General features: G+C 49.1%; 13 protein-coding genes, 1 long non-coding RNA gene and 4 pseudogenes across 15 annotated transcripts; 14 read left to right on the plus strand and 4 right to left on the minus strand.

Moving 5' to 3' along the window:
- The first annotated feature begins 1150 nt into the window (after nucleotides 1-1150).
- Nucleotides 1151-3971, plus strand: LOC120675826 (G-type lectin S-receptor-like serine/threonine-protein kinase At2g19130). Its single transcript, XM_039957036.1, has one exon. It carries the CDS (start codon nucleotides 1181-1183, stop codon nucleotides 3737-3739), a length of 2559 nt encoding a protein of 852 aa, XP_039812970.1. The 5' UTR covers nucleotides 1151-1180; the 3' UTR covers nucleotides 3740-3971.
- Nucleotides 3972-4345: 374 nt separating this feature from the next.
- LOC120675827 (histone H3.2) lies at nucleotides 4346-5003 on the minus strand. The gene has a single exon (XM_039957037.1). It carries the CDS (start codon nucleotides 4917-4919, stop codon nucleotides 4509-4511), a length of 411 nt encoding a protein of 136 aa, XP_039812971.1. The 5' UTR covers nucleotides 4920-5003; the 3' UTR covers nucleotides 4346-4508.
- A 9989-nt stretch (nucleotides 5004-14992) lies between these two features.
- On the plus strand, nucleotides 14993-20491 carry LOC120674478 (AMSH-like ubiquitin thioesterase 3). Its single transcript, XM_039955655.1, has 14 exons — nucleotides 14993-15115; nucleotides 15382-15446; nucleotides 15544-15622; nucleotides 15863-16027; nucleotides 16189-16253; nucleotides 16597-16702; nucleotides 16785-16831; nucleotides 18112-18370; nucleotides 18532-18636; nucleotides 18717-18779; nucleotides 18904-18981; nucleotides 19104-19166; nucleotides 19676-19725; nucleotides 20136-20491. Exons 1-14 carry the CDS (start codon nucleotides 14993-14995, stop codon nucleotides 20302-20304), a joined length of 1437 nt encoding a protein of 478 aa, XP_039811589.1. The 3' UTR covers nucleotides 20305-20491.
- Nucleotides 20492-21255: 764 nt separating this feature from the next.
- Nucleotides 21256-22804, plus strand: LOC120674479 (probable carboxylesterase 15). The gene is made up of 2 exons (XM_039955656.1): nucleotides 21256-21283; nucleotides 21544-22804. Exons 1-2 carry the CDS (start codon nucleotides 21256-21258, stop codon nucleotides 22623-22625), a joined length of 1110 nt encoding a protein of 369 aa, XP_039811590.1. The 3' UTR covers nucleotides 22626-22804.
- A 33-nt stretch (nucleotides 22805-22837) lies between these two features.
- On the plus strand, nucleotides 22838-24468 carry LOC120677002 (annotated as a pseudogene).
- A 7349-nt stretch (nucleotides 24469-31817) lies between these two features.
- On the plus strand, nucleotides 31818-35087 carry LOC120674480. Its single transcript, XM_039955657.1, has 3 exons — nucleotides 31818-33437; nucleotides 34099-34913; nucleotides 35084-35087. Exons 1-3 carry the CDS (start codon nucleotides 31818-31820, stop codon nucleotides 35085-35087), a joined length of 2439 nt encoding a protein of 812 aa, XP_039811591.1.
- An 11089-nt stretch (nucleotides 35088-46176) lies between these two features.
- On the plus strand, nucleotides 46177-47519 carry LOC120676116 (probable carboxylesterase 15). Its single transcript, XM_039957337.1, has one exon. The coding sequence runs from the start codon at nucleotides 46387-46389 to the stop codon at nucleotides 47389-47391; it is 1005 nt and encodes a 334-aa protein (XP_039813271.1). The 5' UTR covers nucleotides 46177-46386; the 3' UTR covers nucleotides 47392-47519.
- A 3535-nt stretch (nucleotides 47520-51054) lies between these two features.
- Nucleotides 51055-57700, plus strand: LOC120671878 (annotated as a pseudogene).
- Nucleotides 57701-59948: 2248 nt separating this feature from the next.
- On the plus strand, nucleotides 59949-61444 carry LOC120675811. The gene is made up of 2 exons (XM_039957020.1): nucleotides 59949-61105; nucleotides 61204-61444. The coding sequence occupies exons 1-2, from the start codon at nucleotides 60470-60472 to the stop codon at nucleotides 61303-61305; spliced, it is 738 nt and encodes a 245-aa protein (XP_039812954.1). The 5' UTR covers nucleotides 59949-60469; the 3' UTR covers nucleotides 61306-61444.
- A 1059-nt stretch (nucleotides 61445-62503) lies between these two features.
- LOC120674481 lies at nucleotides 62504-63404 on the plus strand. The gene is made up of 2 exons (XM_039955658.1): nucleotides 62504-63157; nucleotides 63270-63404. Exons 1-2 carry the CDS (start codon nucleotides 62504-62506, stop codon nucleotides 63402-63404), a joined length of 789 nt encoding a protein of 262 aa, XP_039811592.1.
- A 9912-nt stretch (nucleotides 63405-73316) lies between these two features.
- Nucleotides 73317-74228, plus strand: LOC120674482. Its single transcript, XM_039955659.1, has 2 exons — nucleotides 73317-74006; nucleotides 74148-74228. Exons 1-2 carry the CDS (start codon nucleotides 73317-73319, stop codon nucleotides 74226-74228), a joined length of 771 nt encoding a protein of 256 aa, XP_039811593.1.
- Nucleotides 74229-74933: 705 nt separating this feature from the next.
- LOC120674484 lies at nucleotides 74934-77110 on the plus strand (annotated as a pseudogene).
- Nucleotides 77111-79813: 2703 nt separating this feature from the next.
- Nucleotides 79814-80997, plus strand: LOC120676245. 2 transcript variants are annotated; one of them, XR_005675737.1, is made up of 4 exons: nucleotides 79814-80224; nucleotides 80322-80476; nucleotides 80552-80813; nucleotides 80971-80997. It is a non-coding gene; the product is annotated as an uncharacterized LOC120676245 (long non-coding RNA). The 2 variants fall into 2 exon arrangements; XR_005675739.1 differs by having other exon boundaries at nucleotides 80327-80476.
- Nucleotides 80998-81580: 583 nt separating this feature from the next.
- On the minus strand, nucleotides 81581-86232 carry LOC120674485 (DIBOA-glucoside dioxygenase BX6-like). The gene is made up of 3 exons (XM_039955660.1): nucleotides 86093-86232; nucleotides 81842-81974; nucleotides 81581-81784 (listed from the first exon to the last, which is right to left on the minus strand). The coding sequence occupies exons 1-3, from the start codon at nucleotides 86230-86232 to the stop codon at nucleotides 81581-81583; spliced, it is 477 nt and encodes a 158-aa protein (XP_039811594.1).
- Nucleotides 86233-90191: 3959 nt separating this feature from the next.
- On the plus strand, nucleotides 90192-90562 carry LOC120674486. Its single transcript, XM_039955661.1, has one exon. The coding sequence runs from the start codon at nucleotides 90209-90211 to the stop codon at nucleotides 90560-90562; it is 354 nt and encodes a 117-aa protein (XP_039811595.1). The 5' UTR covers nucleotides 90192-90208.
- An 861-nt stretch (nucleotides 90563-91423) lies between these two features.
- LOC120674487 lies at nucleotides 91424-92385 on the plus strand (annotated as a pseudogene).
- A 17941-nt stretch (nucleotides 92386-110326) lies between these two features.
- On the minus strand, nucleotides 110327-116971 carry LOC120674488. The gene is made up of 3 exons (XM_039955663.1): nucleotides 116689-116971; nucleotides 112888-113594; nucleotides 110327-110416 (listed from the first exon to the last, which is right to left on the minus strand). The coding sequence occupies exons 1-3, from the start codon at nucleotides 116969-116971 to the stop codon at nucleotides 110327-110329; spliced, it is 1080 nt and encodes a 359-aa protein (XP_039811597.1).
- Nucleotides 116972-132303: 15332 nt separating this feature from the next.
- On the minus strand, nucleotides 132304-132892 carry LOC120672062. Its single transcript, XM_039952353.1, has one exon. It carries the CDS (start codon nucleotides 132890-132892, stop codon nucleotides 132536-132538), a length of 357 nt encoding a protein of 118 aa, XP_039808287.1. The 3' UTR covers nucleotides 132304-132535.
- Nucleotides 132893-140754: the final 7862 nt, after the last annotated feature.

A 140754-nucleotide genomic window follows, 5' to 3' on the forward strand; every position in this document is an offset into this window, starting at 1 on the left:
AAATAACTGCTACTTATTTTCTAATGTGCAATCATTGATAACTGAATTGGGAAGATGGAAAGTAAGAAATTGCAATGATTTATAAAATTAAGTTGACTTATTCACTAAAATATTGATTAAAAAAGTGTTCTATTGGACCAGCCTAAGTAGAAATGCTAGATTCGCCACTATCTGAAACCGTTTTATATAGTAACATAGTCAGAGCAATAAGTATTTCCTGTAAACATTCACATGTATAAACGAGAGATAATAAATAGTAAATAATTTTTCAAGTCAACATAAAATAAATTTAAGTCTAAATAAATGAAGTTATTACTAAGTATAGCATAAATTATAAGTTTTCATTCCAAAAGGTTATTCATAGGGTATCTATGGATAAAAAACTAAATTTTCGAAACCGAACCCGAAAACCGTGGGTGAGAAATCATCTCCAAACCCGAATCCGCGATCCGAAATGGAACCATTGCCATCCTTAGCCGGTAGCGGGCTAGCGGCAGACCGGCCTGGTGGAGGTGGCGGGTGCGGGGGCGGCGAGGCTGACAGCGACAGCACTGTCGGTCGGGCAGCGGGATAGGTGGTTGGACACAGGCGTCGTGTAGAAAAATTGATGGTGGTGACGACGGTGGATGGAGACGGCGGCAGCAGCGGCGGAACCCTAGTCAGAACGTACTAGTGGTAGTGGGGCAGGGAGGGGCTGGGCGGCGAACGACGGGTGGAAGCTCGGATACGTATCACCCCATAAAGACGGACGGTCAGCTCGATCCGATCGGACCTGAACTTGACGATGCGGACTCCAGAAAATTGTAGAGATTTTTTTTCCTCTCGCCGCACCTTTTTCTTGGCCGCTTGCGTGGTGAAATGGCTTCTGAATTCCACGGCACGAGCGACTCGAAGAACGGACGGTGGCGGCGGACCGCGGTGGAAGAACACAACCCCTTCGCTCGCCGAACCAGTGCCGTCGCCATCGGGGCGTCGAGAGGTCTGCGCGGTTTCCTGGCAGCGGCTGGGTCCACGTCCACCGCCGTCCGGGCCACCACCGTGCCGTCTCGGGCGGGGCGCGGCGGCGACACCTGGCTGCCCGGAACCGTACATGTTAAAAGCACCCGCTCCGCTGCTCTGCGCGCTTCCTCGCGGGCTCGCGGCACGGCGGTTGCCTAGTCCCCCGTTTCACCAACCGACCATGCTGGCTTCCGCTACCCTGCCCACCCTCGTCGTCGGCCTCCTGGCCCTCCTAGGCGCGTGCCGCCCCGCCGCCGCGACCGCGACGGACACCATCTCGCCCGGCCGGGCCCTCGCCGGCGGCGGCGGCGGCAGGATCCTCTCCAACAACAGCAAGTTCACGCTCGGCTTCTTCAGAGCTCCCGACGGGAACGCGGATTCATCGCCAGGCGCCGCCGGCGCCGCGCCGCCCGACAGGTGGTACCTCGGCGTATGGTTCACCGCGGTCCCCAGCCTGACCACCGTGTGGGTGGCCAACGGCGCGAACCCAGTCATAGACGCCGACGCCGCCTCGCCGGAGCTCACCGTGTCCGGCGGCGGCGACCTCGTCGTCGTCAACCAAGCCACCAAGTCGGTAACCTGGTCTGCTAGATCCGCCCACGACACGGCCAAGAACGCCACCAACACCACCGTCGCCGTGCTCCTCAACAGCGGGAACCTCGTCCTCCTCGACGCCTCCAACTCCTCGGCGGCGCCCCGCACGCTGTGGCAGAGCTTCGACCACCCCACCGACACGCTGCTCCCCGGCGCGAAGCTCGGCCGCGACAAGGCCACGGGCGTGAACCGCCGCCTCGTCTCCAGGAAGAGCGCCGCCACCCCGTCCCCTGGACCCTACTGCTTCGAGGTCGACCCAGACGCTCCCCAGCTCGTGGTCAAGCTCTGCGACTCGCCCGTCGCCTACTGGGCCACCGGCGCCTGGAACGGGAGGTACTTCAGCAACATCCCGGAGCTGGCCGGGAACGTGCCCGGCTTCCACCTCGCGTTCGTCGACGACGCCCGGGAAGAGTACCTCCAGTTCAACGTGACCGCCGAGGCGACGGTGACGCGCAACATCGTCGACGTCGCCGGCCAGAACAAGCACCAGGTCTGGATCGACGCGTCGCGGGACTGGCTGACGCTCTACGCCGGCCCGAAGTCGCCGGGCGATGTGTACGCCGCCTGCGGGGCTTTCGCCGTCTGCAGCTACACCGCGGCGCTGCAGCCCTGCAGCTGCATGAAGGGCTTCTCGGTGAGGTCGCCGGCGGACTGGGAGCAGGGTGATCGGACAGGAGGGTGTGCCAGGGATGCAACGCTGGATTGTACCTCTGGTAACAGCACTGGCAGTGCGGCGGCATCTTCAACTGATGGGTTCTTCTCCATGCCTGGCATTGGGCTGCCTGACAGAGGGCGTGGCTTGCAGAACGTTAGGGGCAGGGCTGAATGCTCAACGGCTTGTCTGAAGAACTGCTCTTGCACCGCGTATTCGTATGGCAGCCAGGGATGCCTTGTTTGGCACGATGGATTGATCAACGCAAAACAATTTCAAAGCACTGCTTCTGATGATGAAATTCTTTATCTCCGTCTGGCTGCAAGAGAATTTCATCAGAAATCAAGAAACAAGAAACGAGGCGTCATCATCGGCGTCGTCACTGGCGCATGCACCGGTGCTTTGATTCTGCTTGTGCTGCTCATGATTCTGATGACCAGGAGGAAGAAAGCCAAGAACAACATCCAAGGGGGTGATGGCCGACTTGTGGCCTTCTCGTACAGAGAACTGCGTTCTGCAACCAAGAACTTCTCCGAAAAGCTCGGGCAAGGTGGCTTTGGCTCCGTCTTCAAGGGGCAACTCCGCGATTCGGCCGCCATCGCGGTGAAGAGGCTGGACAGCAGCTTCCAGGGCGAGAAGCAATTCAGAGCTGAAGTGAGCTCGATCGGCATCATCCAGCACGTCAACCTGGTGAATCTGGTCGGCTTCTGCTGCGAAGGCGAGAACCGGTTCCTCGTCTACGAGCACATGCCGAACCGCTCCCTCGACGTCCACCTGTTCCAGAGCACCGGCGGCGTGTTCTTGGACTGGGCCGCCCGGTACCGGATCGCCGCCGGAGTCGCCAGGGGCCTCGCCTACCTCCACGACGGCTGCCGGGACCGGATCATCCACTGCGACGTCAAGCCGGAGAACATCCTCCTCGACGCGTCGCTCCTCCCGAAGCTCGCCGACTTCGGGATGGCCAAGTTCGTGGGGCGGGGCTTCAGCCGCGCGCTGACCACGATGAGGGGCACCATGGGGTACCTCGCGCCGGAGTGGATCGGCGGGGCGGCCGTCACGCCCAAGGTCGACGTGTACAGCTACGGCATGGTGCTGCTGGAGCTCGTGTCGGGGAGGAGGAACACTTCCGGCGCCGGCGAGGAGCGCCGCAGCACGGGGGACTCGGACGGCGGCGGCCACCGTCTCGTGTATTTTCCCATGAGAGCGGCGAGGGAGCTGGTCGAGGGGGGCGTGGGGACGCTGCTGGACGAGAGGCTGCGCGGTGACGCCAACCTCGAGGAGGTCGAGAGGGCCTGCAAGGTGGCGTGCTGGTGCATCCAGGACGACGAGGCTGACCGGCCGGCGATGGGGGAGGTGGTTCAGATACTCGAGGGCGTGCTGGACCGCGGCATGCCACCGCTGCCGAGGTTGCTGGAGACCCTCTTGGGAAGACCACACTCGTCAACGCAACAGATGACTACGGTTTCGAATACGTCAGCAACCTTTAGGTACTAGAGCTAGTGGATCATCACAAAATTAACTGGATACTGCTGTTTTTTTCATAAATATTGCAAGTATAAGCCCATGCTTCTGTTTATCTAAGTACTACTAGTCCCTGTACAGTAACAGGGGTGTGTGTGATGCCATGCATGATGCATCCTGCCCCTGTGATATAATGCCCAGAGGACTCTTGCTAGTGCTGGTGGTAAATGCAGGTCAGGATATAGAGGCCCTGAATTATGCAGCAGGGCTGTTGTTTGATTGTTTCTATTGGAATGGGAAGCACTAGCCAAACAAGTCAGATGTAAGATATTGGTTCTTTCGGATGTTTGTAATCATTCGCTGTAAACATCAGCGAGTTGATTCCTTCCAGTTCCAAGTCATTCAGAACCTCTCATCGTATTCCACTGCAGTGAGGCCAATGCTCTAGAACATTACGATGATCCTGAACTGCTCGAAGGAAGGTCGATCAGCTCCTCTGTTCAGCGGCGAGCCAATTCCTTCCAGCTCGTTATGCAATATGCATACTACATAACAGTCATCAGATGCCTAGCAGTAAGAACAGATCAAGCAGCCAGCAGCATCGATCACATCACGCAGCAATTCTTGCAAGAACAAAGCCATTCAGAACCCACCCATCATATTCCATCGCAGTGAGGCAAACACATTCAGAACATTATTTCAAGACATCACAGCAAGGAACGAACGCCCCATGCATGACGCATCTAGTTGTCCCACCGCAGAGAGACGAACACCACGACGACGGACGAACATCAGAGGCGCTTTAAGCCCTCTCGCCCCTGATGCGGCGCGCGAGCTGGATGTCCTTGGGCATGATGGTGACGCGCTTGGCGTGGATGGCGCAGAGGTTGGTGTCCTCGAAGAGCCCCACCAGGTAGGCCTCCGCGGCCTCCTGCAGCGCCGCCACCGCCGAGGACTGGAACCGCAGGTCCGTCTTGAAGTCCTGCGCGATCTCCCGCACCAGCCGCTGGAAGGGCAGCTTCCGGATCAGCAGCTCCGTGCTCTTCTGGTACTTGCGGATCTCGCGCAGCGCCACCGTGCCCGGGCGGAAGCGGTGCGGCTTCTTCACACCGCCCGTCGCCGGCGCCGACTTGCGCGCCGCCTTCGTCGCCAGCTGCTTCCGCGGCGCCTTGCCGCCGGTGGACTTGCGCGCCGTCTGCTTCGTGCGGGCCATCGGACGGGAGGTGACGGAGCGGCGGCGAGCGGGCTGGAGGATTTGAGGATTGGAAACTGGAATTCGATTTGCTGTGGGAGGATTCGGTTTTGCTTGGGGTATTTGTAGCGGCGAGAGGGTGGGGGAGGCGGGATCGCGAAAATTTTTGGGAGGCGCGGGCGGGGGAGGCGTTGTGGCCGTTGGATGGAGATGGACAGTGGGGGGTGGCGATCCGCGAGCTGGGTGGTGGTGCGAAGCCATTGGCAGACGCGGCTTCGACGAGGATCGGTGGCCCCACCTGGTGGTTTCGGCCGCGGCTGACGGGCTCAGCCCACTGGATGCGCGGCTTGCTGGGCCGGTTCGACGAGAAATTGATGCTTCCTGCACGATGATTGTTTTAAGGCCCATTAGACACCGTTTCTCTCTTCTTCCGGGCAAAACGACGTTGGCGTCGAGCTCGTCTGTGGCAACGGGCACATCCACTTCCTCCTCGCCAAGCTCCCCCTGGTCGGTGCTCGGGTCCCTTCAGCTGCCGTCAGTATTGGTTGATGTCTCTCGTGTTTACTTTGCTATATAGGACTATGAGCTGCGATGGGTGATGCCATGCTGGCATGCCATGCTATACAGGACGGCGGGTGCGTGAGGAAGGCTGCAGCAGAAACGCAGACGCCTGGTCTACACTACAATACTGGTAACGACCAGGTGCAAAATTTTCAGGCCATTGGAAAACAGTCAAACACAAGTCTGTGCTGACATTAACTGTGTCTGTGCTGCTTAATTGAGCCTGGACGAAGCTTTTCTTCTTGACTACAAGTCAAAAATCTGCAGGCACTGAAGCCGGTTGTTCACCTCGTACTATCTGACATTCGCTGCAAGTCAAAAAATCCAGAAACATGTAGCTCGGGTCCCTGATGTAGTCTTTCAGCTGGCAGATGATTGCTCACCTGATGAATATCAGATAATAGAGAAGTTCCATAACCATGTTGTGATACTGATGGACAGTTGGGCACACTAAGAATGAGAGACTAAACCATGATGACAAACACAGAGATCATCCATTGGCTTGGACATGGAATACAAGAACTAAAATAGAAACAGGAAATCAAATTACAGTAATAAAAGAAAATCAAATTAAGTTTTTCATTTACTGAATAATCTTAGTATGTGTGTTCTGTTTACTGGATGTTTGGAAAATGCGTACTTACAACACATATATTTACTATAAATATAAATTTATTGTTTACTTATTTTTTATTTATAAATATGGATTCTTATTTACTAAGTTCTTTAAAACATGTGTCTTCTATATTGCACCCAATGAAGGTGGTTAACAACAATAAAGAATTATCATTAAATATTTTATTTTTAGGCTAAATTGTTACCGCGCATCACTTTTCTTCATAAATGAGCTCTACAGTACTATACATCTATTCGTCATGTTTATATTAAAATAATCTACGAAAATAACTAAAGTCGCGGGCAATCATGTAATGAAGTTATTTATCTATAAGAATACTTACAAATATACAAAAAAAATGCAACACCGCGCTTACAAATATTTACAAATATACAAGTCACATTTACAATGCAAGTACCCTCACGACATCGAAGCTGATAGTCTATTGATATGGCCGTCGTGTTAGAACTTGCCTCTAGAATCGAGGATCTTCCTCAAAATGAATCCTACGAGCTGCTCCGACACGGCCCTTATCCTATCATCGTCGTAAACTTACTCCCTAATTTGCCTTATCTAACAATTTTTGATAAAAATACTTGATATATTAATTCACCACATCAGTATAATTAGGAGAATGTAGTCGTGAACGGTGTGTACATACTCTTAGGTCATCCGTCGTAGTCTTCCTGCAACAGCTTGCCAAAGGGCCTCTAGCTGAGTTGGTTAGAGGAACCCAGCGGCACTCCTCAGGTCTTGGGTTCGACTCCCCGTGGAAGCGAATTTCAGGTTGAGGTTAAAAAAATCCCCTCGTCTGTCACATAGTGCCAAAGCACAAGTCTAAGGCCCGGCCCATGTCGTGGTCGTCTCACATGGGCTACGGTGCAGCTGTGTAAGGGTGGGGCAGGGGTTCGGGGATTTTCTTGGCCGGTGTGAGACGGTCTTCTCTATCACACAATACCGCGGGGGCGGTCATTCCACCGCCGGCCGAGTTTTTTTCCTGCAACGGCTTAGACAGTGCATTAACTCGCATACGTAGTACCCACACCAATCATTTCCTTGTTTTTGTCTTGCACACTATAAGAGAAATAAATTAGTTGTACAATATTTTTGTATGCGTATACAGAACAATTGAGATTAGAAAAAGTTCGCAACCCAAGATATCGAAAAATCCATTTTAACAGTCAATTCCTCTTTCCATTGTGATGAGGACATCACCAAGTGGATACACATGAGCCATGCCTTTCGCCAAGCTACAAGTTGTGATCAACTTGGACTCCACGTTCGATTCGGATTCAGCAGATCACTCTCGATGGAATCGGCTACATCTCCCTCATACGACATCAAAATGAGGAGTACTTTGATACGTTGGAAAGCTAAGGACGAAAGCTTTCTTTTGGTTTTGGTTCCAGCTCCAAAAGATTCATGATCATTCTATGTGACCATAAAAAGGTGTTGTGTCACCTATTTCAGGCTGAGTTGGCCTTTGTATCGTGTAGGACCTTAAGCCCATGCTATGAGTGCCCCCTCTCTTGTCACCCCAACCCTAGGACGCCCCTTTATAGTATAAACTTAGTAACTGCCATACATTAGGGTTCGGATTTTGTTTAGGTCTAATTTTCCATTGAGAAACTGAGATTAGTCATTTTACCGTGATCCAGGGTCCCTGTTCTTGTTCTCCTCGATTGTGTCGATTTGTACTTTCGATTTGAGAGCTTGAACTTCATACTCAGATGCGTTTATAGACATCTGCAATTTTCAGATTGCGTGTTTACCTCTTTGTTACTTGTGTTCTTCGATTCGCTTGTAGAAAAAATCTTCTTGGCGAGGTCAATTAAGTTGTGCTTGGTTGATAATCAATGGAGTAGGGTTTGCGTATGTGTGTTCATAGGGATGAGTGTGCATGTGCCGTGAGTATCTGAGTTGTATTGTGTAATCGCAAAAAAAAATTGCCTCATAGGCATACATGCTCAAAGAATTTTTAATATTTATTTTGATATCGTGGATAACATTTAATAAGAGATTCCCATTTGTTATTCAATTTCGAGTCATTAATTTCTTATTTGTTAGGTGGATTTGGATGCACTGGTATCCATTTGTGGATTCCTGGACATTGATTCATTACCCGCCATTGTTTCCCGACTGCTATAAATAGAAGTCTAGAATGCCATAGGCTGATACACATAGAAGCAACACTTATTCCAAGAAACAACAATCCCATGCTGTTACGAGATGCCTATGAAACTAGAACCTCGACTTGTGTTCATTGCTTTGGTTTTTGCTGTGTTTACAGCACACCAAGTTTGCGGTGAAAAAGATTGTTACGATGAGAGAGATCTAGTTATAAGCAAGTGCATGGTCACAATCAACATTGGTACCGCCTATGTCAATCCAAGCCAATCTTGCATTGATGCCGTGGAGCAATCTGACATGGAATGTGTATGCCGTGTCATCACTGCCGACTTGGAGGCAAAAATTAGTATTATGAAAATTCTTCGTCTTGCATATGAGTGCCACAAGTCAATTCCCGTGGGAAGCAAATGTGGAAGTAAGTGCATGCATGTTATATATTATATGATATTATATAATGTTGGGAATACCGTTCAATGTTTTGTGCACCAAAGATCAAGCTGTTTCTAGAAACAAAGAAGCACAAGGAGAATGAAGATTACTCTATTTGGCTTGTCTTTTTTCAGCTTATTCCAGTTTATCCTCTCACACAGAATACTATTAAATTAGCTGATATGAGCCGGTTTAGAATTTTTTTGGGTTTTTGAATGAAGCTCTAAAGAAAAACAATTTCAAGACACCTTGCACCATTAAAGCCGACGAGAAACGGCTTATACCAAGAGGAGGAGCCAAACACAAAGGTTTTTTTTTTCAATCTCTTCCCTGCATTAAGTGGCACTAAAATATCCCACTAAAAAAGAGTGGCACTAAAATCATCCATCACTAAGCCCAACACTTTCTAGAAACATTATTCGTAACTTCACTTAGACCTGTTTGATATATGGACTAAACTTTAGCCACTTTGTACTAAAGCTTAGTTTCATTACAGCTAAAGTTTAGTCCATTAGTCCATAGAATCCATCTAATTTGGACTAAAATTTGATTTCACCCAATTATATATTTTAAACATTTTTCAACCTAAAATTTAGTCCATGGATCCAAACATGTATGGACTAAAATTTAGTTACCTAATATTTATTACATTAGTCACTATATTTAGTTACCTAAAGTTTACTCCGCCTTAAACTTCAGTCCTAGGTGATCCAAACGGATCTGATTCATCACTAAACCAAAATTAGAAGTATTTTTTAATACATCGTGGTTAAGACAGGTTCTGTGTTCGATTCCTAGTGGGAGCGAATATTCTAAGATTTAGTGGCGTTATGATTTTAATGATAGGCAATGTTCTCATCGAAAACGAGACGTCTATAGTAACTTCGTCAATTTTAAAAATTTGCTGCCTTAGTTTCGAAGGTGCTCAATCTAGTTTGTGCTTGCACGTTCAAGAATGTGAGTGTGCGTGCATTCCGAGTGAGTCGCTGTGTAACTTAATAATAACTTAAAAAAGATATTGATCTAGTCCATGGCTCCATGCTGTGTCCAGCCACACGGGAAGACGGCCCTCTCGGAGTTGGAGGTTCAATGCGACCAGGTGAATCCGTATATGACTCCGATGCTTCTTCTTCATACGTACATGTTCTATAATAATACTCCCTCCTTCCCTGTTTATAAGGCATACACGTATATCAAGATTCAAACCTTGTCATCTTTGACCAATAATTTGACTATTAAATTTTTATTTTTATAATGCAAATTTCATATGATTGGATTCATAATCAAATATATTTTACAATGATTATAAGTTTATAATCAAAAGTGATATAATATATAATAAATAAATGGTCAAAGTGTTGTTTAGAAGACCGTGTCATGTTCCACCATGCCTTATAAACGGGGAAGGAGGGAGTAATCTATACAACGTTTCTCACCCAAATTAGATCCGTCGTACCCCTCACGCTGGACCCGTCTGTCGGGGCCGAAGAGGTGGGAGGGGGTGGAGACCCATAGAAATCACGAGTTGGATCGTGTTTCTGCCAAAATCTTAATTTTTTTCGCACCCGTCTACCGTACCCGCCAGAAATTTTCACGCGGGGCTTCTGTTCTCATCCCGTGTTCCTCGTTTATGAACCCCGCCGACCTAGCAAACACGCCAAACCACCTCCACCGCGCAGAATCATCTCGTATCCTTCAACCTCGAGTGGGAAGCGAAAGGAACCGTCGGTCGCCTCCTCCCGCCTGCCGCACGTCGCGCCGCCGCCCCCCGCGAGTCCGCGATCCCCCGACGCGGCACCCCCGCCGGACGTCACACCGGCACCCCCGCCTGCCGCATGTCGCCATGGCCGCCGCCATCCTCGCGCCCCATACCCACCCGCACATCGCGCGTCCGCTCTCCGCCGCCGTGATCCATGCATCCAGGCCGCCGCGCAAGCCGCGAAGCTCGGGACAAAACTCGGAGGCCAACCTGAGGTTGCTGGCGAAGCCGAGTATCAATCCCGCAGCCCCGTCAGGGCGTCTGGACCATCTGCGCGCATCCAGTCCAATCCATCGATCAAGATGTAGCAGCAAGAAGTCAATTTTCAATTGGGTGAACCGAGGAAGGGGACGGAGAAGAGACTAGGACGGAAGTAGAGAAAAAGGAAGCTTGCTTTGCTTTGTCAGGTTTGTCCATGCCAAATTTATTCCTAGCTACTAATCTTGTGAGTTAGCTACAATCAATTTTAGAAAGATATGTTTTTGGACCTAGCTATATTAGGGCCAGCCCTTTGTACGGCCGATTCATCTTCAGAAAGTATACTATAATATCACATCCCTATTTCGGCAATCCCACCTACATCTCCTTTTCCCGTATTTTTTTTGACACCAACAACTTTGATCCCTTCTCCCACCCTCCTCGGCCACATCAAATAAGCAAAAAAAAAAGGAAAACACAACGATAAGCTGCGTGACACATAGATAAAAAAAGTCTTTTTATGTTGTCACCAACTGCCAATTTATTTCTAGGTTCTAGCAACAAGATAGATCCACAGGGAAAAATACATTCGAGGTGCGGAAAAAAGTACATCTTGAATTACAAAAAATTGCTACGTCACAGAAATTAAACTGTGTGTAAGCATGACAGATATGTTGTTGTAGAAATCCACTGAAGCAGAACCTGATTTGAATCCACTGTTGTAGAGCCTGGTTGGATGCAGATAGAAAAAAAAATGCTTGATTCTATTGATTGTGATGCTAAACAAACTAGAAAAAGTTGACGTAGAGGAAACATCTGAACAAAAAACAACTGATTTGCCTATTAAACAGTACATTATTTCTTGATGATCTACATTTAGTTGTTTTTTATGCATGCAAAAAATGCTCTCATGGTGCTGCTCTCCAATCAGATATGTGACTTATTGAATGGTTGTGCAGGGGATATAGAAGATAAAAATGGATTTAATCGAGCTCCCGCGAGAATATGATTATGATTTCCTAGATGAATCAGATTCAAATCAACCCTATTGCACTATGTAGTTTCTGCTGACAACACTTTAGCGACTATTGGTAAACAATCTAGCTGAAAGCACCTAGGATATGTAGGAGATGGAGCAATCGTGGAAGAGATTTGGTCAACAGCTCCGGTGTTGTGCACTAGGCAAAACGTTTTGCACTACGGAAGAGATGAGGGGAGTTCTACAACTTGTGTGCAAAATGGATTGGGTTCTTGATTCATACAGGAACTTCACACCTCCTAGGTTCAATAAAACAACAATAGAAAAGTTTTCTTTGTTTGTAACAAAGAAGGGCATTGGAGGGAAGCAAAAAGGAATGCAAGTCACTTTCTGAATCGGATGACAGCAATTATAAGATGGGGGATTCTGATCCTAAACATGACCTGGGAGTAATGTAAATTAAATAGTCACTGAAATTGCCTAGTGAGATGCATAAATTTGCCTCTGCTAAAAAGAATTAATTTTGCTTAATGAAATGTACTGTTATGCCTAGATAGAACAATAATATTGCTTACTGGAAATCAATGTTATTATATCTGTAGAATAACAATTTTCTTGAGAACCAACATTAAAATGCTTACATGAAATTGAAAAAAGACATAACTAGCTCAATTAAAATACTTACGAGTTTTGCCAAAACTGCAAACCTCTCTAACACTTAAAAAGACACGTATTAAACTCAAAAAAAGTATAGATTAGTTGCAACATTGGCTTGCGTGAGCCTACTCTTAACACCAAGCAGGAATTAAAATCAGTAGAAAAAATTGCTAGATAACAAGAACATAAAAGTTGCTACATAAAAACATAAAAGGTATAATTTGATAAACTTGAAACGCTTATATGTCCTAAACACCATTTAGGATATATTTTTACCAACAAAACAAGGTCCATTTATCTATATTTTTGAAGCCATATTACCATGCGGAGGAAAACTGCCTATATGAGATTGGAAAAAGACATACTAACCCAACAAAAATGCTTATGAGTTTTTGCTAAAATTACATACCTCTTTGACACACAAAAGTCATGTATTACTGCCTCATTTCTGGCCATATTATTACCTAATTCAGACCATATTATTGCAGATCAGTGGTTTAGGGATACAAAAGAAAAGTGAACAATACACACTAATAGAATAAGTGCAGAACCAAAAGGAAGAAAAAAGAAAATGTAGAACAAGTGAAATTCAATACCTATCAAAATATGCAACTAAGTACTGCTAGAAACTCTCAAACCTGTGCTGAAAATCCAAATGAAAAAAGTTAACCTAAAATGAATGTTTTGCTTGTTGACTTGCATAACTTACCTACAAATGAATTCCACAAAGTTAATCAATAGAACCAAAAATGGCTTATTAACAGAACATGAGAAAATACACTAATTGGCTAATTCCAGAATAATATCATTGCCTAATCAAAACCATATTACTCCTGCTTAATGCTTAATCAAAACCTGCAATAGTACCCTGTCACAACTGAAACCCTTGAATAGGAACCAAATCGATTTGGGAAATCAAATAGAGAGAGATACAAGGAGAGATATACTCCAGCCTAGCCTTCATGTACTAGCGACCCCGCGGCGCCAGTGGTCCGCTGCTCCGATTCCAAGTCTTAAACATCATTTTTTCCTTGCGGAAACAACGCTTTGCTTTCACTAGAACCTTGAGTGCAGACTAGAATCAACACAATCTGCAGCAAGAGAAAAGAATGGAAGGAAATTGCCAGGATCAATACAAAAGCGTAGCTCCTTTCGGAGGCACTTGATCGCAACCTATATGAACCTATAAATATCCGCAACTTGAGAAGGCAAACATCAAAAAATCAACCAAAAATGATCAGACTCTGATGTAACTATACTTGGTGGTGGCCCAAACATCCAAAAATAGCTCCGAGGGAAACATTTCTTGCCCCAACAGTACTGTAAAAGCCTATGCAGCAGCAAGCCGAATTCCCCATATCAGGCTCAGAGCACGCGACGCACATCATCCCATACCAAATCCGCCCAGAGTAGGCTCAAAACCCCCCTCAATTCCCCAGTCATTTCGCCCCAAATCCACCAGTTCTGATCACTACGCTCCCGACGCCCACCAACACCGGATTGAGGCACCAGCTCACCTCGATGCTGACGAGCCAAAGCACCTTCCTACACCTGTCGCGGGGGTGGTGCCCCGGCCTACATGTGCGTAGCCGCCGCCCGCAGTGCCCCACCTCTCCCAATCAAGGCCCCCCCTGCGACGCCGCGGCCACAAGCCTCCGCCTCATCATCCTGCATGAAAATCCCAACCCATCTCCTCCTCCCCACCCGCCTTCACACAACGCTGCGTCGCCTAGAACGGGGCCAACCGCGCCCTCCTCGAGGCCCCCTTCTCCCGGGGTACCCAGAGTGCGAGCACAACCACCGTCGTGCCTCGCCGGCGGGCGGCCGCTGGAGCAAATCGAGGCTGCCCAGAGCTATTAGGGTTTGGTGGCGCCTCTCGAGCAGCTCTCCCGATGCGAGATGAAGAAGGGAGGCAGGAGGCGATGCGTGGGAGAGGTGAGGGGAGGGGAGGTTGGCCGGTGGTGGTGAGGCCGCATGCTCATGCCGCCGTCGCCACCGGGCATGCCGCTGCATGCCTGCATCAGAGAGAATGCTGGCGATGGTGAGCGGTGGAGAATGGAGTACTGGAGGAGATAAGGTTCTATGGGACCCTCGCACATGGGTTGAGCCGCTGGTGAAAATAAGTACTAGTATTTTGACCGACGAAGGTCCGTACAGTTGAGCAAAATTACGGCCGGCCATCTAGAAGTCATTACCTATGTTTTTTAGCCATGCTTTTTTCATATATAAGATATGAGATATATTTGTTATGCTTTTTAATCGAGGTGATATTTTTGGTCGAGATAATCTATTCTAGCTTATTCTTTTGCTTCATATATACCTAGCAATGCTATAAGCAACGAGAATACAAGATATTGAAATTTCAAATTACGTGGAAAATATGTTGAATAATATTTGATACTATTATGTGTATTTAATAGTTTTTTTAACACGTGCGTGCCGCATGTGCATCTCTGTTAGTAGTAATAAAAATCGATCGCCAACCGAGCCGTTCGGCCACGAACGTAGCCGGCGGTTGGGCGAACTTTTTGATTACGTGGCAGGTGGGTGGCACGGCTTGGCCCGCCGCCGCCTCTCTTCCCTCCTCCAAGAGCATCGGCGCCGTAGATCCAATCCAACAGCGGTCGTGGCGCCGCCCCCTCCTCAACGTCGCCGTCCGGCCGATCTCCTTGCGTCCCCAGTTCCCGCGAATTCAACGTCGCGGATCGGACTCGCGGTCCCCGCCGCAGAAAGCTCCGTCGAGGGAGGGAGCAGAACAGCGCGCCATGGGGCCGGCTCAGCAACGCGGGGGAGCTTTCGACGTCAAGGCATTGGCGCCGGCCATCGCCGTCGACCACAGCATCAGGCTCCCCAACTACTTCCGCATCGCCGACAGCCTCCTCACCCAGGTCCGCCGTCCCTCCGTTAAACCCTAACCACCGCCTGCCCCCCAAACCCAGCGCCCCAAATCTCCCACGTTAACTATAATTCTCTGATAAGAAGACTATCTTCCAACCATTCCCTGCACATAAAACCACCTCTATATTCTATAACGCGGGGCATGGTTTGGCAATGCGATATCGCGATGTGGTGATTGTTTTATCTGGTAGAATTAACTCGACTACAATTGATCTGATCACTAGTTGCATTAAACAATTTTCCATGCTTTGCGCAGGCTAACGTATATAGAAAGGAGAAGAACCTCATCCAGCTGTATGTTCTTCTTCTGAGATACTCGAGGTGTGTTGCTGAGCGACATTGTGCATTTCTATGCCTAGCTTCTATTTTCTAAATCAGTCCAAATGTTGAGCTACATATGGCTTCTATTTGGGCGCAGCCTTGTGCACGAGACTATTCCAAAGCATCGTGACTACCACTTGTTCAAGTCAGGAGAAAAGGACTACTACTTCAGGAAGGTATGTATTTCCGACTTACAACTGCACTACATTTAATGCGCAAGAGAGCAAGTAATTTTGTAGTTAACTGCTAAAATCTACTAGTATCTTTCTTACACTTGACATGATAAAAAAGAAACAAAACACAAGCCTTAAAGCTAGTGGTTATGGGAAAATAATTGGAAATAAAGACATCTCCTGCTGAAGTTTGAGACATTTCTGCGTTTTTTGTGCATCATAGCGCCGTTCGTTTTGTTGTAGAAATTATTGGATGTCATCGATGAGCTAGAGTTGCTGAAGCCAGTTGTGCATCAGAGGATTGCAGAGCTTGATGTGGGTGATATTTCAGAGCCTCATTGTTTAAATGGGACCTATGCTGCGAGTTGCAGGATTGACAAGCATTCGTCAGACTCAAATGCACCAAAGGTATAAATGGCATTGCACTGCATTTTGTAGCTTGTAAATATATTCAGAATCAACTTGATGGAAGAGTTCTGTTCTTAAAGTTCTCTAGTTCCTGTCATTATACTTCACCTTTTTATTTTTCTATATATCTATTTGTTGGTGATGCAACTGGGTCATTGCAGGATGTTATGAGACATCAAATGGCATCATCACCGAGTATCAAACCTGTCGGGCAGATCTGCAAACAGTATGTGTATCTTCTGTCATATGCATGCCTTTTTGATATGTTGAGTTTCATTTAATTAAAATTGTTCTTGATAGATATTGAAATTTGAAAATTCAAGCATTTTTCATAATATCAAAGTAAAAGATTAATCTTGTTACCTTTCGCAAAACCATTCATACTGCTACTATTCCGTTCAGTATTTACTTCATTTTCAGTGCAACATTCTACTGATGAAGAACCTTGTTACCTTTTTACCATATGCATTGCCATCCATTCAAATCAATTGGGTGTCTTGTTTAGCAATACATCTTTTTTCGATTGCTAAATTGTGACTTTTTTTTATTCACTTGTGTAAATTTAACAGAAATATTGGTCTACCTTATCCAAAAGAAGATACACTAGCCAGGCACTCCATCTTAGGGCCTGATGGACTTTCTGGGCAGCGAGTAGGATCTGTTGTTGCAATGAAGGTATAATATTGCTAATGTGTTTTCTTGAGAATTTAATCCCATATAACTAGTGGCTCATGGATTCCCTTACTACCTTTTGCAGGTCCAGTATCCAACTAATAACGAAATAACACAAAGTGATATGTCTAGGTAAGTAGGTAATACTTGGATAGATCCTAGATCCGTACTTACTATCTGCAAAAGTGGTTATCCATTGTTAACATTTTTTCCCCAAATCCTGTGCACAATTTCTATGTGAAAAATACTCCCTCAATTACACTACTCGGTCTGATACCATGTAGAAGATTAGAATTTGGGGCAATTGGCCACACGTTCGCCGGTCCAGGGATTGAAGCCCCAGGGAACGCGTTTGTTGGTGCTGGTGCTGCTGGAGGTGCCGCCGGAGGAGTTTGGGAAGGGCTGCTGGCCACCCTTCTTGGTGTTAGGGCGCCGCCCGCCCTGCAGCAGCTGCTGTTGGTGACCGCCAAGAGAGGAGGCAGCAGCCAGGAGGGCGGTGGTGGCGCACACTTTTTCCTCGTTTTGCAGGCGCAGCTCTTTGAGGAGGAGCTGGTGCCGGGCGGCAGCGAGGGTGAGGGGCTGCGTCCCGGCGATGTTGTCGGTGACATTGGAGTAGACCTCGTTGAGCCCTCGCAGCAGGTTGAGGACGAGGTTGGGTTTAGAGACGGGCTGCTCAACGTCGCGCAGTTCGTCGGCCTTCTCCTTCATGCGAACGCAGTAGGCGTTAATGGACAGATCCCCTTGAGTCATCGAGTGGAACTCGTGATTCAAGAAGATGGCGCGAGGAGCTTTGTTCGCCTGGAACACCGCGCCGATGGCCGCCCAAAGGGCACTCGCCGTCTGCTTGTCGTCGGTCATGGCAAGGTTGAGGACGGCGTCGGAGACGGTGCTGTACATCCATCCGCGGACGCAGAAGTCAGCCTGCAGCCAGGTCTCGTCGGAGGTCGAGGTGGAGGCGGTGGCGAGATGATGTAGCAGCCCGAATTTCCCACAGGTGGCCTGGAACGCCGTCGACCACTTGGTGAAGTTAGAGGGCTTCAACTCAAGGGTCATGGGGACGTGGAGCTTAATGTTGATGGTGGCGAAGGGGCAGATCATGGGGGCAGCATCGCTTTTGAGAGCGCCGCTGGTGGCAGAAGAGAGGTCTGAAACGGTTCCCATGGGGAGGGGAGGGGGCTGAGGGGAGAGATCGCGAGATTAGATCGGGATCGGGACCTGAGCTCTGATACCATGTAGGAGAGTAGAATTGGTGTAATGGATTGATTGTATTAGCTTGAGGCATCGGCCGGTATATATAAGGGTACAAGATTTGGGGTGCAAGGCAACCCCACCAGATATGTATGGTAGTCCGGATACAATATCTAAACTACCAAATATACTCTAACACTCACCATTACTCCAATTCTATGCAGTTTACTACCAGCTATCTTGAACCAAGATGGCTTGAATGGCGACAGTAAAGCATTGCTGTATGGCTCCAAAACTGACAATGAAATAGGGTTGTCTGTGCCAGTAGAAGAAGAATTGTACCAACTCAGTATCCAACAGCCTTCTTACCCACCAATGTTGTCACAAGTACATGTGGATCGACCAATATTTTCCTCAAGAGTTGCTGATTCAAAACCAGAGTGTGCTATCTCAGATATTGACCATTATCGGCGTGTGGATGTTGTAAGTTCAAACTGCAAATTTTACCTTTATAAAATCATGGCATTGCTCGTGAGCTATAGCTTAGCAAAAATTTGTGTGTTATGTCATATGTGATCTTCAGTTGTAACTAGTATAATTTTTTTTCGAGTTTTGACCAATGGTTTCAATGTTTCTCATGTCAGCCAGATGAGTTGACAGCATGTTTCCTAAAGGCTGCTGAGGCAAATACCATAAAAACTCTAGAAACATGTGGGCTTATTTTTGGTGCACTGCTCATGGACCCAGAGGTCTGTTTCTTTTTTTTTCCTATGGAGGGTTGAATGGTGATTTGGTTGGACCACTGACATTACCTTCTATTGTTATGTAGGTAGGCGAGTATTTTAAGGTGACAGCCTTGATAATTCCAAAACAGAAATCTACAAGTGACACGGTTAGTGTTTTTATGCTATCTATAATCTATTCTTGCATGTTCCCTTAGTTCTGGCTACTCATTTTATTGCAGTACAGTGCCTAAAATGCAGCACTTTGTTAACGAACAACTTTTTTTTTGGCAGTGCGAAGCTACATGTGAAGAAGAAATACCGGAAGTTGTTCAGAGCATCGGCTCACCTTACCAGCTTGGTTGGATTCATGTAAGCTAAACTTAATGCAACTTGACCACCATAGATATTTGTTTGTTTCATGCCCATCGGCCATGCACATATTTGGGATAGACATATGCGCTTGCTTACCATATTTTTCTCTCTTTTTTCAGACACATCCAACTCAGGACTGTTTTATGTCTTCTGTTGATCTCCATAATCATTATTCGTATCAGGTAATGCAACTGTATCCTACATTGCTTTTGCCAATTAGTTGGTGCTATATGGTTGATAAATGGATATATAGGTTTGTGTCGTTCTTATCAATGCATGATATCATTTGTCTTTTTTTATTCAAACAAGGAAAATATCACTGAAGTATATGCGGCTATGTACAAAATAATCTTGTATTTCATTATTCTTGAGTCGCTGTCCATTCTTGAAAGTAATTCAAAATTAATGTTTGCAGTACACTGGTCCAATTGTTTATATCAATGGCTAAAAGATACCTGGTTCATGTTACTAAAATGCTTACTCTATGATTTTATTTGAATCTAGTATCAGGGAATCCTAGTTTGACTGCTTGTTTTGGTCTACCTATATAGAATACTATAAGATACAACGTGCACACAGATATTTTGCTTGCTTAATTGAACTTTAGTTTCTTTGTCACAATTTCTGCTTAGGAAGTCTTTTGAGAATTAATTGCTAATATTTGATCATGTCTGGTCTTATTAACATACAGAAGGAGCTGCACGAAGCATTTGCAATAGTTCTGGCACCTTCAAAAGAAAGGTATCCTATCAATGTTTCATCTTTGGCATCCCTTTATTGTTTAGTATTTCCTTTCAAGTATGTGTGATTCCTTTCATGGAGTTAATATTAAGTACTCATCTCATCGTGCTAGTTCACATTATGCAAAGTCAGTAACCCAGTTAACAAATAGATGGAATGAGTTGTTCTGATCTTGGCACTTTCTTAATTACTAGAATTTAGTACATACATCGTGGAGCTTCTCTGGTTGCTATGTTGTTTACTAGCTCATTAGTCAGGCAAATTTGCACAGATTTTGTAGTTTTGCTCTGCTGCTCATTAGCACTTGTAGTCATGCATGATAATCAATTTGTCGTGGTGCCCCTGTTGAACTGAAACTCTGTTTGCATGAGATGGTCATGTGGTCTTAATTATATGTTTTATTTGAACAGCAAAAAAGACCGTGAGAAAATATTTCAGCTCACGGATCCAGGTGGTATGCATGCAATTGGTGATTGCGCTAAGAGGAGTTTCCATCCGCATGACTTGGCAACCTACAAGGAATGCTCCCACATAAAGTTGAAGTCTGCTTTAGCTTTTCGTGTTATTGACCTTCGATAACGCTGTGTAGGTTAGCACATTGTAGGCTGTGTAGGCTACAGGTAGGCCATAGCTGCTTCCAGTTGACTGGAAGTGTGATAGCCATCTACATTTGAGGCTAGCTTTTCCTTAAGTGGTGATATATATACAAAGGGCATTGCAGATGTGTGACATGCGAGCGATTTGGTTCCATGGATCTTGTGTAGAGTTCTTCTAAAGGCGCCTTGGTTGGCTTTTAGATGGAAAATGTAAATTGTCTGTACAACTGAATCATATATGTCTGAACTCTAAAGTGGTTCACCTGTCACATGGCTGCGGGTTGAAGGAGTTTTGCATGTTAATTCTTGTACCTACTTTGAACTGTTGAGTTATTACTTTATCTACTGTTGTCGAGACTTGAGAGAATAGAGATTTAGTCGTCTCTACTTGATATTTGCGACTGCATTTCTGTTAATTGAGGAAGGGAATTTCTGCCGCTTTTCAGGTGCCGAGAAAAATTACTTGCTGCGCGAAAAAAAGAAAAAGAAAAAAATAATGATGAGCAAACACAACAACTTAATTTAGTCTTAGGAAAGTGAAATTTACACAGCTCTATTGGAGTATCATAATATCTTTTTTTATTCTGTTTAGCTCCATAATATTGAATCGGCGAAATCACTATATAGGGGTCTCGTTTTTAATGGACACATCAACTACCACTGATTAAATAAATAACTGAAAATATGAGTATCTATGATGAGTTAGATAATCTCAAACCCAGAAGGGTAGATTTTAACATTAGAAACCTAACACAAAATTTCCAAAACTTAATCATTTTTTGATCATTTGTTGTTTGACACCGTTCGACTAACAAGGTAATTCACATGCGCGTCACTAAGTATAAACACAAACATGCACGTGCTATAGATAAAAAAGCATCTGCAAAGACTCTGAAAATATACAAACAGGAACTATGAAAATGCATGTCGCACTATGTGGAGGTGCAGTGCACCTTCGTCTTGTTTGTAAGTTTGGCACATCAGTTCAATTCCTTTCTCCCAAAGTTTCCACAAGCACCAAATTAAATACTAGCACACAGGATTATCACAGAGTCACCAACATTGACCGCACAACCTATCACACCTGCTCCCCTTACTTGGTGTGCACGAAGTGGGTTCAGCTTTTAAATTTTGACAAGGTGGAGACGACTGCAAACTATGATTCTCTACTACACTTATATATATGCTCCTAAATGACAACATGATCCTTTCACTGAAGTAGCAATAATCAGTGAAGAGACGTTCGCGAAAATCAGTGAAGTGACGCTTCGTGCAGTCGAGCACCATGTCCGGCGACGGCGAGTCGGCGACACGGCACCACGCGTAGTCGAGGACTACCGCGGCGTCATCCAGATCCTCAGCGACGGCACCATCGTCCGGTCGGACCCCGCCGTCCTCCGGCCGCCGGAGCGCTTCGCTGACGTCCCTGGCGTCCAGTGGGAGGAAGTCGTGTACGACGCCGCGCACGGCCTCAAGCTGCGCGTGTACAGGTCGGCGGCGGCCGGGGCCGCCGGGAAGCTGCCGGTGCTCGTGTACTTCCACAGCGGCGGCTTCTGCCTCGGGACGTTCGAGCAGCCCAACTTCCACTCCGGCTGCCTCCGCCTCGCGTCGGAGCTGCCCGCCGTCGTCCTCTCCGCCGACTACCGCCTCGGCCCCGAGCACCGCCTCCCCGCGGCCATTGACGACGCCGTGGCCGCTCTGTCCTGGCTGCGCGGGCAGGCCGCCGCGCTCGGCTCGGGCGCCCCTCATCCCTGGCTCGCCGAATCGGCCGACTTCACCAACGTGTTCGTCGCCGGCGAGTCCTCCGGGGCGAACATGTCCCACCACGTCGCGGTGAGGCGCGGGTCGGGCCAGCTCGCCCTCGACCAGCTGCGCATCGCCGGGCACGTCCTGCTGACGCCGTACTTCGGCGGCGCCGAGCGCACCGCGGCGGAGGCAGCGGAGCCCCCGGAGGGCGCGCCGTTCACGCCCGAGATGTCCGACGCGATGTGGCGCCTGTCGCTCCCGGCCGACGCGACCAGGGACCACCCGGCGGCGAACCCGTTCGGGCCGGACAGCCCGGGCCTGGAGCCGGTGGTGTTCCCGCCGGTGCTCGTCGTGTCGGCCGGGCGCGACATCCTCCACGAGCGCGCGCTGCGCTATGCGGCGAGGCTGAAGGGGATGGGGAAGCCGGTGGAGCTCGCCGTCCTCGAGGGGCAGGAGCACGCGTTCTTTTCCCGGCAGCCGTGGGGCGCGGCGGCCAGCGAGCTGATCCGAGTCGTGAAGAGCTTTGTCCACAAAGGCGACGGCGCCGAGTGCACCTAGAGGCGCCCGTCTCCTTTTTGGGGTTTTGATCGTCTTGTTCGTGCTTTGATTCTCCATGACGACAGGCATAACGTCTGGACCTCATCTGTATAGTCGAATAAAAAGTTGTGATACAAAGTTTGTGTATCCCTAGTTTTCATCAAATTTTTTTAAAAAAAAACACAACAAGTTTGCAAACATCCAAATCGAATGGGCCAGAAGCCCAGAATCGTGCCTGTGCTAAGCCCAGAATCGCAAGCCTGTGCTCTGGCCCACGGTTGCATAGAATCCCAACCTAGTCTCAAATTGGCCCATTAGAGCAGCCTCACGCACTTTCGCCGTCACCTTTTTGGGCCACTAAAAAAATAGAAGAAAAGAGTGACTCATCATCCGAAGGAATATCCAAACAATACCCTTTTGGCCCATTCTTCTGTGCCGATCGGAACTCTCAACGAGTCAACGCGCCGGCCATACTAACACACAAATCCCAGCAGCAAAGGACCGTGAATTTCATCTCACTCTTCCTCCTCCCTTCCAAAAATCCGCTTAGATCCCAATCCGAGCCGTCACCACCACCAACCATGTCGGGCGACACGGCGGCGCCGCACGTCGTGGAGGACTTGTTCGGCGTCATCCGGCTCCTCAGCGACGGCTCCGTCGTCCGCGGCGACGAGGCCGTGCTCATGCGGCCGGAGCAGCCGTTCCCGGAAGTCCCCGGCGTCGAGTGGAAGGACGCCGTGTACGACGCGTCGCGCGGCCTCAGGGTCCGCTTGTACAGGCCGTCGCCGTCGTCCGTGGCCGCCGGCGAAGAGGGTAGTGTTAATAATAAGCTGCCGGTGCTGGTCCACTTCCACGGCGGCGGCTACTGCATCGGCTCCTATGACCAGCTCGGGGGAGCCGACCACCTCCGCCGGCGCCTCGCCGCCGACCTCCCCGCCGTCGTCCTCTCCGTCCAGTACCGCCTCGCCCCCGAGCACCGCCTCCCGGCGGCGATCGAGGACGGCGCGGCGTTCCTCGCCTGGCTGCGCGCGCGCCGACCCGTGGCTCGCGGAGTCGGCCGACTTCGCCCGGACGTTCCTGTCCGGCGTCTCGGCCGGCGCCAACCTGGCCCACCACCTCGCGGTCCGGGTCGGCTCGGGTCAGGTCGCGCTCGCCCCGGTGCGCCTCGCCGGGTGCGCTCTCCTGTCCGCGTTCTTCGGCGGCGTCGAGCGCACGGCGGCGGAGTCGGATCCACCGGACGGCGTGTCCCTGACGGTCGAGACGGCCGACCAGTTCTGGCGCACGGCGCTGCCGGCCGGGGCTACAAGGGACCACCCGGTGGCCAACCCTTTCGGCCCCGACAGCCCCGACCTGGAGGCGGTGGCGCTGCCGCCGGTGCTCGTCGAGGCGCCCGAGCGCGACGTGCTCCGCGATCGCGTGCTGCTCTACGCGGCGAGGCTGAAGGAGATGGGGAAGGCCGTGGAGCTCGCCGAGTTCAAGGGAGAGCAGCACGGCTTCTCCGTCCTGCGGTGGGGCGAGGCGAACGATGAGCTGATCCGAACCTTGAAGCGTTTTGTAGGCCAGACGAACTGAGAAGCTGCTGGGGCCGCTTTGGCGAACTGGTGATAAACTGATAATCTTTGTTCAAAAAACAAATGATATTATTAAATTTGCTAATGTTCTCTTTATCCCAAATTATTAAGTCATTTTATCTTCTTAGATACATATTTATTATTATATTTTAGTGCATAGTAAAATTTGAGTATCTAAAAAAAATTAAAACGACTAATAATTTGAGATAAAGTGAATATCATTTGAGTGTCCGTGGGTGTTGTTCCAATAATTTAGAGTTCATTCAAATACGATTTCAGGAATGATGTTCTAATACTAGTTGGTTTGCCACGTTCCACTGGTCTGTCATTTTGCTTCTCTAATAAATGTATGTGTGCGGTGTGTGGTGTGCCTGTTTATACTTTGGGTGTGTTTAGATCCAAAATTTTGCAAAAAACTGTAAACGCCAAAAGATGATGTAAAACTTTACAGTTTTTTGTGTTTACATGCGTTTAATACAATGGCTTATTTTGCATTCTGCACACAGTTCAATAAATGCTTCACTGTGCAAGCTGCATGGCTGCATGCAGCCGCTGCCCATGCATGCGACGCTGGCCATAATTCCGTTTGCATGCTGCTGCGCTTTTCTGGCAAGGCAAATTACAACTTATCTAGCGAAACAGTGTACAGTATAAATGCAAAACAAATTACAAGTCGTCAACAGTACAATTCCTCACAAATTACAACAGAAAGTACTAGTCCCGATACATAAACACAGGTCATCCTCGATTCAACATATCGAGCGCAATTGAATCATGAAAGGCATTCATGTTTGGACATTCCAAATAACTTGGGGCAGGCTCGCATTCAGGCTGATCTTCATATGCTTCATCAGGCACATAGTTCTCATCACGATCACAACGCCTAAAGTCTTTATCCCTTAACCCACTCCGCCTGATGAAATTATGCAGAGCCATGCACGCAACAATTATATGTGTTTGCGATTGTGTCGGATAACAGGGTATTTTGTTGAGTATGCGCCACTTTTGCTTTAAGACTCCAAAGGATCTTTCTATGTCATTTCTAAGGGATGAATGTGCATAGTTGAATATCTCCTCTTTACCTTGTGGTTCGTTGGCGTTTTGAAACTCTTGGAGATGGTACTTGCTCCCCTTGTACGGAGCCAGGTAACCCGGTCGGTTTGGGTACCCCGAGCACCAGATAGTACTTGCCTGCAGCAGCAAAGACCTGTAAGCATCAACAGATTGCAGTTAGAAGTCGAAATGGAACTACATGTTGCAAATGTACCTGGAGGGGGATGGGGAAATGCATTGCTGTACTTATTCATTGCATCATAAAAAACCCTCATATCATGTACTGAACCAGGCCATCCAGCAAGAACAAAGGTAAACATCATGTCAAAGTCACATACTGCCATCACATTTTTGGTTGTGATGTTCTTACGACACATGTACTGGACCAAAAGGTTTTGGGACACCACAACAAGTATGTGAGTGCCATCTATTGCTCCAATACAATCCTTGAAGAAGGGATCAAACCTATGCTGCATCAATCTTGGGTGCCTACTTCTGAACTCTGGGTCTTTGGGTTTAATGATGTCAGCAGCAAGTTTGAGTAGACTTCAAAACTTTGTAAAACCTGTTGTGAACTGTCCCCATGGATCTTTCAAATTTGTCCTCGGCTTGCCTTACTGACTGTGGATCTCCAACCATCCAAAGAAACATGCCTAAAGCCTCTATTGAAGTCGACTTTGCACTACTGGTCAAACCATAGTTTTCTACCAGAAGGTCATGCAGCCGATGGAAAAGTGTTGGGGTCATTCTAAACATGTTGGTGCATTTCTGCCTATTCAAAAGTTTCCTCTCTACCCATTCCAGACCACTCATGCCTACTGGTACTTCCCTATAGTCAGATCTAGAGCAGTACGTATCAATATGCATAGCTAGCTGAAACGTACCGTAAATGAAATCCATGTCTGCGCCATCATCCATGAATTGGGTCATCATAAAGTTATCAAACTCCTCATCAGAATCAGCAGCTTCATTTCCCATGTCTGAAGCATGAACCCCGGCCTGCAACAATGAAACATTGACAACTAATTAGTATACAAGCTACAGATATGTGCCCCTAAATGTGCTGCAATGTCAGGATGAAGAACACATCGTCCACATAAATAACATCGACCCACTCGGCATCCACATAAAAACCGACCACATAAACATCATCCACATAAATATCACCGAACAGACAACAATCATGGAAATTACTTGTTCAAGCCAACTCACATACGACACGTAGTTTAAAACACAGACATAACACACATTGGTTAACACACTAACAGGACTAACTGAACTAAGATTAGCTGCAATGCAAGGATATAAGGGTCTAGTCAACGACCCTAGAGTAGTCCTCAATAAGAGCCTTCCTTCCAGGCGGCATAGAGCGCAGGAAAAAGTAAGATGCAGCCTTGTCCTTTGCAATTTTCAGCACACCAACCCACAGCTGCGCATTGTCTTCTGTGACACCACAAGCCCTGGCTGCATCCATGATGGTGTCAAGATGTTTCTCCAGCTTTGATTCCTCGGCCTGCTTCTCCTCTTGCCTTTTGCAGATGAAGCCCTCCATGGCTACATTCCTTTGTGTTTGTATGTCGTTGTGCAGCTGCAATTGGGACACCATGGCTCTGACTGCTGGGCTCTTCATCTTCTTGTTGGGGCTGCTTGCAGTACTGCGTAGGCTTTGGGAGCTGTTGCTGGTCCTCTTGCTTCCAATGCTGTGGGGGGTGTGCAGGTCATGATCTTCTTCTGAATCTTCTTCTTCATCACTTGGGATGTCGTCCAGGTGGTTCTCATCTCTAGGAATATAGGAAGTGGACCCATCAACTGCAACACCCATGAACATGCGGTCCAATTCATCCAGATAAATAGGCCAACCGGTCTGTAGTTTTTTCCACTCAGGATGCCCCTGAAATATACAAATACCATCAGAACAGTATCCAATCTGTAGTATGCATACATGCAGGACCTCACACTTGAATGAATAAAGTGCATACAAGACGTACCATTGTGTTAGAGTTCCACCAAGCCTCTGTAGCAAGAACAGAACCATCTGGTTGATGGCCAAGCCCTGAATCAGTGCGCAGTTGTTGTATGAACTGCCACAAACCCTTGAGCTGCCTATATCTGTTCCCAAACTGCTCTCTCTCATGCATAAACCCAGTGGCGGCATAGAATCTGGATTTGATCTCTTTCCACCCAGACTTGTTCATCACACCCTTCACGCAGTTTCCTTTATGGATTTGGCTGCAGAAAATACGACAAAAGGCCAGGGTATGTTCTGGTGTCCATGCTGCCCTGTTGATGTCGGCCTAAACGAAGCGTAACATGAGCACGAAATGTACGCAGTGACGCACAAGGTAATTCAGTCAACAGTACATCTAATGATTCACCAGGAATTCGTAACAACAGATCCGACATTGGGAAGACAAAGGGGAACTTACCAGTGCTGCACGACGACGACGACGGCCACCGCCTGTGGTGGCTTGGTCGGCTGCCGCCGATTCAGGTCCAGCCGGAGGACACCTTGCAGGCAGGTCTGCGCGCCCAAAGGGTGCATACCGGCCGCCGTGAGCCGACGCAGCTGCAGTGCCTCCAGATCTGCGGCCACCGGCGGCCGCGGTTCGGCCTCCTCCTCGACCGCTGCGTGGGCCCCGCAGGCCGAGGGTTCGGTGTTGGCCCCGTGGAGGAATGCGAATGGGTCGAGGCAGGTCGCTTCCCTGGACTTCATCGCCTCGGAGGAGGGCTTGCACCTCCAACCACCCGTGCTCCAAGTTGAGGTCCAGCTTGTCGAAGTCAAGGCGGCTCGGGCGTAGGCTGCTGGATCCGCTATTGGAGTACGCACCGGCCGTGAAGCCGGCGGACCCACCTTGTGCTGACGACCCCGGCGCCATGGACAGGAAGTCCCTGGTTCCACCGCCGGCACCGAAAAGGTCCTCGTTGTAGAACCCTCCAGTGTTGTAGTCGTCCCCCTGGCCGTACCCGACGGCGTTGTAGGCGTCGGCGTTGTAGTCATCCATGGCCGTCGAGGTGCGCAGGTGGTCGTTGCACCTGCGCAGGGACTAGATCTGCAGGCGGCGGTGTTGGATCTTTGCTGCGGCGGCGACGGAGGGGGTGTGGACGGCAGGGCGGCGTCGGGGGGGAGGGGGGGGCGAGTGGGGAGCGGGGGAGGTAGGGTTCCGAGTCGCCCTGTGCTGCCGCCGAATGGATAAGGCGGGGCGCGGGGGGGGGGGGGGGCGTGGTAGGTAGGCAGAGTGCGGCCGAGCGGGCCTCCGATGCGGCAAAAAAAACGCGCCGTCCCGTTTAGATGTGTAAAGGCAAAAATGCCATTTTTGCAAACAAAGTTTGCGTTTACGCCCGCATCTAAACACGGCCTTTATATTGCGTTTTAGACTAAAAGAATCTTGGCTGTTGTGACTGTGAAACTGGCTGACCAACCACATGAAAAATGGTGGCAAGTCGCGGTCAGTTGGCGCGCACGTCCTGCCTCGGTTCCAAGGGTGACGTGAGCAGCTGAGGGCCCGGTAAGAACAACCCAGCGCGTGCCTCACACAGATCACTCTACTCATCCATTCAGAAAAACCATCTGGTATACCCCGTGGAGCCTAACTCCAAGGTCCAACTCTGCAAAGCGTCAGTTTCTCAGCAAGCAGCAAAGCAGTCTGCATCCTTGTTGACGGTCGATCACCAATTCACCGATCACCATGTCCGGCAGTGAAGCGCAGCGCGTCGTGGAGGATTTCTTCGGCGTCATCCGCCTCTTCGGCGACGGCTTCATCGTCCGCAGTGACGAATCGGCCATGCATCATGCCGGCAGGGATGTTCCCGGACATATGATATTTATAAAGTAAGTTCAAGAAGATCAATAATTTCCCCTTGCGAAAAAAAGAAGATCTATAATTTGATACGGACAGGGTATTATCATTTCACAGAAATACATTGATAATCTGAAGAAAATGCCTAGGGCTGGACCTTGTTGATCGCGCCATTTCAAAGCTGTTCGGCTACACTGAATCTAGCCGCGGCTGGGCTGATAAGCTCCGGCTGTTCGGCTGATGGGCTGGCTAGTGGCTACCCCGGCAGCAGTAGCTGCAGCCTGCAACCCAGGAGCCCAGCCCTCCTGCAGCCGAACAGCCTTTGCCCGTACTTTCTTTTTTTGTTTTTTGGCCGTGTTTAGATGATTTGATCAAAATTTTTGGAAAGATAATTTTGCTAATTTGGAGTATTAAATAAAATATATTTACAAATTTTTTGCACGGATGAGTTGTAAATTGCTGTAGCATCACTGTTGCAAAACATGGATTAAGTAGGTTCATTAAATTCATCTCGCGATTTATAACCCATTCATGCAAAATGTTTTGTAAATAGATATTATTTAATACTTCATGTATGTATCCAAATATTTGATATGATATTTTTTAGTGTAAAATTTTGGAATCTAAACATAGCCTTTGACACTCATTGCCTAGTAGCACTAACTTCTCTTTGGCTCTTAACTCAAAAAAAAAAACCCTTCTCTTTGGCTGCTCTCAGAGCAAGGCTAGTAGATTTCGCCTGCTCGCCAGCATTTTGAGCTCCAGCTCACCCGAGCAGCTGAGCTGGTGGGTGGCGGGCCTCTTGTTCTTTAATGTGCTGCACTCTTCAGCAGGGATGTGGAACGATGGGATTGGGAGTGTGGTTAAAAAAAGCATCTCGCCCGCTGTCAATCGGCGTCTGTGAACTCGCCCGCTTTCTTCTCTATCGTACCTCCTCTCTCTTCTATGTCGGATTCAACCACCTCCCCGTGCGCTTAGAGCAAGTTTTATGGGCGGCTGTATACCGGCTGAGTCCGACGTGGAGGAAAGAGCGGGCGTCTCGCGATGCGCCCGCTCCGGCCGGCTGAGAGGCACCGCGCGTGCTGCTTATTAGCCGAGCTCATTGCTGGGCATTAAATCTCGCAGGCCCTACCACCATCGCGGCGCTCGTTCTCTGTTAGCAGCCCAAGTACTACACCGACGCCATCAGAGTCCAGCCCAAGGCCCAAGCGACAGAAAAAGCCCAACAACCGAGTGAGCGGCCCAAAGTGGGTGAAGTAGATGATGTATATAGGAGAATGAGACGGACGAGCTCGAACTCACGGATGTAAATAGCAACTTTTCTCCCAAGTTAATCTGTCCTCCGCCGATCCAATTTCTTGCTTCCTCTCCCAGACTCCATTCTTCTACCCGAATCCCCGCTACCTCTGATTGATCCTAACACCTGGTATCAGCCTTGCGATCCTGCGCACGCTCTGGATCCCCACCACACCCACTACACCCGCTTCCAGAAATAGCTCGGCGCCATGGATCCAACCTCGAAGCTCTTGCTTGACGAGATGAAGAAGCTCGGCGATCGATTCGCCCTGGTGGAATCGCGCGTGGACAGCCCGGAGGGCTCCCTTGGGGACCGCTTCAAGTTGGTGGAGCAGTCGGCCAACAATCTCGTCGCCTGGCAACTCGGCATCGACGCCGCCATCGCGGATCTCACCACCAAGCTTGGATCCGTCGATGACGTCAAGTCCCAGATTGGCTCTCTCTCCACCAAGCTGGATCGAGTGGTCCTCAATCGTCATGCAGCAGGTTCAGGGATCCTCCCGAACCCCGTGGTGGCCGCGACATCTTCGCCTGCCGGTAACCCGGCCGTCGGCCCTGATGGGCACCGCGTCAACAATCATTACCAGGAGCCTGGGTTTGGGTCGGTCACGACCATCTCCCACCTCCCGGTCAAGGGTATGCCGCCCGATCCACCTCCCCTATCTTTTGATTCGCGTCCTCTTTCCACCTACCGTTTTCAGAGTTCGTTTGGTCCTGCCATGTACCCTGCTACCGGTCCTTTACCCAAGCTTCCCTTCCCAAAATTTGAGGGCGAAAACCCCAAGTTGTGGCAGTCCCGCATCGAGAGTTATTTTGATATGCATGGCATGGATAAGTCCTTTTGGGTGAAGTTGTCGGCCATGTACTTTGATGGCCCGACGGGGCGCTGGTTTCAAACAATCGAGCGCACTGCCCACTGCTTGAGTTGGAGTGATTTTTACAAATTGATTCATGATAGGTTTGGTAGAGACCAGCACGAGTTGTTCATCCGTCAGTTGTTTCACATCCGTCAAACCAGGTCCGTAGCAGAGTATGTCCAGCGTTTTGCTGAACTAGTTGATCAGTTGTCTGCCTACACCTCCACTACAGATCCCCTTTATTACGCTCTGCGCTTCATAGATGGTCTTTGTGATGACATTAAATCTGTCATTCTTGTTCAAAGGTCGCAAGATTTGGATACTGCTTGTGTGCTTGCTGCCTTGCAGGAAGAAGTGGGGGATTCCTCTCGCCGACGGGAATTTCGGCGTCCTGATCCTCCGCAACCGCTGAAGCAGGTGCCTTGTGGTCCTCTTCCACTTCCTGCTCCTTCGCGCCCGGCTCCTCCACTTCCGGCACAGGCCGCGGATTGCCGTGGCGTTGAGGCATCTCGGGCTGAGTCCTCCCCTGAGGCTAGAGTGGCTGCTCTCCGTACCTACCGCCGTGCTATGGGTCTCTGCTACAAATGCGGAGAAAAGTGGAGTCGTGATCATTCTTGTGCAGCCACAGTGCAGCTACACATGGTGCAGGAACTATGGGAGTTATTTCAGCTGGATGATGATTTGCCCGAGCTTCAGTCTGATATGGAGGCGTCTTCTGACCATTTGTTCTTGGCAATTTCAAAGGCTGCTATTAATGGCATCTCTGCTACTCGCATAGTTCGATTCTCTGGCTCCATTCAGCACATTCCAGTTTCTATATTGGTGGATTCGGGCAGTTCAATATCCTTTATCAGTTGTCAGTTGGCGGCTCAGCTTTCGGGTGTTCAGAAGTTACAGGCCCCTGTACCTGTACAAGTTGCTGGTGGCAATACCCTCTCTTGCACCTCTGTTCTAGCCCAGGCTCAATGGTTCATTGGAGAGGTTTCGTTTCAGTTCGATCTCAAGGTGCTCCCACTAACTGCTTACGACATCATCATCTGTATGGACTGGCTTGAGGCATTTAGTCCAATGACTGTACATTGGCAGCAAAAATGGATGCAAATTTCTTATGAAGGCCAGTCAGTTCTTCTGCAAGGGGAACTTCCCGTACAGCTTGACAACCTGTTGATCCAAGTCTGTGTTCTGACCGATTCAGTGGTGCAGCAGTCTGAGTTGTCCTTGTTGCCACTTGATATCCGGCTTCTTGTTGATCAATTTGGTGAGTTGTTTGAGGAACCCAGTGAGTTGCCCCCATCTAGAGCCTGCGACCATGACATACCTCTGATTCCAGGAGCTCGGCCAGTGAACATTCGCCCCTATCGCTACCCACCTGCGCTACGCGATGAAATTGAGAAACAAGTCGCTGATATGCTGCAGAAAGGATTGATGCAGCCAAGCTCCAGTTCGTTTTCCTCCCCTATCCTCCTTGTCAAGAAGAAAGACGGCTCTTATCGATTCTGTGTAGACTTTCGGCACCTTAATGCTCTCACTATGAAGTCTAAGTTTCCAGTTTCGGTCTTTGATCAGCTAATGGATGAGCTGGCTTCTGCCTCCTGGTTCTCTAACTTCGATCTGTGGGCTGGTTTTCACCAGATTCTACTCAAGCCAGGGGAAGAGTTCAAAACGGCGTTTCAGACCCATTTTGGCCAGTTTGAGTTTCGAGTCATGGCTTTCGGTTTGACAGGAGCCCCGGGGTCGTTTCAAGGTGCCATGAACGCCATTTTGGCTCCTGGGCTGCGCAAATTCGTCATTGTCTTCTTCGATGATATATTGGTTTACAACCGCTCCTATGAAGAACATCTGGACCACATCCGTCAAGTGTTTGAGTGGCTGTCTCGTGATCAGTGGGAGCTAAAATTCTCCAAATGCAAGTTTGCTCAAAGGTCTATCTCTTACTTGGGCCACATCATTAGTGAACAAGGTGTTGCAACCGACCCCGCCAAGGTTGAGGCTGTTCTCAGTTGGCCTACCCCCTCCTCTGTCAAGGAATTATGCAGCTTCCTCGGCCTCGCTGGTTATTATCGAAAATTTGTCAGGCATTTCGGCATTCTTGCGCGGCCCTTTACTAATCTGCTGAAGAAGAATACCATGTTTGTGTGGACTGCTGAGCATGATGAAGCATTTTCAGCACTTAAGACGGCCCTGTCCTCAGCTCCGGTATTGGCGCTACCAGATTTCTCTGTCCCTTTTGCCATTGAGACAGACGCCTGTGCTAATGGGGTAGGTGCTGTTCTGGTCCAGCAAGGTCACCCTCTAGCATTCATCAGTAAGACACTTGGGCCCGCACTATGGGTCTATCCACCTACGAGAAGGAGTATTTGGCGATCCTTGTGGCAGTCGAGCAGTGGCGTCACTATCTTCAGTATGGGGAATTCTTAATCTTTACTGACCAGCGAAGCTTTATTCATCTTAATGAGCAACACCTTGGCAGCAAAAGGTCTTTACCAAGCTCCTGGGACTGCAATACAGGATTGTGTACAAACCAGGTTCTACCAACCGGGCCGCTGATGCATTGTCGCGCCGGACTACTACTCCCCAACTTATGGCCATCTCTACCTGTACCCCGCAGTGGTTAGAGGCAGTTGTGAACTCTTATGCCAAGGATCCAATGGTTGCTGATCTCATCACTAAATTGTCCTTGCATCCTGCTGCTGTTCCCAATTACACATTATCTGCTGGCGTGTTGCGCTATAAGAACCGCATTTGGATCGGGGCTGACAAGAATCTGCGCCAACAAGTGATTTCAGCAATGCATAGCTCTGCTCTGGGAGGTCATTCGGGGATCCCAGTGACTTATAATCGCCTCAAATAGTATTTCTTCTGGGCAGGCATGAAGTCAGGGGGCCAAGAGTATGTGCGTGCGTGTTCAATCTGTCAGCAGGCTAAACCTGATCGTGCCCGCTACCCAGGTCTTCTCCAACCCCTGCCAGTGCTGTCCTCAGCTTGGGAGATGGTGTCACTTGACTTCGTGGAAGGTCTTCCTCGCTTAGGGAATTCAGACACTATCCTGGTGGTTGTCGACAAATATTCCAAGTTTGCTCACTTCATCCCACTGCGCCATCCATTTACAGCCCTCTCGGTTGCCAAGGCCTTCTTGGACCATGTGTACAAGCTGCACGGGTTGCCGTCCTCGCTGGTTTCCGATCGTGACCGAGTGTTCACTAGTAATCTATGGAAAGAGTTGTTTGCATTGGCTGGAGCTCAGCTGCAGATGAGCTCCGCGTATCACCTGCAAATGGATGGGCAGACAGAGCGCGTGAACCAATGCATGGAGACGTACATGCGGTGCTTCGTCCACGCCTGCCCGACCAAGTGGTCTTCCTGGCTTTCGCTCGCGGAATTCTGGTACAACACGAGTTCTCACTCTACCTTGGGGCGCTCTCCCTTTGAAGTCTTATATGGGCATTCTCCTCATCACTTTGGCATCGTGTCGGCGTTGGCATGCTCTGCTTCTGATTTGTCTGATTGGCTCCATGAGCGCGAGATTATGCATAATCTGGTCCGTGAGCACCTTATCCGAGCCCAAGATCGCATGAAGAGACAAGCAGATAAAGGTCGCTCCGAGCGAGTGTTCCAGGTGGGTGACCGTGTATACTTGAAGCTTCAGCCCTACGTGCAGTCTTCCTTGGCCCCTCGCGCCAACCAGAAGCTGTCTTTTAAGTTCTTCGGTCCATACAGTGTGGTGGAGCGGATTGGGTCAGTTGCTTACCGCTTAGATCTTCCTCCGTCAGCGCTCGTCCATCCGGTGTTTCATGTGTCCCAGTTGAAGCAAGCTATTGGCAACCAACCGGTGTCATCTTCATTGCCTTCTACCTCAGCATCACTGGCTATTCCTGAGCGCATTCTACAACGTCGTGTGTCTGCAGGTGACCGCCCAGCATTGCAGGGTCTTATCAAGTGGTCTAGACTTCCGGTTTCATTGGCTACTTGGGAGAATTTGGAGTCGTTACGCCAGCGATTTCCGATGGCTCCGACTTGGGGGCAAGTCGCGTCGCAAGGGGAGGGGGGGTGTTAGCATCCCAAGTACTACACTGACGCCATCAGAGTCCAGCCCAAGGCCCAAGCGACAGAAGAAGCCCAACAAGCGAGTGAGCGGCCCAGAGTGGGTGAAGTAGATGATGTATATAGGAGAATGAGCCGGACGAGCTCGAACTCACGGATGTAAACAACAACTTTTCTCCCAAGTTAATCTGTCCTCCGCCGATCCAATTTCTTGCTTCCTCTCCCAGACTCTGAGGGACCGAAACTGGCGACCAGAGGGGGGGGGGTGAATGGGAGCCGATCAAAATTTCTCTCAAAATTTATCCGTCAGCCTATATCCCAAAACCACCACGAGCCCTCAAGATTTCTAGGTGAAGTTTGGAACAGCTATGGAAGAGCTAAACCAACACAAAACACCCCTAGAACGTGTGAGAGAAAACACGGAAGCGAACGAGAAAATCTACAGACCTGGCAGACTCGGACCGGTCAGACCGCTCTCTCCAACCGGTCAGACCGGTCGGGCTGGAGTTCAAAAACCCAGACCGGTCAGACCGGTTTCAGAGACCGGTCAGACCGGTTGCACCCAGACAGATCGCAAACAATGGTTCAAACGCAAATCTCGAGCGAACGAAGTCCAAATCCAACGAAACTTGGAGGATAGCTTCGCATCTACCCCGTGAACATATCCCCCAAAAGATTAACGGATCGTGAGAATTTAAGGGAAGATCAAAGAGAATTGGGGTTTTCTCAAGAACCCAAAAATCACAATTCGTGAGATTTCGAGATTCCAGTGGGTTTGGCACTAGGCTAGATAAATTAGAATCGTCACAACGAGTCCATCAAACCATGAATCGAAGAACTTGACTCCTCCAAACACAAAACACATCAAAAGAGGAGAAATCAAGTCCAAAACGCAAAGGGAAGGGGAGGACGAAAAGCTCTGCACACACGGGTGAATCTCAAAATAATTTCATTCGTAAATCATGGAGGAATTCACCTATACAAAGGCTAGAGCCGACCACACCATTATCCACCCTCTAGATTGAAGAGATTAGCTATAATCTAACCTCCCTTTGCGTTGGAGACCTTGGCCCTAACCTGGAGCAGGGGGAAGGGGGAAGGAAAAACCGAAAAGGACTCAAGAGACTCAAAACCCACGACCTGGAGAAGGGGAGACTTAAATACCCGGCTGCCGCGGCCAGATCGGTCAGACCGGTCCATGGGACCGGTCAGACCGATCGGGTCTGCAGCAGCCCGCTGTACAGACTCAATCGACGGCAGAATTTCTTTCTTCGACTCGAAGTCTTTGCTGCGATGCCGCCACATCGACGAAGTTCCGGTCCGCGGTTTTCGAGGGTCCGCGAAACCCGGGTAGGTGGCCGGTTTTGAGAAAACCGCCAAAACTTTACGCGCGGGAAGATTCCCGCCTCCACGCCGTGGCCCTAGACGCCGTTCCCGCCTCGGCCTTCTGACGGCCCTAGACGCCGCCCGACGCCCGTCACCTCCTCGCCCTCAGCGAGGCCCTAGACACCGTCGACGCCCGTCGCCTCCGTCAGTCCCGAGACCGATGCCCGTGCCTCCACGACTTGGCGTCTTCAACCGCCATCTGCCTCCTTGGTTTTGTGGCGCAAACCAAGAAACCCGCCTTCCATCGCCGTTTGCGCCCTCGATCCAGGAATGGACGCCACAGCTGCCACCCGGCCTGAGCTCCTCCACGGCAGCTCTCCGTAGACACTCGACGCCCGTGTACCTGCAATCCAAAGACCAAGCGCACGATCACACCGCACGGTTGACAATTCACTCATCACAGGCAGGATAGAGTACTCTCGTTCCTCAATCTCCCCCTTGATGAGTGCATTGTCAACACACCACCTGAAACCAGAGAAGTGATAAAATAGAAGCAAGAAAGAGAAGAACTCAAGCAAGTGACAAAAAGCTCAGAAAGGCAAGACCAGTCACTTACTCAAGCACAGATCGATCCCCTAAGACAAGGGCAACGACTCGACGCAATCGATCAAAAGCTAAAACATGACTCCTCAAAGACAGAGGTAACGCTCGACGCGGTCATGCAAGAAGCAGAGGGAAAACGAGGAAACCAGGAGCCACAACCAAAGCAGAAACTCCCCCTGAAATGCATTTCCCCTCACACGTGCAATTCTCCCAAAATGATGCACTCTCAAAGCCAAAATCAAACAAGTCTCCCCCTTGTTCGATCACTTCTCCTAAAAATTCTCCCCCTTGTTGGCACATGCACACATCAAGTTTAAAAAGACCTAAAGCTCCACCTGAAGCTGAGACTCCCCCTGAACAGATGCTATGCAATGAATGCAATGCAGGAGGTGTAAGTGAAAGCATTCAGGGATACAAGGATATGAGCAATATCTATTCACAAGCACGTGTGCATCCATAAACAAGACCTGCATCTAGCTCAACAGGGTATATCAAATCAGTCTAGAGCTAGGCAAGTTCAGTTTATGAGAAATAAAAGCATCACCCAAGATCTAGCACTAAGAAGTAGGGAATGGAAAGCAGTGCTAATCATACTCATACAGGTGAGCCAAACCAGCCAAAAGCATATTGCAAACATTCATTTTTCGATCAAATATATATCTAGCAATTCTTAATGCCAGGAGTTGAAAGCTTGTCATGCTTTACTTAGCAACGAGGCCAAGCCTATGCCAAAAGACAATCAGAAGCTTAAAGCACTCATTTCAGTCATGCACAGCCTTGCCAGGGTTCTCACAAGTGCAAAGTGAGCCGTCCCAAAAGCTCAATCTGTGTGACAAGCAATCCCACCTGGATCTTTTCAATCCATTTCAAGAGCAGTTCAAGCAATTTTATCAGATTTAGATCATTTCAAGTATGAGTTGCAGAACGAAAAACTACACTAGCATGAATAAGATAGCAAAGCATATCAATACGCCCTAACATGCTAGTAGCCAAGACAGGGTGATCCTGTTTTCAAATTTTCAAATCAAAATAGCTTAACTCAGATGATGTCATATACACAGTGGAGCAAGCTATACATGATCAAATTTATCAACTCACACTAGCAGGTACTAGAAGATCATAGCAATGTATACAAGAATGCTAGTGCAAGTGAGGCAATGCAAAATGCAAACATGTACAATGCATATGCACAATGCAACTACCAAACCTAGAAAACAAAGAGAAGCAAATAAAAATCTACAAAGCTAACCAAAGAAAAGTCAGCGATCAAAAGGGGTAACAAACCCCAAGCTCCCCTCGCAAGCGAGCAAAGGTGTCCTGCTCTAGCGGTTTGGTGAGGATATCTGCGGTTTGCCTCTCTGAAGGTACATGGATCAGGTCTATGTGTCCTCTCTCATGATTATCTCACAGGAAATGGAACCAGATATCTATGTGTTTGGTTCTAGAGTATAGGACAGGGTTCTTTGCAATGCTAATGGCTGACATGTTGTCTACAAAGATGGGAACCCTACCGAAACTCAAACCATAATCCTGCAAGGTTTGTTTCATCCAAATGATCTAGGAGCAACAACTAGCAGCGGCAACATACTCAGCTTCTGTAGAAGAAAGCGCTACACTAGCCTGCTTGCGAGAGGACCAAGACACCAAAGATGTACCGAGAAATTGACAAGTGCCGGACGTCTACTTGCGATCCAACCGACACCCACCGAAATCGGCATCAGAAAAGCCCACCAAAACAAGAGAAGAATCCGCAGAATACCAAAGACCAAATTCAGGGGTGAATTTCAGATACCTGAAGATGCGTTTCACCACCTGCCTGTGGGAGGTGCGCGGAGAAGCCTGGTACCGCGCACAGAGGCCGACCCCGAACTGAATGTCCGGCCGGGTCGCCGTCAGGTACAGGAGCGAGCCGATCATGCTCCTATACTCCTTCTGGTCCGCCGTCTCGCCGTACAAGTCCTCATCAAGCGCTGTCGAAGTGCTGATCGGAGTCGGCTGAGGAGACAAGTCGCTCATGTCGAACTTCCGCAGCAAGTCCCTGGTCTACTTGGCTTGATGAACGAACGTGCCCTGGGAAGTTTGCTTGATCTGCAGCCCGAGGAAGAACTGCAGCTCACCCATCATTCTCATCTCGAACTCCTTGGACATCTGCTCCGAAAACTTGGAGACAAGAGCAGAAGAGCCACCAAAGATAATATCATCCACATATATCTGAACTAATAAAAAATCAGTGCCAGATCGCATGAGGAACAAGGTTTTATCCACACATCCGATTTTAAAACCCTGAGCCAGTAAAAAAGTTTTCAGCCTATCATACCAAGCTCTAGGCGCCTGTTTCAAACCGTAAAGAGATTTCTGAAGTTTATAAACACGGTTTGGAAACTTGGGATTTTCGAAACCAGGGGGTTATTTCACATAAACCTCTTCTTCGGTAAAACCATTCAAGAACGCAGATTTAACGTCCATTTGGAAGACTTTAAAACCCTTGGAAGCAGCAAATGCAAGAAAGATTCGAATAGCTTCCAAACGAGCAACATGGGCAAAGGTCTCCTCAAAATCAATACCCTCCTTTTGGCAAAACCCCTGGGCAACAAGTTGAGCTTTGTTTCGAACAACCAACCCATCCTCTCCCTGCTTGTTTTTGAAAACCCACTTCGTTCCGATGGGATTACAAGCAGGTGGAAGCTCGACTAAAACCCAAACTTGGTTTCTTTCAAAATTTTCAAATTCCTCATGCATGACATTGACCCAATTAGAATCAGAAAGAGTGTGTCCAATATCTTTGGGCTCAAAAGAGACAACAAACGCTGAATGATCAAAGCCAGCGATACTTGTTACCTTGGACCTGGTGACTCGCTCGTTGAGATCACCTAGCATCTGTTGAGGTGGATGACGACGCTGAATATGTCGAGGTGCTTCCCGCGTCGAAGTCGCCTCCTCCTCAACCAAGTCTGGTGTCTCCTCAGGTGCAGCTGGTGAAGCCTGAGTCACCTCCTCGATCGGCCCCCGTGAAGTAGACGTAGTCGGATCGGGGCCGTCATCATCGTCCGAACTCGTGGCGGAGGCAACTGGATCCACAGCACGCGTGGTAGCCTCAGCTTCGCTTTCTGCAGCTTCTTCCTCCTCATCTTCAAAGATGGAGGTGCCGAGCTCATCATCTCCTGCAACTTCAAAGACAGAAGAATTGCACTGTGCAGTCTCGTCGAAAGTGACTTCACAAGTCTCTCTGACGATGTTAGTATCAATAATCAGCACACGGTACGCTCTAGAGTGAGAAGCATAACCGAGAAAGATGCCGTCAGACGAGCGAGACTCAAACTTATCAAGATTTCCATCTTTCAGTACAAAGCACCAGCAACCGAAAACTCTGAGATGGTTAATACGGGGCTGGCGTCCAAATCGCAACTCATAAGAAGTCCTGTGCATGAAAGCACGCAAGAAAATACGGTTGGACACGTAACAAGCGGTGTTAACCGCCTCAGCCCAGTATTTGCGAGGAGTCCTATGCTCATCGAGCATCGTCTTCGCCATCCCAACCAGCATCCGATTCTTCCGCTCTACAACTCCATTCTGCTGTGGAGTGTAGGGAGAAGAATACTGCTGTTCAAGCCCTTGATCACGCAAAAGGCGTCAAAACGAGCATTTTTGAACTCTGTGCCATTATCACTGCGAATCACTCGCATGGCCTTGGGTAGCTCGTTTTTCAACCTCAAGATCAAGTCTCGAATAAACTCGAAAGCCTCATCCTTGGTTCTCATGAAAAAGACCCAAGAATAGCGAGAAAAATCGTCCACGATCACAAGAACATAGCACTTCCCACCAACAGACATCACCCTAGATGGACCAACTGTGTCCATGTGTAGCAACTCTCCAGGGTGAGCGGTCATCACCTGATTAATAGGTGAATGTGAAGTAGCAATCATCTTCTCATGGCGACACAGATGGCAAATAAGGTCCTTTTCAAACTTCAATTTGGGCAATCCTCGGATTAGGCCAAGTGAGCTAAGTCTCGACAACAAATCGAAGCTCAAATGTCCAAGTCTCCTATGCCACTTCCACAAATCAGAAGAAGGACTAGCCAACAAGCAACGAGAAGGGCCAAGAGGAGTTCCAGAGAAGTCAACCAACAAAACCCGATCGCGAGGTGTAATCCGGCAAACCAAATCTCCTCTGGAATCGAGAACACGCGAACAGCCCTCCTTGAAGCGAACCTCAAACCCCTCATCAAGAAGTTGTGAAACAGAAAGCAAATTGAACCCAAGGTTCGAAACCAAAGCAACCTCTCTCAGGGTAAAGTGATCAGAAACCCAAACAACGCCAAGTCCATGTACCTTTCCTCCTCCATTATCCCCGAACACAATGTACTCCTTTGAGCGCATCGGGGTGAGGCTGGAGAACCATTTGTCATTCCCGGTCATATGGCGTGAACAACCGGAGTCCATGATCCACCTGTTCTCCAAGCCTCCGACCTGCACATCAGTAGTGAGACAAAGGGTGAGCAAATGTCTCAACACTGGGGTTAGCAAAGTGAGAAGCAAACCAGTGTCGAGCCATTTGCTCTACAGAAGGGTTAGCAAAAACTGGTAAAGCGTATCCCCCGTCCTGTCTACCGCGTGACTGACGAACACCACCGCGAGGAAAGCGTGGAGCATCGAAACCTCCTCAAAGCCTCGGTTCCGTGGTCCATAGCCGTATTGAAAATGACCAGGAGCACGACCGGCAAAGCGACCACCCGTTGGAGCACGGTAAGCACCACCGTCTCCCCATCCTCCACCTACACGGTGCGCCCTAGCATCTTGCCTACCACCACGCCGAGGAGGACCATGCACTCGAGCAGAGTACATGTCCGCGTTCCGTCTCTCCTGCTCACGCCTCACAGCTCGCTTCCTTCTGAAGCAAAACTCCTCCAGGTGACCTTCCCTGTCACAGTACTCACAGTGGTACTTCACCTCACGCTTGGGAGGCGGAGGCCTAGCCTGCGAACGGGGAGGAGCAGCCCCCTTCTTCTGGGCAACCTGGGCTGTGGCAGCAGGGAGCGCATTGAGGGGATTCCTCAGCTCATTGGGCTTTGGAACCCAAACCTGCTTCTGTGGAGGTGCTTTTTGTGGTTCTTTCAGCACACCATCCACGGGGTCAACAAGCGAAAGCTGCGTGCTCGAACTAGCAGTGTTTAGAGCACTCTGAACTCCAGCAGCCTTGTTGATCTTACCATACAACCTGTCAAAGTCTGACTTCGTGTAGGTGTAACCGACCCCAAAGCCTTCACCACGCTTAAACTGCTTAATCATCATACCCAACTGCGGCTCACTAGCAGAAACCCAACTAAGAATCGCCCTAAGATAGGTATTCTCATTCTTCAAGTTGGCTTTCTCTTCCGCAAGATTATCCAAATCAGAGATCAAACCAGGGCAAACAGAGCAGTCAATAGGTGGGCTAGACTCCACAACCTTAGTTTTCCCTAAGGACTTAACCAAGGCGTTCTTCTCATCTAGCTCCGACCTAAGCGTGGGACAAAGCTTGCAAGCACCAAGCAGAACTGGCCTAGACTTCATCTCTTCTAGCTCGCACACAACAGTAGCAAACTTGGACTGCAACGAAGCTAGATCGGACTTAAAGATAGGACACTCATCACATTCAAGCACATTGCTAACAATAGGAGCGTTCTTAACCAGTTCTAGTTCATGCTTGGCCTTAGCGAGCTCATGAGACACGTCAGCAAGCGAGGTCTTAGCAACATCTAAGTTCGCAACGTTCTCATCATGCTTGGCACGGAGAGCAACAAGATCGTTCATGTGAGATATACAGCCAGCGCACTTATCCTCACCAATTTTCTCCCTAGCACAAGCCAGCTCAGCCCTAAGCTTTCTACGCTCTCTAGCTGCTTCCTTAAGCAGCCTTTTCCGGTTGTCGAGAGCGGTGTACAACTCCCGAACTTCTGTATCTAGCAGGTCAATCGTGGAGTTTACCTCTGAATCACTCTCGGATCCAGGAGAAGAGTCGGCGTGCGTCGGTGTAGCATGTCCACCTGAAGACGCACGAGCACCATCGGCTTCACCCGCCATGGTGCAGAAGCCCTTGCACCGACCGGCCGCCAAGCAAAGGCCGATGAAGCCGGTGGCTTCCTTGTCCTGCTTCTTCTTCTTCTTCTTATCGTCGTCGTCGGAGGTCGGTGAAGAAGAGCGGTTGGTGTCGGAGCTCTTGTCGAGGTCGCTGAGCTGCGCCATAAAAGCCTTCTCCTGCTTCTTGGCCTTATACTGGAAGCGCTTCTTGAGAGATTCCTTGTCGAAGCGTCCTCCCCGGTCACGACTTCGGTGCTTGTGGCGCCGACGCTCCTTGTTGGAGCCTCCCTCTTCGCGGTCGCGGTGGCGGTAGTAGTCGAAGTGGTTGTTCTGGCCACCACCGGACTTCTTGGGGCAATCGGCGATGAAGTGGTTCAAATCGCCGCAGTTGTAGCACCCGGGGTTCTTCTTCCTCTGCCTGTTGTGGTAGACGTGCTGGAACTTGCTGATGAGGAGGCACAAGCCGTCGTCGCCCAATGTCTCCAGCTGCTCATTTGTAACAGAAGGCAAAGAGGCAAGAGAAAAGCCAAGAGCAGAGTTAGCGTTAGAGCTCGATCCACCTGGGCCAGTCACAAGAGCGATGCTCTTGGAAGGAGGGGCACCATTGAACTTGGCTCGTGTCTGGTTATCCACCTCTGTGGCCTTGAGCTTGCCGAAAAGCTTGTTCACGGTCAGAGTCTCATAGCCAGCAGACTCAATGATCGTGTTCACCTTAAGATCTCACACCGAGCGGTCAAGTGCGTAGAGCAACTTGAGGGCCTTCTCGTGCTCTGTGTACTCAAGGGCATCAGCAGATCTGTTCGCATTGACTTTGTTCACAATCGATTGAAACCGACTGAACATCAAGTCAATGCTCTCACCCGGCTCCTGTGTGAAGTTCTCATATTCACGCCGGTGAGTCTCGTACAGCCTGGACTTGACCTGAGGTGTGCCCTCGTGGTAGTTCTCAAGGCACGTCCAAATCTTGTGGGCTTCCTGAAAACCCTGGACGCGTGAGAACTCTGCACAAGAAACGCCAGCGAACAAGGCCTTGACAGCCTTGGCGTTAGCCTCATGCTCAGTCACTTGAAGAGGAGTGACCCGAGCGGCAAGCACCACGTAAGCCTGGTTCTTGGTAATATCCCAGACCTCGGCTCTCATGCTCTGCAAGAAGGCTCTCATGCGAGCCTTCTAGTAGGCATAGTCCTCGCCGAAAAACACCAGGATCTTCCCAAGACTCGCCATGGTCGCCAAGTGGTTTTCGAACCGATTAAGGTACTGAAAATCTCAACCAAGCTCTGATACCAATTAAGGGACCGAAACTGGCGACCAGAGGGGGGTTGAATGGGAGCAGATCAAAATTTCTCTCGAAATTAATCCATCGGCCTATATCCCAAAATCACCACGAGCCCTCAAAAGTTCTAGGTGAAGTTTGGAATAGCTATGGAAGAGCTAAACCAACACAAAACACCCCTAGAACGTGCGAGAGAAAACACGGAAGCGAACGAGAAAATCTACAGACCTGGCAGACTCGGACCGGTCAGACCGCTCTCTCCAACCGGTCAGACCGGTTGGGCTGGAGTTCAAAAACCCAGACCGGTCAGACCGGTTTCAGAGACCGGTCAGACCGGTTGCACCCAGACAGATCGCAAACAATGCTTCAAACGCAAATCTCGAGCGAACGAAGTCCAAATCCAATAAAACTTGGAGGATAGCTTCGCATCTACCCCATGAACATATCCCCAAAAGATCTTTCCCAAAAGATTAACAGATCGTGAGAATTTAAGAAAATATCAAAGAGAATTGGGGTTTTCTCAAGAACCCAAAAATCCCAATTCGTGAGAACTCGAGATTCCAGCGGGTTTGGCACTAGGCTAGATAGATTAGAATCGTCACAACGAGTCCATCAAACCACGAATCGAAGAACTTGACTCCTCCAAACATAAAACACATCAAAAGAGGAGAAATCAAGTCCAAAACGCAAAGGGAAGGGGAGGACGAAAAGCTCTGCACACACAGGTGAATCTCAAAACAATTTCATTCGTAAATCACGGAGGAATTCACCTATACAAAGGCTAGAGCCGACCACACCATCATCCACCCTCTAGATTGAAGAGATTAGCTATAATCTAACCTCCCTTTGCGTTGGAGACCTTGGCCCTAACCTGGAGCAGGGGGAAGGGGGAAGGAAAAACCGAAAAGGACTCAAGAGACTCAAAACCCACGACCTGGAGAAGGGGCGACTTAAATACCCGGCTGCCGCGGCCAGACCGGTCAGACCGGTTCATGGGACCGGTCAGACCGGTCGGGTCTGCAGCAGCCCGCTGTACAGACTCAATCGTCGGCGGAGTTTCTTTCTTCGACTCGAAGTCTTTGCTGTGATGCCGCCACATTGACGAAGTTTCGGTCCGCGGTTTTCGAGGGTCCGCGAAATCCGGGTAGGTGGCCGGTTTTGAGAAAACCGTCAAAACTTTACGCGCGGGAAGATTCCCGCCTCCACGCCGTGGCCCTAGACGCCGTTCCTGCCTCGGCCTTCTGACGGCCCTAGACGCCACCCGACGCCCGTCACCTCCTCGCCCTCAACGAGACCCTAGACGCCGTCGACGCCCGTCGCCTCCGTCAGTCCCGAGACCGATGCCCGTGCCTCCACGACTTGGCGTCTTCAACCGCCGTCCGCCTCCTTGGTTTTGTGGCGCAAACCAAGAAATCCGTCTTCCGTCGCCGCTTGCACCCTCGATCCAGGAATGGACGCCACAGCTGCCACCCGGCCTGAGATCCTCAACGACAGCTCTCCGTCGACACTCGACGCCCGTGTACCTGCAATCCAAAGACCAAGCGCACGATCACACCGCACGGTTGACAATTCACTCATTACAGGTAAGACAGAGTACTCTCGTTCCTCAGACTCCATTCTTCTACCCGAATCCCCGCTACCTCTTATTGATCCTAACATTCTCGCCCGCTTGCCGGCATAGCTATAATACCTGCTCTCAAGGTTGGTGCTCCTGCAATGCCAGACAGTGAGACTGAGACACTGCGATCAAATCTGGCAGCTCCGGAATGCGATGCGAGCGTGACGTGATCACGTTTGAGACTTCCACTCGGAAAAGCAACAAGCCAACAACTGAGATGCCGTCGGCGCATCGATCCAAAACCAAACTCAACACCCCAGAGTCGTCGATCGACCACCGTCCACCATCATGTCCAGCGACACCGCGCCGCCAAACGTCGTGGAGGACCTGCACGGCGTCGTCCAGCTCTTCAGCGATGGCTCCGTCGTTCGCGGCGTCGAATCCGCCATCATGCCGGCGGGGCCGTTCCCGGACGTCCCGGGCGTCCAGTGGAAGGACGTCGTGTACGACGCGACGCGCGGCCTCAGGGCGCGCGTGTTCCGGCCGCCGGCGGCCGCCGCCGGCGAAGGCCGCAAGCTTCCCGTGCTCGTGTACTTCCACGGAGGCGGCTACTGCCTCCCCGAGTACGACCAGCCCGCGCTCCACTCCTGCTGCCAGCGCTTCGCCGCCGAGCGCCCCGCCGTGGTGCTCTCCGTCCAGTACCGCCGGGCGCCGGAGAACCGTCTCCCCGCGGCGGTCGAGGACGGCGCGGCGTTCCTGTCCTGGCTGCGCGCCCAGGCCGCCGCTCCCGGCGCGCCCGGCGCCGAGCCGTGGCTCGTGGAATCCGCCGACCTCGCGCGGACCTTCGTGACCGGCGTGTCGGCCGGCGCCAACCTGGCCCACCACGTCGTCGTCCGGATCGCCTCGGGGCAGCTCGTGCTCGACCCGGCGCGCGTCGCCGGGTACGTCCTGTTCTCCGCCTTCTTCGGCAGCGTCGAGCGCGTGGCGTCGGAGGCCCCTCCACCGCCGGACGTGTCGCTGACGGTGGAGACGACCGACAAATTCTGGCGCCTGGCGCTGCCGGTGGGCGCGACCAGGGACCACCCGCTGGCGAACCCGTTCGGCCCGGACAGCCCGACCCTGGAGCCGCTGCCGCTGCCGCCGGCGCTCGTCGTGGCGCTCGGGCGCGACGTGCTCCGCGGCCACATGCTGCGCTACGCGGCGAAGCTCGAGGAGATGGGAAAGGCCGTTGAGCTCGCCGAGTTCCCTGGGGAGCGGCATGGCTTCTCCAAAGGACCGTGGAGCGGGGCTACAGATGAGCTGATCCAGATCTTGAAGCGGTGCGTCCGTGCGTGCACAAATGACTGTGAATGAGGTGAACTGGGTCTTGAGTTGGTGAAAATGGTGTTGCTCTTCGTGTCTGCCATTCATCTTCAAATGTATCCTTGTAGTACACGTCTTCGTCGTTCTGTACTCCACAATGTGGGTTGAAGTTCGTTTTTATCTTTTTCCCCTCGTGTAATTTCTTTTGTGAGAAACATTGCAAAAGCATACGCGTACACATACGCACGCGCACACTCTCTACCTTTGAACGGCCCTGGGAGACTCTTATAGACACTCATCGTTGATGGACACGGCATTCTATTACTAAAAGAAATAACATCATTTTGGTGGAAGGACGCCTTGTACTCCCTCCATATTGTAAAGAAAGTTGTTTCAGACATCAACATGGTCTCTAAAAACAACTTTGACCACTATTTTTTTGCTATAAAAATTTATAAAATATAATTAATATATACTTTTATAAAAATATATTTCAAGATAAATTTACTTATATCGCTTTTATATTTCAAACTCAATTTAAAAGAATTATTTATCGTTAAAGTTTAAAATATTTAACTTAAGACATACTCAAAACGACTTTCTTTACAGTATAGAGGGAGTATGACGCAACACACGGCATCAATAAGGTCCACGTGTACAGGCCGTGTACTCCTCTTCAGCCCACCCGTTCGGCTCGGACAACCCCAACCTAGAGCTGGTGGCGCTGCCGCTGGTGCTCGTCGAGGCGCAACACGCTCCGCGACCTCGTGCTGCTCTACGCGGCTAGGCTAAAGGAGATGGGGAAGGCCGTGGACAAGGTTTACCATACCGGTAAGGGAAACAAATTGGAGGTCACTAAGAAACATGTATATCATATTTGTCGAAAAATTGTTGGATGTGCTATTTTTTTTTAGATGAAATTTAAAAGAAAAAGTCCCTCAGTTTGTACAGAAAATAACCTAGATTATTTCCAAACAATCTAACAGCAAAAATAAGATATAACATTTCGTAGAAATGAGAAATATGGCTTTCTTGCAGCAAATATTGCACACAACGGTGTTCACTCCCAAATATTACAGTCTCCATCATCCATAGTTCCTACAATTCCTACAAGAGTCCATGGTCCTAAATATTACAAGCACATGAAAAGACAAAGAAAAGCTCAAAACCGGTCAAATAGCAGTACATTGTTCAAAATATTACAAGTATTGTCCAAAATAGTACAAGTAATTAAGGACATGAACCAAAACATGGCTTTGTATCCCCAAAATCTGGTCACTAAATCACTCCATATTTCATAGTGCATGGATGCTCGAATCACTGCAATAATTATAAAATAGTAAATTGTTATGTCACACAACCTCGATTGACTGAAAGACATTGGAGGCACTGATCTACTGCCTTACAGACCCATGCTTATAATTGTAAATTGCAAACAAACTGAAAAGTCCTTTCAGTCCCAATTACTACTGCCTAACAGGTGCAGAATACAACAAAGACCATTGGCAAAGTTTTAAGCAAAACAATGTTGCAGCAAGCTATATTGAAAAAAATGAGAAACACAAATATAGTATGTTAGATTTAAGGGCAAAATATTTATCCGACCTTCAGTACAAGTTCCTGACACAATGTTTCATCAGCCTTGTTAATCTCGGACATAGAGAGACTGGCTGGTCCTCTCCAGCTGATAAGAGAATAGAAATTAATCAATACTGGACCAAAATTTCCCATAGCAAGTTGATCAACTACTAGTACCAGGAACATTACCTCCTTCTTGGGCTCCAGAGCCTCTCCCTCTCCAAGTTCAGTTGCATTACCATCACCTTTAATAAAAATTAATATTTCAACAAAGGTACATGATATAATATGCAGAATCCAATCAAAAAATTAAACTCACCATTGCCTTCACTGTCATCAGAACTACTCTACCCTTACTCAGCATAAACAGGGCTACCTTGTTGATCCGATTCTGATTCAAAATCAAGAAAATATCTTCTTTAAATCCCCTAACTCAACATAAAATGGGCAACACTGATGATGAGCCGGCGACGGCTTTGCTTTTGTGGCGGTGTGCATCTCGCTCCTTTAGAGTGGAAGCAACAACTTCAGTATGATGCAAAGGATGCGCCAGCACATCCTCCTCTCCCTCCATCGTCATCACCCCACGGCGCCCGACACCACCGGTCTCGAAGGCAACAGGCATGTCGCAGCAAGCATTTTGTGGGATTGGGGTTGTGGCGGGTGGCAGCAGCGGGCAGCGGCTCCGTGCATCATGGGCAAGTGAGCGAGGAAGGAGGTGGAGGAAACAACGAGTAGCGACTGCACCTCGAGCGTCTTTGCGCAGGAGAGGCGGTACGGTGTGTGGCGATAGCGACCAAAGGAGGAATGGGGTGCATGCACTTAGTGCTGTTGCCGCCATGGCTGTGCAGAACTGGAGATGGGAGTGGAACATGGATCAGGTTTAGGGGTAGGAGGCGGCGGGGTGGCCTGGTTTTGGGCCAGGCCAATTTGGTTTGGGCGCGGGGATTCAAAATGGCCGAAAAATTTAGGCGGTAAGAGAAAAAAGGGCCTCACCGAGGTGATTATCGATTTTTCTCAGAAAATTCTCGGCAAGATTTTTCCTTGCGTGGAGCTCGCCGAGTTCAAGGGGGAGCGGCATGGTTTCTCCATCTTGCGGTGGGGCGAGGCGAACGTTATCCGAATCTTGAAGCGTTTTGTAGGCCACATGAAGTGAACTGGTGATAATAATAATGATTTATAGTGGTTGTCGCTCTACTATTCTTGTTTGGTTTTACTCGTTATTCACAAATCTTGTTGTTGTGTTCTCTTAGTTGATACTAGTTGGCATGTCGACGATTACAGATTTGGGTTAAAGATGATGTGTGATGGAAGTTAGTGGTTGTCGCTCTACCATTTTTGTTTGGTTTTACTCGTTATTCACAAATCATGTTGTTGTTGTTGTTGTTGTTGTGTTCCCTTAGTTAACACTAGTTGGCATGTCGACGATTTGGGTTAAAGATTTTGTGTGATGGAATGTTCTTATGAAACCGGACATGATACTTGATATTGAGAAAAGATGTTTGTGGTGACTTTGATCTCTCTATCGTGAATCTAGAGATAAGGTTACGTGCCTGTATTCATAAATTTTGAGAATGCGTGCATATTTATATTTTAATTGTGTTTGAGAGTAAAAGAATCCAGGCTGTTGTGGGCTTGTGGCTGTGAAACAAAAGTGACGGACCTCACAACACAACCACATCAAAAATGGTGACAAGTCGCGGTCAGTTTGAGTGTGACGTGAGCGCGCAGCAAGAACCTTCATACATGGCGTGCCTCACTAAGTGACGTGAGTTTTCCATGTAGAAAAACCATCTGGCCCGTTTGGTTGCGCGATGTAAAATTTTTGAAAAGACATCTTTCTATATTTGAAGTACTAAATATAGATTAATCATAAAAATAATTACAGAACTCGTCTGTAAATCGCGAGATGAATCTAATGAGCCTAATTAATCTGTCATTAGAGGTTGTTTACTATAGCATTACTGTAGCAATTTAGCGTCTGATTACAGCCTAATTAGGTTCATTAGATTCGTCTCGCCATTTACAGATAGCAGTCGCAATGTGTTTTTTATTTTGTCTAGATTTAAGTCTTCATGCAAGTGCCGGAAATTTTTTTTGGAATTTTGATTTTTGTAACTGAACACGGGCCTGGTATACTCCGTGGAGCCTAGGTCCAGCTCTGCAAATCGTCAGTTCGCGGCAAGCTGCAAGCAGTCTGCATCCTCGACAGACGATCATCAATTCACCAGCATCACCATGTCCGGCGGCGAAGCGCAGCGCGTCGTGGAAGACTTCTTCGGCGTCATCCGTCTCTTCGGCGAGGGCTCCGTCGTCCGTGGCGACGAATCGGCGGCCATCATGCCGGCAGGGCCGTTCCCGGACGTCCCGGGCGTCCAGTGGAAGGACGCCGTGTACGACGCGGCTCGAGGCCTCAAGGTTCGCGTGTACAGGCCACACGCCACCGCCGGCAACGATGGTAAGCTCCCCGTGCTCGTGTACTTCCACGGAGGCGGCTACTGCATCGGCGCCTACGACCAGCCCATGTTCCACTCCTGCTGCCAGCGCTTCGCCGCCGAGCTCCCCGCCGTCGTGCTCTCCGTCCAGTACCGCCTCGCCCCCGAGCACCGCCTCCCCGCGGCCGTCCGGTGCTCCCCGCGGCCGTCGAGGACGCCGCGACGTTCTTCTCCTGGCTTCGTGCGCAGGCCACACTGGGCGCTGGCGCCGAGCCGTGGCTCGCCGAATCAGCCGACTTCTCCCGGACGTTCGTGTCCGGCGTGTCGGCCGGCGCGAACCTGGCCCACCATGCCGTGGTCCGGATCGCCGCCGGGCAGATCGTGCCCGGCCCGGTGCGCGTCGCCGGGTACGTCCTCTTCTCCGCGTTCTTCGGCAGCAACGAACGCACGGCGACGGAGTCTGATCCCCCGGCCGGCGCGTCCCTGACGGTGGAGATGTCCGACCAGCTCTGGCGCATGGCGCTGCCGGCGGGGGCCACCAGGGACCATCCGCTGGCGAACCCGTTCGCGCCGGGCGGCGCGAGCCTGGAGCCGCTGCCGCTGCCGCCGGCGCTCGTCGTGGCGCCTGGCCGCGACGTGCTGTGTGGCCACGTGCTGCGCTACGCCGCGAGGCTGAAGGAGATGGGGAAGGCCGTTGAGCTCGCCGAGTTCGTGGGGGAGCGGCATGGCTTCTCTGTCGGACAGCGGAGCGAGGCGACGGAGGAGTTGATGGGAATGTTGAAGCGGTTCGTGCACAAATGACAGAATGAGGTGAACTGAGTCTTGAGCTGGTGACATGGTGTTAGTCTTTGTCTGCCATTCATCTTCAGATGTATCCTTCTAGTATTCATGTCGGCAACGTATCCTACGGAAACCAACTAGCCTGTGAAAACGATAGAAACTCGAATCTGGGTCTTTGGATGAGCATCCAATGAATGGGACTGGAGGTGGGACAAATTTGCATATAACCTCCCATAGTTATCCCACTTAATCGTGTATTATGCAAATAAACCCCCTCATACCAAGCGCCGCGCCCTCCGCCCTGCCTTGGGATTCCGGCGACGTTGTGAATTCCTGCTGTTCGTGCTCGAAAGACTGCACTGCTGTTCGTGCGGAATCCTCGAAAGACTGCAACGCTGCCGCCCTTTCGTATCCTTGACGCCCTCCGCCCTGCCCTGGGACTCGCTGATGATGCCACCCAGTGAAACGCCGCCGCCGCCGCAGCCGCAGGGTGACTCGCCGGTGCCGTCGCCGATGGAGTCTGCCGACGGTGTGGATTCCGGCGTGCACGTATTCGAGGAGGAGGACGGCGATGGCCACCGCGGGATCAACCTAGGACTACCTGCTGTTCGTGTGTCAGCCCAAAACCGGGAGAGTTGGCCCAACCGGGCGCACACCCTGGAGGAAGTCCTTCTGCACCCCAAAAGCTAGCCCAAGAGGTGAGAGACTCTCTCCACTTTTATGTTGGTTCAACTCCCCCCCACACAACCAATGTGGGATTAATCCCAACAATCTCCCCCTCACACATTGGTGCCCCTAAGCACTGACTGGACCCACACCACAGTCCACCAGTGGCCGGCTCCACACACGAGCACATATGGGCCTTACACCCGCAGTCCACCACTGACCGGACCGACACACGAGCACACACGGGCCTCACACCCACGGTCCACTGGGGTTCGGACCTACACCACCCAAGTGTGCACGGGCACAGGAGATTGCGGACCCAGCTCTGATACCAATTATTGGCGCTGCCCTGGAACACACATTCCACGCTCACGCACTCTCCCTTGCTCGCTCTAGCTCTCACACGCACCAGCAGACCAAGGAAGAAGATGAACAGTAGACACAAGAAAACTGGCGACGAACGCCCCGGCGACAACTCGCCTGTATGTTGGCCTTTGATTGAAACTGAAAAACAACTACAGCAACAAGTCACGGAGGAGCACTGGGCTACAAATAGGCCAAGGACACTCGGAGCCAACCTCCACGTCCTAGCTTCACGCCACGATCTGCAGGTCCCGCTCGGCGTCGTCGTGAGCCCGTTGCTCGCCCGAACGACGCGGCCTCTCCTATGCAGATCGTGCGCCACGCACACCTCCTCCTCCTATGACTCGAACGACGCAGCAGCTTGCAGCGGAGCCATCTCACGCACGCACTGCTCCGGACCTGTGGACGCGGCTCTGCACGTCCACGACTCGACACTTCTGCAGCAACTCTGCTGGTCTACGCACGTTCACGCATCCGCGACGCGCACAAACACTGATGACTAACTCAAGCACGCCAGGAACACACCCATGGTGCGACACACATGCACATGTTAAGATTATTGCTAACAATCACCCCCCTAAGCTTGACATGGTGACTCGACCCAACTGACAGCAACGTCGGCTCCTCGTCGGCGTCCGCCAACAGCGCCTTGCCGTCCCGTGCCTTGGGGCAATGCTTGGCGATGTGGCCGCACTCGCCGCAGTTGAAGCACCTCCCTCGGTTGCGGCGCCCCGAACGCCCGCTTGCCCCCGAGCACGTGCTGTTGCGGTCATCCTCGTCACGATTGCCTCCATGGCCGCTGCCGCCGCCGCGCGCCTGCTCCTTGCCGCCGCGCTGGCGCCGACGCGCCTCCCACTGCTCCTCGGTGAGGAGTAGCTGCTGGACGCCCTTCTCGATGCCGTCCGCGGCTTCCTCAGCGTCGGCGTCCTCCGCCACGCGCAGCCGGCCGATAAGCTCCTCCACTGACATCTTGTTGAGGTCGGAGTGCATCTCGATCGACACCGCTACCTGCTTGTACCTCTTTCGGACCACGCGCAGCATCTTCTTCACCACGTGGCTGTCCTCCATCTCCTTGCCAAGCTCGCCTAGCTTGTCGACGAGCCCGATGACGCGCATCGCGAAGTTGTCGACGGACTCCCTGTCACGGAGCGTGATGTTCTCGAACTCCATCATGAGCCGCTGCACGACCGAAGACTTCACGCGATTGTCGCCAACCCTCATCTCCTTCAAGGCCGCCCATGCTTCCTTCGCGGACTTCTTCTTGGCGAGGTGAGACTTCATGTCCGGCGGCACCCCGCGCAGGATGGCGGCCAACGCCCGCCGATCCTTGGCACGGTCCTTGCACTCCACCTCCACGGCATCCCAGAGTTCCAACGCCTCGAGGTTCACCTGCGTGACCAAAGACCACTCGTGGTAGTTGGTCCTCGTCAGATGCGGCACCTCGACAACGCCGGGGTTGGAGACGATGCGCTCCACGATGACCTCGCGTGCGCCGCTGCCGCTGCCGTCGAACTTCGGCCTCTTGGGCGAAGAAGGACACGGGGGACTGCTATCACCAGCCATGACTTCCTCCGGGCTTCACCGGCTCTGATGCCAATTGTCGGCCCAAAACCGGGAGAGTTGGCTCAACCGGGCTCACACCCTGGAGGAAGTTCTTCTACACCCCAAAAGCTAGCCCAAGAGGTGAGAGACTCCCTCCACTTTTATGTTGGTTCAACTCTCCCCCCACAACCAATGTGGGACTAATCCCAACAATCTCCCCCTCACACATTGGTGCCCCTAAGCACTGACTGGACCCACACCACAGTCCACTAGTGACCGGCTCCACACACGAGCACATATGGGCCTTACACCCGCAGTCCACCACTGAACGGCCCGACACACGAGCACACACGGGCCTCACACCCACGGTCCACTGGGGTTCGGACCTACACCACCCAAGTGTGCACGGGCCCAGGAGATTGCGGACCCAGCTCTGATACCAATTGTTGGCGCTGCCCTGGAACACGCGTTCCACGCTCACGCACTCTCCCTTGTTCGCTCTAGCTCTCACACGCGCCAGCAGACCAAGGAAGAAGATGAACAGTAGACACAAGAAAACTGGTGACGAACGCCCCGGCGATAACTCGCCTGTATGTTGGCCTTTGATTGAAACTGAAAAACAACTCCGGCAACAAGTCACGGAGGAGCACTGGGCTACAAATAGGCCAAGGACACTCGGAGCCAACCTCCACCACGTCCTAGCTTCACGCCACGATCCGCAGGTCCCGCTCGGCGTCGTCGTGAGCCCGTTGCTCGCCCGAACGACGCGGCCTCTCCTATGCAGATCGTGCGCCACGCACACCTCCTCCTCCTATGACTCAAACGACGCAGCAGCTTGCGTCGGAGCCATCTCGCGCACGCACTGCTCCGGACCTGTGTACGCGGCTCTGCATGTCCACGACTCGACACTTCTGCAGCAACTCTGCTGGTCTACGCACGTTCACGCATCCGCGACGCGCACACACACTGATGACTGACTCAAGCACGCCAGGAACACACCCATGGTGCGACACACAGCACATGTCAAGATTATTGCTAACATCGTGCTCCTCCATCGCCTGTACTTAAATGATTATTATCAGAGCTACGTGCTCTTTCGCATGTTGTTAACTGATCACGGCCATGAATATTTGCCTCTTTGTTCTTTATGCAGGAGTTCTTAGTTAAAAATTCTACCAGTGCTACACCTTTTTTTATTAGTTCTTGTTGCACATTGTCAGGAATTATTAGGGCCAATTTTCTACCAGTGCTAATTTTCTTCCATTAACTGTTGGGCCATCCAAATTATGTTCTAGTCTGATGTACAGAAACAGGTATAGAGTTAATTCTAAACGGAAAAGCCATCGCACAGTGATGCTGTTATTCTTGAGATCATCAGGTTCCAACATTGGCAATGCCATCACTCAATCATTCTGGTATGTGTGATGCAAAGTGAGAGGGTCCAACATGGAAACTGGATGCTTTATATACATTGCACATTTAGTGAAATAGCAGAATATGCAGAGACATCAGACATTTTTCAGTGATCCTACAAAATCATGTACACTATATCTGCACAAATGGCAAAATCATATACAATATATGCACAATTGACTAGAACTAGAAGAAGCATTCCCTCAACGCAACACAGGCCTAGAGCAGCTAGCTCATGTGCCGCTCGATTACAAGCACGAGGAACATGCATACAACTGAAGCTAAATAGTTTAGCTGCCACCAGATCCTTCATCTCATCAATCAGCCCAGCAGACAGCGAACTGGAATGAGAATCCACCATGATGGCTTGGACATTTACACGCTTGGACTTGGTTATCTGAATGGCATGCCTATCTGAATATCTGCACTGTCATCTCTGTGGTGCTCGGCACCGGCGGCATCTTTACACCAACGACGGTGCCGGGGGCATCTCCACGCACCGCACCTTCTCTTGACCGCACGCGCGACGGTGCCGGGGGGGCCGTCGCCGGAGAAAACGGCGCCGGCGACTTGCGTGCGGGCGGGCGACTGGCAACTCACGAAGGGTCGGCGGCGCAGCGAGAAACAAAGGGGCAGCGAAACTGGGCGACAAGTAGGAGGGCGTCGGCGCCAGCGACTTGCGTGCGGGCGGGCGACTGGCAACTCGCGAAGGGTCGGCGGCGCAGCGAGAAACAAAGGGGCAGATGGCGTCGGGCTCCAGCGCGGCCAAGCGACGAAACTGGGCGACAAGTAGGAGGGCGTCGCGGCGAGAAATAAAGGAGCAGACGCGGCGTCGAGGCTTGGGATGGGCGGCGGCGGCGCAGTCTTTCGAGGATACGAAACGAACGGCGGCATGTCCCAGGGCTGGATGCGGGCGAATCCCAGGCAGGACGCGGCGCTTGGTATGAGGGGTCTATTTGCATAATACGCAATTAAGTGGGATAATTGCGGGAGGTTATATGCAAATTTGTCCCACCTCCAGCTCCATCCATCGGATGCCCATCCAAAGACCCAGATTCGAGTTTCTATAGTTTGCACAAGCTAGTTGGTTTCCATAGGATACGTTGCCAGGCGTTCTGTACTCTAGGTAAATGTGTTAGTCTTTGTAAATCGAGTGTAGTTCAGCTAGTAAGGTTTTTTGTGGTGGAATCTATCTGTTTAACCTCAAATTCTAGACTCGACATAAGTGTTTGTATTTTTCGAAATTTATTTTAGAATTTAACTGGTGCCATTCTTATATTGGTAGGTGACGTACCCATCGACAGCGAGACTTACATCAATCTTGAGGATCTGCCGGCTTAGTTTCTCGGAGGTGCTCATAAAGATAGGAGGGTTTTCTTTATCGGCCGATATCGGCTGAAAATTCCGATATTTCCCTTTTATCCCTAGGGTCCGATAAAATTTGATATCTCCTATTTATCCTGCTTCTACACAGACAGCTCAAATCCACCCGCGCGATGATCCTATACTTATAGTATTCTATTCTTACTTTATTTGTAAACAAGGGATGCTTAATAGCTTAGAAATAGTTTCAAGTCAAATTCTACAATATTTTTCAAATATTTTGAATTTTTTTTGAATTTGGTCCGATAATTCCGATATATCTTATTTATCCTATTTCTCTATGACCTCCGATAAATTTTAAATTCTGATAACGAAAACCTTGGATAGGATTGCGTGCGTGTATACATAAGGGTGACTGGGTGAAGACTGGGTGAGCGTGCGTGTGTGTGTGAGCTTTTGTATATGTGTTCCGAAAAAGAAATGTATTAGTCTCTATCTGCCGTTCATATTTATTCATTTTTCCTCATCTAATGTCTTCTGTGAGAAACATTGCAAAATGATACGCGTACATGAACGCACGCGCACGCTCTCTACCTTTGAACGCTTATGGAAATGAACGTACATGTATTGGCCTTTGGCGTCCAAGTGTCTAATACTCCCTCCCACGAGTACCTCTACCTTCCACTTTTTTTGGCTTGAACATTATTTACCGTCTCACAACTTGCTTCAAGCCACTCTCGTGCCGTTACATCTCCCTTGATATTTCTGTGCCGGCCGAGCCGGCCACGGAACTGACGCGACCACATCCCACATGCCAAGACCGCCGCCGGCCGGCGGAGAAGAAGGTAGCAAGCTCCCCGTGCTCGTGTACTTCCACGGATGAGGCTACTGCGTCGGCGCCTACGACCAATTCCACTCCTGCTGTAAGTCGAGGACGCTTTCCTTATAAAGAGGCCAATTGGCAGCCCACCTACCCCGAAGGCGAATCGTTTTTTTTCACAATAAAATCAAATTCATAGCCCATTGACTAGAAAAATAAAGAAAAAAAGTCTTTTTTGTCTCTCTAAACTTTGAGCCGAATCTATTTTTCCTCCCTGGACCACAAAGCTGTCCGTCCAGCATCCTCAGACTCACAAAACCGTTCACATAACCTCCCTGAGTGCTTTGAGAGTGAGCTGGCAGTGGGTTTTCTATTTTTCTTTTATTTTTTATTTTGACTGAATTTTTAAAAAATTACAGTAAATCATAAAAAAAATCATAAAAGGGAAATCCAATTTTGTTGAACTCCACGTAAGTAGATCTATACATTGAACATATTATATGATATACTTTCGTACAAATTTTTTATGTAGTTTTAGATATATGTTTTCTGCAATTAATTTATATCTACAGTTTCTATTGTCCAATTATGGTAAAAATTTTGTGGTGGGCTAATAATTATATGATTGAGCTATAGTAAAATTTTTATAATTATTGGATCATGTTTAGCTGAGCTATAGATTTATCTATATAAACTTAGATAAATCTAGACCAATCTATAGATAAACCTAGATAAATCAATAACTCAATCATACATGATTCGATAATCATAAAATGTTTACTACATCTCAATCATATAATGATTATACCATCATAAAATTTTCATCGTAATTGGATGACGGAGACTATAACTATAAATTAATTGTAGAAAAGCATATATCTAAAACTATAGAAAAAAAATTATACTAAAGTATATTATATAATATATTCAATGCGTAGATCTACTTACGTGGAGTTCAAAAAAATTGGATCTTCTATTTTATAATTTTTTGTGATTTACTGTGATTTTTCAAATATTTAGTCAAAATAAAAAATAAAATAAAAATAGAAAAATCGCTGCCACCTCACCCTCAAACCGCTCAGGGAGGTTATGCGAATGGTTTTGTGAGTTTGAGGAGGCTGAACGGACGGTTTTGTGATCCATGGAGGTAAAACAGATTCGGCTCAAAGTTGAGGAGGACAAAAAAGATTTTTTCCAAAAATAAATAAACCATAGCCCATTAGCCATGGGCTGGAAGAGCCTACCATAGCCCAATTACCCAACTGCTCAGCTTCAGCCCCACGCGCATGGAACAACGCCTGTTCTGTAATATGACGAAACAGAAAAGGAGAAAAAAAACATTTCGTGCTCATCCTCCTCGCCGGCGAGCTCCGGCGGCGGGCATTAACACCGGCATCGTAAGTGATTCCTCCTCCACCACCATGCTTCTCCTCCTCTTTGACTCAATTTTGTTTATCTTTCCATTTCTCTACTCGAGATGAATCTATCCTGCCTGATTGGAATCGTTCCCCCTTTTTCGACGAACTGGAACCGTTCCCCCTTGCTGTGAGAATGTAGTTGACGCTGATCTGTGCCCCTATATCCCGATGGTGATCCTCCTTTATTTATGCTCTAATTGTATCAGTTAGGGTCGTTAGGGTTTTGGGGGGTTTGGAAGGGGGTTCTGGGATTGAGTGGATTGGGTTTGGATTCGGGCTAGGGCTCTATGCTGGGGGGTTTAATGTTACTCGACTCAACCTTATGTTTCATAGGAAAACATTACGTCTCTTCGCGTAAATTTCACGTTTTCTGCGTAGTTGGAATACCAGCATGGAAATTCAGTTCTGGTGCTCCATTTGCAAAAAAAAAAAACTTGATAGAGTGAAAAGGAGCAAATAAATATTTTTCAGTCAATTATTATTGTTTTGTAATGGAATTTGTCATGAATAAGGAGAATTGGGTAGAGTTCATCTGTAATGAGGAGACAGTGTTTTAACTTAGGAACCTGATTGTTGATCATCCTTTCTGGTGTACCATACAGAGTTCAAGAATTCCAGCTCTCAAACAGAGCAGTGCTTTGCAATTGTTCCTGCTGATCTGTCTCTTACTATGTCCTTAATGTTTGTAAGCAATATACTGTCTGTGTTTAATCTGGAAGCATATTTAACTTTCTTTATCTGGTGACAGGTGACCCCTGAGAAATCATAAGACTCGATAAAGTAGGAATTTCATGGCTATTAATGGATTAGCGATCAAGCCCTTGATTGACACTAAGGCTCAGAAAGTCTGCTTCGCTGACGCTAGCAATGATGTCATTGAGCTCCTCCCCTGCCTCCTATGCCTTCCTATGGGCGCCGTTGCCAACCTGCTTTACCAAGGAGGCATGGTTGGTAGCATTGGTAATGTGCTTGACAGCGTGCAGGAACTGGACACCAAGTATGTATGCTCAAGCAAGAGCAAGGAGCCCTATCTCAGCCCTACTGTTGCCCCTGCCATGCTCTGTCCTTTGCAACAACTACTGGATGCACAACTAAGTGTGAAGAGCAGTGTCTTCACTTGTTTAGGGAAAACAGACAGCCACACCGGTACACATATTACTTGTGGATATTTTTCAGATATCAAAGGCAGCGGCTGCCCATCTTGCTACAGTTACATGAAAGAGGAAATGCCGCATGTCAGGAACAATGGGCTTGCGTTCGGGACTCCCAGCAAAGGGTTTGTGGTTGGGACGACCACATACACCATCACTGATGATCTCTCGATAACCCCAGCATCCAGCGCATCAAGCATCGACCTACTTGCACGGTGTGGCGTCAAGGACCTGAGCACAGTACAACAAAGGACTGTGACGATTGGCGGTCAAGAGGTGGTGTATTTATTATATCCGCGAGTAGAAAAGAAAATTGGCACTAGCTGTTTTGCTCGACTGTCAGTTCGTTTGATGATTACTTTGTTCAAATGCAGGCACTGGAGATACTCCTCGCTTCCCTGAAGTCCAAGACCGTACTGACTGATGTTTTTCTCCCCAAGAAAAAAGTTCGTTGCAAGAAGGAAGTTACTGCTTAGTTGAATGGGCATTTTTTTGGGGAATCTCATGTACAAATCACCACACGACTTTTTAATCAGAAGGGTAGTTGATAGTTACAACTTAGAAGTTAAAGTGTTAAACTACTGCAGAAAATGGTTTTGTGAGAGCTTTGCTGGAGACAATATTCTATAAATCCCTATGGTAAGCTGAAGAACTGACACTTGAGCCTTTCCTGTTAATTTGCTCTGCGTGGAAGAACGTCCTCTGCCTTTTCGTGTGCGATGCCATGTGGCAAAACCGCAAAAGCTATGGATATGTGAGTGCTTGAAGAGTAACTGAGTTAATGACTAAACAATTTGTGGCAGGCAGTTGATTTCTCGTACTTGTCATTTCAGTTAATAGTTTCTGCATCCTTTGAGGTTGCTTACAAACTGCAGGCCAACTGTGAGTTATGAACGTCTCTTCAAATCGCAGTCTCCCGATTCTGTTTAAACTAGAAATTGTTTGGTTTGGAACACGAGAAATTATGATGCCAAAAAAAAATTAAATGTACAGTCAACATGCAAATATTTGTCTCGTTGGCTACTTGGCTATCAGTGTCATCTTCTCTGATGGGAATGTCTGCAATGTTGGCTACTACTCCATATCCCTATCCTTGTGCCTAGCAAGCAATATCATTTTCATAAATCATAATTTTACATGTCTGGCTCTGTCATGATTCTGTTTGTCCAACGGCCACCATGTTTGGCCAAGATCGCTTCTTTGTACAACACAACAATTTAGAAGCCTGTATAGCCAAACCCTCTTGTGGTGCTGGGCTGCATAGCCAAACCCATTACCCATAGGATGACTGCTTCGCAAGGTTGAACACTCGAACTGCATCATATTTTTGTTCTTGTTTCATTCAGGTGGACACGCTCAGCTTCCTGACTTCCTGTATTCATGCAGCCCAGGGGGTGGAAGCGACACGGTCGCGTTCGCGCGGCGAATCAAACGAAGCGTCGCAGGCGTGGCACGCGCTGCCATCGATGCAAGCACGCCGACCTTTTCGTCTCCCAGGAGACCATTAAATCTCGTTATCATGCTACTGCAACAGATGCAATTCGACCAGTAGCTTCGTCTACCTCTCGCCGTCCGTCTCACGCTCAAGCTCCCCCGCACAAACTGCTCGTCTTGCCACCGCTTCTCGGACTTGCCAAGACTCAGATGGCAGCCGAACCCGCCGCTCCTCCGACCATGAAGATGAAACTGCTGGTGGACACCAAGGCCGGGCGCGTGCTGTACGCGGAGGCCGGCAAGGACGTCGTCGACTTCCTGTTCTCGCTGCTCGCGCTCCCCCTCGGCACGGTCGCCAAGCTCCTCACCGCGGGCGCTGCCGTCCCCGCCACCGCCGTGGTGACCAAACTTCCGACCGGGGGCGCCATGGTCGGCTCCGTCGGCAACCTCCACCGCAGCGTGGAGGCGCTCGACGCCGGCCACGTCTGCCGCCGCGAGGCCACCGACGCTCTGCTCGAGCCCGCCGTCCTCCAGCTGGTGGCCGCCGCGCCGGCGCCGAACGGGCGCCTCTTCAGGTGCAAGGGCTGCCCCTGCTCCCCTCGCTGCTACGACTACGCCACCAGGGTCAGCGGCACGCGGTGCCCCGTGTGCAAGGGCGAGATGACGGCGGAGGTGCAGCTCGTGGAGCCCGACGGCGCCGCGAAGCCCGCGGCGGCGGCGGCGGGCGAGGGGAGAACCACGGGGTACGTGCGGGAGATGGCGACGTACACCGTGATGGACGACCTCTCGGTGGCGCCCATGTCCACCATCTGCGCCGTCACCGCCCTCGCCGGCCTCGGCGTCACCGACATCACCGGGCTCCAGGCCAAGACAGTTGAGATCGGCTACAAAGAGGTGATTATCTTGAGCTCATGTACGATTGGTTTGCGTAGAGATTAGTGTGCAGTGTGCTCTGATCTGTTGCATATTCTGACGTTTTCGTGCGTGCGTTTTGACCCGTGGGCAGGGCTTGGCGTTGCTGAAGGCGTCGTTGGAGTCGCAGACCGTGCTCACCGACGTCTTCCTCGGCGCAAAAGGGAGTAGTGGCGCAGGAGCTGCGCTGGACTGGGGCCTCGGAATCCGTATAGATTCAGGGGTTTAAATTAGGGGCTCCTAAAGCACAGTTGAAGTTGACGCACTTTCGTTTCAAAATTGTTCAAATTTGGCATGGCTGGATCCATTTCCTTGGTTTCTTGTAGTACCCTGTATGGGTTCAATCGAACCAGGGGCGTGAGAGCCTTGCGACCGCACATTGCCCCCAAATTTGAAGGGCCCTAAAATATAAAATATACCTTATATATAGTAATATAGTAGGCTTCAATTTTATTAATTTGCAGTCCAATCCATAGCAAAACAAGGTCCAAATTGCACCCAGAAGTCACACATTGTATTCCTAATTGTCGATAGTCCGACGTCTAGCCTTCTGCTCGGTGGCTGCGATAGTGCTCGATCGATCACCGACACCAAAGGCAAGAGACGCCGCTTCGTCTCCTGTCGCGCACTGACACTCATGCCTCGCGGGAGCGGACTCGCGCCTGGCGGTCACCGTCACGGTGTCCACTTGCCGATGCTGATCACTAGACATGAGTCGTGAGGCGCCCACGGGCCATGGCTACTCTTTGATGGCTATGGAAGCCTAGTCGCCGCTGCCGTGCTGTGGTTGCTGCAGCCAGCGCCTCAGGCTCAGGGTCGGGGCCTTGGCTCTCCGGCTTTTGCCTTCACAGTGCGCCTGCACAATACGAAGACATCGAGCCAAATAAAACTATTGTTACTTATTACCATTATTTAATTTTGTTAAGTTATTATAGGTCCATCTTAAAATTTCGCACTGGCCCCCCGGTTTGGCCGGGACGCCCCTGATCGAACAGTTCCATGTCCTCATTTGCCACTGCCGATTCCGATTAGTGGCTTGCCAGTTACTCCGATCCCTCAGGTCTAACGGTGTATAAATCTTGCGAGCATATTCTATTAGCAGTATCCGTAGTAGTAGATACCTGCAACCAAACACGAGGATGTCCCTCTATCGAGGATCATCCCATCCATGAACAAGTTGATGCAACATTCACTTCCATATCTTCAGTTGCTAATTGCCTACTGGTGATATATTGTAGGGCTTGCTATACTCTGTATTCCCTCCGTTCCCAGGCATTTTCCTTTAATTATGAAATGTTAGATTACTAAAAAAATTGACTCAACATATCTGCAAGAAATGTTAAATAAAAACGTGCTAGATCGACATTTATTATAAAATTTGTTAACTCAACAAATCTCATAAAAGAAGCTGAAATCATGGCATTAGAAATTGTGTGCTACTACAAGTTTGTGTTGAGTTGGAAAATGCAATTAATCTATCATATGTGAAACACTGATTTATTTTAATCCAAAAATTGTATTTAAAATTATGTGCCTGTTACCAGGCACAAACAAAGCTCAGAAAATGTAGAACTTGAAGGTCACCATCAGGCCATCACCGATGTCCTCCACCGCTAGGAGCGCCTGGAACTGGAATGAACCAACAGCAACGGAAACTAAAAAAAATCTCAGCGGAGAAGAGAGCACTCACACAGACACGCGCCGCCGCAAAACGGGCCACTCACCTGCGTTGGGCTAGCTGGCCGCCTTCGTGGGCCGAGCCGAGCTGGAGCCCGCTGCCGAATGTGACAGGCCGTTTTGCGGCACCAGGGCCCGGCCCACTACGGCCTGGACAGTATCTGGGCCGTCCGGCGGCAGAGGGTAGAGGCACCAGAGCAGAGAAAGCGCCATGATCAGGACCTGCGCGTGCTGTTGCTGCAGCCTGCAGTCCCAATGCTTGCCTGTTGCCTGTACCGAGGAAGGCGAGGATGTCCAATAAATTTGTCATCTGCTCAAGCCGCTTAATTGATTGTATTAACTTGAGCTCGAGGCTGGCCGTGGCCCCAACCTCCTCTTCCCTTTCGAACAAACATTCAGAGGCAGTGCTCGATCAGTATATATGGTGTAGCCCGACGATGCTCCACAGACCACACCTGCACGGTCACACCACAAACCTTCCTTCCAGTACTTCACTGCTCGCGCAAGGATGGCCCTGGCGACCTGCTCAAGAACAAGGGCTAGCAGCACGCTGAGCATGAGGCTGCTGGCCGACGCCAAGGCAGGGCGCGTGCTGTACGCCGAGGCCGGCAAGGACGTCGTGGACCTCCTCTTCTCCCTCCTCACCCTGCCCGTCGCCACGGTCGTCAAGCTCCTGACCGCGGACGCCATGGCCGGCTGCGTCGGCAATAACCTCTACGGCAGCGTCGAGCGGCTGGACGCGGCCTACGTCCGCTCCGCCGACGCCAGGGCCGCGCTGCTCGCGCCGGCCGGCGGGTACGAGAGCGGGAGGCTCCTCCAGCTGCAACCCGCCGCCGTGGAAGTCTACCAGTGTGGCAAGGGCGGCACCGGCGACTGCTACACAGCTACGTGGCCGTGGTGAGGAGCACGCCGTGCCGCCACTGCCGAGGCGCGATGAACGTGCCCATCGAGCTCGTGGGCTGCTCCGGCGGCGGCGGCGGCGGCGGCGGCGGCTTCGGTCTCTGATCTCGCAGGCGCGGGGTTCGTGATGGAGATCGTGATGTACACGGTCATGGACGACCTCCAGGTCGCGCCCATGTCCACCATCTCCAGCATCGCCGCCCTCAATGCCCTGGGCATCACGGACATCAGCTCGCTCCAGGAGAAGTCAGTTCGAGTGGGGTACAACGAGGCAAGTTCAATTTCGTGATCGATTTTTTTAGGGGTCTTTCGTGGTCGATTTTCAGAAAATTATGTGGATTTCAACTAATTCACGTGCTAGATTTCAACTAGTTCCAGTGGGGTACATCATGCTGTGCAGGGTTTGGAAATGCTGAGAGCGTCGCTGCAGTCGGAGACCGTGCTCACGGACATCTTCCTCGGGAAGAAGACACGGGAGGCTGCCGCCGCACCTCTGGAGAAGAAGAAGAACATGGAGGTCGCTGCCGCTGCGCCTTCGGAGAAGAAGAAGAAACCGATGGATTCCCCGTCTACAAAGAATAAGAAGAAATCGGATGCGAAGTGGAATACAAAATCGCTCGATAATCATCATTATCGGTAAAATTTATCGTTACCGATGCTAGTTGAAAATAAAAACTAACTGGAATTTCAACGGATTTTAATGCAAAATTTAAAAAATTTATAAAAAAGTAGAGAATTTATTTTTATAAAAAACTAGACACTCTCTTGATTCCAAAATGCTGTCACCTGTTGAAAGTAATAATTGTTTGTCTAGTGGTGGTGGTGATGAAGGCAACACCGATGATGACGATGACAATGATGATGGAGGGAGTGGTTATGCCGTATCTAGTCAAACTGGTGGAAGGAGTGGTTGTAGTATGTCGTCTATTAGATTTACCGGGGAGACATATTTCATCTATGCCACACAAGATCAAGATTATGGTCAACCCATGTCACAACGGAGGACGATAACCAACCGACGTCGATCTGATTCTCAAGAAGGTGATAGCTCCAGTTTAGTGAGTTCAACCTTCAGCTATCCACGTCTGCCCTCCTACCCATATCTGTACCCACAACCATATTCACATCCACCACCATATCAAGCCACTTCATTCAACTATCGGTACATCTTGATATGAGCACTAGCGGTTAGATTGGTGAATTACAGGTATATACCTATATTACAATTTTATCATTATGTGTTCCCCTCTTATTTGAGTTCATTTCAATATTTAGGAATATTATTATGGATATCACACGTACCAGCAAGAAGAGACCAAAGAATGATTAAATTGATATGCTGAATGTCTTCATGTATGGACTACGAGGTTGCTAGTTTGTATGTGGTTTGTACAGACTATGCACTCTTTTGTTTCTATGCACTATGAGGTTTGTATGAACTATGCACTCTTTTCTTTGTGTGAACTATAAGGTTTGTATGGACTATGCACTCGTTTGTTTATATGCGCTATGCACTTCGTGGTTTGTATATCTGTGCAAATTCGTGTGCTTCATGCAATTTCATGGGCAAAAAATGTAAACATGTTTATTTCTTAGACAATTCCATATGTAAAATTATGCATTTATATATAATTTATCTAATAGAATATTATACATAACCTAAAAAATTAAATGCTATCAAACTTTTCTATTTTTCCACTGCCAAAATATATTTTCAGTAGGCGAAGCGACAAATCGTTCGGTTTGCATCGATTATCGACGATAAACTATCGATTTTCATTTTTTGAATTTGATTTCTCTTACTGATCGATTTTGTGTGCGTGTGGACTTTCGACATGAATTATGTGTTTCATATTTGTATTTCTCATTGTGTGCTGGAGTTTCTTATATATTGCGCATTATAATATGTCAATATAGACATAATTAGGGGAAACTCTACCAAAATTTCTATTTTTTTCTTCATAATTATATAATTTTTCTATAATTTTCCAACCATTTCCATTATTTTCCGGCGAAATCCACCGGAATTTGCTGAAAAATTACCGAAATTCGGCCTGGAAAATAGGAAATCTGAATTTTCAAATTTAAAAATACTTTCCGATCCGAATTCAGCGAAAACCGCCGAATTTCGGCCGGTTTCCAAAACGAAATTGTTAACCTTGAGAGGAGCTCAGGTCAGAGTCAGAGGTCAGGAGCTCGCTCCGCTCGCTGGCTGCTCGCAGCTTCGCCGGGCATGCACGCTGGGATTCTGGCGTCCGGTGGTGGGGTGCCAGGTCCCGAGAAACCTGTTTATCTAAAATTATTTCTCGCGTCGGGTCCTATTCCTCGCGCGCGTCAGGTCTCTAGGGAGCGTGGCGTCCGCTGGCTGGGCGCCAGATTTCTGTAAAATTTCTTTTTTAGTGTATATTTCTATAAAAAACTTTAAAAAAATATTAAAAATGGAAAAAATCCCTGATCACGCTTCTCCAGTAGCGGCTCCCCCGGTGTGCCTCCGCGGCGCTGCTCCGGTGCAGATCCCACGGTGGCTTCAGATGGGCTCCTATGAAGATGAGGAGTATCTCATTGGCTCCTTTTAACCATTTATTAATGATTATGCACCGGATTTGAAGAGAAATCGGTTGGTAGAAGGAACTCTAACTCTAACTTTATTATTTTCTTAAAAATCTAGTTGGCCGGATCTGGAACGTGCGTACTCCCTCCGTCCCACAAAGATTGTTTATTTAAAAAAAATTAGACATATTACTAGTAGTGAAAAATGATCATATTACTCTTAATTAACTATAGCAATTATAATTGAAGATCGTGCTACTTATTTGGTTCCCTAGATCCTCAATAAATACGAATGCATTGGACCCAGAAAAGTAACATCTACTTGAATATTCGATTGGCTCTATGCCCTTCTCAATGCAATTATTTTTTGGTATTTGATATTGTTTTAATTAGATGGACTTTACTACAATATAAACGAACAGTCTTTGTACAACAAAATTTGAATGCTAAATAAATAGTCTGTGCACGACAGAGGGAGTATATGATAGAGGTTACTGATCTTGCAAATATTTCCATGCTTGATCAGACTGAGAGGCTTTCTCTTGGGAATTGGGATGGTGCCATGGTGGGTAGTTCCTCGAATTCACCACCATTGCTGCTAGAGGCTGGGGCGAAATCACAGGAAGCTGGACCATCGGCCCCTGCTCCTCTGTTTGATTGGTCTACATTTGCATGTTCAAGAGTTTCAGGATGAGCAGGAAGAATAGAAACAATGACGATGATCAAATGTATTTAATGTTGGGTTTGGGGATGAGGATGACAGGGCTTTTTGGTTGCTGTTCTTTTGGCTGTTGTAAGGACAGACTCAGTACTAGAGCTCTTTTAAGAAGGAAATATATGGACATTCCCTCTTATCATTGTCAGCTGTTTATTGGGAGTGGACAAAACTCTGCACATTTATTCATCACCTTTCCCTTTGAGCAAACATGCTGGGCTTAAATGTCAATTGTTATTCAAATCTAATCCTTACTGGGCCTGGTTTAGATGTAAAATTCAAAATTTTAAAAGTGTAACAACGAATATTACGGCACGTGCATGGAGTAATAAATCTAGATGAAATAAAAAAGAAAAAAGTCTATATAACCCCCTCAAGTTTATGTCTGGAACACTTAACCCCCTGAACTCAAAAACCGGGTATTTTACCCCCCAAACTTTGCAAAACCGGACAAATCACCCCCTGGGGTGGTTTTGTGGGCGGTTTTGCCACCGTGGCGCACATGTCAATGCCACATCATAGAACACGTGGCATGGTCCCACATGTCATGTCTCTCCCACTCTCTGCTCTCTCCCAGGCGGCAGATCCCCCGCGCGCACCCGGCGGCGGCGCTCCCGCTCCCCCAAGCGCATCCGGCAGCGGCGCTCCCGCGGAGGCGTGCGGCTCTACGCTAGCTCCACTTGGAGGCGTAGCGGAGGAGGAAGCGGGCCTGGGCGAGGCGGTGGTGAGCGAGGGTGAGAGGCGCACGGCGCGATCGAGTGCGGCGGCGTAGTCGAAGCACGGGAGGGGAGGGAGGACCAGGCGGGTGGCGATGCGGGAGACGAGGTCGGCGAGGGTGGGCGCGGAGCAGAAGGCGGCCTCGACGAGGGAGAGCGGGACGCGGTGGGAGTGCTCGACGAGCAGGGAGCAGGCGGCGGCGAGGGTGGGGAGGAAGGCGGAGCCAGGGGTGGCGAGCTCGCCGTCGGTGGCGTACTTGGCCATGCGGAGCACCTCCTCGGCGTGGGTGGTCGAGAGGCCGGCCGAGTCGTTGAAGGTGGCCTGGTGGATGAACTCCGCGGCGCCGCCATCGTGGACTAGCTCCACGGCGACCTCCTCCGCGCCGCCGGCCACGTGAGAGCTCCACGGCGGCGGGGAGCCGAGGACCCCGCGCGCGAGCCATCGTGGCCTCCTCCTCCGCGCCGCCGGCAATGGCGGCAACGACCTCCACCACGCCGCCATGCCCTCCTCCTCTGCGCTGCTAGCCCGTGCGGCCCCCTCCACCGCCATGCCAGTCACACGGGAGCAGGGCGAGCCGCTCCGCCCCGGCGGGGCGTGCAGGAGCCACTCCGCCACCGCTGCGGCTGGGCAAGCGCGCGTAGGAGCCGCTCTGCAGCCGCCGCCGTCGCCGCCGGGCGCGCGCGGGCGAGCGCTCGCGGGAGCCGCTCCGCCGCCGCCGTGGCCGGGCGCGGGGGAGTAGGGCGAGCCGCTCCGCCGCCACCGCGGCCGGGCGAGCGCACGCGGGCAGTGGGCGCGCAGGTGGCGCCGGGGAGCGGGCGCCCAGGCAAGCGGCGCCGACGGCGAGCGAGTGGGCGGGCGGCGGTGGGCAGGACCGCAGGAGTTGGGGCAGGGTGTGAGAGAGGAGAGAGTAAACGCACACGTGGCACTGACAAGTGGGCCCTAGAAGCGCCACGTCAGCAAAACCGCCCACAAAACCACCCCAGGGGGTGATTTGTCCGGTTTTGCAAAGTTTGGGGGGTAAAATACCCGGTTTTTTAGTTCAGGGGGTTAAGTGTTCCAGACATCAAACATGAGGGGGTTATGTAGACTTTTTCCAAATAAAAAACTAACTGCATAGTTTGCTTGTAAATTATGAGACAAATTTAATGAGCCTAATTAGGCCATGATTAGACATTAAAGTGCTACAATAAAGCTACAGTAACCATGTGCTAATGATGGATTACTTAGTCTTAATAAATTTGTCTCATAGTTTACAGATGAGCTCTGTAATTAGTTTTGTGATTAGTCTACGTTTAATATTTTAAATGTGAAAAGATTTTTTAAAAAAACTTCACACGAAGCAACTAAACGAGACCTTGGTCTTTGAAGAGGTCAAAGCGCAACTCAGCTCGTCTTTCTTCATGGATATCATTATCACCTACTGCTGGAGCATCTGGATGCAGCGAAATGATCTCATCTTCAGGGGAATTCAGCCACAACCTATAGCATGTCTGCGCCACTTCATGTCTGAATTTGGCTTAGTAATTCTACGAGCCAAAGCACGATACCAACCAGCAATGTCAGAATGGAGAGACTCTCTTGTGTAATTTTTTTGTATCTTTTTTGTTTCTTGATTTACTGTAACTTTTTTTTTTTGCTGTTTTCTTTTCTAATATATAATTAGTAGGGGCGTGCCCCTCCTGTTCATCAATAAAAAAAGGATGACAGGGCCAAGATGGCTGCTCAAGCAAATGCAACACATGAAGGTGATGCACATGTCTGTTCTGTTTGAAGGAGGTGCTTCTCATGCCAATGCTGTTCTTGGAGACAATGTTGGGGAAGGTAAGGAAGGTGCATCCATTCCAGTTGATGATTTGGTTCCACGGAAAAAGGATGATCATTTATGATAAGGATAAATCATATATTAGGCCTGATTTAGATGCAAAATTTAAAATTCCAAAATTATCATATTGAATGTGTGCGGCACATGCATGGAGTATTAAATCTAGATGAAATAAAAAACTAATTGCATAGTTTGTTTGTAAATTACAAGATAAATCTAATGAGCCTAATTAGGCCATGATTAATCACTAAATTGCTACAGTAAACATGTACTAATAATAGATTAATTAGTCTTAATAAATTTGTCTTGTAGTTTACAGAGGAGTTCTGTAATTAGTTTTGTGATTAGCCTATGTATAATACTTCAAATGTGAAAAAATTTCCTTTTAAAAATTTTACACGGTGCATATAAACAAGGGTTTAGACTTGGCAGCATGTTCCCCTCCACGAAAGAGTTTAGGTTGGCTCTAGCATAGAAATACTATTGTGAAAATACTTGTGGCTGTCGATTTGGGTTGCAGGTGAACGAGCGAGGAGAGGAGGAAAGGAAGAAGAGAAGATGCTGTTGCTGATAGGACTATTGTGATAACTGTCATTTCGTACGCTAGATTGATGAAAAAATTGACAAATAGATTAGAAAGGTAGAAATATCACGAGAGTTAAGGGACCATATATTTGCAGTATCAAAACTGCGAAGCCAACATTTACAGTGTCAAAACTGCAAAGCGAATTATTTCGTGTCAACCGTGTAAATTTCTCCAAGTGCAAGGAGCGAGCGCTCCGTTCAAACTTAGGCCCTGTTTAGTTCCCTTAGGCTGTAAACACAATTTTTTTTTGCATGAGAATCTTGCCAATTTGAAGTAATAAATGAAGTCTATTTATAAAATTTTTTGCATGGTTGGGTTGTAAATCGCGAGACGAATCTAATGATGTTAATTAATCCGTGATTAAGTAATAATTAGCGGATAGTACTGTAGCATCACTGTTGCAAATCATGGATTAATTAGACTCATTAGATTCGTCTCGCGATTTACAACCCAACCATGCAAAAATTTTTGTAAATAGACTTCATTTATTACTTCAAATTAGTAAGATTTCTTTTTACTTTAATGCGTTTACGGCTTTTTTACGTTTACGGAGTGGGATCTAAACACACCCTACTCCAGAGTCGAGTAGTTGGGAACAGGGTTAACCATTTCGTTTTCGTTGCAAATCCCGGTGATTAGCGGAAACGAAATTTCGTTCCGAAATTTCGGTAAATTTCGGCGAATTTCGGTGACTTTTGGCCGAAATTTTTTGAATTTTGAATTTTCAAACGAAATTTTCCGAAAAATACCGAATTTTTTTTTCCCGGTAAGTAGCGAAAACGAAATTTTTCGCCGAATTTCGGCGAAATTTCGCCGAAATTTCAAACCCTGGTTGGGAATCGGCGATCATAAAGTCTAGTGATGTTACTTCACCTGACCTGAACGCATCGGGTGAAGGTGAAGCACATCGAGAGCAGTGCGCAAACCGATTCGACCTCCGGCCGGCCGGCCAGCTGCATTTCTGCATTGGGACTGCATGCCAAGCATCGGTTCTTGAGCGGCGATGCACGCCTCCCCTCCTTTCCTGCATCGGGACTCCATGAAAATATACGGCCTTGAATTCTTGAACACTGAACGTTCACTACATAAGGTCACCCCTCATGTATTAGCAGCACACTCCGTAGTTCAAAAAACAAGAGACAGACAGACAGTAGTGACACCAGCATTGTACGCCATGGCCCCAACCACCTCCGATGCCAGTGCTTCCACGCTCAGCATGAAGCTGCTGGTGGACACAAAGGCCAGGCGCGTGCTGTACGCCGAGGCCGGCAAAGACGTCGTCGACTTCCTCTTCTCCCTCCTCACCCTGCCCGTCGGCACCGTCGTGAAGATCCTGAGCAAGGACTCCATGGTCGGCTCCGTCGGCAACCTCTACGGCAGCGTCGAGAAGCTGGACGAGACCTATGTCCGCTCCACCCGCGCGAAGGCGGCGCTGCTCTCGCCGACCGGAGGTTGTGCCGCCGGTGGTGGCAAGCTCCTCCAGCTGCCGGAGGCGCCGGCGCCGCAGGCCCCGTGCACTAAGCTTTACCAGTGCCACCAACGCTACAGCACCGCCTGTAACACCACCTTGAGCAGGTCATGTGGCACCCCGTGCCAGCATTGCTACAAGTACAACGGCGGCAAGATGACAGTGCCGGTGGAGATCGTGGGTTCGACCACGGGATCCGGTGATGACGCGGCAGCGACCGCGACGGCGGCTCTTGCGGGCGCTGGGTTCGTGCAGGGCATCGTGACGTACACGGTGATGGACGACCTGAAGGTGGCGCCCATGTCCACCATCTCCGGCATCACCCTGCTCAACACCTTCGGTGTCACCGACATCGGCACGCTCCAGGACAAGACCGTGCAGCTGGGCTACGACGAGGTAATGATGTTGTGTCTAATACATTTTATTTTGAAAGAGGTGTCTATACAAATTTCACTACACAAATCATGTTTTTTTTTTCCAGAACGAGTTTTTGCTTTGTGCGCGCTTCAACGATTTCTTTTTATTTTTTTGGCATAGGGTTTGGAGATCCTGCGCGTGGCGCTGCAGTCCAAGACCGTGCTCACAGACGTCTTCCTCGGGAAGAAACAAAAGGCTTGATGAGGGAGGCGCCGCCGTTCAAGAGTTCGCTAGCTTTTGGTTGCTCGATCGTGTCACAGTAGTCTTCCAGATTCGCAGTTTTATTTCCCTCTGTTTTTCGTTTGCATCTTGTGTATGATGCATCGTGGAGTCACTCTGCCGTTGATCTATCGTTGTTATGGGCAGTAGCAGCAGCTGGTGCCCTGCGCCATGCAATGGCAGCTGGCTCGGTCATTTTGAGTAACTTAATTCTATCTTGTCATTTGTGTCACGCAACTTTAGATTACGTGACCTGCTTTGTTCTAGTAAGCACGATCCCAGCTGCTCAAACGTGCACGCATTCTTCGTTAGTGCGACTAGTTTTCTCTGAAACGGTGAACGAACGGACGGTGTTCTCTGTCAGACCTTTGGCTGGCAAACGCATCAGTTAGCGGTCATGCACTACTGGCCAATCAATAACTAGGTCATCAATTGACATGTTTTCCAGTAAGCTCGTTAAATTTCATTAATCACCATGCAATCATCGGGAACGCGTTAAGTTTTTTCTCTACACGATTCGTCTGCCTGACGTTTCCACTGGGCTCTCGGATCGACCTTCGGTGACCGTCACTGTGTGCATTTGTGGCCATCAGTCATTCAGTCCCCTCACTATAAACAAGGTGGCATCGTCAGGCATCGGGCACACGTCGAGCACCGGCTCAAACTTGATCTCCTCCTGGTAGAGGTATGGCCCCGACCAGTGAGAGTCCTAAAGCTAATACAACAACCACGCTAACCATGAAGCTGCTGGTTGACACCAAGAGCCAGCGCGTGCTGTACGCGGAGGCGAGCAAGGACGTCGTGGACTTCCTCTTCTCCCTCCTCGCCCTGCCCGTCGGCGCGGCCGTCGAGCTCCTCGGGAAGGAATCCATGGCCGGCTGCGTCGGCAACGTGTACGCCAGCGTCGAGGCCCTCGACGACGCCTACGTCCAGCCCGGCGCGGCCAAGGACGCGCTCCTCCACCCCACCGCGCTCTCCCCGGCCGCGGCGGCCGGGGCAGCAGCAGGCTCCCTGCTCCGCTTGCCGGCGCCGCCGCCGCCACCCGACCCGCCCAGCCCGAAGAAGCTCTTCAGGTGCACAGGCGGCGACTGCTACCGCGGGTCTATGTTTAGTGCCAGTAGCGGTACCTCGTGCCGTGACTACGCGACGGACAGGGGCGACTTGGTCTGCTCGTCGTGTCGCGGCCAAATGAACAAGGAGGTGACGCTCCTCTCGTCGGCGGAGCCAGAGCAGATGTCGTCGGCCGGAGCCGCTGCCGGAGGCGAGAGCGGGTTCGTGCGGGGCGTCGTGACGTAAACCGTGATGGACGACCTCAAGGTCGCGCCCATGTCGACCATCTCCGGCATCACCCTGCTCAACACCTTCGGCGTCACCGATATCGGCATACTCCAGCACAGGGTTAACAAAACCGCTCGGTTTTCGGAGGTTTTCGGTAAAATTTACCGTTTTCGGTATAGGCCGGGAACCGGTTTTCGGTTGGATTTCCGATGATTTCGTTACAAATTTAAAAAAATTAAAAAAATTTATATAAATTTCGGGAAAAATTATGATAAAAAACTAGAGGTTCATATGAGCTTATTGATATGGTGCATGATAAAAAATATAGAGATTTGGTCGGTGAAATAAATTTGCCAACCATTTCCATCATTTTCCGGCGAAAAATCACCGAAATCCGGCGAAAAATCACCGAATTTCGGTCGGGAAACGAAAATTTCGGCTTTTTGAATTTGAATTTTTATATCTATGTTTCGCTTTTTCTATTTATTCCATTCATTTAATACAAAATCTTCATATGTAGAGACTATGCCGTTGCTTCATGGACTATGAATGGCCAATACTTTCGTTTACTGTGGATGCAATGTATTGTATTAATTGGACTACGAACTTAATTGTAATAATTGTAATGGATTTTGCACTTTGGACTTAGTACGTGTGGACTTTGGACAACAATTATGTATTTCATATTTGTATTTCTCATTGTGTGCTAGAGTTTGTTATATGTTGCGCATTATAATCTGTCAATATAGAACTAATTAGGGTAAACTCTGCCAAAATTTTAATTTTTTTCATAAATACATAATTTTCCCATCATTTTCCATCCATTTCCAGCATTTTCCGGTGAAAAATCACTGAAATCCGGCGAAAAATCACCGAATTTCGGTCGGGAAACGAAAATTTCGGTTTTTTGAATTTAAATTTGCAAACCGGACGGTTTTTACCGATTTTCGCCGGTTTTTGCTCGGTTTACCGTTTTCGGTCAACGACGGGATTTCCTTTCAAAACGGTTTTGTTAATCTTGCTCCAGGAGCGAACCGTGCAGCTGGGCTACGCAGAGGTAACTAATCATTGTATACGCATATTATATTGTACAAGCAATAATTAACGGATGAATTTTTTTATTAATATAATCGGCAGTTCTCCAGCTTGATTTGTTTTTTTAAAAAAGTTGACGACTGGACGCTGTGCAGGGCCTGGACATCCTGCGCGTGTCGTTGCAGTCGAGGAAAGTGCTCACTGACGTCTTCTTGGGGAAGAAACGGAAGGCTTGAGGAGGCACTTCTGCGATGCAAGAAGACAGCGAGAGTTTATAATTGTCTAGTTTTATTTGTGCATGACCTACTACTAGTTTGTTCCATTTTTTTCTTTTTGCTCTGTTTCGCTGTGCATCTATCTGTCGCGTGTGCACGAACTGGTTTATGCTGGCAACTTAAAATGTCCAATAATTTCAGGCAATGCTATTTCTTGTTTTCCGCACTGAAATCGGATGTTCATTGGTCCTAGTTCATGCTCGCAACATGTCGAGAGCGGATTTTGTGCCGCGCGGCGCCGTGCCGCTGGGTATGTGGACGGACGCGGATGTATGAGCGATTGCAGGTACGAGGACGTGTACAGAGATGTATGTTTGAACAGTTCGTGACGTATTTGAGCGGGGACTGTATATTTTAATGCACCGGTACTGAGGAAGAAGTGGACGCGTGGCTTTGGAGGGGGTAACTGGACCCGGCTCGACGCTTCCGGAGAGGGAACCTCGCACAGTACAAAATTTGTTTGGACTTGGCAGTTGCCGTTTGGCATCGGATATTGTAACCAACGTGTCGGTTGATATTTAAAATTGCTGTCATATCGAATATTTGAATGTCTATCCGACCGTTTAAATACCAACTTAATATAAAATTAATTACATAAGTTGTAATTAGAGCTCTAGGCGAATCTATTAAATATAATTAATAGATAATTAGTAGATAGTTATTGTAGCAATTAATGATTAAATTATGAACTGATTAGTCTTAATAGATTCGTCTTGTGATTAAATCACGACTTATAAAAATAATTTTAGTATTTAAACATACGATATCGGGAGTTATGACTCAAACTGAAAAAAAAACCAAACAAACCTAATCAGTACTACATATTCTCTGTTGATTTACATAGATTCTTCCCCAAGACTATCACTGCGAAAAAGAATGCGTTAACAGCAAAATAAATATCAATGGAGAATATGTAAATCAACGCACATCATTTATAAGCAAGATCAGTTATGAATTTGTTAAACCAATAAGATGCCATTCTTTTTGTGCATATTAAGAAAAGAGTGTATATGGCGCTGAATTATTTTTGCACATGAGAAAACAAGTTAGGAAACTGATCAATGCATGGTTGTGCATCTATTATTTACGGAAAAACATTCTCTTGTGAAAAAATATGAAAATGCACACAAAAAGGTGATATCTATACTTTCACTCATAGAATATTTTTTCACATCAAGTAATCTAGAGAGAGCTAGGTAGAGACCTAACTTATTCGAGATGTATGTACATTTGCAACAAAATTGTTTGATGATGCATTTTTTCAAGTAGCAAAGAAAATGCATATATATATATATATATATATATATATATATATATATATATATATATAGTAAGTCTATTGGGTACCCTGGGTATGGAATAAGCCAATCCATACCCGAGCCAGCCCTCGGCCACCTTCACCGCCTCCTCCGGCGCTCGGCTCCCGCGCTCCCCAGTTTCCCCTCACGGTTTTCTTCCACGGGCGCCACCCGCCTCCGAAGCGGTTTTTCTTGCCCCCCCCCACCCCCAACCCAGCTTGATCAGTTTCCGAACAACGCTCCACCGTTCCTCCCGTCGCCCCAAGATCGCGATCCATCCACCATTCCTCCCGTCGCCAATTTGAGGGACTGGCGCCGCCGGTGGCCAGCTGCTGGCCAGGCCCTGCGTGTCCCCGGACGTCGTCCCGTTCCCTACGCCGCTCACACCTCCGGTCGCCGTCCCACGAGACCGATCCGGAGCCCGTCGCCGTCGATCCTCCTCCAGCCTGCCTTCCAATCAGGTGATTCCCCCGCCGGCCCATTGATTTCCTCTTCTTTTGCTGTTCTTACAGTTAATCGTCAGTTCGAGTTGGAAATTAGATGTTTTCTCTCGTGGGCACCAGATCAGGCTTGCCCTTTTTGCTGGGATGAAATTTGTGGCTCGATCCGTTCTAATTTGCACTGGGGTTACCAATTTGTTGATGTTGGGCACGATGGGGATTTTCTGATGCGCGGATTTTATTTGGATTTGGTTTGGCAGTGAGCAGAAGGCCAAGGATGTGCTGCTCTACCACTACAAACACGCAGCCAAAAGGTTCTCTGCAAAGCTCACCCCCAGCAGATCCACGAGTTCCAGAGTGAGCCCCCTCCCCTACTTCATTGTCCCATCACTGTACTGGGAAAAAACTTCAGAGAACATTATTTTGGCTGCACAAAATTTAGTGGATGCCCATGGTGGCTCCAAATCCTTGCTCAATATGCAATTTGTAGTGTTAGGTCTCCAAGCTGTAGATTATTGGATGCTTGCACAAAACATGCAACGTTGTAGGATAACAAATTAATCAAAGTTATAGGCACCTAATTACATGCTGCAACGATCTAGGTGGGGAATTGTAGTTGTATCTTACAGATGCTGTGATGAGCACCTAAGCCCCCCAATGCTCCCAAGCTTGGGGCATGTTCTTATTGTGGCAACAACTATTGAACAGGAGGAGTTTGTAGCTGGACAGGAATGCCTTGAAAAACAACGGATCGCTCGACATGAGCAACTTTGAACATTTACAGAGGAGGAATGTGATGGAATTTTCTCTTTTCTTTTCCGGCTCAAGACCTTCTCGTAGTTGCCGATGGACTGGACAGTCGAGTCGCCGGCGACAAGGGCTGGTTCGACCTGCTTGACGGCTTTGTGCAGGTCCCCCAGATGGCCCCATTTGGCTGCCTCAGCAAACCTGCAGAATGACATGCCATGCTTTCAGTTTCAGACGATCAGAGAAGCACATTCAGAGCTTTTCTAGGGTCTGCTCATGGTCATGAGCTTTGACCAGTTGTTACAGGTGTTATAACCCATGTGGCCCTGTCAGTGTCTTCTAGGTCTCTTACCTTGGTGATGAATTGACAGGCAGGCAAGTGCCTCTTTAGGGTTACACATAATTCTATAAAACCACTTTGATCTCAAATGATTTGGACTTCATGAAAATTATATAGATGCATCGATGCAGTTACCTTTTTTCTTTTGACAAGCTGATCTAAAAAAAGCTTGATTTAAGTTAGGTTTGGATTAACTATTTGCAGGGCTTAACTTCATCAGTTTGAAGTGCAGAACTTTTAGACGCTTCTAACATGTAACTGTACCTAAGTGGATGTTTAATTCTCAACCTCATGCAGCAATTACATCTGGTTTTCATTCCTAAAACTAGTCAGATTACTGTGATTCTAACTATGCCTTTAAAGGTCATTGCTGAAAGGGAAAATAGCCGTTTAATTAACTTCTGGTGTTGCTCTTGCAGGTAGGAGGCCTGAGGATTCTGATTATACAGTTGATGTACTTAGCAGATGTTCTGGAAGTAAGGATAGCAGCGGAAAGAAAACAATGAAGTTTATTCCTCTGAAAGAAAATGGAGAACCAGTTGTTATTTCACCGCCACTTCCATAGGTTATTTACTTTGCACATTTCAGCAGTGAAGTTTTTGTCTTATCATTCTATCTTGTGCTAAACTGCCTTTTCCTAATCACGGGGGTAACCTGAGTAGAACAGATTGAGGAACTAAGCAGCATCTGGATGTACATACCTGAGGATCTTCTGCTTGTAGAAGCTCTAGAAAACACCTTGAGAAAAGTTGAAGAAGTGTTATCAAGGTTTGCTAAAGATGGGATATCTCTATTGGATCAAGAAGAGGATATCAAGGTAAGAAAACACCAAGGATGTATGCTGTCAGATTTCCTCTGTTTATGCGGTTCTAATATGACCTATTCCTTTTAGGTACAATACAATCAAAATCTTTTCGAAAAGCTACCAGAAGAATAGAAGCTCTGGAGGGCTTATTTTAGAAGCATGATAACCATAGTTCTGCCCATATCCAGGAAAAACTTAGTCTTTCATGCTAAGCAAGAATTATCAGCTAATATAAAGTCCATCAAGAAGCTCCAGGATGGCCCTGAAGCCAAGGGAGCAGATTGATTTGCTCTTCTACCAATTGCAGGAAACAGCGAGAAGGGTTGCTAACCTTCAGCTGGAGTGCAAGGTACTGTAGTTAATACTAGTAATTCATCATATATGGCAAATGCCTGTCCTCGTTTTCTTTTTCCTTTTTTTGGACAGATATGTGAGCTTGTAGTGCTGCGTATATATCGAATATGTGTTCTAAAAAGTGATGTTTTGCTCTTAACTGATAATGGCAGATCCAAATTGACGTGGAAAGCTTTGCGACCTGACATAATGGAAGTGGTGTATTCATGGGTCAAAGGGTCGAAATTCTACCAAATCATGGAGATGACTCAAGTGTTCGAAAGCAGCATGATCAGTGCCATCTGGAGGCTGGAGGAGGCTCTTCAGCAGCTAATTCTGGCACCCAAGTCGATTGGGGAAACCAAATTGGAAGCAAACTTGAGGAGGCAGTCAGCAAGATCAAGAGGAATCGATGTAGCTTGTACAAGTAAATTAGTTAGGAATAGTCCATCGACGGAAATCTGTACTGATTTTTGCCTTGTACACAATCACAGACACTGAAATCCATTGTTTATTATTTTAGTCAGAAATGTATATTATTGCAAAGCTCAATGTCACTTGAGTGTCAAGCACTACATGGTGCCCTTTGTCTCTGTATTATTACTGTCTCTGTAAATAATGGAAGTAGTCTTTCTGTGTTAAGTTGTTGTTGACTGTTGAATTTCATCTATACCACTAGACTACTAGCTAGTTTAGCTAGTTTATTGAAAAAGAGGTTGAGGAGCTTCTGTGCCAAATGGAACATAACGATGTCCTAAGCACCATACCGGTAGCACACCAGCACTAGTCCAGACGGAAGTGGTCAAGCGCCGGCCGGCCGTCGAGGCCTTTCTTGTTGTATTGCGACTGGAACTCCGTCACCGTCACGCTCGCCCTCGCTCTGTCGCCGCCCGGCCCCGACGTGAGCTCGGCGAAGGGCCCGTATAGCCTTTTGAACCTAGCGATGTCGGTGTTGCCGAGGCATGCCACGGACACCCTCGCCGGGATCTAGTTCTGGTTGGCCAGTACCCAGTGCTCGCTACTCCCGAACCGCCCGTGGCTGACCAGCTCGAGGAGACAAGGAGGTCGCCATCTCTCCGACGTGGCGTCGGAGATGTATGTGTCCACCCACCGTCCGCCGAGAGGTGCCTGCAGGCCGCCGTCGGCGTGCGCGTCCTGCAGCAGCACAGCCAGGAAGCTGGGGTTCGAATGCGTGCTGCACCCCAGAGACGGGGACGCAGGTTCCGGCGACCGTCGACGCTACGTACTCGGCGAACGACGGCATCCAGCGTAGAGCTCTCCGCTCCGCTCGCAGGGAACAAGGGCTGGGAGAGACCAGGCTTGCTCGGTCTTCACGGCGTCTGGCTGATGGCCATGGATCGCTGGGTCGCCGGCGATCCCGTGAAGCGCCAGGGATGAACGCGTCTGCCTCCACGGTCCTTGCAGGGGCGCCGTCGATTGCGAGATCGATACACCGGCGATCAGTTCCTGGCCAGAGGAAAACCGCGCTACGTGGGAGCAAAACCAAGGAGCGGCTGGGTGGGGAGGAAAACCAGGGAGCGGTTGGGTGGGGAGGAAAAACCGGCGCCCCCCGCCTGAGGGAGGAAAACCGCGCGCCCCCTCTCGGTGCGTTCGAGCGGACGGTGGGTGGCTGCCTCGGGTATGGAATAGCTATTCCATACCCAGGGTAGAGATTAGCCCTGGCCTATATATATATATATTCCTTATAAGCACTCTCTGAAAAAATTAATAAGTAAAAGGGACTAAAATGCACATATATTTTCGTTGTAAGCACTCCTTCAAATTCAAAGCGGTTGTTGCCCTCGCGGAAAATCGGCGGGCGGAAGGTCCGGCAGTCAGCGACACACGATGAGCCGGGAGATCGGGCTGCTGCTAGCCTCGTCTCTTCTAGTGCGGCTCGTTGCTTGGCTTGGTGTTCATGGCGTGCCACCTGGCTTGACCTGCAACCAGAAAGGGGTGAGTGTCGTAGCTTCTGTCTCCTGCTTTCCCTGTATCACACAAGAGTAATCGTTAAATTCCTGCCGATCGCTCGGATCGGCACCTGTCAATCCCGCTGTCTTGCATAGGCAAAAACAGCCGATCCGGGGTGTTCATGAGCATATCGGCACATCTGCCGATTATAGATGCATCTAATAAAGAACGGTAAATAAACTGCATCTATAAGAGATAAAACCTACTCCGAACACGATATAAACAAATCTACCTATTCAGATCGGCTCTTGCTACGCACGGCATAGAACAAATCTAAGCATACGTGAACATAGCCAGGATCTCCAAAGAAACCCATCCATACATATAGATCTAATCTAAGACATATCGGGTAGGGTGATCGGCACACGTTATCCTATCGGCAGGTCGCATGCACGTGTTGCAGCGCACGTCGTGGATTGTAACAAACAACTAGATAACGTGTTCCGATCCGTATGACTAAACGATCTATTAGCTCGAAGAACAGATACAAAAGCATATCGAAAAGCATACAAGGTAACCAGCACTACTACAGATTGGGTCATTTGTCCCGGTTCCCGGGTGGTAGAATCGGGATAAAAGGTCACTCGCGCTAAAAAATCTTTGCGCCCTGCGGGATTCGAACCCAAGACCTATTGCCTAGCGTATGGTTTCCTTACCAACTCACCTAAGTAGTACATGTGACTCAGTAAAGAATAACTCTCTTTTGAACTATCACGTGAAGGGGCCTTTTATTCGGGTTGGTAACACCAACCGGGACAAAAGGGTCCTTTTGTCCGGATTGGTACCACCAACCGGGATAAAAGGGTCACCCTTTTGTCCGAGTTGGTGTTACCAACCGGGATAAAAGGGTTGGGCTTTTTGTCCCGGGTGGAGCCACCAACCGGGACAAAAGGGGGACTTTTTGTCCGGGTTGGTACCTCCAACCGGGACAAAACGCCCCCTGTCTCCCCCGTTGGCTCGGCTAGCCTTTGGACCCGGGACAAAATCCACTTATTGTCCCGGGCCCAAAGGCAACTGGGACAAATGGCCTGGAACAAAGGACTATTCTGTAGTAGTGCAGGATAACTAGTAGATCTCGCTATAAAAAACGCTTCAGTACGAGATCTGCCGTGGTAGGAGGCTCGAGCCATGATGCTCTAACGAAACTATGATAGAATCCTTAGAGCAGCATGGCGCTTACCTCGAGAAAACCCTAATGCGATTAGGGATGGCGATGCGCCGAGAGTTTGCTGGAGACAACCGCTGCTTGGGGAACGTTTGCCATCAATCTTTGTTCATTAGGTATGGATACATATTTATAATCCATAGACTTGACGTGCAAGCTAATAAACCCTAGCTTAAACAATGCAAAAATCTATATCTAAGACATATCGGGTAGGGTGATCGGCACACGTTATCCTATCGGCAGGTCGCATGCACGTGTTGCAGCGCACGTCGTGGATTGTAACAAACAACTAGATAACGTGTTCCGATCCGTATGACTAAACGATCTATTAGCTCGAAGAACAGATACAAAAGCATATCGAAAAGCATACAAGGTAACCAGCACTACTACAGATTGGGTCATTTGTCCCGGTTCCCGGGTGGTAGAATCGGGATAAAAGGTCACTCGCGCTAAAAAATCTTTGCGCCCTGCGGGATTCGAACCCAAGACCTATTGCCTAGCGTATGGTTTCCTTACCAACTCCCTAAGTAGTACATGTGACTCAGTAAAGAATAACTCCCTTTTGAACTATCACGTGAAGGGGCCTTTTATTCGGGTTGGTAACACCAACCGGGACAAAAGGGTCCTTTTGTCCGGATTGGTACCACCAACCGGGATAAAAGGGTCACCCTTTTGTCCGAGTTGGTGTTACCAACCGGGATAAAAGGGTTGGGCTTTTTGTCCCGGGTGGAGCCACCAACCGGGACAAAAGGGGGACTTTTTGTCCGGGTTGGTACCTCCAACCGGGACAAAACGCCCCCTGTCTCCCCCGTTGGCTCGGCTAGCCTTTGGACCCGGGACAAAATCCACTTATTGTCCCGGGCCCAAAGGCAACTGGGACAAATGGCCTGGAACAAAGGACTATTCTGTAGTAGTGCAGGATAACTAGTAGATCTCGCTATAAAAAACGCTTCAGTACGAGATCTGCCGTGGTAGGAGGCTCGAGCCATGATGCTCTAACGAAACTATGATAGAATCCTTAGAGCAGCATGGCGCTTACCTCGAGAAAACCCTAATGCGATTAGGGATGGCGATGCGCCGAGAGTTTGCTGGAGACAACCGCTGCTTGGGGAACGTTTGCCATCAATCTTTGTTCATTAGGTATGGATACATATTTATAATCCATAGACTTGACGTGCAAGCTAATAAACCCTAGCTTAAACAATGCAAAAATCTATATCTAATAATGTACAGATAAAAAGAGCTCATCGGCTCTTGGTGTGGACCGCAATCGCCTCTTCCTTGGACGATCCGAACTGGCCCATCAAACACTCTCGGCTCATATCCGTCTTAGCCAAATACCGATGGTAACAGCGGTGAAGAGAAAAATCCTAAAAATATACAGTCCAAGATGCTCACGGGGTAAAAAAAATCTAATCCTGTACTAGTGCTCGGCGGTCCAAATTCTTCAGCTGCTTAGGGTCATATTTTTTTTTACATGCACGCTTAGTGATTTATCATACAAGAATAGTTCAAATGCCTACAAAACTTAAATATGTTCATCATTCATGATGCACTTATTATTGTGCATAGGAAAAAATCAAAATCAAACTAGTACACGTTTATTTCTACACACTAGAAAAAAATCTGATAGTTATTCGATGAACGAGATGCACAAGAAATCTTACATCTTAAGTTGCTTATTGTTCAAGATGCACATATATTTTAGGATGCAAAAAGTGTTTAATTACCCTAGTAGATAATATACACATATTTTGGTGTAGATAGAAAATGTCAAAATTATTGAATATGTGAGATGCACAAATTTGTGTGCACATAAAAAATAGCACATTTTTATAACCCATGAAATAAATCAAGAAATAGAGTAATATGCTAGATAGCCCATACTTTTTGTGCACACGGAAAATCACAATAAAATGTGCGTTGATGCTCATTCTACGTAAAAAAACTCTTATTAATTAACCGAAGGTACAAGGCTCCATGTATTCATGTGCACATTCTTTACAAAACCACAAAAGAAATTAACTAGAAGTTGAATAAAAGGCAGCACATATATTGTGCAAATAAAGCATCTCGAAATTTGTTCAAGTCAAAACGATGCATTTGTTTCTCACACAAGAACAATCTAACTATTGGAGATGTTGCCAAGCTCTACATACCACATGTCGGGGGCCCTCTGCCACAGCACGAAGCCGTCCTGCTCGACGGCTGCGGCGGCGGCGCGGCTGGTGGGCACGCAGTTTTTGACAACGCGCGTCGCAGTCTCGAACTCGGACGCCACCATCCTGACCTTGCCCATCCCGCACCGACTGCAGCAGCTTGTAGCCGGCCGCCCCCGCCGTGTACTGGTGCAGGCAGGATGTACTGCGCCTGCCATTGCATTTTCTTCGGAGGCGGCTGCAGCGGCGCGGACGACTTGTGCCGGCGCGGGATCAGCATCCTCGCCGGCGACGTGCTTACTCCAACCAAATCAGTTTTTTACCAGTTACTCACGAGAAAAGGGCGAATCACCCAGAAAGAAAGAAACGAACAATCCCTTTAGCGACCCAGCAAAACTCCAGTCAAATCAATATTTAATCATTTCCTTACCTGTTCTCTGAAGCCCACTCGAATCTGCTCCCAGATCGGGGTCCAAGGTCACCGATAAAACTTGGGCCGATCGGTGGTCCAAGACACTCAAGTGCGCAACTGCGCAAGTGACGAGCCCCTGCACAGGAGCGCTTGGTCCAGATATTTCTCGGAGCAGGCGCTAGGAAGCCCAGACCTTCTTTCCTTTCTTATTTTAACCATATTGCGGGCCCGTATCCCCCGTATTTCGCCATTTGATATCACCGTGTACTTTGAAAAAAAAATCAAACCAGCATGCTTTGACGAATCTCGAAAGCCGACCCCTCCATGCGCCATAGTCTGGCGGCCGTCCGTATACCCGGCGGATTGGCGCCGGGCGGCTGAGTTTAATTTCCCGCAACATGTCACTGAAAGTCTGAAATTTGACAGAGTTTCCAACCAGATCCAATCAAATGCGTCTTCTAGAAATCACAAAATTTGAAACATAGGCTCGGAATATCAGAGTTAATCTTTCCCGAAAAGGACTCTTAAAAGGATCAAGATATCACTGTCAGTTTTATGAATTTAATTCTATTGGAAAATTTGCCGACTTTTCAAACCTTTCAGCTGGAGCTAAGTAAGGATTCATAGACTTGAAACAACTCAGGCACTTGCTGACTTGCATCTTAGAATTATCATAATAGGCATACCTGTGGAACTCTCCCGAACAAATGAGCGACTCGCCAGACTCGGAACTTACGTAGGTGTAGATCGAGTCCTTTCCATTTTGGATTGATAAAGTGTCAGGCCCAAAGAGCTCTATAGTAGTGCCTTCTTTCGCCAAATAAAATCGAAACTACTTTTAGTAGCATCACTCTCCATTCAGTTTAGTCCATTTGCTTAACACAAGATGGAAGGAAAAACAATGAACTCAAGAAAAGTATCAAATTTCCAAACTTAAAGCATCACATGGGGGTCCAAATCTATACCTATTTCTACAGCGAGTAAGGTTTCTATCCAAATTTTTGTTTTGGTAGTTGGTTAGGTCCGCCTATGTTAGTGACAGGTAGGCCTTAATCTATCCCGTATGCGAGTCGGACCAACCTCCTCCGTTTACGACTCGATCACGTAGATCCCTATAAATTAATACACGGGCACCAATATATATCCGATACTTATTCCAACTTTGTTCGAAGCAACACATGGATATAATTGCCTAGTACAACAAAATTTTCATAGCTCCTGTTGCTGCGGGAAAGTCACCGGGGCGAGGATCCGGCGGCAGCACACCGCCGAGCCGGGAGATCGTGCTGCTCCTATCCTCGTCTCTCCTAGTGCGGCACGTGGTCGGCTCTTGGTGTTCAGGGCGTGCCACCTGGCTTGATCTGCAGCCAGGAAGGGGTGAGTGATGAGGCTTCTGTCTCCTGCTTTCCCTGCGTCATACAAGATAAAACGTTAAATTACTGCCGATCGCTCGGATCGGCAAACTGTGAGCCCCGCTGTTCTGTATCGGCACAATCAGCCGATCCAAAGGCGTTCGAGGGCATATCGGCACATTTGCCGATTGTAGATGCGATCGGAAAATAAAAGCATGTAAACCGTATCTGTAAAAGATAAAACCTGCTCCAGAACATGATATAGGTAAATCTACCTATCCAGATCGGCTCTTGCTACGCACGACATAGAACGATCTAAACATGCGTGAGCATAGCCAGGACCTCCAAAGAAACCCATCCACACAGATAGATCCAATCTAAGACATATCGGGCAGGGTGATCGGCACGCGTTAACCCATCGGCAGGTCGCATGCACGTGTTGCAGCGCACATCGTGGATTGTAACAAACGGCTAGGCAACGCGTTCCGATCCAAAACCAAAGACGAAAAGGATCTTGCAAATCCAGATAAGAACGAGTAAAACCCATGATAGAAAGATACTTGCTCTATAAACATCAAGTAAATCCAAACCACGACTGTTACAACTCTCACCGCTATATAGGAACATCCCATCCACGAGTTAGGCCAGATGAGCGTGATAGACGGTATCTAAGATGTCATAGGAATCATCCAACACGTTTATCAGGGCCAGATATAGCAGATATTAAGCGAACCTTATTAATTATGGACGAACAGTAACAGATCGGATCTACTAAACGAAACAAAGCAAGGTGTCTTCTCTGCACCATCGGCTCTAAGTCACGCTTGACAAATACAAACTAGCCGATGCTGCGTGCAAAGAAGACATGGCGAATGCAACAATTGAGCAACGATAAAGCACAATCGATTTGCTAAAGCTATGCTGCAAACACCGGGATAAGTAGCAGATCTCGCCATCAAAAATGCTTCAGCACGAGATCTACCAAGGTACAAGGTGTTGAGCCGTGATGCTCTAAGGAAGATCCTTGGAGCCGCATGACGCTTACCTCGAGATTAACCCTATCGTGATTAGGGCTGGCGATGCGCCGAGAGAGTTGGAGACAAGCGCTGCTGTGGGAACATTTGCCGTCTCCTTTATTCATAGTGATGGGTACATATTTATAGTCCTGTAGACTTGACGAACAAGCTAAATAAATCCTAGTTCCATACGAAAACTAGCCTATCTCTAATGATTACGGATAAAGAGAGCCCATCGGCTCCCGGCGCATACAGATAAGAAGAGCCCATCGGTTCTTGGCGTGGACCACAATCGCCTCTTCCCTGGACGATCTGTGCATGCCCATTGGCAACTTTGGGCCATATCCTTCTCGACCAAATTCTGGTGGTAACAGCTCCATTATTCATACATGACAAAAATTTGCTGAGCCAACAAAATTTTAGTCATAGCTCCATACTGGCTCTTGACATCCTACTTGACTTGTTCAACTCCGTCTTTATCAATTCACTAGCACAACCATGTACTCTCACGTTCTTCACATATGATTTGGACCACTGATGGTCTCCCACAGCCTATTTTTCTCCAGAGTAAAATATACCGCCGGTCCTCAAACTTAGTTCGGGGTGTCATCCCGGTCCTCATAATTTTAAAATGCACATTCAAATTCTTAAATTTACTAGTTTAAGGATCTGAATGTACATTTAGAAATTTAAGGACCGGAATGACATCCCGAGCCAAGTTCAAGCACCGACAGTACGGGCATTTTACTCTTTTGTCCACCGGCCGTCCGGCACAGGCCACATTGCCCATCCTTCACCACGAGATGCCCATCCTTAACCACGAGAAGCTAGGCTATTACATTTACATGGAAGAGGATACTACACCATTCATGAGCTAATCGAGGAAGAAGATCGGCAATCTTGGCACGGCAATCCCAGAGCTTATAGCATGACTGATGAGCAGACGCGCTGGTGTTCGTTCGACGAGGCAGGCAAGGACGTCTGCCTGTCAGACCCAGGTTGCCAATTGCCATCGCATCAGTGTGCACGCCGTGTGAATGTCAGAATGTGTGATGCTGCATGTACGTGCAGAACCGGAAGCCGTAGGGTCGAGAAATTGATCTGAAACGTTGTGGTAATCATCCAACTGATCACGATATGAAGTGCTCGTTCCGTTTTATTTCTGAATGTTTCCGGGCGCCTATTCGTATAGCCTGAAATAATTGCGAGGGCGGCCTTTCCACCTTCCACTTCCAGATCGACCTGCATTTGCTGTATATATAGACCATGACCATCCGAGGTAGATCGACCGACGAACACTTCGGTGAATTTGGATCAGATCCCATTCTGCAAAGACATGGCCCCAACTAGTCTCGATGCCAACAGCACAACGCTGAGCATGAAGCTACTGGTGGACACCAAGGGCGGGCGTGTGCTGTACGCCGAGGCGAGCAAGGACGTCGTCGACTTCCTCTTCTCCCTCCTCACCCTGCCCCTCGCCACGGTCGTCAAGATCCTGAGCCAGGACGCCGTGGTCGGCTCCATCGGCAACCTCTACGGCAGCGTCGAGACGCTGGACGAGACCTACGTCCGCTCGGCCGGAGCTAGTGCCGAAGGTGGCAAGCTGCTCCAGCTGCCAGAGGCAGTGGAGTCCTCTACTGAATTTTACCGGTGCTGCAACTCCAGTACTCCACCTATGCAGAGTGCCTGACATTCATGTCTAAGGTGAGCGGCACGCGTTGTCAGCGTAGCAGCTGCAGCGGCAAGATGACCACGAAGATGGTCTTTGTTGCCGTGGATTCGAGCCGTGCGTCTGGTGGAGAGGCAACGGCGGCGTCAGGCCTGTCGGATCACGCAGGCAAGGGGTTCGTGCAGGGTGTGGTGACGTACACGGTGATGGACGACCTGAAGGTGGCGCCCATGTCCACCATCTCCGGCATCACCCTGCTCAACACCTTCGGCGTCACCGACATCGGCACGCTCCAGGAGAAGACCGAGCAGCTGGGCTATGCGGAGGTAACAACACAGTACAGATGCTCATAATTTGTTTCCGCCGTACTCGAAATTCACATTATTGTAAATTTTGTAGACGCCGGTGTGATTCGTGTGCGTGCAGGGCTTGAAGATTCTCAAGGCGTCGCTGCAGTCCCTAGACGGTGCTCACAGACGTCTTCCTTGCGAAGAAGTAGCTTGTAGTCGTCGTCGAGGTCTTGAAGGAAGCTGTCGTCGTTGTGCTAGATCGATCTGATCTTGGTGTGGTTTCCGTTATCGTCCCAGTGTCACAGTACTGTCCCTTGGTTTATTTTGCATTGCACTCCTTTTTGCGTTACTCCAAATAATCGTGTCACTAGATGTCAAGTTTGGAAACTGAAAAGATTCACGCACTTCCAAATTAGCATTGTTTTCATAAGAGTCACGTTCGTGCACGGCAAACGTATCCCTGGACTCTCCATATATTCAGTCGTTTTACCTGCTCGCGGAACAAACCTGTGTCTCGTAAATAAACATCAGCCGAGATCGATCTACCGAGAGGCGTGGTGAGCGTACCGCGACCTAGGGCTCCTGCTGGGACATGGGCAACGCCGCCGCCATGCCGGCGTTCGCGGCCGCGCCGTCGGCGGCGACCCCGACCATCAAGCTGCTCATCGCCAAGGACGCCGGGGTCGTGGTCCTCGCCGAGGCCGGCAAGGACGTGGTCGACTTCCTCCTCGGCCTCCTCGCCATGCCGCTCGCCGCCGCCTGCAACCTGACCGCCGGCGCCAAGGACAAGGACAGCCCGCTCGGCGCGCTCGCCAACCTCCACGCCAGCGTGCAGCGGATGGACCCCGGGTTCTTGCAGAGCCCGGAGACGCGGGACGCGCTGCTCAACCCCGGGGGGCTTCCCCTCCCTCGTCCAGCCCCCGGCTCCGCCTCCGGCGCCGCCCGGTCCCAGCAAAGCATCGTCGTCGCCGTGCCTAGCGCTCCCGCCTTTCGGCGTCGTCGGCAGCGGAGCCTGCTGGCACTGTCAGGACTGCCTCGCCGCGCGGGCGCAGGAGAGCAAAGGGTTCGTGCGGGGCCTGGTGACGTACACCGTCACCGACGAGCTCGCCGTCGAGCCCATGTCCAACATCTCGAGCATCGCGCTGCTGCACAGGCTCGGCGTCGAGGACCTCGGCGCGCTCGAGGAGAGGACCGTCAAGATTGGCTACCAAGAGGTAATCTATGCATGCAGTTTGGCTAACACTTTCCAAAAATTTTATCATCTAGAACTTTCTTCTCTGTTTTTTTGAGAATACCGTGGAAATCAAACTTTAAATTTCTTGTAAAATTTCTACCTTGCAAGTGGAATCTAACCACGTGCACGCATGCAATTGCAGGGTTTGGAGATCCTGAAGGCGTCGTTGAACAAGTCCAAGACTGTGCTGACCGACGTTAATTTTAAAGAAGAAGGGGGCGCGCACATCCGGCGACAAGAACGCTGGTACTAGTCAACAGCAACAAGAGAAGAGAGCGCGCAATGATCAAGCGGCGGGAAAAGAGCTGGCTATTGAATAGATGGTTTACTTACGAGCTTAAGACGGCTGTGAACTGTTTGATTTAGATTGCTGATGGCCTCAAAAGAGTGATATTTTATCTGTTTGACGATTGCTGATGGCCTGAAAAGAGTGATATTTTATCTGTTAGACTGGAGATAAATTTATATGCATTATGGTTTGAGCTATATATTAAGCTATCTAATCTTTTGTCATTTTGGATCATCTAAAATAATTTTAGCTGATTAAGAAATAAGAATTAACTCCTGGATTCAAATTAACATACCCGTAATTATAATCGGTAGAAAATAATTCAAACAGGCACATAAAACGCTTTCATACGCTGCGTGGAACCAATGTCATCGCGTCGCCGGCGACAGTTGTCCTTGCGGAACTGGTGACGTGTTCATCTCCGGCCTCCTCGCCGCCGTTGGCCGCGGTCGTCAGGGCGTCAGGCTGCTCCGCGCTGTTACGCCCAAATGGAGTCTTATTTTCAAATCTGATTGAACGGATGTGTTCCTTCTCATCAATGCAAAGACACAAGATCCATATACGAACAATTTGAAACAGTAAGTGTTTTCAAAATAATAATGAAACGTTTTGTGTTCGCTGTCTAAACTTTTTTCACATAAGTTTGTATATATTGTTTAATTACGTTCCATATTCTGTTGGATCAAGATTTTGAAGAAAAAAAGTCCAAATAACTTATATTTAACAGATCATAGATTTTTTTTCAACTTTTGATAAACTTGAATTTGAAATTAGGTTTACACGATCAGTAACTGAAAATTAAGAAACAAAAGAAAAGAAAAGAAGTGACTGGGTTTTTATGCAATCATGGCGTCATGGGCCAATGGGTGGACTTTCGAATTGCTGGGCTTTCAGGCCTGTTGGCTGTTCAGTTCTAGAGATTCTATCGAGTCGTATCGACTCTCCAGTAGACAGTAGTCCAGTCTCCCAGTTGAAAGAAACAAAGTGGGAATTTTGTCCAAGAGAAAGAAAGAAAAAAGAGATGGAGTAGGAAAAGGGGCGCTGCACATCGCTGAAACCAGTGCCTCCGCCTCCCCCAGCTCCGGCGGTGCCGCCGCCGCCGACCCTAAACAAGCACACTGCCGCGCCGCCAGTCTATACCTCGCCCCCGCCGCCGGCCTCCGCCCATCGGAGGTCCTGCTCTGCCCGGCCGGCGGTGCTCCTGCGCCGCCTCGCCCTCCGCCGGCCCAACCGCCGCCACCGCCGAGCCGGGGCCGCCGCCGCCGAGCCGGGGCCGCCGCCGCCGCCTCCGGCCTCCTCTTCTATAACCAGAGGCCATGGATCCATCTCATCCCCGGTAACCCAAACCCTAAAGGCCGCCACCGCCCTCCACCACCCCGACCGCCGGCGACCTCGCCGGCGGCCGCTCCCCCTACCAACCACCCCTCGCCGGCCACCCTCTCCTCCTCCCCTGGCTCTCTTAACTCGCAACCCCTCGCCCGCCGCCCTGGCTCAGGTGGAAGACGATGTACAGTGGCTTCTGTGATGGATCACTTGGAAATCGCATATGCGATGAATAGATTTCCCTTAGGAAAAGGGGGGGGGGCGTCTATACATCGCATTAAGCGATTTTAGACGGTTTCATCGTAGAAGCTAGCGAGCGGACGGCGGAACGCGCGCGCTGGCGCTCGCGAGCGGACACCAAAGAGCTAGAAGACGAGGAAGCTGCAGGCCCATGAAACTAATTCCTTTCGTTATTTGTTGCCATTTGCTGCCTTATTTTCTACTTTGTAAATTTTAATATGTTTACACTTAAAAAAATGGAAAACTGAGATAAAGCAATTCAGATTATTTAAATTGTTTCAGAACATTCCATATTTCTTTGAGAACAATTCAAAGTGTTCCTATTTGTTCGAAAAACATTTCAATTTGTTCGGAAGAAATGTTTAACTAAAAAATTCCACAAAAAAGTAAGCAAACATGAAACAATTAAGATTGTTTAGAACAAAATGTTTAAATAAAATGTTCCCAAAAATTGGTCATCAAACATTTTGGATTATTTAGAATGTTTAAAAACATCCAGATTTGTTTGAGAACAATTTAAAGTGTTTCTATTTGTTTGAAAACATTTCAATTTGTTCAGAAGAAATGTTTAACTAAAAAAGTTTATAAAAAATGTCAGCAAACATTTCAGATTGTTTAGATGAAAATGTGTAATTAAAAAGTTCATAAAAAATGGTCATCAAACAATTCAGATTGTTTAGATTGTGGTGTTCTATCGCACACGAGTAGCGCACGCGATAAATAGAAATTATCGTCTCGGCCTGGGAGCGTCTATTCATAGCACGTGCGATTAGCCGTCGTACCACCGCAGAAGTCTATCGGAGATAAAAACATTCTAGAGATGGAATTTGTTTCGAAACCAAATAAAATGTTCCGAAACAAAATAAAAATACCCTCGAAATAGAAATTGTTTCGTTAAAAATGTTTTAGTTAAAGCATCATCTAAACATAATCAAATGTGGTCTAGTTTTGAAGATTTCATCGTAAAAAATACAACTGTGCAATCGAAATTTAATTTGAATAATTAGTTAGTAGATAGAGCAATTTGTATTTGAATGGATATATTGTGCACGCAAATCGAGAGACACTGCCCACGCCAACAGCCTTCTGCGACCTGCGAGCTCCGGCTCTCGCGCGCGATAAATAGAAAAGGCGGAAATTCACGGGTATAGGACCGGTTCGACAACTTAGGGTCTGTTTGAATCCAGGGGCTAAAAATTAACCTCTCCCCTTTTAACCCCTTTTAGTCCCAAAGGATTCAAACATGTAGGGTTTTTTGGGACTAAAGTGAATTATGTCACCTCAAAAAATTAGCCACTCCAAGAGTTGCTTATTGGGGCTATTTCTACGTGGATCTCGCCAAAAAGTCACTTTTCTCCTCACCCCCCTGCATGGAAGGTAGAGCCAATGATTGGGATGTATGCTTTAGTCTTTAAATTAGCCCTTGGATCCAAACAACTCTAGGGACTTTTAAAATATTAGCAAAACATTCCAGAAATTATTCCTGAACATTTGAGAATTGTTTGAAAATATTTTAGAGTGTTCCGTAAAAATGTTTACCCAAAAAGTTCCCAAAAAATATTCGTCGAACATTACAAATTATTTCAAAAACGAATTCCAAATTTGTTCGAGAACAATTCACAGTGTTCCAAATAAAATGCCAAAATATTTCGAAAAAAGTTTGTCAAACATTCAAAATTGTTCTATAAAACAAATTAAAAATTTGTTCAAGAATAAATCATAGTTTTCTGAATAAATGCCAAAATATTCTGATTTTTTTGCACTTTTTAAAATGTTAGTAGAACATTTCAGAAAATGTTCCTGAACATTCAAGAATTGTTTGGAACATTTTAGAGTGTTCCGTATAAAACACCCAAAAAGTTCAAAAAAAAGTTGTCAAACGTTCAAAATTGTTCCATAAAACAAAGTCAAATTTTGTATAGAACAAATCACAGTGTTCTGAATAATGCCAACATGTTCTGAAAATAGTTTTGCACTTTTAAAAATGTTAGCAAAACATTCCAGAAAATGTTCCTTAACATTAGAGAATTGTTTTGAGAACATTTCAGAGTGTTCTGTAGAAAATACCCAAAAAGTTCCCAATAAAATTTTTCAAACATTCAAAATTGTTTGTGAAACGAATTTCAAATTTGTTCAAGAACAATTCACAGTGTTCCGAATAAAATGCCAAAATGTTCCGAAAAAAGCAATATTTATGCCTGAATTATCTTTTAAACTACGTTGTTTAGTTGAATCCTGTTTGTATAAGACTCACTGGAATCAATACCACACTTGTTTTCTCGTCGGACAACACTGACTGCTAGCTTCTGGCTACCAGCGAATGAAACGAAAGAGCAGCCAATGACATGCGCATGCAAATTTAGGCCCGCGCACTGCTGCGCGACTGCTTCTGCGATGAAATCGCGTCTAGTAGTGCGCGCGGTAAATAACCTTGGCGGGAAAAGGGACTAGAAATCAAGAGACCACAAAGACCAAATTTCAAACGTATACGGCGGTTTTCTTTGTGAACTCTCGTCTGGTGTTCGGCGGGCATGATCGCGGATTCAATCGCTCGGTTCCAACAACCCGATTGTCACGCGACGTCTACACAAAACCACTACACAGTGATTGATCTCCGTCGGGAGAACGCGCCCAGAGTCGATCAGCCAGACATGAGCTGCCGCACTGCAGCAACTGAGCAACGTACGACGGCGGCGTCCGCGCCTCTGCCAACCATGAAGCTGGTCGTCGACGCGGGTGCCCAGCGCGTCCTCTTCGCGGAGGCAGGCAAGGACGCCGTCGACTTCATCGTCGGCCTCCTCGCCATGCCGCTGGGCGCCGCCGCCAGGCTGCTCGCCGGCCACGCCAACCATGAATTGGAAGCCCGGGATGCGCTGCTGCTCCTGGACCCCACCACGCCGCTGCCGCGCCATTCCCGCACCCCCTCCGCCGCCGCCGAGTTAGCTCTCAGCGAGCCGGCGCTGTCCTACCCCTTCGCTCCGGTTGTGCCACCCTTGTTCCAGAATCCAGAACGACCCGACGGCGCCTCTGTTCTCCGCTGCTACCGCGGGGTGCACTTTCGCCGGCGCCGCAACCGCACAGTTGTCGCGACCAGATCCGAACCGTGCACTCCCGCTGCACCTCTACCGCTACGACGACTGCCGCGCTGGGCGCTTACCTAAGGGGAAGCATTCGTAGACCAAACAACTCATGCGACAGATTCCAGTTGAAGGATCTCTAACTAGAGATTTCAGATTTATTCCATCCATGCTCGATCGTTGATTTAGGGTGTGTTTAATTGGTGAAAAGTTTGAGTTTTGGTACTATAGCACATTTCGTTGTTACTTGACAAATAATATTCTATTATGGACTAATTAAGCTTAAAAGATTCAGCTCGTGCTAATCAGTTAGACTTTGTAATTAATTATTTTTTCAAACATATTTAATGCTTCATGTATGTGTCCGAAGATTTAATGTAACAGATACTGTGCAAAATTTTTTGGAACTAAACAGGGCCTTTTTTTTTCTTGGTTGCACACCAGAACAGCGAAGAACCTACACCTTTTTTAGGGCACGAGGAACAAACTATACTAATGACCGTAAACTTGGCCAGCACAGGTTTGTGCTAGAGCCTACTAGTTGACGGAGATCCGCAGCTCGTCGTCGTTGCTTCCCGGCCGGAATCCGCACGAATCCTAGCAGTCGGCAGGCAGTCATGAACAAGTGTTACAAGTATGGCGCGACAGAATTCGTTTCATAAAAAAAAGTATGGCGCGACAGAATTAGGTGCTACCGTGGCACATGCTACTAGCTATAGTAGTTACAAACAGTGGACAGCAGAAGCGGCATCAGCAAAAGATGGTCACGCGCTAGTATGCGTCTAGCGCGTGCACTCGTGCGCATTCCCTGGCAATCCAAGGTCCAACGGGAGAGAGGTCGGCTCGAGTTCAAGCGCCGCGGCCTTCCCGTCCCCGAGGAGGAAGACATTGGTGAGGACGCAAGTCGAGTGCAGCGACTCCTTAAGAATCTCCAAACCCTGCAGAAAATAACAAGTTTTAGACCGATATATGGTGTATTATAAGGGCAGCGGAGTAGCAAATTTGCTTCTCACGAGTATTTCATCGAACACCTTGTGTGCGTATGGTCTGACACGCAACAAATTGGCTCATGATGATCAAATACCTAATTAATCGCAGCGGGTAGCTCCGTGGAACAACAATACCTACCAGACTTATATCATAGTATTAAAGAAGAACTCATATATGTCTTCTATGGGTACTCATCTAAATCATTATACAAAATGCTAGGCGTTTGATCCTCTAAAACAGCAGGCAGCGGGTACCTAACTAAATAGAGGTATACCGTTAAAAAAACTAAATAGAGGTATAGCGGCTAAATTGCACATGAAAGTAAATAGCAGCAAGCTTTTCAATCAGCTATTGCGGGAGATAACAAAAGCTATAACTAGCTATTTTAATCTGACATTAAGCACTTTCACAACCACTTTCACATGTTAAGTGATATTAACCAAGATGGTGGATTATCAACATATATAACCTCTTCGTTCGTATGGCACGTACGAGACAGCTACGCACCTCCTTGTGGCCGAGCCGCACGGTCGCCTCCTGCAATGTTGCGCCCCTCTCGACCTCCAACGCGGCGAGGCTCAGCGCAAAGGCGGAGCCGAGGGTGAGGTCGTCCATCAGGGTGCACGTCGGGACCGCCGCCCCGGCCTGCTGCTGCGGCCCGCCGTGCCAGGAGCAGCCGGGCCCGGGCGCGCTGTGCGGCGACTCCGCGGACATCCGCCCTCCGCAGGACAGGCACCTCGTGCCGCTCCTGCTCGCCACGTACTCGCCGCAGCGGGCGCCGCGGCGCCTCCCCGCGCACACAAAGAAGCGCCGGGGCAGCGGCGGCAGCGGCGGCGCATGTCACGACCCAAATGTAAAAAATGTGATTAACATTTAATTAACAGCATCATGAGCATCATTAAATCATAGTGGAGCATCATTTGCATGTGTTTGCATGCATTCATTTAATGTTTGTGCTTGCTTGATATGAGTGCTTGTGAAGGAAGTTAAAATTTTTCTATACAACTGTGCCCCCAAAATTTTTATTCAAATACTAGATTTAAAATGTTGATTATAAAATATTTTTGTGGAATTTAGGACCTTTTACCCGAGCCATAAAATTCTTGGAAGATTCAAAAACTGCTGGTTTGTTCCTTTTGCTGTGACCAATCTACAAAATATTTTTGAGTAATTCTTCTTGGAAAATGATCTTGGAGATTTTATCTAGCTTCAGTAAAAATTCTGTGAATTTTTGAGCCCGGGAACACCTTCGTTTTGAATTTTGAACTTCAACCGTTTTCTCTTCTCCCCGGGCCCACGCGTCAGCTACCCCCTCCCCTTCCACCGTGCCTCCTCGCTCCCTGGTTGTGCAGCAGGGGCGGCGGCGCCCCACTGCTGGCCACCGGTTGGCCATTGTGGCCGGAAGCCGCGGCGCCCCGTCGGCCGCTCGCCTCCCCCTCCCTCCTTTAAAGCCCAGACGTGCCGCCCCCTCCGGTGAACCATCCTTCGATTGCTCGTGCAGGGAGCTTCCTCTCCCCCTCCTCCTTCGATTCCGGTGGTCACTCGTCCTCCTCCTTCGCCTGCAGGGCCTCCCCGCTGTCGGCCTCCGCACGCCACCGCCGGAGCTCGTCGGGCCGCCTCCACACCGCCGTTGCGCCCCATCCGAGCCGCCGGTGAGGCTCGATGACCGGTCCTCGTCCCCGTGCGCGCGCCCCCAGCCGTTCCCCGCACGTCCCCGCCGGCTGCCGTGCCGCCTCGCCGCGGCGTCGCGCAGCGCGTGCCTTGGGCGCGCACTGGCCGCGCACCACACGCGCTCTGGCCCAGTCAAGGCAGGCCTGTGGCCTTGACCTGGGCTGGGGAGCTGCCTGGCCCCCTGGGTCCACATGTCAGTGGCCTGGGTGGTGCCTTTTTGTGGAGATCCAGCAATTACTCAAGTTTTGTGTTGTGCTGAGTTCTTGTAAAATTCATATAAATTCATATATGTCTCCAAAAAATGTGAAACTTGTTTTGTCGGATTTGTAATGCTTATATATACCATGTAAAAAATATTGTTTTGTATATTAATTTCCTGAAGATTTACTTATGATTTATTGTTGGAAAAGGGAATAAAATGCTTATTTAATTGTGTACTACTATGAAAATGTCAAAATAAATTTTACTAGAATACTTGTGACATGCTCGTTCCATTAGTACAACTTTTTTTAATGTTTACCTGCTGTTTGTTAGGGTTTTATCTCAATTTCATACTTGCTATCTGAAAGGTTGTTTATTGCATAACTCTCTGTAGAAAAATAATAAAATGATGAAACTTATTTTTCTATCTTTGTATTCATTCCTAGTATCTGTGGTAATTTTATTAGATTTGTTCAATTAAGTTTGCATGTCCTTTTTGATTTATCTTATTTAGGACAGCTGAAACTTGTAATATTCATAAGTAATTATAGAAAAATGTTCTTGCTGCAAATCCAACTCTCATGAGTTTATCTTGGTGTTATATGTGCTCTAAATTTATTTCATGATTTATGCTCGATGTATAAATTTCTGTTGATTTATTTTTGTATTAGTTGCTTGAGCGTGATTGCTATTGCTTTTGTCATTTTTGTGCATTATCGCATGTTGAACCATTCACTCTTCATGACATATCATTTCATGTGCAATTTTAGTATTATTCTAATGCATACATCTTATTCAAGTATTATAGTGACCGAGACGCCGGAGAGCGAACCCGTTGAGCCCGCCGAGTCCGTTGAGCCCGAGCCCGAGCCTGGTGTTGAGTTCCTTGTTGAGCCGGAAGAAAACCAAGGCAAGAAGCTAAGCATGAATTTTTGTGCCTATTTAAATTGATGCAATTTAGCTATCTCACTTGGGTATTATTGGGTTTTATATATTATATTATTTATTGCATTCTTGTACCTACTTTATGCATTACCTTTCCTTGAATTATTTATCCTTGTCCATGTCACTTGATAGTTAATTGAATACTTAACTTGACTAAATGCTTAGCTATGCTTAGAATATTTTGCATCACTTTGTAGAAAAAGAAAGAATGGTTTAGAGTCATCACACTTACCGGTTATCCTTGATCGCAAATGTACATCTTTGTTATGGTGGAATGGAAGTATTAAGGTTCGAGCGGAATAGTAGGGCCTAGAGAAAGAAATCACGTGGACATAGTCCGCTTGGACCGATTAAGGACCGCCCGTGGATGATGTTGGTTTTGAGCAACTTTTCGTGCTACCACATATCCTAAATAATGGTATGGATGAGCCAAATACCTTCTGGACTTGGTCTTTGATGCGCAGTCCTAGATACGTGGCCAAGAGCTATGCAGAGAGGCTTAGGGGTGTCCCCGGTGGATCTATATGTTGATAGGTTTAGAGGTGTCCCCGATGGACCTAAGTTCTCTACGTGTAAGCTAGGTGTGAAGATCAATGATCTAGCCTTGTTGGTAATGGTTGACGCGAGTACCCCTTTACCCGATGTGATCGGTTGGGTGGGTCGCTTGGTCCTTGCGTCGTGTGGGTAAAGTAGTACACTCTTGCAAGGTTATAATCAATTCGAATTGCCGCGCTCTCGGACATGAGCACGCTCACTATCCCATGAACTCTTCGTAGAAAATTTCGTTTATGTTGGTAATGATTTATAACATCTCTATGTTGAATTATTTTATTCTTGTCATAATCAACTAAAACTTGTGGTGGATTAGGCAAGATTAATTAACTTTGCTAGAGAGCTAGATGTTGGTTAGAGAGCTCATGCTTATGCAATAATAACTTAACCTTAAAGTCTTATTTGAGCCCTCTTGCATACTCCTTGTTTATATAAATGCGTAAGTCTTGCGAGTACCTTTTGTATTCATCTTGCTTTTCTATTTAAACTAAGTTGCAGGTGAGCCGGAGGTTGTTTTTGGTCACTTCTACTCCGTCGATCCTAGCGTGGGGGAGGAGTAGGTCCTTATGGTTGTGATGGCGCTCTTGAGCAAGACGCCGTTACTTTTGTTGTGATTATCATTTCCGTTGCGAGATGGGTTCTTGGGAGATCATGACAAACACTAAACTTTATTATTCATGTCTCTTTCATTTGAACCAAACTTGAATTATGTTATTGAACCTTTCATTTCTAGATTTGGACCATCCTATGTCGAATTTGTAATAATCTAATTATTTTACTGCTTTATGTTTAAATTTTTCTCTATGATCTTTGGTAATGTGTCTTTTGTAAACAGTATGTGCGCTCGATCTTGGGCATATGGCAAACCCGTACCGGAACCACCGAATTTGAAATTATTTTGGGCGAATGACGTGTCGGTTGTTCGTGTCTAGATGTGGGTTAACACGTAGCGTGCTCTCGGGCGAGCACGTGTTAGCTCTTATCTTTATGATAATGACCGACGATTTGCTTAAAATAATATCAAATTAGGTGGTTCTTGCAGCGCGCCGCGGGAGCCGGCGGCGGCCGCGATGTCGTCGAGCTCCACGAGGCTGTCGACGATACTCTCGGTGCAGCCATGCCAGGTCATGTCGTCGAGCGTGATGGAGGTGTCGGGCGAGACGAGGAGGGAGTAGAGGAAGGCGACGACGTCCCGGGTGGTCTCCGCGTACATCACCCGCCGCTCCCTGGCGTTGATGAGGAGCTTCATAGTGAGCTCGGTGGTGGTGTTGGCGCCCGCCATTCTTTCTTCCCGTTGTCTCGAACGAACGCGCGGGCATATAAAGAGCGCGGACCTTCACGGCTTCACCTCACGCACGCAAGAGCGCGGACCTTCACGGCTTCACCTCACGCACGCCGATCCCATCCATCCCGACCGAGTGCAGGGGCAGGGAGAGTGCAGAGGAGTAACTGCGATGGGACGGGGCGGACGTGAGGGAAGGAAGAGCGCAAGTAGGAAAAAGATTTTTCTACTTTGCAAATATTTTTTCTACACTCTGTTTAGTTCTTAAAAAAATTTATACAGTATTTATTACATTAAATTTTTAAACATATATGAAGCATTAAATGCAAACAGTGTCAAGCGTGGAGTGAGCAGAAGTCAGAGGTCAAAAACTTGGAGTCCAAGGTTCAAACTTGAAACAGGAAGCTTGTGTGTAGGGCTGCAGACGTAGGTTGTTCAGCTGCTGGACGCGTCGAGGTGATGGGATGGGAAGTAGTACTGGGAGCAGCAGCACTGCAGAGACTGCGAGGCCATGGTTTGATTATTGTTACACGGAGCTGTCAGCTATGGTGGCAAGCTCCAGCGAAAACTCTGGTAGACGTCTCCGGCGGGCGTGCCCGGCGGCCCTGCCGATGCCTGATGGAGTTGATCTTCATGGGTCCGATACAAAGATCGGGCTGGACTCTTCAACATGTCTTGATTGGTGGCGTCAAGTTCATATAGCTGGTGGGCTCCCGTCGCCCGCACTATATAGAACGGGAGAAGAGCCGGGACACAGAACATGAGATTCACCGCCGCCACAATCCTCTTCCACATCCCTACCGATCTAGAGTTGCGTGAGGCCGACCGGAAGCGCCACCATATCGCCGACCAACGCCGCCGCCGGATTCGTGCCTCGCCGACCCCAACTTCCTCGCCGCCATCGGAGCCATGGCGCACCAGAGCTCGAGCTCGTCTACAGCGAACCCAGGAGATGGTCTGCGCCCTCTCATCCTCTCTCTGTCTTTCTTGTATTAGATTAGGGATGAACTACTTGTGAATGTACTCAGAACCATGTACCCCAACCTAATTCATGTGTGCCTAGACTCGATCCGCTCAGAACTCTAGAATTTATGAATCTAACAATGGCAAGTCAAGCAAGAACTCTAGAATTTATGAATCTAACAATGGCAAGTCAAGCAAGAAAAGAGTGAAGGGACCAAGGCCCTGTTTGGATGTCCAGATCCAAAATTTTGGATCAAAGAATCTTAACTTTGGAGTATTAAGTAAAGTCTAATCACAAAACTAATTGCAGCACCCTATGGTTACTTTGCGAGACGATTCTAACGAGGTATATTAATCCACGATTAGTGGATGGTTACTATAGCATCACTGTAATAAATCATGACTTAATTACCGTCATTAGATTCGTCGCGAAAAGTAGCACCCAACTATAAAAATATTTCGCAAATAGACTTTATTTAATATATTATACATGCCAAATTCCTTGATCCAAAAAATTGGATCCCTGTAACCAAACAGAGCTCAGGCATCGACGGCGCGGAGGAGAGGCACTTAACAGTCAACATGCCATTTTGGGAAAGCCCGTGCCGTACGTCCGGCGAGGCGGCAAGAGATGGAGCAGGTCCATTGATTGTCCTGCACGGCCGCACGGCTGCACTGTAGAGCTCTAGCAGGTTAGGGTTTGGTTCTTCAGGTTCTTGCATTGGCGCCGAGGAGAGTCGCACTGCGTGCGCTGCACAACAGACCGACAAACGTGCGCGCAGACTCCAGGGTGAAACCAACTCTAAAAGTCAAGGCGGGGGGGGGGGGGGGGGGGGGGGGGGGGGGGGCAGGGGATGAGCAGGGTCAACTTACCGTGTCGCGGTTGCGCCTGCTGCTGAGTGCTGAGTGCCGCTGACTGATTGATGGAGAGGACGCGCATGCCTTCCGGCTCCGGCAAGGCGGCAGGAGGCGAGCGGTGGAAGCAGAAAGTTCCACGCTGCAGAACGCTTGGAGGCAGACCATGGCTTGTGTTATCCTTTTTTTGTTCTGAGAATTCGAAGCCCCGCTACGACTTGTGATCAGACGAAGAACTATGCAGCGAGCAAATTCTCTTAGGGTGTGTTTAGTTGGTGAAAAAGTGTGGGTTTTGATATAGCACATTTCGTGATTACTTGACAAATAATATTTAATTATAGATTAATTAAATTTAAAAGATTTATCTCATACTAATTAGTTAGACTATATAATTAGTTATTTTTTCCATCTGCATTTAATGCTCCATACATATATCCGAAGGTTTGATATAACGAATACTGTAGAAAATTTTTCAACAACGCGGTTACAAAGTGCGATCCTTTGACTGCTCACTCTGCTCTCCCCATCGTGGAGGGACTGCAACGTGGCAATTCGGACGTGGGAAGGGAGCAGCCAAACTCCATCGATTGGACTGACAACGTGGGTGGAGGGGTGGGAATGTGGAAATGTGTAACATCCCAAAATTTACTAAATTAAATCATACGCCAAATATTTTCAAAATCGTTTTTCATCGTTGAGCTCAGTTATCTCTAAACCCTAATACCCTCCCTAGAATCTTTCGCCGCTTAACACCCGATTCCATTTGTCGTTTCTATCTTTTCTTTTCGCCGACCGCGATTATCGCCGGTCGCATGCACCGCTGCCTCCCCTGGCCCGCGCACCCAGCCGCACACACCTCCCTTGGCCCGCGCACCCCGCCATCGCCGCCGGTGCACACTCACTCCCCCTCTCCCTCTTCCCTTTTATTTTTCCCAATTTACTTCCCTTTTTCCCCTTTTCTATTTTCTTTCTCTCTTTTTCTCTCTCTCTTTTCCCTTTTCCTTTTCTTTTTCTCTATTTTCTTTTTCCTTTTTCTCTTTTTCATTTCTCCCTTCTCCCTTCTCCTTCTTTCTCTGCTCCTTGGCCGCACGCGCCCCGGCCTCAGCTCACCTGCCCCCACGTGCCGCCTCTCCTCCCCGCGCGCACGACCCCGGTCGCCTCCTGCTCCGCCCGGCCGCGCTCTCCACCCCTGCATGCGCGCCCCGCTCGGCCTGCCCACGCGCACGCACGCACGGCGCTCGGCCCGACCGCGCCGCGACGCCGCTCGGCCGCGCACCGCCCGACCCCGCCGCACGCCTCGCCTCCTGGACGCGCTCCCCGCCTTGGCCGACCCACGCACGGCTCGTACACGCATGCGCGCACTGCTGCCCGCGCCGCGACACGCACCGCCTCAGCCCCCTGCGCGCACTCGCCGGGCCGCCCGCCGTTGACGCCCCGCTCTCGCCGCTCGCGCCTGTGCCGCACAGCGTCCGGGCCCCGCCACGCCGCTCGCCGACCCGCCACCGCCTTCCTGTGCCGCCATCATCGCCGGCCGCCTGTGCGTGCACTGCACCCACGTGGAGCACGCGCCACTGCTCGCCGCGCCTCCCGCCGTCGAGCACTGCACCGCCTGCCCCGCGCACGCCTGCCCGAGCCATCACATCATCCTGTGACCGGTCTCGCCGCCCGCGCCGCCGAGTCGCGACGCCGGACGCCATTAAAGGCGCTCCGTGCCGCTCACCGGCCGCCACCGACGCGCCCTCCCCTCCACCGACCTACTCCGCCTATAAAAGGGCCCCTCGCGTCGCTCACCGCCACCACAAGCCACGCCGCCCCGCACTCCTCCTCTCCGGTTCCCTAGCGCCGCCGCTAGAGCCGCCTAGCACCACCGCCGCCGGCCCTCGTGGACCGCCATCCACGCTCCACCCCAGCCCGAGGTAGGACGGGGAGTCGAACCCTCTCGGTCCCCTCTCTCTTTCCCTTCTCCTCCCGGCCGCCGCCATCGCCCAGGGTGCCCGAATCGGGCCGCCGCCGGCGAGCCAGCGCCCCTCCCCTGTTCTGCATCGAGGGGAGGAAGAGGAAAGGCAATTTTGCCTTGAGCCCCCTTTCCTTCCCTTTCCTCTATTTTCTAAAGAACCCCCACTCTTTATAAACTTTTTTTCTTCTAAAAAGGCCCTTTCTGTTTTCCCTTTTTGCAAATAAGCCTTTCCACCAAACAAAATTAATCTCAATTAGGTCCCTGCTCTTTCCAAGAGTGACCCTGACATTTTCAAATATTACCACAAAGCCCTTGGCCCCTCAAAAATAATTACAAATAAGCCCCTGGTTCCAGTTTAACCCCTAACTCTCCCTGTAACCTATCATTTCATAACATAGTTTTGGCCATGCCATTAGGAAACCGCCCAAAAATCTTACTCCGAACTCCACATCTTAACTATTTCCGATTCGAGCTCAACGATAAACTTTTATTTCTGTTTCTTGATTGTGTGCATGTTTGTATGCGTCGTAGATCACGGTGTGAACGAGGGAGAGCCCGTTGACGAGTAGTACTTTGAGCAAGCAAACGAGGATCAATTCCGCGACCCCGAGCCCGAAGGACAGTGCTTCGATCAGGACCTCCCCGAAGGCTTCGAAGACGGCAAGTTCAATCCCATCCTTTGATGCATGCTTTTGTCCTAGTTTTTATAAACACAACCTATTGGCCTGTTTTATAAAATTTGCATATGTTTTGCCTGCTAAAAACACGGTTGGATAGCCACCCCTTGATTTGTTATAACCAATCTTTGACCACCTAGATTAATGTATGATTCTGTTTGGACGTTAATCGCTGCTAGAACGCTTAGGACCTCATACTCAATACAACTTGTTTTTATAAAGAAAATGCGTGTGTGTGGGAAGGGATAAAATGTGGAATTTCGAAAGATGAGTATAGACGGGATGGACGGCATTTCTGTGTGATTTGCTGATTGGTGTGCTTGTGCCTGTGTGGCAGAGCAAGGAAGGGAGATATCCATCTTGTCACCCCTAAGGACCGAGTTGATGTGTCATCTCACCTAACTCCACTATCGTGCAAACCACTCGACCGTTGTATGGGCAACGGCTTAGCATAAACCCCACTAGTTAGTCTAATAGCCATCAGGAGAGCTGAGAGCAATGGGTGATCAAGGAGAAGGGATTAGCTCTGTGTGACTTATACCCCGGTTAAAACCTCTGTGTAATAGGTCAATAACCACTTGGTGCATCCCGTGATGGCTAGTCAGGTCTAGCTAAGGTGGGTAATGACTTTGTTGGGATCTGCACCGACACTAAGGTGATCGAGTTGCGGTACCCCGCTTGTGGGTAAAGTTGCACACCTCTGCAGAGTTAAGAATCTATTCGAATAGCCGTGCCCACGGTACTGGGTGAGTTATGGTGTGGTCACATAACTAGTGTTTATTGTGGGATGGGTTGGCGTGAGTTGTTTTGGAAATGTGTCCGGCAGTTGTGCCGTGTGCTACGGCGGATGAGGAGTCTGGTAGCAGTTTAAAACTTGGATCCTGTGTGGATCAACCCCTCGTGTTATTCGGTACAAGAAAACTAGTTTTGGAAAATGCTTTCTTTCAAATGAACCCCTGCATAAAATATTGCTTTCCGCAAATCAAACCCTAGTCTTATCCTTAATTTACCCTGTGCATTATATTCTATTTATACCCCCTCCGTGGGTGTGGTTGGACTTGCTGAGTACGTTTGTACTCACCCCATTCTTAATTTTTACAGAGGAAGACCCAGACTTCGTTCCAGAGGACGTTGAGTAGGGTATCGTCCTGCACCCAGCCTTGCCTGTGGATTAGGGTCACCCGCAAGAGATACCGCATGGCGCAAGACTCTGATGACTTTCTTTTTGTATTCAATATCGTTGCGTGTGTATGGATTGTAATCCTCGCGATAGTGGCGCTTCTCTGCTCACTACCGCGTAGAGTTGTACGGTAATGAACCATCTGATGTAATAAATGTGTCATCAGCCTCCTGGGACTGATGTTTGTAACACATTTAAGTCTTCTCTTATGAGGGGACGCATCAAAATGGTTATCCGAATTTTTTGCATTCGTATTCATATCCGCACCTAATATGGATATCCATATCCGTATCCGATTGTAATGTGATCCTAAAGTGGATATATCCGAATTCTTTTTTTCTCATTTTTCTCTATCCGATTCCATATCCGTATTCGACAATATCTGCAACATCCGTATTCGAATAAGAATGAGCACATAGAAAACTATTAAAAATTATATATATAACTAATGATTAGTGATATATTAGTTTTAGTATTAATAATAATGTATTTAGTGGAACTATTGAAGAGTGATCATGAATAAATGACATGTGCTACTAGGTTTAATATTACTAATGATATATAAAGATTAAGTTTAATAAATTTCAATTTAATTAACTATATTTTGATATGGATAATCATATTGATTTTAATTTACTTTGGTTTATCCACTTATTGATAAAATTATAAATAGGACCATGACGCGCCAGCACCAACGTCGCCGGTCCGAGCACCGGATATGGTTTTCACCAGGGAACCAATCTCCATGCCAGGGCGGATCGCCGCGACAGCGGCCGACACAATGAAGCAGATAGCCCGAGGCAAACCCGAAGGCGACGGCGGAGATGCGGAGGCCAAGACCAGCAGGGGAGGCATGGAGGTGTCTCGTGACGACGCCCCCAACAGAGACATGACGCACCAGGCACCATCGTCGCCAGTCCGTAGCACGGATATGGTTTTCACCAGGAGGAAAGACCTCCATGCTAGGGCTAGCGGGGGCAGACACCGACATCCCAGGATGGAGGCCAGAGCCAGCAACCAGGCCCCAGAGGGACGGCGCAAGCCACGGCGCGACCACGGCCCACCGGCCACCAGAGGGGCGGCGGCGCGGCCACAGGCCACAGGCCCCCGGCCACCCAAGCCCCGGGAGGGCGGCGGCGCGGCCAGAGCACCCCGCCACCTAAGGAAGCGCAGACGCGAGGAGGCGGCGCCCCCAGGATGCCGCGCGCGGCGCAGCCACAGACCCGGTGCACTCGAGGGGCGGCGGCAAGGGGAAGTGGCAGATCCGGCTCGGGGAACGCCGGATCCGGCGAGGGAGAGGTCGGCTCCGGCTCCGGCGGCCGGGCGTAGTCGAGGCAAGATGGTCGGCGGAAGGGGAAGTGGAGGAAGGGAGATGAGAAGGAGGGAGGGGCGAACAAGCCGACTTCGGCTCGGTCGGGCCGCCGCCGCTGCCCGGACATTCGCTAGCGACGGCGCGTGGGCGCCCCCGTGTCGCCTGGGAGAGCGGGGGGGGGGGGGGGGGCTCTGTCTGTTTTTGACAAAGTTCTAATCGAGTTGCAAGTTATTGGCTTCTCATGGCTGGACAGGAGTATTGTTGTGATCACCTTCTAAACGCAGATACAGAATTCTAATACGTGATGTCTCTGGCTCTCTGCCAGATAAATCTGGTTCAACTTGCTGCGTAAGTGGAAGGGGCACAGGCTCAACCTAACTGATTGGTGGCACTGGTCGCGCAAACAAGTTGATCGAGAGTTCAGGAAGGACAACTGCGTACAACGCATTGCCTGATCGCGAATGGCACATCCGGTCCAAACCAAGGACATCGCATGAGCTCTAACCTAACCTAACACACAGGAACCCAAAGAGTTTGAGCAATTGAGCTCCAAAAAAAAAAGAAGACCCATACATGGTCAACCAAAAGCCTGGGTTGCCAACACTACCAGTACCACCAGGTTACATCCCAGGAGAGTCGATCCAGAACCCACGCAAGAGTCTAACGGGTCATCACAAAATATGAGCTGCTCAGCAGCGTCTCACATTGACCGGCCGGCGATCTAGTGACTTGCAGTGAGATTGAACTTCAAGCACAGCCGCGGGGACGCTTGTTGCCGAGGTAGACGTCGGTGAGGACGGTCTTGGACTGCAGCGACGCCTTGACAATCTCCAGACCCTGCAAATAAAGCACGCACAATGGAGGTAAACGAAGAGTGCTTCAGGAAAAGAGCCAGCGATCGACGAGCAAATTGATGCGTAAGGTAGACGGTCAAATCACCTCGGCGTAGGGCCGGCCCTGAGGGGGTGCGAACGGTGCCACCTCACCGGGCCTCCAAAAATCGGGGGCCTCTAAAAATTAATATGTTAAGAGGCATGTCAAGTTATAAGTGTAACGAACATGGCACCATTTATGCCATTTCGAGTGATTTTGGTGATCGAATGACAACACAACACTTGGACTAATATGATTGTTAAGATGATCATTCTCAGGCTTTTAGGTTCAAGTGATGACAAAGAGAAAGAGAAAATAGGCGTAGCAAGGCCCGAAGGGCAGCCTCTTCGGATCAGGAGCACCGGAAGAGCCGACGCCAAGGGCATCGGTGCATCCGACGCTTGTCGGAAGAACCGACGCCATGGTACTTTGGTGCAGAAGGGAGTCGAAGCCAAGTCAGCCTATAGGCACCGGTTGAACCGACGGGTCAAAATGGGGCATCGGTGCATTGGCCGTCCTTTGTACCAGAGGCGATGTCAGTGCCCAGGAGAAGTGTCTTCAGCACCGGTTCAACCGATGGGGCATCGGTGCATTGGCCGTCCTTTGTACCAGAGGCGATGTCAGTGCCCAGGAGAAGTGTCTTCAGCACCGGTTCAACCGATGGGGCATCGGTGCATACCACCGGTGTAATGACGTCAGCATCCAGGAGAAGATTCCTTCAGCACCGGTTGAACCGGTGAGGCATCGGTGCAAAGCATCGGTTCAACCGGTGGTCTCTGCGTCAGCCATCAGGAGTCCAACGGCTACTTCGTGTTATGAGTGACCGGATGAACCGACGCTACCCTGCCAAGAGGCATCGGTTCTTCCGGTGGTACGCAGATTTTCAGCTAACCGTTGGAGCAACGGCTACAAGACTTGGTGGCCTATATATACGCCTCACCCCGGCCATTTGAAGATTGCTGGAGTTGCTGGACATCCCACACACACCCAAGAACATCTCCAAGCCATACAAAAGCATCAAGATCATATCCTTAGCCCTTAGCACACTTTGAGAGTGTTGTGTAAAGGATTAGCTCTTAGTGAGTGAGTTTGCAAGGCTTAGAGCCTTTGTGCTGTGGTTCATTAGTGAACCAAAAACAAGAGCTTGGTGCGCCGGCACCTTGGAGCGTGGAGCTCGCCGGCAACGTCATCGACCCTCCGACTTGGTGTGGAGCGGCGATGACACCTTTGTGCGGGGGACGTGGAGACCCCCATCCTTTGTGGAGAAGCTCCTTAGTGGAACCCGGGGCCAAGGTGACCGTGATTGTGTTCACGGAAGAGACTTGGTGGCCGAGTAGCAATACTCTTAGTGAGTGCTACAACAACGTGGATGTAGGTGTGCCTTTGTGGCTAACCGAACCACGGGATAAACACCCGCGTCAAGAGTTTGCTATCTCCTATCCCGCTCTTTAAGCTTCCGCATTTCATTCTAGTAATTTGTATGCCTTTACTTTCATAGAATAGTTTCTTGGTAGAAAAGGCTATAGGTTGCTAAACTCTTTTGGGATAGGGGTTTTACACTAGAACAACCTAGTTGCACATATTGATAGCATGTTTTAGTTTAAGTTTTGTGCAAACTAGTTGGAGCCATAGGTCTAAGTTTTTATTAGTGCCTAATTCACCCCCTCCCCCTCTTAGGCTAGAGCACCCGATCACTTTCAATAAGTAATATTTTTACTCATAAGCTAGCTCATTTAGGTGTTGAAAGACTCGGATCATCTAAGTATTTGGTATAGGCCATGTTTAATTTTGAGAGCTAATGTTTAGTCTTAAATTGGTAGGCTAAGAATTAACCCAAGGTAGTTTGTTTGGATCCATGGGCTAATGCTCACTCTCTCTCCCATTCCCATGTCTAGGTGTGTGTGCAAACTCACATTTTTTATGGGGTCCATACAAAATTAGCCACATTATCACCTCTTGGAGGGACTAAGGATTTTGGGAGCGATAATACACTTTAGCTCAAAAGTATTCCACCTATTTGGATGCATGATGGATAATTTGGGGCTAAAAAGTGAGAGATAACTATTATCCCTATATATCCAAATAGGCCCATAATCCCCTTATAAATTTTGTAACTTGTATTGTTGGGCGTGATATCTCTGCCCAGTTGGAGGAATAAAGTCGCACGCTACATTAGGAGGGATAATAAAATACCAAAAAAGCCAGTTGCATATTTACATAGATAGTAGACCTGATAGAGAGGAATACCAATCGACAACTTCTCCAACATCTGTCCAATTACATGCTTCAGTGCCTTTTTGACTTCCTCGCGAGACGACGCCGCTGTCTACATATCGCCGATTCGCCATCTACTTGTCAAACCCGATTGTCAATTTGACTTTTTATATTTTTATGGTGAATGAGGGCCTCCATTATTTTTTTTCGCACCGGGCCACCAAAAAGTCAGGGCCGGCATGGGCGTAGCCAAGACGCACGGTCTTCTCCAGGAGCGCGGAGAAGTCGGTAACCCCGCCGGTGTTGAGAAGGGTGATGCTGGAGATTGTGGACATGGGCGTCACAGTAAGGTCGTCCCTCACCGTGTACGTCACCACCTCCTTCACGAATCCTTTGGCAGCTCCCGTGGAGGAGGCCGTCGGCACAACGTTCCCGGAACCGTCACCCTCTGGAGGAACAAACTTGAGCGGCACGCGCATATCGTTGCGGCACGACGGACACCTCGTACCCTTCGTGTCCGTCACGTACTCACAGCAGCCGCTACCGTTGCTGGTGCGGCACTGGAAGAAGCTCCTTGGTTGCCCAGATGACGGCACCGGCAGGAGCAGGGAGCTTCTGGTGGTGTTCGCGGCTGATGGCACCATCGTGGGCCAGAGGACTGCTTTCTTGTCCACACCGGGCACGACGTAGGTGCAATCGAGCTTCTCCACGCTGCCGTAGAGGTTGCCGAAGGTTCCGGGCATGGAGCTCTTGCCGAGCATCTTGACGATCGTGGCGACCGGCAGCGATAGAAGGGAGAAGAGGAAGTCCACGACGTCCTTATCTGCCTCCGCGAACACCACACGCATTGCTTTGGCGTCGATAAGGAGCTTCATATCTTCAGGGTGCGGGTGGTGATCGACATTCTCGGAGCTCACTTGGGCGATTCCTTCAACAAAAATTTGATGTGCCACAAGAGTTATGACATCAGAGATTAGCACAAGACAAATGACCAATTCATCACGTACATCTCATAAGATATGCATTAAAAAACAAATTATCCAAAGACATTTTAGTAAACAGATCTATATTTATATACTCCCTCCGCCGTTTTGTATCAATGTAAGAAATAGCGGGCTATGAAGTTTAGCGGCAGTCTTCTCTAACAGCTATAAAAAGCTATAGCGGAGCTAAATCATTTAGCAGGTTGATAAAATAATCAATAATTACATATAAAATTAGAAGTATTATTGGTCTAACACTCTAAAATAGACTCAATATATCTCTTGACTGCTCAACTGTGCATATGCTGCTTTGTCTGTGATCCATGTTAGAAATGTGTCGAATATTTATTTGTACTAATGGGGTTACAGTGGACTTGTGTTGTAATTAGCACTATAGTGTTAGGTGAGCTAGGTGTTGGCTCTTGTAATTCGGCTGCTCTATAAAAGGAGGGAGCTGCACTTGTAACCCAACTCATTCACGAGAGTGAGAAGCAACACAGGGCGATAGACTCGTGGGGGTGCTGGCATTTTGGTCATCGCCTCGGCGGCCGTTGTCACGGTTTTGGGAGGAGCGCCCGTAAGCATGCCCCAAAGATGTTGGTTTCGGCCGAACCTCATTACCAAACATCGAGTCTCTGATGTGCTGTGTGTTCGCTTGTGAGCATCTTGCCTAGGTAGATCCAAGCAATCGCTTCTGCATTAGGCGTCCATATCACAACAATCCACTCTAGTTATATTGATTCTTTTGACTAAATCTTTGAGAGAATGACACTACGAAAAATACTATCAACTTGACCTTTAGCGATGCCAAATATCGCAAAAATCTTTTTAGCGGATATTTATTACCGCTAAATCCTGTAAAATCCCTTTAGCAGATATAGCGGACAAATATTGTATAGCATAATGGTAGATCTCCTAAAAAGCTAATAGCGGACTACAACGGACTATTTTGTACATACATTGGTTTTGATCAGTATCCAAAATTACACTTTTAACTAGTAGTAATACCGTTTATTATATTTCATTGCTCTTGATAGCAATTTGATATGATAACAAGAAAGTTTTTTTTCTGATATAAATCCAATGTAACTAAACTTACATAACAAATCATACAAATTTTTGGGTTAGTTACTCCTGTTTGTTCTTAGGCTAACCCCAGTGCAAGATTTCAATACACGATTACCAAGAGTGATATATCATCAATAGTCTTTTGAAACTATGGATGAAATAGAGCCTCCCAATGCATAGTTTCATTTCATGATTTTATAGGCGAGCCATTTGCATTCAATTACTATGAACGTGATTGGGTGAAATCAGATGAGATGAAATTCTCTAGGCCCCAAATGCTAATTTCATCAAGTTTCATAGTCTTGGAAACAGTGTAACCCAAGTTTCAGGGCAGTCCTAATGCAGACTCCAATCATAGAGTCTAAGTCTAAAAGACTCCATCACAAGAAACTATACTTCCCAATGCAAAGTGTATTACTTTGATTTATATGGCCCACTTGTCTCTCTCACATTCATTTTTGATTTACGTGATAACTTGGAGTCTAAATAAGACTTGGAGTCTTGGTTTCTCTCATTCTCTCTTCCTTAAATATACTGCCACATCAGCGAAACACAATAAATAGGAGGCTTAGAATTCATGGTAGAGTCTGAGTTGGGACTGGCCTCATCTAGATGAAACCCATTTCTTCTCTCTCTTCATAAATTTCTTGCCATGTCATCATTTTTGCCTATGTGGCACCTCATTTAATGTGCATGAAACCTCTATGAAACTTGTATTGGGACCGGCCTTAGTGAGTGCAGTTTGATAGTCCAAAAGCACTTTTTGGCAGACAATTAGTCCAATATTATGTGCCATAAAGTTGATGTCGTCATTGGACAACGTATTTAAAACCACTTCCTTGTTATGGTTGCATAACTATTAATAAACGATTACAAAAGGAGTGACTAGTTTCGTAAAGTTTGGATCCTAAAATTCGTGAGGTGTCATAAATAGAAAATGGAGAAAAAGCATACGACAGGTAATGCTTCAGCTATAAGGGTCCTACAGACCGCAAATGAGATACATCTTTTTAAAAATTTGCTGACTGAGCAGATGGTCGAGGTTAGATCTATGGTTGAAGTGACTTTTGAATTTCCCCCCAAAATGGCAAATTTTCGAAGCATTTATGCCCCTTGAGTCGACTAAAGGGTGGATTGCACGAACTAAAAAGAGATTGAGATCCTACATAATTGCGTTGTGCCCATGGTGAACCGCTATGAAGTATAGGTTGACTCGACTTTTTTTTTTGAGCTTAAGCGTGGCCTTCATGGCCCCGCATTAGACATCACTGGCTCGACAAGATCGCGAGCAGATAGAGTGATTACAGACTCCGGGAGGGGGTCATCCCACACTACGGATTGACCCGGGTCGTAAGTTACAGCAAATTTAGATCCTATTTGTAAGCACTCCACTCCCAAAACAGTCACTCCACTCCACCAATTCCACTCCACCAACTCCACTTCACTTCATCACTTGTAATCAATTCTGTTTGGAAGAGCTCCACTCCACAAATCTCAGAGGCCTAATTCTCTCTGCCCCATCAGCCCAACAAGCAAGCAGCGGCCCAGCTAAGCCCATCTAAACTCCTCTCACTTTTCACGTGGACCCCACTCGTAAATTATCTTCTTCCTCCCTCTCCACTCTTCCTTTGTCTTTTTTTTTGTTGGGAATTAGCTTCTTCATTCATTCATCATGGTGATTACAATCATCTTGCAAAACTTGCAAGAGGAAGATAGGGGGGGTACTTGCCCAAACTTCAAACTCACTATGCTCAGCAAAGCTAGCACAGAGATGAGCTGCTTTGTTTGCTGAGCGCCTAGCATGAATTACATTAAAGGAAGAGAAAGAAGATGACAGCTCCTGTATGTCCCGGAATATAGGCGTAAACTGTGATCTCTGAGTCTCCCTGTTATTCCATAGGCCAGCTAGTTCTAGCGAGTCAGTCTCCATAATCACCGATCCCTGGGTCACCGTATGGATCATGTGCACACCTGCACGTAGTGCTTCTGCTTCTGCTGCCAAAGCCGACGCCACAACAGGAAGACGCCTTGATACGGCCATCAAAAACATCCCGGCATCATCCCTTGCCACAGCTCCAATTGCCCCTGAATTATTATCTGCAGCAAATGCCCCATCGACGTTCACCTTGAGTGTATTACACGGAGGTCGCTTCCAACGCTGAATCTGCTGGTTAGAATTTGTTGTGCGAGAATCTTTCGTCACAGAGATCAGGTGGTAACACACATCAAGAGCCCAACTGATTGCAGCACCCATGTCAATCGGAATCTTGCCATGGCGACGATCATTCCTAGACCGCCAGATCGACCACATACCACATAAGATGATTGCTCGCTCTTTCTCCCCACAAGTTCCATCAGCTAGCAACTCCACTGCCCACGAGTCCGGTGTCAAGTTTGGAAGCTTTATACCAGTGAGTTCACGGAGCCTGAGCCAGAATTGCCTTGCATATGTGCACTCCGTGAGTGCATGAAACGTAGTCTCTTCACAAGCCCCACAAGTATCACAAGTGCTTAGCTGGTCAATATGTCTCCGATGTAGATTAGCTCTGCTGGGAATATAATCATGCATGATGCGCCACCAGAACACACGCACCTTTGGAGGGACTTTACAATTCCACAGTTTCTTCCATCGGGGATCATCAGAGTTGTTTGAGTGGGATGCCCTTCCTCGGTCAAAATCTCTTTTCTGAGTTTCAGCCGTTGCCAGCAGCCGATAGCCTGATCTGACTGAGTAAAGACCGTGCCGCTCCCCTGACCACGCCCAAAAGTCCTCCGTCAAACGTCCAAGCGGGATCTGACGTGCTGCTGCCGCATCCAAGGGAATCAGATTTTGCTCCAAAGCAGCTTCATCCCACGAGTGACCATCCGAACTAATCAGCTCACTAACTTGTTCCGCCATCGCTCCTTCCTTGCGGCACAGAGGTTTTAGGTTTACACCTCCTGGTAACCATTGATCACGCCAGATGTTGGTAGTAGACCCGTCACCGATGCGCCTAATCATTCCCATCTGTAGAACTTTCCTTCCCGTCAGAATCGCATGCCAGGTATGGGAAGCATTCTTTTTCCTGGTTGCTGACAAGAAGTCTCCATTGTGGTAATATTTGCCCTTAAGCACACGAGCACATAATGAATCAGGTGCACTCATCAGCCTCCAGCCTTGCTTACCTAGCATCGCAATATTGAAAAGTTTTATGTCCCGGAAGCCCAGTCCTCCCTGGGTCTTAGGTAGACACATATCCGGCCAGTTCCTCCAATGCATTCCCCTCCGATCAACATCACTGCTCCACCAGTAATTAGAGATAGCCGAAGTAATTTTCTGGCATGTCGAGGGAGCAAGAACAAAACAGCTCATAGAGTAAGTGGGAATAGCTTGGGCTACAGATTTGATTAGAGTTTCCCGTGCTGCACAACTGAGTTGTTTCTCTCCCCAACCACCCATCAAACCACGTAATTTCCTCGGAATAGTTTCAAATGCTGTCTTGGTACTTCTGCCCACTGCAGTAGGGAGTCCCAAATACTTCTCAGAGAGAGCTTCCTTTTGTATCCCTGTGGACTGCTTAACAGCCACTTTGTCAATCTCCGTACAGTTATTGCTGAAGAAAATTGCTGATTTGGACATATTAACTAACTGTCCAGAGGCCATTTGATACTGATCAAGAATGTCCATCAAGCGCTGCCCACCCCTCTCTGAAGCCTGCGTAAAGATTAGGCAGTCATCAGCAAAGAGAAGGTGGGAGATCCATGGAGAATGTATCCCCACTCGCACACCTCTCGCCAGAAATTGAGGGCCTGAACTCTTCAGTAAACAAGAAAGTCCTTCAGCGCATAACAGGAAGAGGTACGGTGATAGAGGGTCTCCCTGCCGAATACCCCGAGAAGGCCAAAAGGTTTCCGAAAAGTTCCCATTAACTCTCACACAAAAAGATACAGTCTCCACACATTGCATAATAAGCTGCACAAAGCTCTGGTCAAAACCCAGTGTAAGGAGAACATTCCTAAGATAGGCCCATTCAACTCTGTCATAAGCTTTTGTCATATCAAGCTTCACAGCACAAGCCCCAGATTTTCCTTTCTTTCTTTTCAGATAATGTATACACTCATAAGCGACAAGAACATTGTCTGTAATCAGTCTGCCCGGAACAAACGCAGATTGCTCCTCTGAAACGATCTCATTCAGAATTAACCTGAGTCGATTTGCAATCACCTTGGAACAAATTTTATAGAGGACGTTGCAAAGCGAGATAGGTCTAAACTAAGTAAAGTCTTGGGGGTTCCTAACCTTCGGAATCAGCACTAGAATAGTGCTATTTACCACATCTGTCATCTCACCCCCATTCAGGAACGCCAGGACTGCCGTTGAGATGTCATTCCCAATCAATTCCCAATGTCGTTGGTAAAAACCAGCAGTGAAACCGTCCGGTCCTGGGGACTTATCAGGATGCATCATGAACAAAGCCTTTTTTACCTCCTCTTGAGAATAAGCAGTTGTTAGGGCAGAGTTCATTTCATCCGTGACTTTCCTTGGTACAGCCCGCGTCACCAGCGTAGGGTCTGTATTTTCCTGTGCCAGGAATAGATTTTGGTAAAACGCAGCGGCCATTGCTTCCAATTCTTCTTGATTTACACAGATCGTGCCATCCTGTCTTTGTAAAGCTGTAATTCTATTGGTCCGGGCACGGTTTCTTGCCTTAGCTTGGAAGAAACCCGTGTTTCGGTCGCCTTCATGAACCCAAAGCACCCTAGACCGCTGCTTCTCCATGGCCTCTTCCCTAGCCAACATCTCAGATAATTTCGCCATTAACCTGCGCTCTTCATGTGCTGGCCCATTATGAATCGTTCGACTGCGAACGGCCTCCAGCTGTTGCCTTAGCTTCTGCAATTCGTTCTTTACAGAACCGAATTCCTCCCTTCCCCACCGAGTTAACGTGGACTGTAGGGATCCTAAGTTTCCAGCAACCTCATCCAGATTACTGCAACCCCCATTCCACGCCGCCGCCACTGTGTCGTGGTATAAATGGTGGCGTTGCCACATATTTTCATAACGGAAAGGTTTGCCACGTCCACTTCCCTGCCTGACACCCGACTTGACGATATTCACAATTAATGCGCAGTGGTCAGATTCAGTAGTCTGAACATGGGTTATGGTCGAATTTCCAAATAAATCGATCCAATCATTATCGGCCAAACCACGATCAAGTCTCACTTTTATGTTTCGCGAACCTTCTCTCCGATTGTCCCAGGTATATGGAAGACCTCGGAAACCCAGGTCCGTGAAACCACAAAAATCCACCACCTCCCGAAATCCTTCCATGCACCATTCCTCTCGATCGTTGCCCCCCATCTGCTCATCCTCATGTAGGACTTCGTTGAAATCCCCTACACAGAGCCATGGAAGATCCGACTGATTTCTAAGGAATCGCAACATGCGCCAAGATTCCCTCCTCCTCGCCCTCACCGGCTCCCCATAGAAGCCGGTAAAGCGCCACATTCTCCCATCCTCCTCCGTTACCCACACATCAATGTGGAACTTCGAGAAAGATTTTAGATCCACTGTTACATTGTTTCTCCATAGAAATGCTAAACCTCCACTGAGCCCTACAGAACTCACACCAAAAGCACTCTGGAAACCCAAATGCCACTTTAGCTCCTCCGATCGTTGACGGCTCATCTTTGTCTCCGAGAGGAAAAGCATCGAGGGGTGAAAAGTATCCACTAGGCAGCGGATTTCCCTAACTGTCGCGGCCTCCCCACAACCACGACAGTTGATGCTTATGATACTCATTGTGCTCGGCAGGGACTGCCCACTGCAGCCGCCGCCGTTGATGCATCAGGTGAAACTCTTTGTTTCTTCGGGAGTTCCTCCGAATCCTTTCCTTTTCCATCCCTAGTACCAGCGAGCTCGGAGAGGCGCGCTTGGACCGTTCCAACCGGCACCAGGTGTGTTCCATCAGTGGGGGCGACCGCAACAGCAGGTGTAGACGAGCCTGCGATCTGCCTTTTGGCCTTGCGTTTCTTGTGGGTGGTCTGGCGTGGGGATTCCATCTCCTTGTCACTGAATAAGTTCTGTTTCACATGTTCAGATGATTTCTCCTTCTCCTTTCCATTTTCCTTTTCCGGCTCCTTGCGCTTGAGAGGTGACATGGCCTCCTTGTCAAGGTGATCGGCTTCAGGTGCAGTCGATGCCTTAGATGTATGTTTCCTTTCCATCGGCGGCGAACGGTTTGTGTGATGAGAACTCGACGAATGGGCACTACCAAAGGATTCAGCAGCAGCTTGTGCCAAACCTTGGAGTTTCTTCTTCCTTTCCTCAGGCGCCCTCAGCAGTACATCGTAGGGCAGTTTGCCCAGAGCATTCCTTTGCGCAGGATTAGCACACTCCAGTTCACCATGCCCAATCACTCCGCAGGAATGACAGAAGAAAGGTAGCTTCTCATACTGCAGATCAAACCAATCCGGAGGCCTAGCTTTATCAGTCTTGAGCAAGACACCCCGTCTAAGAGGTTTGGATAGATCAACAGCTACCCTGGCCCGAAGAAATGGGCCGCTAGCTTTTCCATCGCCATCAACATCCATTTTCTTGATCTCTCCGATCAGTCCCATTGCTCGCATTCCTCGATTGGCATTCATCCTTCCCAAAGGGAGATTCAGAATACGCACCCAAAGATCAATCTTGTCGAAGATAATCTCTGAAGGAATCAATCTGTCATCATAGTTACGTAAGATAACTGCATGCTTGCCAATAAGCCATGGCGATCCATCTAGGGCACGCTCCATGGCAAAACCGTCTCCAAACTCCGCGACAAAAAGATTATCAGCTTTCTCGCCAATAGAGCGGATCTTCAAACCACACGGGTTGCCCCATGCCGGCTTCATGGCTCCTTTGATTGTGCCAGCATGGATTGTGGAAGGGGACAGAACCTTCCCTACCACCGCCCACTGCACCTTAGATGCCATCTCCTCCTCTTCATCGTCACTAAAAGCAGCTACCTCCCCTTCCTCCTCGGTGAGATTCAGCCGCTTAAGCAGGTCTGCCACACCAGGTTGCGACTCCGGCATCGAGCCAGTGCCCCACTGACAGTCTCCATGATCTCCAGCTCCGGTCGACATGGTCAAGCGATGTCCAGATCGAGAATAACAGATGTCACGCGGTGATCCACGGACAACAGCAGCGATCCCAAAACTAGGGTTCCTAAGCGGCTCAGGTCCCTAGGGGAAATTTGTGGTCGCCGGCGCCTGAACGGCTAACCGGCGATCTGAGGGTGGCCACCAACAGTTGGACACTGCAGGCGTGGCGTGGCGCCGGGGGTCGAGCGACCGCCGACGAAGCAGCCAGGGTCACCGGAGACGGAACCTATGCCGGGGGTGGGATCGCCATCCAATCGCCTTCACAATCGCCTCCCCGTGAGATCCGAAAATAGCGCGGGGTGGTTTGGCGAATAGTTCAAGAGCGCTCTTCACTCTTCCTTTGTCTTCTCCCTCCTCCCATGCGTGTCCCGCGGCGCACCCCGCGTCCACCGTCGCAGCGTGCCCGAGCCCCGCACCGCGGCGCGCCCCGCGTCCGTTGCCGACGCGTGCACCGCGCCTCGCCGTGTGTCCGCCGCTGCCTGTCCGCAGCGCGCCCCGCGTCCGCCGCTGCCGCTGCCGCGTGCGCCGGCCTGTGTCCGCCGCAGCGTGTGCGGCGGCGCGCCTCGCGTCCGCCGCCGCCGCGACCGCCGCGGCTCGCCGTGTGCGTGCTCCGCCGCCGCCGCATGCGTCCGCCGCGGCTGCGTGCGCCGCTCGCCGTGCGTCCGCCGCCGCAGGTCCCCGCCCCGCCCTGTGTCCGCCGCTGCAGCTTGGGCGGCGGCGTGCCGTGCGTCCGCCGCCGCCGCGCGCGTCCGCCCAGCGCCTGGAACGTTGGGAACCGCCGGCCGCACGTCTTGCACTCGAACACGCGCCCGCGGGTGGCGAGCCCCGCCGTCCTCGTGCCGCCGCCGCCGTGCCGCTGGCGGTGCTGCGTGAGGAGCACGAGGACACCGGACGCCGGCCGCAACCACGCCGGTCTCCATCGATCTCCAAGCTTGCTTGCCGCTCCGATCCCAACTACTCGATCGATGGCGCAAGTGCTCCACGGATGTCCAGGGGGCCTGCAGTGTGCCCGGCATCTGGATCTGGTCGGCCAGGGGCATGAAGCGGTCGGGCGGCGGCGGCAAGCGTGCGGTGGGCAGCGCGCGGCGGCCGCCGCGAGCCTGCGGGCGGCGACGGCGGCGAGCCTACGGGCGGCAGCGAGCGAGCCTGCGTGCGTGCGGCGAGCTTGCGGGCGGCGGCGTAACGAGCTCCGATGGGCGGCGGGCGGCGGCGAGCGTGCGGGGGGTAGCGCCCGGCGTGGCGGAGCGAGCCTCGACGGCACTTGCGGGCGTCAGCGTGAGTGCCGACGAGCTCTGGCAGGTAGCGGGCGCGGCGAGCCCTGATGGGCGTCGGTGGCAGGAGCAGTAACCGGTTTCTTGACTTTTTTTTAGTAAAGTGCATCACCGGTCCATAAACTTGTTCGACTGTGTCATTTCGGTCCCTAAACTCGTAAATCGATCGTTTAGCCTCTCAAACTTGTTTGGCTATGTCATTTCGGTCCCTAAACTTATAAACCATCTGTTTAGATTCTCAAACTTGTCTAGCAGTGTCATCCCAGTCCCTAAATTTGGTTTCGAGTCTCATCTAAATCCAAACCAGACGATCTAAAACCTCTATATCAAAAAATGATTTATAAATTTTTCATATGAACTCGAACGAAGACAAATTTTATATTAAAATTGTATCTCTAGACGCGATCTACAACTTTACAGTTGAAAAAATTTTGAATTAAAATTGTTTAGAGTCCCAAAATTTAATTTTAACTTTTAAATTTCAAAATTTATAAACTTACAATAATATTTTGAGACCCTAAACAGTTTTAATTCAAAAATATTTCAACTACAAAATTGTAGATTACGTCGAGGGCTACCATTTTGATATAAAATTTATCTTCATTCAAGTTCATATGAAAAAGTTATGAATTATTTTTATATAGATTTTAGATCGCCTTGTTTTGACTCATATGAGACTCACAATCAAGTTTGGGGACTGGAATGACATGATTGAACAAATTTGAGGACATAAACGTTTGATTTTCTAGTTTAGGGACCGGTGTAACAGAGTGGAAAAGTTTATGGACCGAGATGACACATATGGACAAGTTTGAAGACCTGAACGGTCGATTTGTGAGTTTAGGAACCGGGATGACACAGTCGAACAAGTTTAAGGATCGGTGATGGACTTTACTCTTCTTTTTTCTTGAAGAGGTATGTGTGTAACCAGTAGCAGGTGGGTAATTATCCCCAACTCTACCAGCTCCACTATTTGGTGGAGCACCTCTTGAGGTGCTCCAAAAAAACCTTGGAGTGGAGCCAAATTTTGATGGAGTGGAATGGAGCTAGGTGATGTGTTTGGATATTCTTTTGTGGAGTGGAACTAAATTTAATGGAGTGAAGTGCTCCCAAACACCTCTTTAGAAATCTCGTGCGCAGACGAGTTACATTCACAAGGAATCTTTGAAATTGTATTACATACAAACCGTTCAGCAAGGAAATCACGAATACTTTTGAAGATCATACCACAAGGTGCTAGGTCTCGAATACCAGTTGTTATGGCTTCACAGAGTTGGCTGCAGTCGGTTTCCAGAGTGACTCAGGAGATTCCGGCCCGTTCAGCTGCTTCCAGTGCAAACAGGCACGCTGCACTTTCAGCTGCCAAAGCATCCATGGCTGGGCTAATGTTGGCCGCACCTGCTAGCACCGGATCACCACTATGATGGCGAATCAAGAAACCACAGGCTCCTGTTTTCCCTTCCTTGCAGAAGCTGCCATCAAAGTTTATCTTCAGAAAACCATTCTCAGGGCGTTGCCAAGCCATCCGGCTCCTCGGCTGATTCACACGCACCGAATTTTGGTCCTTCATATTTCCTTCAGTGATCTGAATGTGGTGTGTACAGCACACACAACATCCATTTGTGTAGGGATCTCCTCCCCTGCATTGGCCTTATTACGGGTACTCCACCACTTCCATAACAGGACGCACACAAGTAAGCACTTAGCCGGGTCAAGGGATAGAATATGTCTGATGAACTGTTTAGCTGATTGAGCCTGAAGCAATTGTAGCCGAATTTCCTCCAGCTGAAGCTCCCTCCAACACTGTTTAACTCGCTTGCACTTAAGAAAACAGTGGCCTCCATCCTCATCCAGGCGGAAGCATACCGGGCATCTAGTGTCTAGCTCGATATGGCGCCTTTTGATATTCATTCTCAAAGCAAGGCTGTTATGTGCGACACGCCACATGAATTGTTTTATCTTTGGAGGACAGGGTAGCTTCCATATTTGTTTCCACAGCCTGTCCTCCGAGTCATGGCCAGACTGCATAGAAGACTCACCAGTTTGAAAACTTCTGTCATGTGCAGTGGCTCTCTCCAGAACGTGGTATGCAGATTTTACAGAAAAGACGCCCTTGGAATCAAAATGCCATGCTACCACATCATCTCTGTCAGGATGAACGGGGATTGTGAGGATGTTCACAGCATCTTCTTCACAAAAAATATCCCTGATCAGTTGTTGGTCCCAAGTGCCCGTCAATGGATCAATCAATTCAGCGACTTTTGACAGAAGGACTGCTCCTCTTGGTGTTCTTGGCCGTCGTGTGGTACCCTCCGGGATCCAAGGATCGTCCCAAATGCGGATCTGCTGGCCATTACCAACCCGCCAAATCATTCCTTTCTCCAGGGCTTTCATCCCTCTGATCAGACTACGCCATGTGTAAGAAATACCCGGTCCCTCTCTAGCTGCAAACAAATCTCCATCCGGCCAATACTTAGCTCGGAGTAGGCGGGCACAAAGTGAATCTGGGAACTGAGTCAATCTCCAGACCTGCCTAGCAAGCATTGCCAGGTTGAACAGGTGCAGATCTCGGTAGCCTAGACCACCATTCTCTTTTCAACAAGATAATGTTTGCCAAGACAGCCAGTGCATTTTCTTGTCTTTGTCTTGTTGTGCCCACCAATATCGGCATATCATCCTACTGATCTCATCACACAAATTCTTTGTGATATCAAAGCAGGACATTGCAAATGTTGGAATGGCTTGTGCTACGGCTTTTATCAGCATTTCCTTGCCGGCCCTGGATAGAAGCTTTTCTTGCCATCCCTGTATCCTCTTCCAAACTCTATCCTTCAGATAGTTAAACATTTTACCCCTTGATCTACCCATGTACACTGGCAGGCCAAGGTTGTGCTCACTTCCAGCTTCTTGCGAAACACCCATGGTTTCAAGGAAAGCAGCTTTGTCAGACTCCCTCGTGTTCTTACTAAATAGAACAGAAGACTTCTCCTTATTGATTGTTTGGCCCGAGCAGTCCTCGTAAAGTTGAAGGACATGTTGCAGATGACTTGCGTTCTCGCGGTCAGCTTTCATGAGAAGCAATGAATCATCTGCAAACAAGAGATGGGTGATGCTCGGGGCCTCTGGACATATAGTAACGCCTTTGAGCCTCCCTTCTTCTTCTGCAGTGTTGATGAGGCATGAGGATCCTTCAGCACATATTAGAAACAGATATGGGGATAGAGGACCCCCCTGTCGCAGCCCTCTGGACGGAGTGATTTGATCCGTCAATTCACCATTAACTTTGATCCTGTAAGAGACTGTTGACACACACTTAATAATCAGCTGTATCCAGCGATCATCAAAAGCTAGCTTCGACATCATCATTGCAAGAAAGTTCCACTCAACTCTGTCATATGCTTTGCTCATATCCAGCTTGAGTGCTGCAAAACCATCACTGCCATTTCTCTTGTTCTGCAAATAGTGTGTTAGCTCATATGCTATCAGGATGTTATATGTAATGAGCCTCCCCAGTACAAAAGCACTCTGGTTTGGTGAAATAATTTCAGACAAAATCAGCTTTAAGCGATTAGACAGTACCTTAGCTACAGCTTTATAAATCACATTGCAAAGGCTTATGGGCCTCAAATCCTTCAGCTTCTCCGGATTTTGCACTTTCGGGATAAGTACCACTACTGTCTCGTTCCACTTGCTCGGCATGCTCCCCCCATTCAGGACCAGCAAGACTTCCTTCGTAACATCCTCCCCAACAATATGCCAATGTTTCTTGTAAAACATAGAGGACATCCCGTCAGCTCCTGGTGCTTTGAAATCACCAAAGGCAACAATTGCCGCTGTCACTTCATCTTCTGTAAACGGCCTCAACAGCATGTCATTCATGTCGGCCGACACTTTGTTGGGTACTGATTCCAAGAGTTCCTCCATGCGGGTACCTGCACTAGTGGTGAACAGGTTTGAATAAATTTTAAAGACCTGCTCTAAGATCTCCTCCCTCTCCACACAACTTCCATCATCCAGCACCAACTTTTTCAATCTGCTTCTCTTTTTTCTTTCTGAGGCAAAGGCATGGAAAAAATGAGTATTCTTGTCACCCTCTTTCAACCAGTGCGCCTTAGCTCGCTGCCGCCAATAGATATTCACCTGCTCCTCAAGGCGTGACAACTTGAATTTTAGCACTTCCTCTCTGCCAACCATTCTATTGTCAATACTCCCCCGTCTACATTCCTCTAGCGCCTTTCTTATTCGCTTTATTCTTTTCTCCAGGTCTCCCAAGATATTTTTGCTCCAATCAGTAAGATCAACAGCCACTCGGCTAATAGCTCCTGCTACATTTTCACCTGCCACATCAACAGCAGTGCGCCAGGCATTCTCCACGATAGCCGAACATTGCTCCTCCTCCACCCAGCTCGCCTCGAAGCAGAACATATGCCCACTTTTTCTCCTCCCACTCCTCCTAATCGGCGGTCTGTGTTCACAATCACCGGACGATGGTCTGAATGTCTCGGTTCACCATTGATCACCTTGTATAAAGGAAATCTAGCTGTCCAATCACCGCAAGCCACCGCACGATCTAGCCGTTCCTTTACATAGTTCTCCCTGCAATGGTTATTATTCCGCCAGGTAAAAGGATCGCCTTCAAAGCCTAGGTCAGCCAGCCCGCAATCCTCAAGGGCTTCTCTGAAGCGGTCCATGCAGGCCTGACTCCTCTTCTGTCCTCCCTCCTTTTCCCCTTCTAACAGAATTTCGTTAAAATCCCCCAAGCACAACCACGGCCGACGTCGCGCAGCATTAAGAACGTGCAACGCCTTCCACGACAAGTCCTTCTTCTCCATAGAAGGTTCCCATAGAAGCCTGTCAGCCTCCACACGAAACCATCCATCTCCGTGATGTCCGCGTCAATGTAAAAACGCGAGATGCCACGCACGTGCATATTGATCCCCTTTCGCCAAAAGATTGCTAAGCCACCACTTCTCCTGTCGCAATCCTTGGCGATCATGTTTGTGAGTCCCAAGGTCCACCTAAACTTCTCCATCCTCCTCTTGTCCATTTTTGTTTCGGACAAGAAAAGAATGTCGGGGTCCTTCTCCTTCTGAATGTTTAGAAGGCCACGAACTGCCGCACCGTTCCCCAACCTGGGGCAGTTCCACGCAATAATCTTCATTGTGACCCGCGGGGCTGTTCCGACAGCCCCGCTTTTTCAGCAGTGTTATTGCCCTTTCCGACATCCTCGTCCCCTTGCAGCCTCGCCTTCTTCAGTTCATGAGATGTCTCCTGCACCTCCCCCATCTCAATATCCGTGCTGCCCCTCTTCTTCTGTTGCTTCACGTGAGAACTATTTGGTGTTGTATTCTTCCTTTCTTTTATCACCCTTCTAAACTTCTTTGGGGACTTCTCCTTGTCTTTTCCTTCTTGGGCCAGTGTCTTCCCATCCCCGGAGATTTGCATAGCACTGTTCACCTTCCCGGCATCACCCTCCACCAGCATGCTAGGCGATCGGATTGGGAAGAGCTCAGTGCGAGCTGAGTTTGAGCGGGTCTCGGAAGGCTGGGCAATTTTCAATGGACTTGTCGCCTCATCATCGTCAGCCCCTTTCTTCGTCGGTGACATAGTCCCCCCATTCTTGCTCCCATCTTTCCTCCATAACAGACCATCTGATCTTGACTTGCTTCCTCCTCCTCCACTCCCAGAACCCCCTGACCTCCATGAGCCCGCACCACCACTCCTGCCAGGCAAAACTGTTCTAGCCTCTTGGGCTCTATACCCCGCTCCGCCAAAAGGTTTGCGCGGAGGGACATACCGCAGATCCTTGCTGAATGGAGCGGCTTCATCCTTGCCTAGCCTTTTCGAGCAGGTCCGATCGACATGACCGAGGAGGCCGCAAATATAGCAGAAATCCGGCAAGTACTCATAAGAGATGGGGCACCACCGTTCCCCCACGGTTTTCGCCCAGGTCTATCATGACCCCACGGCGTAAAGGCATACGAATATCCATGCGGACCTTGAGACGCAGAACCCTACCAGCCGCCATGTTACCGCCATCCGCGTCTACATCCATGAATTCACCAATATCATCCCCAATCACCTAGGCTGCCGATCTGTTCATCATTCCCATAGGCAACCGCTCCACACGAATCCAAATTGGAATAAAAGAAAACTCCAACTCATCCAGAGACTTTGAGTCATCTACATCTGTCACCACTAGCAGTTCTCTCGAGATCATCCATGGACCATCATCCAGCGCCTTCCTCTTCCCTGCCGCCTGATTGAAGGAGATCAAGAACATGTTGTCCCCGAGATCCTTGCAGTTAATACCCTTCGCCGGGCACCAGATCCAACCCACTGACTGCTCCACCACGTCCGCTCTCACCGCCTTCTCAGACAGAAGTTTTGCCACTGCCTGAATCGGACGTGCACCACTTCCAGACTCCGCCTTCGCAGCGATCTTGATGGACCTCCTCTCCTCCTTCGTCAGCTGCAGCCTTTGCATCAGCCCCTCAACCCCCCTCCATCACACCAGCACCGAAGAGAGGATGGGTTCGTCGTGGATCGACAAAGACGCGGCTAACAGATGGACTAGGTTTAGGGTTATGTGGTTTTTGTGGACACTGCGGAACGGGAATTGGGGGAAAGATCGCAACTTAGGCCAGCGCGAATCCCTTGGGAATCTACTCGCAGGAATGAAGGTGGACACGAGAAAGGAGATGAAGATCCGACGAACCCTGACACAGGACTATCCTCGAGTCGCCTAGGAGAACCCTAGGGCCGAGACGAAAACCGAGGTTAACGAAGTGAGTATTATGGTTGACTCGACTTTTTGGTCTAACCTTCTTGCTGATGGTGACCTTGTTCCTCACCATTTCGTTGTCCAGGTCTTGGGATCGGATGAAACCTCGCCGCCCTTCACTATGGGTGGGCGTTCGGGTTACCCGAAAAATTCGGGTCAGGTTTTTCGGGTTATTGAAAATTCGGGTTTTAAAAACCGAAACCCGAAAATTACTCCAGAAAAGGAGAACCCGACTATTCGGGTACCCGCTACTTCGGGTTCGGATTCGGGTAATCCCGAAATACCCGAACGCAGGAACTCAGATGTCGGGGACAGGGCTGACCTAGGGTAGGGAGGGGCTTGCCGGCCACCGCTGTAGAGGGATGAAGCGCTGGCTTGGCGGGACCCTGCATGCCGCACGGGGCGCACCGGCTACCGCTGCCGCCCGCCGACGAAGCCCCACTCGGTGCCGCCGCCAGTGGGAGCAGGAGCGGAAGCTGGGGGCGTGGAGGAGGCGGATCCTGTAGGTGCGGTCGGCGGGAAGGCCTGGTCTGGATCGGGATCGGCAAGGATGGAGAAATCCATGGGAGGTTTGGATCCGAGAGACGGAGGGGAGGTCGCGGTCGTGGTGCAGCCGTGCAGGGGAGGACGTCCCGTTCCGCGACGGCGGCGTCGGGAGGCAACGGTAGCGCTAGCGCAGGGGCCGAGGCCGAGCGACCCGCCATGCGCCGCCTGCGGGGAGAGCGGAGCCAAGATTTTGGGGGCCGGCGGCTGGGGGAGTGCGTGCGTGCGTGGGGTAGTGGTGGCCTGGTGGGATGGGATACTGGGATGGGCTAAGATAGTAACGCAATGGATGGTGGGCTGGGCTGGCTCAACGTACTTGGGCTGGGTTGATTTTCGGGTAGTTCGGGTATTTCGGGTACCGTGGTCCAATACCCGAACTACCCGTATTAATTTCGGCTACTGTGGGTTGGAACCCGGATTAGGGTTTGGGTTTTTCGGGCTCGGGTTTTTCGGGTTTGGGTTTCGGGTATTGGGTTTTCTGCCCAGCCATACCCTCCACGATGAAGACGACGAGGAAGGAGGTTTTGCCCTAAAGTCCAATGTTGAAATGAATATATATAGGAAATAAACGCCGTGGAGAGCTGGGCGGTAACTAACTCGGGCTGGGCCTGGCCTGTCAGAGAAGAGGCCCTGGTCCCCTGTCTAGGCCCGCTCTATGGCCCAGGTCTGCCGCAGCCTGCGGCCTGCCAACATGTAAACGCCAAGGTTTTTATTCTTTTTTTTTGAGGAAACAGCTTGGATATATGGAAAATGCATCAGCAAGAAGGCTCACCAAATCGATTCTGGCTGTGATTAGTCTGCAAAAAAATTTGAGTTTTGGTATTTAGCATATTTGGTTGTTGTTTGACAATTAATATTTAATTATAAACTAATTAGACTTAAAAGATTCATCTCGTATGTAACCAAGTTCAGAGCATGATGAAACCAAGAGAAAATATACAGGCATACAGCTCGTGGAAGACATGCATTATGCATAAGCATACAAACATTGTATGCATGCGTGCAAACTAGTACAGCGCAAACCGACAGCATCAGCAAACAACTGCTACCAGAGGAGTAGCATGCGCCAGAAATTCAGAAGTTTTCTTCAGCACGTATTCAGAAGAATGTCATGTTCATGGATTCAGCTGGTACTATCTGATTCGCTAGTTTCTCTTCGGAGATGTCTCTGGTCAGCCAATTACCTCTGAATAGATTGCATTCCAGGATGGCAGGCAACTAGGCAAGGCAAGGCAAACCCTGGAACTAGAATATTGCGTCGGAAATCTCTGTTCTCAAATGCAAGACTGAATAAACTGAGCGATGCGCACTGAAAATTCATAGGCAGGGAATACAGGTCGCACCACCAGCAGCAGGCACGGAGATTTGAGCATCCAACAAGAGTAGTACCTACTATTACTAAAGCTACACTACATGCATCAGAAGTTCAGAACAGCCAAAAGATGCTGCTGCAGTACAAGCATGACAAAAGGCTAACCAAATTAAGCCAAGACAGCTCAAGCTATTCAATCTCCATGATTCATATCGGCCGCAGGAGTAGTACCAGCTAATCGGCTTCAAGCATCGCCGGGAGCAGCCTTCTTGCCGAGGAAAACATCGGTGAGGACAGTCTTGGACTGCAGCGAGGCCTTGAGGATCCCCAAAGCCTGCAGATGGAGCACGAACATGTGGTGAACAGTTTCACTTTCACATGGGAACGAGATCGGTGAAGGGGAAAGCAAGCGATGCAAATGCGAGGTCACCTCAGCGTGGCCGATCTGCACGGCCCTCTCCTGGAGCGCGGCGAGGTCTGCCACGGCGAAGGTGTTGAGCAGGGTGATGCTGGCGACGGCGGACATGGGCTTCACGGCCGGTGAGGTCGTCCATCACCGTGTACGTCACGACGGCCTGCACGAACCCTTCGCCGCCTCCGCCGGGCGCCGCTTCCTGTTCCACCGGCTGCCGCAACCCGGCAGATGGGAGAAACTGCACCTCCTTGTCCATCCTGGGACCACAGGACGGACATGCCGTGTCGCTAGCGTCCGTCATGTAATTGCGGCAGCTCCTGCTGCGACCGGCGTACTCGTAGTCGTCGTATGCGTAAATACGGCCACATCTAAAGAATTTGTTTGGACAGGGCGGGGCGGCTTGCCGGCGCCGGCAAGCCGAAGAGGGAGCAGCCAGTGCTGGCTGACGGCGAGGGCACGGTGGGGCGGAGAAGGGACTCCCTGGAAGCGCCGGACAGGACGTAGGCGTCGTCGAGCAAGCCAATGCTGGCGTAGAGGTTGCCGACGCAGCCGACCATGGACTCCTCCCCGAGCAGCTTGACGGCCGTGGCGACGGGCAGGGCGAGGAGGGAGAAGAGGAAGTCGACGACTTCCTTGCTCGCCTCCGCGAACAGCACGCGCTGCGCCTTGGTGTCGACGAGGAGCTTCATGTTAAGCCCCGCGGCGGCGGCGGTCGCTGCAGCCATGATTCTTGGATCTCACTACTAGCTTTCTATGGTGCCTTGGTGGAATGGCTGAGCGCCGCCAGAGACGTTGTCACGGGCCGCGTATAAAAAGAATGGCCTGACTGAAGCATCCATGTGTGCTCCGAGCTAGCGCAAGGAAAAGATTTGGAGCATGAGACGGCGATCGACTGCTCGAAGGCTTGAAGCCAGGCTAGATGTAGGGGGTACTTCGTAGGCCCACCTATCCGGCTATGGATGGAACACTTGAGTTCAGTCAGGCTGCCGTGCCTGCGAGCTCTTGCTTTGCTGCGCAAGAAAAATATTGGGAGCGAGGTCAAGTCAAAATCAGTCCTTCGGATATATGCAAGCACGCCAAGATCCAGACGGCGTGCTAGCTATCGTCGGATGCCGGCTCGGGCGGAGTCGTTGCCGCTGCCGGACGGGCGCGCGCGGGGCAGCACGACCTCACCCACGCCACGTCCTAGACGGGTGCGGTCGAGCTCGTACGCGCTCCGCAGTGGTGAGCACCGCCCGGTGGCACCGCGGCGCGAGGCAGGGTCCATCAATGACCTGCCCGCCCCGCCACGGCAACGACATCTCGCCCTGCAAATGGGCTGCAATCCACGCCATTGATGATGGGCCGGTAATGAAGTGTGGAACTACGTACCCATGGTCTAAAATCGAACTCCAAGATGTTGCTGATTGCTGCTACTCTGATGCCTTAGCTTGATAAATGATGATGTGAATTTTAGTTGATGCATATACTTATTGGTCGATCTGGTCCAGCCGTACGTCTCCATCAAGTCCAAGAATATATACACCATTACACAAGATCGATCTTCAATTTTTCGGTCATCTGCCTCAGCACTGGCTATAGCTAAACCTGATGCTTGTAAGTTCAGATGTGGAAAAAAGGCGCAAACACGTGCGTACGTACTTAGCCAAAGAGCAATCTTACATGGCTGACTAGAATTCATAATAAGCTAATGCATTTTGAGTACACACTTGCGCTAGTTGTTAAACTGATATTTGCAGTATGTATGAGCTGATGATGCAGTACACAGTTACACACACACACACCCGCGCGCGCGCGCGCGCGCACACACACACACACGGCAGCATTCAGTTAGCTGAACGTCAGTTTTGTGCAAGTACCGATTGCCGATTAAATTGAGTAGACAAGGTTGGCTGGCCGGCGCAATGCTACTACGTACCGGCAGTTCGGCATGTATATATATGTGAATGGTAGATCATTGGCCATTGCTAGCTGAGAGGAATTTCTTCTTCTTCTTCTTCTTTTTTCGAGAGATCGAGAGGAAAAGGCAGGAAGCTACGTGGAAAGCACCATACTAACCCATTTCGGCAAAAGCATACTCCTGTCATGGCCTTGTTCATACCTCTCTATCTTACCGAATACGTGCATGCATGCAATGAATGCCTTGCCAACAAATTAAAGGCTATCTGGGCTGTACAATGCATGCAGTACTCCAGCCGTCCCTCTCGGTCATGCCAAGAAAGCGCACATACCAAAACCGGGCAAATGCATGCTCGTTTCTTTCGTCTTACTTTAGAATTCTGATCGATCGACTGCAAGAGATCAAGCTAGAACTGATGATTAATTAAGAGACGTGTTTGTGTTTTTGGGCGCAATTGCAGCGTGAGGAACATGCCAAGAACGCACTCTCCAGCTTGAGCAGACTAATTGAGATAATAACTCTTGATTTAGTTAAAGGAGGATGGAAGCATGTCTATCGCTTGCAGTAGTTCTTTGTCTTTCTAGAGACTGGTGTGCCCTTTTCTGTTTTTGCAAACGTTGTAATAATGGTTGTGTATGCCCCTGGTCATAGAGGCCGGATTTGGAATCCTTTTTCTAAAAAAAGAGACGTGTTTGTGGGTCCATCATCAATCAGATATGGAAAAGGCTCAAGTACTTAGCCAAATAAAGAGCAATTGTGCTTGTGCATTGCTGGCTAGAGTTCATAAGCTAATGCATTTTGAGCCGCTTGCTTCAGCTGTAAAACTGGTATTTTGCATTACGACCTGATAATGCAGTGCACACGCGCGGCAGCATTCAGTTAGTTCACGTCGATTTTGTGCTCACGAGAGCCTTACCGATTAAAAGCACATTCTATTTATTTTCGAAAGGACATGATATTTATCAATTGTAGTGTTGGCATTCGACTAAACAAAAAACAGAATGAGTAGATCGATGTGGTCCGGTTCAAAGCTACGATAATCGGCATGTAAATGTGAATGGTAGATCGCTGAGATGAATGGTAGATCGGCATGTAAATGTGAATGGTAGATCGATATGGTAGAGCAATGTAATTGCGAAACGCAGGAAGCTTCGTGGAAGGCGCCATGCTATCCCATTTTGGCAAAATCATTCAACTTGTCACGGCCTTTGTTCACGATATATACCTTACCGAATTCGTGCATGCAGTGATGCCTTGACAACAAAAGCTAGCTATAGTTGCTCAAAAGAAAAAAAAAACAAAAGCAAGCTATATACCTGGTGGCAACGTATCTGGTGCAAACCACATTCTTTATGAAAACCCGTGCAATTTTCAATCGAAGATTAGAATAATTAAATATGATCTAATTGTAAATCTAATTACACGGATGGACGGAAAATCGTGAGACGAATCTATTAAGCCTAATTAATCTGTCATTAGAGATTGATTACTGTAGCACAACATTATCTAATCATTACATAATTAGGTTCATTAGATTCGTCTCGCGATTTTGCCCGGGGGTTGTGGAATGAGTTTTGTCAGTTATCCACATTTAATACTCTTAATTAATGGTCAAACATTCCAAATTACTGTAACGTAGAAAATTTTTGGAACTAAACGGGCCCAAAGGATCGCAGCAGCACCATCACGAGGGCCTAGGCGCCTAGCCCTAGCTGATCTAGGCAATGCCGGTCGCCGGCCTCCGGTAGCTGTGGGCTTGTTTAGTTTTGCAACAAAACTAGTATGTACGCTTTTCGATAAGAGAATTTCGCATGAAGTACTAAATGAAGTCTATTTATAATTTTTTTTAGAGGTGGGTGTAACTTTTCGCGACGAATCTAATGATAGTAATTAATCGATGATTACCTACAGTGATGCTACAATAACCATCTTCTAATCGCGCAGTCAAAGACCTCATTAGATTCTTCAGGGTCACTAGCGCGGGGGTTCTGAAGTTGGTTTTGTAAACTGATTTTATTTGACACCATAATTAATGGTCAAAGTTGTTACTATTCCTAGCGTGCTATAATTGTAGCGCGAACCAAACAAGACCTGTATACTGGCACTTCAGACATCAGATCAGCTAGCCCAAAGCAGCAAGGTTGGTTTTATAAATTTAAATTATTTGTCCCATCACATCACATATTTAAATACCAAATTAAATATAAATTTACTATTAAATTAATCTATAAATAGTGACTTAATCATGAAACGAATCTATTTAAGCCTAATTAATTCTTAATTCGGCACTAATTGTTATAGTAGCGATCCGTTAATCATACATTAATTATACTTACTAGATTCGTCTTGAGCTCTGATTGCAACTTATGCAATTAGTTTTATATTAAATTAACATCTGAATGTACAGCTACTTGGAAAACCAAACAAGACCTAAAATCTGGATTCCACAAGGCACTGTATTTTTAAATACCAATTAATAGTATTAAATATAAATTTATTATTAAATTAATTTCATAAATTGTGACTTAATCATGAAACAAATCTATTTAAGCCTGATCGTAGTGTCGTGTGTGGGTCAAAACCCAGCACGAAGTGCCAACACGAGCATGAACGATTAACAGGCCGGCACGGTATTGGGATAGATCCAACCCACAACCACTTATATATATATATACACACACACACACCCCTCCCACCTCTCTCAAATCCTAGTCTCTCTACTCCCTCTCCCTACAGCCAGTTGTCGTCCACCACTCTCTCCTCTATCTCACTTCGTGCAACCAGGGTTTAAGTTACCGACCGGACCGGCCAAACCGCCGGGGTCCGGTACCGGTATACCGGTCCGGTTTGGCTGGTAACCGGTCGGTACCGGTGGAATTCAAAATTGAATTCAAAAACCTTAGTTCAACCGGTTCGTACCGGTATACCAGCCGGTTAGACCGGTTTACCGGCCGGTATACCAGTGATTTAAAGAAATTTTCCGACGGTTAAAAAATAGATCCCGGTGTGAAATAAAAGAAAATTTCGGCATGAGCTATGCAAATATTAATATAAATGACCACACCAAAGCAACAATTTATAATCATGCATACAAATATAATTGTAATAAGCGTGCATACACATACGGAGTCATACACTTATACACATGAAATAAAAGTTCATTGTAGGAATGGGAAGACCCCCATTTGTGACGCAGTTTGGTATTCGGCGGTGGACATCAAAGTGATACCTCGCACTCTAAGCAGCTCAGACTTGTAGTGTTGCCAAGTTTGGCTCGTCCACGCCGATGTTGTCTGCCATTCCTGAACTAACATAGTGTAAAAATGGGGGTCTTCCCATTCGTACACCCATCTCGATAGATCCATGGCACGCTGCACCTGAGCCTCCTCATCTTCTTCATCACCGGGATAGTTTTCCTCCGCTGCAGCCTTCTCCCGTCTCAACCTCTCTCGGGCCCGGTCAGCAGTTGCCTTCTTTGCCCTATCCAACTCACGCTGAAAGAAGTCCCGCACATCAGGTGGCACATTCCTGCAATGGATCACCTCTGCCCCGCGCCCAGCCAAATGTTGTTTCAATCTAGTCGCACCACATCCTCCTTTCTGCGTACGACAATAGTTGCATCGCCATCCGGGATAAAGATTTTCACCGTGTTCCCATACAACATCTCTCCCTGCCATTGTCTATCTGCATACATGGACAACAAAAACATATCATCTAATATTCTAACTCCTAATTCATAGTTTCACAAATCATCTAATACACCTAAATCAAATCTACCTAAAACCTACTACATAGTGCAAAAAATCATCTAATACAAATAAATCTTACCTACATTCTAAATACACCTAAGTCATAAACATAAATCCTAAAACAAATCATCTAATACTCTAAATCATAAGATAAAAAAAAACTTACCTGGCCGCGGCTTACCGCCGCTCGTGGCCGATTTACCGCCTCTCTAGTCCGGTAAACCGAGCTCCTCAGGCGGCTAACCGGTCGGGACCGGTAGATCTGCTACTGGCCCGGCTTACCGGTGCAGCTGACCGGCTAGCCGAGCGTCGCGGGCGGCTAACCGGGGTAGGGCGGCGGACGGGGTGTTCTGGCGGCGGATAGGAGCGTCTGAGGGGGGGGGGGGGGGAGCGGACTGAGGGGGGGCGCGAGTCGCGCTGAGGGATACTGGAGGGGAGGTAAACTGCCCGCTGTCGCGCGATGGGCCTTAATGGGTCGTCGGTTTTTTTCTTTTTCTTTTTTGATTTAACTTCAAATTTCCGCAAACTATACCAAATGAACGAATTTTTGAGAAAATTTGACACCATTAGATTCGTCGCACCTTGAAGTATTTTTAGAAAATTTTTGAGATTTTTTTTATTTTTTTAATTCAAATTCAAAATTTGAATTTGGGCCGGTTTGGTACCGGCCCAAACCGGAACCGGTCCGGACCGGTTTGACCGGTAATCGGTCAAACCGGATCGGTTCCCACCGGTTTTGCAAACCCTGCGTGCAACACGTCTCCTCACCCACCATGCACGCGGCGCAGCCCGTCCTTCCCTCCCCAAGTCGCGCGCCGTCAGGTCCCGCCTCCCCGTCATCGTGGCGCGTCGTCATTGTCCCGCCTCCCAGTCGCCCGGTGTCGGGTACCACGATTAAGGACACCCTAATCGGGGTACTAAGATCGCTTTAAAATGCAAACACATGTTAAGGCAACCGGGGCCACGAATGCCCACGGCCTCCTTCCAATCTGAAAGAAAGGAAAGGACTCAAAGAAGCCAAGCGTGCGGCTCATTCGCTTCCCCCTCGAACCCGCGGGACGATCACCGCCTCGCTCGAGGGTCCCACTCGGGCCCGCTGGACAATCTCCGCCTCGCTCGAGGGTAGCAGATCTACCCTCGAGCGGGTGACTCATCTCCTCCTCGCTCGAGGGCTCCCCTCGGGACCCTCGATCGCGCAACACATCTCCACCTCGCTCGAGGGTAGCGAACCTACCCTCGAGGGAGTAACTCATCTCCGCTTCGCTCGAGGCCACCCCTCGGCACAAAGGACGAACGGCCCCGCCGCCCAACCGCTCGCCGTACGAAAGCATTAAACGCCAGCCACTCTGCCACGGCACCCAGGACAGGCGGCGTCAGGCCGCCATTCCCACAGTGGATGTGATCGGGGTCCCATCCGCTGACTTCGGTCACCGCTCCGCCATCCCGGATGTTGTAGCAGCACTGTGGGATCTGCGACGCGGGACAAGATAGGCTCGGCACTGCTCCCGTTACTTTTCTGCCTACACCGACCAACCGGACCCGTCCCTCGCTGGGGAAGGGGTCCGGCGACATCACGTGTCCTTCCGAGAGGGGCGCTCAGCATGCACGGATGGAGCCCCGGACCTCCCCCCTTGAGGAGTCCGGACCTCCTAGTGTGCACACCCGCACTCCGACCAGGTGGTCCGGGGCCGCCGCGCGTCCCGCTACCGCTACCGCTACCGCTGGTGCATGCAGGACCCTAGTCCGCAGGGCCCACTGAACGCCACCGCGCCGTATATAGACGACCATACTCCAGCGACAACCACACCACCTGCAGGGGCTGGTAGGACGACCGGCGCGATCTTCGCATGACCAAGGACGATATCCATGACGACCGCCTTGCCGGGCGCCATGCCCCACAGTGTACTTACTACAGTATCCGATCACTGTACCCCCGCGATTCGGGGGAAACGACGACTTCCACGCTCCCCCACTCATGTGCGCCGCCCCTCCTTGTGACTATAAAAGGAGGACGGGCTTCCTTTGGACGGGACGAGGGGACGCTACGCTACGCTTAAAGGCCTCCCGACGTGATCCATCATCACTTACACTCCGGCTTTCCTATTCGTCACATTCAACCCCTCTTCTAGCAGAGACCTGGGAGCCTTCCTCCCTCTCTCGCCACACTTGTATCCCCTACAACAAGCACTCCGGGTGCAAGATAATACAGTGCCCTCGCACACCCCCTTTGCTGGACGTACGGCCCCACAGCCGGAACCAGGATAAACCGTGCGTTACTGTGTTGCCTCTTGCATCATCATCTGGGACAAGGAAACACGCAGCATTTACTAGTTGGAATCCGGGCCCCTGGGTCGGGACACTGACAGTTGGCGCGCCAGGTAGGGCGAGCTGCGTGACATTTTTTCTCTCTTGTTCCCATTTGATCTCCAGGGATGGCGAGCAGATCCAACCCATACCCTATGGGTGTTTCGGATCCGCCCCCAGCGGGATTTGTGATCTGGTTCGGGAGTCTCGAGTTCAGAGCGACCGGCAACGGTTACCTCATGCAGCTCCTCTCGCCCAGACGCAACCCCATCACCCCGACTTCACCTGCCCGGCGCGACAGGCGCTCGGGTCAGTGTTCACGACAAGCACGCGCGGAGCGGCGTCACGCGGCACGCCACAGCTCCCCCACGTGGGTCGAGGCTGGTATGTCGCAACTCAGCATCACGGCCAACGGGGCCACCATTTCGTCATCACGTTCCTCAGCGTCATCTGCGCCGGCACCATCACCTGCCACGGCACCAGTGTCTCCCAGGGGGGGCCCGACCTCGCCTTCGCCCTTCCCCTTCGGGATGCGCCAGACTGCCGCTCGCACCTACGCCTCTTCGATCAGCACTAACTTCACTGAGTATGAGGATCTGCCGGGTCATCATCTTCTATCGATCCGCAACCTCAT

This window comes from Panicum virgatum, chromosome 5N (genome assembly GCF_016808335.1).
Source record: "Panicum virgatum strain AP13 chromosome 5N, P.virgatum_v5, whole genome shotgun sequence".
Classification (NCBI taxonomy): Eukaryota; Viridiplantae; Streptophyta; class Magnoliopsida; order Poales; family Poaceae; genus Panicum; species Panicum virgatum.

Bases quoted from the DNA above. Each gene is read 5' to 3' on its own strand.
- LOC120675826 (XM_039957036.1), top strand. From the start codon at position 1,181: ATGCTGGCTTCCGCTACCCTGCCCACCCTCGTCGTCGGCCTCCTGGCC.
- LOC120675827 (XM_039957037.1), bottom strand. From the start codon at position 4,919: ATGGCCCGCACGAAGCAGACGGCGCGCAAGTCCACCGGCGGCAAGGCG.
- LOC120674478 (XM_039955655.1), top strand. From the start codon at position 14,993: ATGGGGCCGGCTCAGCAACGCGGGGGAGCTTTCGACGTCAAGGCATTG. The intron at 15,623-15,862 runs GTATGTATTTCC...GTTTTGTTGTAG, and splicing joins AGGACTACTACTTCAGGAAG to AAATTATTGGATGTCATCGA. The intron at 16,028-16,188 runs GTATAAATGGCA...GGGTCATTGCAG, and splicing joins CAGACTCAAATGCACCAAAG to GATGTTATGAGACATCAAAT.
- LOC120674479 (XM_039955656.1), top strand. From the start codon at position 21,256: ATGTGGAGGTGCAGTGCACCTTCGTCTT. The intron at 21,284-21,543 runs GTTTGTAAGTTT...TCACTGAAGTAG, and splicing joins GTGCAGTGCACCTTCGTCTT to CAATAATCAGTGAAGAGACG.
- LOC120674480 (XM_039955657.1), top strand. From the start codon at position 31,818: ATGGTGCAGGAACTATGGGAGTTATTTCAGCTGGATGATGATTTGCCC. The intron at 33,438-34,098 runs GTAGGTGCTGTT...ATCTGTCAGCAG, and splicing joins CAGACGCCTGTGCTAATGGG to GCTAAACCTGATCGTGCCCG.
- LOC120676116 (XM_039957337.1), top strand. From the start codon at position 46,387: ATGTCCAGCGACACCGCGCCGCCAAACGTCGTGGAGGACCTGCACGGC.
- LOC120675811 (XM_039957020.1), top strand. From the start codon at position 60,470: ATGGCTATTAATGGATTAGCGATCAAGCCCTTGATTGACACTAAGGCT. The intron at 61,106-61,203 runs GTGGTGTATTTA...GTTCAAATGCAG, and splicing joins TGACGATTGGCGGTCAAGAG to GCACTGGAGATACTCCTCGC.
- LOC120674481 (XM_039955658.1), top strand. From the start codon at position 62,504: ATGAAGATGAAACTGCTGGTGGACACCAAGGCCGGGCGCGTGCTGTAC. The intron at 63,158-63,269 runs GTGATTATCTTG...ACCCGTGGGCAG, and splicing joins TTGAGATCGGCTACAAAGAG to GGCTTGGCGTTGCTGAAGGC.
- LOC120674482 (XM_039955659.1), top strand. From the start codon at position 73,317: ATGGCCCCAACCACCTCCGATGCCAGTGCTTCCACGCTCAGCATGAAG. The intron at 74,007-74,147 runs GTAATGATGTTG...TTTTTGGCATAG, and splicing joins TGCAGCTGGGCTACGACGAG to GGTTTGGAGATCCTGCGCGT.
- LOC120674485 (XM_039955660.1), bottom strand. From the start codon at position 86,232: ATGGGCAAGGTCAGGATGGTGGCGTCCGAGTTCGAGACTGCGACGCGC. The intron at 81,975-86,092 runs GTATGTAGAGCT...TTCGAACCCCAG, and splicing joins CAGAGGGCCCCCGACATGTG to CTTCCTGGCTGTGCTGCTGC. The intron at 81,785-81,841 runs GTCAGCCACGGG...AACCAGAACTAG, and splicing joins CTCCTTGTCTCCTCGAGCTG to ATCCCGGCGAGGGTGTCCGT.
- LOC120674486 (XM_039955661.1), top strand. From the start codon at position 90,209: ATGGCCCCAACTAGTCTCGATGCCAACAGCACAACGCTGAGCATGAAG.
- LOC120674488 (XM_039955663.1), bottom strand. From the start codon at position 116,971: ATGGGTGCTGCAATCAGTTGGGCTCTTGATGTGTGTTACCACCTGATC. The intron at 113,595-116,688 runs GTGTGCACATGA...TTTTTGTTGAAG, and splicing joins AGCAGAAGCACTACGTGCAG to GAATCGCCCAAGTGAGCTCC. The intron at 110,417-112,887 runs GTGGCCCGGTGC...CTTTATTTGCAG, and splicing joins ATGCCGGCCCTGACTTTTTG to GGTCTGGAGATTGTCAAGGC.
- LOC120672062 (XM_039952353.1), bottom strand. From the start codon at position 132,892: ATGGCTGCAGCGACCGCCGCCGCCGCGGGGCTTAACATGAAGCTCCTC.